Below are 144,179 nucleotides of genomic sequence, written 5' to 3'. Positions count from 1 at the left end.
AAGAAGTCACAGGTATAGGTTGAGGGGCAGTCGATTTAAAACTGAGATGAGGAGGAACTACTTTTTGCAGAGGGTGGTGAATTTGTGGAACTCGCTGCCCCTTAGCGCGGTGGAGTCTGAATCATTAAATGGTTTCACATTTCTGATAAAATAATGGGTTTATTAAAATGGGAACAGGTGGGGAGGTGGATTTGAGACCAGGGAGGGATCAGCCATAATCTGATGGAATGGCGGAGCAGGCACGAAGGGCTGAATGGCCTAATTCTGCTCCCAGTTCCTATGTTCCGAGACTAGCTTTATATTGTAAATATATTCATTACGATTAAATTCAAACAGCAGAGTGTTGGGGTGTTTAACCCATGAATATTATATTATATTAATATTGGATGGGAATAGAGGGGTTTTAGTTCAGTTGGGCAGCTGTAATTTTCTTTGTTCTTTGACCCCAGAACATTAGCCTGGGCCTCTGGATGACTGACCCAGGGACATTACAAACACGAAATAATCTCCAGAGAAATGGCAGCCTCTTCCTTCTCTCTCTCTCTTTACCACCTCTACTGCACCTTCCACTCTCCTCTTGTACTCCCACCCTCACTCCACACTGAATCTTCCTTCCTCACTCTGTGATCAACATCAATCCACCTCACCCTGTTCCTATTTCCAGTGAATCTCGGGTTTAAATCCGGATCTCTTGTGTTTGAACCCTCGAGTGGCAGCAATTCAGAACCCGAGTGAGCATGTTAAAAAAGGAAAAAGATTTTGAATAAATCACAGCAAGAAATTAAATCACTGACTGTGTTATTGTAACTCTCCCCCAGCTCCAGCCTCTCTGACTCTGGATCCGAACACAGCGAATCCCCGGCTCATCCTGTCTGAGGACCGGACCAGTGTGAGAGACGGAGACAAACGGCAGCCGCTCCCTGGCACCCCGGAGAGGTTTGATTCCTGGGAATGTGTCCTGGGATCAGAGGGATTCACATCAGGGAGACATTACTGGGAGGTGGAGGTGGGGGAGACAGAGTGGAGTCTGGGAGTGGCCCGAGAGTCTGTGAACAGGAAAGAGAGAATCTCCCTGAGCCCTGATTCTGGGTTGTGGAGCTGTTTCCCGGAAGAGGTTATTTTGCCCTCACCTCCCCCTCACTGACCCCTCTCACCCCGAGTGTGAATCCCCGGAAGATCGGGGTTTTCCTGGACTATGAGGGTGGACAGGTGTCATTTTACAATGCGGACAACATGTCCCATCTCCACACTTTCACCGAGAGAATCTTTCCCATCTTCAGTCCCGGAACTGAATGGCGACGGGGAAAACCTCGGTCCCCGCTGCGGGGTTAAAGGTCACTTACCGATCCATCCCATAATTTCACACCGTCTCCCTGCCTCCTGCCAGCTGTAAACTGATGAGTGTGGGTCTCAGTCACGGGTGGAGAGAGAAGCCAGGTTAACATTCCGGGTATAAACCCTGTGTGGGAACTGGGAATTGAAAGATCAGCAAGGATCCCTTAGGGCTGCGGGAAAGAAGGAAGGGGAGAAAAGAGAAATAGAAGCTCAATTGTAGAGAGGAATTTACTGGGTAGAATGAGCTGTGAACTGCAGGAACCCGGTGACCTTCCTGCCTGTAATGTTGCTCTAGAGGCAGCAGGTGGCGATAGATGACAAGGGCCATGTCCAGAATAAGTGGGAATCATCTTCGGAATGAGAGCTCTGTCATTCAGGAGAGATGATGTGGAGATGCCGGCGTTGGACTGGGGTAAACAGGAAAAAGTTTAACAACACCAGGTTAAAGTCTAACAGGTTGATTTGGTAGCAAAAGCCACTCAAGCTTTCGGAGCCCCACTCACCTGAAGAAGGGGCTTCAGGCTCCGAAAGCTTGTGTGGCTTTTGCTACCAAATAAACCTGCTGGACTTTAACCTGGTGTTGTTAAACTTCTTACTGTATTCAGGAGAGAATCAGGAACCTCTTTGGTACATGGGACAGATGGTGGTAATGTCACCAGAGCTGACAGAGAAACCCAGGATAATAATCGCAGGACAGAGGTTCAAATCCCACCACATAATTGCATAAATAAATCTGGAGTATAGATTTTTATTTTATTTATTAGTGTCACAAGTAGGCTTACATTAACACTGCAATGAAGTTACTGTGAAAATCCACAGGTGTCACCACACTCCGGCACCTGTTCCGGTGCACTGAGGGAGAATTTAGCATGGCCATGACACCAAACCAGCACGTCTTTTGGACTGTGGGAGGAGACCCACATAGATACGGGGAGAACGTGCAGTCTCCGCACAGACAGTGACCCAAGCCGGGAATTGAACCTGGGTTCCTGGTGCTTTGAGGCAGCAGTGCTAACCAATGTGCCACTGTACCACCCCAACCAAAGTTATTTGTGGCAACCTCATAGGGAAGAAAATCTGCCATCTTCACCTGGTCTAGCCTACCAGCCCCACCACGATGTGCTTAACTATTAACTGTCCTGTGTAACGGTCCAGCAAACAACTCAGTTCAAAGGTAATTAGGAATGGGCAACAAATGCTGGTGCAGTCATCGATGTACGCATCCCATAAAAAAGGGAATGGAAATGTGGAACATCAGGGTAGAAAGTGATTCTGTAATTAAGGCCTAAAAGGTCGGGATATATTCGGCACAACTTGTGGGACCGAAGGGCCTGTTTTGTGCTGTAGTTTTTCTATGTTTCTAAATGGAGTTGCTGCACAGGGGCAACCTTACTGTATTTGAATGGAAAGAAAAAATGGGCTGAATGTCCCACTCTTGTTGAGGGGCAGGATGTTTCGGGGAGATGTGAGGAAACACTTTTTTACCCAAAGGGTGGTGACGGTCTGGAATGCATTGCCTGGGATGGTGGTAGAGACGGATTGCCTCATGTCCTTTAAAAAGTATCTGGATCAGCACATCATAATATTCAGGGCTATGGGCCAAGTGCTGGCAGATAGGCAGATGTGGAGGCTTTGGAGAGGGGACAGAAACAATTTACCAGGATGTTGCCTGGTCTGGAGGGCATTAGCTATGAGGAGAGGTTGGAGAAACTTGGTTTGTGGACGGAGGTTGAGGGGAGACCTGATGGAAGTCTACAAGATTATGAGAGGCATGGACAGAGTGGACAGTCAGAAGCTTTTTCCCAGGGTGGAAGAGTCAATTACGGGGGGGCATAGGTTTAAGGTGCGAGGGGCAAGGTTTAAAGGAGATGTACGAGGCAGATGTTTTACACAGAGAGTAGTGGGCGCCTGGAACTCGTTGCCGGGGGAGATAGTGGAAGCGGATATGGTAGTGACTTTTAAGGGGTGTCTTGACAAGTACAAGAATAGGATGGTAATAGAGGGATATGGTCCCCGGAAGGGTAGGGGGTATTAGTTCAGTCGGGCAGCATGGTCGGTGCAGGCGTGGAGGGCTGAAGGGTCTGTTCCTGTGCTGTAATTTTCTTTGTCCTTTATTAGGTGGGAGTTCAGGTGTTTCTCATATGTAGGTGCGGACTCGATGAGCCGGAGGGCCTCGACTAAGCTGTATAATTCTATGATTGTTCCAACTCTGTGTGGTTTGGATCTCACCACCAAAGGTGGAGCAGGGGAGTTCTCCCAGTTTTCTGGTCAGCATTCCTCTTTGAACCAACAGTGGCAAAGAGAGATTAACTACTCACCCATCTAATTTTGATTTGATTTATTGTCACGTACTAGTATGCAGTGAAAAGCATTGTTTCTTGCGCACGATACAGTCAAAGCAACCATACATAGAAAAGGAAAGGAGAGAGTGCAGAATGTACTGATACAGTCATAGCTAGGATGTCAGAAAGATCAACTTAATGCAAGGTAGGTCCATTCAAATGTCTGATGGCAGCAGGGAAGAAACTTTCTTGAGTCGGTTGGTATGTGACCTCAGACTTTTGTATCTTTTTCCCGACGGAATAAGGTGGAAGTGAGAATGTCCGGGGTGTGTGGGGTCCTTAATTATGCTGGCTGCTTTTCCGAGGAAGTGTAGTCAGTGTCAATGGATGGGAGGCTGGTTTGCGTGATAGACTGGGATATGTTCACAAAGCTTTGTAGTTTCTTGCAGTCTTGGTCGGAGCAGGAGCCGGACCAAGCTGTGATACATCCGGAGAGGATGTTTTCTCTTGTGCATCTGTAAAAATTGGTGAGAGTGTAGCAGACATGCTGAATTTCCTTCGCCGCTTGAGAAAGTAGAGGTATTGGTGGGCTTTCTGAACTATAGCATCGGCGAGGAGGGACCAGGACAGGTTGTGTGTGATCTGGACACCTGGAAACTTGAAGCTCTCAACCATTTCGACTTCTTCCCGTTGTTGCCGACAGGGGCATGTCCTCCAGTACGTTTTCTGAAGTCGATGATGGTGATGTGTGTAACAAGGCTGTTGCATTTTCCTATGTGAGAACAGCGACTATATTTATGAGTGAAGCTTTGCGGGTGCAGCAGGGTTCTGGGATGGGTTGAGCTGCTGCAGAAACGCACACGACTCCACCTGCTGGAGGAACAGCAGCACAGCAGGAAAGTGTTTCCCACTGAACAGGAAACTGAGTGAGAAAATACACCGTTCCTGCCGCACTTTTCATCATGTGGAGATGCCCGCGTGGGACTGGGGTAAGCACAGTAAGAAGTCTCACAACACCAGCTTAAAGTCCAACAGGTTTATTTGGTAGCACAAGCAACCACAAGCCATTTGGTGGCTTGTGCTACCAAATAAACCTGTTGGACTTTAACGTGGTGTTGTGAGACTTGTTACTGCTTTTACATCACCAGGGGATGCCTTAAAGTGTTTTCCAGTCAATGAAGTATTTCTTGAAGCGTGCTCGTCCTTGGAATGCAGCAGTCAGTTTGTGCTCAGCAAACTTCCAAAAGCCGTAACATGACAATGATCAGATAATCTGTCATGTTGTGATGTTTGTGGGGAAGGGGGTTGAATATTACCCAGGCTCGGGGGACGATATCCTTGGTCTTCAAAATAGTGCCAAGCTTCCTCCTCTATCCAGTCACTTGTTATTTGGTGAATCTTTGGTGTGGTTGAGTCCAGCTCATTATTCACAGCTCATCCTTACCCGCACTGGCCTGCAGGTGTTACAGATCCATAGCATGTGGTTGACTCTGTTCAAGGACAATAAGGGATGGGCTATAAATGCCCACATCTCATGAATGAGTAAAAAAAATCTACTTCCAATTTGTAACCCAGTAGGTGGGTTTAATCACCAAAGCTCCTTCACCACCCAGCAACTCACCAAGCCTCCAAACCCATCACTCCCCATACCCGCCACTGGCCACCCCAGCAACACACACTCCCCATAACCCCCCCCCCACAGACCCCCCAGCAACACACACTCCCCATACCACTCCCCCCACAGACCCCCCCAGCAACACACACTCCCCATACCACTCCGCCCACAGACCCCCCAGTAACACACTCCCCCACAGACCCTCAAGCAACACACACTCCCCATACCCCCCCACAGACCCACCCCAGGAACACATGCTCCCCATACCCGCCCCACAGCAACACACACTCCCCATGCCCCACACATACCCCCAGCAACACACACTCTCCATAGCCCCACAGACCACCCAACACATTCCCCCCATATCCCCCAGCAACACACCCCCCCATACCCCCCAGCAACACATACTCTCCATGACCCCCACGGCCGCAGAATGGATACACAGCCCCCAATATTTCCTCCACAGTTCCCCAGCATGGGTACTCAGCCCCCCCCCATTTACAACACACACCCAGAACCCATGCAGTCGCGGCCCCAGTGCTGCTTGAGGCTTGCCCTGAGCTGCAGCACTGCCACTTCAGAGAGTTTCCAGCCCATCCAACATTAGCAACTGTCTTTGCTGCTGCCAGCACTAGGACCCAGGGTCAGCGCTAAGACCCGGTCCGATGCTGAGAGGCCGAAGTGGAACTCTGTGAATAACAGCAACCCCCCAACACACTCGCAGCCCCCCCAATGCAAAACACAACATGGCCGCCTTGAAATAACCCCCCCCCCCCCCCCCCCCCCGCCCACCTCAGCCGCATGGAGCTTTTTGAAAGCAGAGACTGACCTCCTCGCTCACCGTCTCGCTCTCTGAATGCGACTGTTCCACTTGAGGTGTTTTTCTCACTGATTCCAGCTGGGACGGGGTGAGCTCTGTCCGGGTGGGGGACGAGGTGAGCTCTGTCCGGGTGGGGGACGGGGTGAGCTCTGTCCGGGTGGGGGACGGGGTGAGCTCTGTCCGGGTGGGGGACGGGCTGAGCTCTGTCCGGGTGGGGGACGGGGTGAGCTCTGTCCGGGTGGCGGACGGGGTGAGTTCTGTCCGGGTGGGGGGACGGGCTGAGCTCTGTCCGGGTGGGGGACGGGGTGAGCGCTGTCCGGGTGGGGGACGGGGTGAGCTCTGTCCGGGTGGGGGACGGGGTGAGCTCTGTCCGGGTGGGGGACGGGGGTGAGCGCTGTCCGGGTGGGGGACGGGGGTGAGCGCTGTCCGGGTGGGGGACGGGGTGAGCTCTGTCCGGGTGGGGGACGGGGTGAGCTCTGTCCGGGTGGGGGACGGGGTGAGCTCTGTCCGGGTGGGGGACGGGGTGAGCTCTGTCCGGGTGGGGGACGGGGGTGAGCTCTGTCCGGGTGGGGGACGGGGTGAGCTCTGTCCGGGTGGGGGACGGGGGTGAGCGCTGTCCGGGTGGGGGACGGGGGTGAGCGCTGTCCGGGTGGGGGACGGGGTGAGCTCTGTCCGGGTGGGGGACGGGTTGAGCGCTGTCCGGGTGGGGGACGGGGTGAGCGCTGTGCGGGTGGGGGACGGGGTGAGCTCTGTCCGGGTGGGGGACGGGGTGAGCTCTGTCCGGGTGGGGGACGGGGGTGAGCTGTGTCCGGGTGGGGGACGGGGTGAGCTCTGTCCGGGTGGGGGACGGGCTGAGCTCTGTCCGGGTTGGGGAGGGGGTGAGCTCTGGCGAACCAATGTGAACCAATCGCCTTACGAACTACTCGAAATCCCGCCTCCCTCACTATGACTCAGAGGCGCTTTGACCAATCGGCTTTCAAATCCTCCAGAAATCAGTATTCATGCTCAGAGTGACAGGAGCGCGAACCAATCGCCTTCTGGGCTTCATGAAACCCGCCTCCCTCAGTCTAAGGGCCAAATCCCCTTCCTGACGCCAAGAACACCCGCTTCTTCTCTGATTGACAGTTATAGCGACCAATCGACAGTCCCTCCCCGGAACCGCCTCCCTCAATGGAAATGACAGCCACACCGACCAATCAGCTTCTCCATTCCCCGGAAAACCTCAGCCTTTACTCTGACTGACAGGAGCTCTGAGCAATCGAATTCCATATTCGCGAGCCCCGCCCTTCACTGTGAATGACAGGCGTGCTGACCAATCGCCTTTCAGGATTCCCCGAAGGTCCGCCTCCCAAACGTTCCTGACAGGCGCTTTGACCAATCAGCTTCCAGACTCCCCGGAAACCAGTTTTGTTCGATCGAAGTGATGAGTTCTAACCAATCACATTCCCAGGATCTGGAACCCCGCCTCCCTCACTCAGAGTGGCAGGAGCTCCGGCCAATCGGCTTCTCTATTCCCCGGAATCCCGCCCCCTCACTCAGAGTGACAGGAGCTCCGGCCAATCGGCTTCTCCATTCCACGGAACCCCGCCCCCTCACTCAGTGACGACACAAACAACATGTAGAGTTTCTGCTTCTTGGATTTAATGATGAGCTGTGGAATCTTTGAGAAAAACTGTTTCTATTCCAGTGATTCTCAGATTGTTTTGTTTGAAGAATCATTTTACAAATGTAACCATGGAGCCCCCAATGTAAATTATAATCCTATATAATAACCACAATATGAACAGGTTCCATCAGTTTACAGCTGGCAGGAGGCAGGGAGACGGTGTGAAATTATGGGATGGATCTGTTAGTGACCTTTAACCCTGCAGATTGTCAGCGGCGCCGAGTTTTTCCCGATATTCGATCCCGGACTGAAGATGGGAAAGATTCTCTCAGTGAAAGTGTGGGTGAAAGTGTGGAGATGGGACATGTTGTCCGCATTGTAAAATGACACCTGTCCACCCTCATAGTCCAGGAAAACCCCGATCTTCCGGGGATTCACACTCGGGGTGAGGCGGGTCCGTGAGGGGGAGGTGAGGGCTGAATAACCTCTTCCGGGAAACAGCCTCACAATCCGCAGCCACATCGAACCAAACAATCCTCTTGAATTCCGTGAGGGGGAGGTGAGGGGGGTCTCTGAGGGGGAGGTGAGGGCTGAATAACCACTTCCGGGAAACAGCCTCACAATCCAGAATCCGGACTCAGGGCTCGGGGAGATTCTCTCTTTCCTGTTCACAGACTCTCGGGCCACTCCCAGACCCCACTCTGTCTCCCCCACCTCCACCTCCCAGTAATGTCTCCCTGATGTGAATCCCTCTGATCCCAGGACACAGAGCCAGGGATCAAACCTCTCCGGGGTGTCAGAGAGCGGCTGCCGTTTGTCTCCGAGTCTCACACTGGTCCGGTCCTCAGACAGGATGAGCCGGCGATGCGCTGTGTTCGGATCCAGAGTCAGAGAGGCTGGAGCTGGGGGAAAGTTACAATAACACAGTCAGTGATTTAGAGAGAGGGGGTGGGGAGGGGAGAGAGTGTGAGGAGAGAGGAGAGAGGTTTGTGAGGGGGAGGGGAGAATGAGGGGTGGGGGAGAAACAGCAGGAATGTGATGGGTTCATGGAGCCAGAGGGAGGGGAGAGGAGTGGGAAGAGAGCAGAAAGGAGAGGCAGGGAAGAGGGGAGAGGGTGAGTGACAGAGAGATAGGGAGGGGGAAGAGAAGGAGGTGGAGGGGTGCAGTTGGGAAGAGAGAAAACAGGCAGTAATGAGAGGGACTGGAGGGAGCAGGAGGATAAAGAGGGAGAGAGAGCGGGATGAGGGAGAGGGCAAGTCAGAGTGGGACGTTTTGAGTGGAAGCAGGAGAGAGAACGGCAGAGCAGATGACAGGGATTGGGAGAGTGGGTGAGAAAGAAAGGGCAGAGAAGAGGGAGCATCTGGAAGGCAGGTCGTGTGGGAGGCTGTGAGACATCAAGGTGGAGGGGTACAGAGCTCAGGGTGGCAGAGAGTGAGAGAGACCATGAAAACAAAAGTGGGAGAGTGTGAGAAAGAGAAACGAGGATAGTTAATGAGAGCAAGAGCGTGGGAGGAAGTATAGGATGGTGTGAGAGAGAGTCAGAGAGAGGAGAGAATGTTGTGTGGGATCTTCTAGATAGTTTGCCCAGTTAAAACGCTTCATTTTAAGGTATTTCTGCCTAATGTAACGAATTGTGCTGTGCTTTAAGCTAACTTCAGCTAATTTGGTCACATCAGCTTGAAATTCTGGGTCTAGCCTGGAGACTTAGTTGTATTCTCTGAAAGTACAATGTACAGAAGCTGACTCATGGTCACAGAAACAAGTTGTTAGTGCAGCTGGAGACTGCTTATACAAAAGTAATCTTTATTTCGCTTTCTGCAAAATGCTTATAAAAGACGCTTAAATAAAGGAGTATTTACTTTGGACCAGTCGTGCTCAAGTTTATTCTGAAGAAATAAACAGACCCTTCCGTGCGAAAGACAGGATGGGAAATAAAGCAGGAGGGGCAGGGAAGAATGTGGGAGAGGGAAAGGGGAGAGCGTCTGAAGAGAGGAGAGTGAGGGGGAGAAGTATTGCAGAATGATGAGGGAAGGGGATAGGAGGTGAGGTGGAGAGAAATTTTGCGTAGATGGGGGAGAGTGGGAAGGTGCTGAGGGAGAGTGGGTGGGGAGCAGGGTCAGGGAGCAGGAGGGACAAGTGAGTGCCTGGCAGAGAGATGGGATGGTTGTGGGGAATGGGAGAGAGATTGCGGGACAGATTGAGTTTCAAGTTTATTATTGTCACAAGTAGGCTTAAATTAACACTGCAATGGAGTTGGTGTGAAAATCACCACACTTCGGCACCTGTACACTGAAGGAGAATTTAGCACGGCTAACCAGCACGTCTTCGGACTGTGGGAGGAAACTGGAACACCTGGAGGAAACCCACACAGACGTGGGGGAGAACGTGTAGACTCCGCACAGACAATGACCCAAGCCAGGAGTCGAAACCGGGTCCCTGGTGACAGTGACCCAAGCCAGGAGTCGAAACCGGGTCCCTGGCACTGAGAGGCAGCAATGCTAACCACTGTGCCACCGTGCCACCCAAGGTAAGAAGGAGAGAGGAATTAAAGAGGGAGAGACAAACGGAGAGCGGGAGGTGAGTGAGAGAGGGAGAAAGGGGAGAGAGAATGTTGGTGGAAAGAAGTTAGCGGGGAGAAGGGAGGGTATGTGAGTAGAGGAGAGCATAAGGGACAGGGAGAGGAAGGAGGGAGAGACAGTGGGGTTGGGGAAGGAGAATTTGAGAGAGGGAAGACAGACTGAGAAGAAGAGTGGGAGGGAAGGTCAAGGTTGAGGAGAGAGGGAGAGGGGACAGAAGTGGAGGAGAGAAAGCTGCAGAGAGCGGGTGGGAGGTGATATCTCTGTGAAGCATCGTGTAGATGTCACTGTACAGATTGTACACAATCCGAGTCTGTAAGATATCACACAAAAAATCAATTCCAAGGACAAAAGAATTCGGAACAGGAGTAGGCCATTCGGCCCCTCGAGCCTGCTCTGCCACTCAACAAGATCATGACTGATCTGATTGAATATTGTCAGTGATCCGGCCTCCACTGCTCACTGGGGTAGAGAATTCCAACACAAATCACCCTCTGACAGAAAACAAAATCTCATTTCTGTATTAAATGGGAGATTGCTCATTTTCAAACTGTCCATTGTACAAGACGCCATCGCAAGGGAAACATCCACTCAGCATCAATCCTGTCGAGTCCCCTCAGTGTCTTCTATGTTTCAATAAGATCACCTCTCATTCTCCTAAACTCCAATGGGTATAGGCCAAACCTGCTCAGGCTTTCATGATAACATAACCGCCTTCATCCAAGGAATCAGTCTCTAATTCAATGGTAATTTCTTATATTATCTATATTAATCATTTGGATGAGGGAAGTGAATGTATTATTGCTAAGTTTGAGGATGGCACAACAATAGGTGGGAAGGCAAGTGGTGAGGATGACAGAGTCGACAGAGGGATTTAAAAAAATTAGTGTGTGCGTGAAAGCTTGGCAGATGAAAAATAATGCAGGAAAATGTGAAGTTATGCACATTGGTGGGAAGATAAAGGAGCTGGATATTATTTGAATAGAGAAAGACTGCAGAAAGCTGCAGCACAGTGGGATTTGGGATCCTTGTGCAAAGATCACAAAAAGCTGGCATGCAAGTTCAGCCAGTGTTCGGGAAGACAAATGGAATATTGACCTTTATTAAAAAGGGAATGGAGTATGAAAATAGGGAGGTCTTGCTAAAACTGTCCAAGTGACTAGTCAGACCACACCTGGAATACTGTTTTCATCCCCTTCCCTCAGAAAAGACATACCAGCATTAGAGGCAGTCCCGAGAAAGTTCATTAGATTGATTCCAAATATGGAGGGATATGTTTATCAATCGAGGCGAAGTCGGATGGGCCTGTACTCATTGGAGTTTAGAAGAATGATACAGATAGGATTCTCAGGGGGCTTGACAGCTTGGATGCTGACAGGTTGTTTCCCTTTGTGTGAGAGTCCTGGACCAAAGGGCATATTCTCAGAGCAAAGGGTTGTCCATTTAAGACAGAGATGAGGAGGAATTTCTTCTCTCAGAGGTAGTGAATCCTTGGAACTCTTTACCGCAGAGAGCTGTAGAGGCTGGGACATATCTTTAGGGCTGAGATAGACAGGTTTTTAATCAATAATGGAATCAGGGTTATGGAAATAAGGTGGGAAAATGGAGTTGGAGGATTATCACATCAGACCAGTCCTGATCTCATTGAATGGCAGAGCAGACTCAATGAGCCGAATGGCCTACCTCTGTTCTTGTGTCTCATGATCTTATGTAAGGAGATCAAAATAGTGCACATTACTCCAAATGCAGCCTCACTAAGGCCCTGTACCCCTGCAGGCACAATTTTTATACTTGATTCTCCTTACAATAAACACCGACATCCCATTTATATTCCTAATTACTTGCTGTACATGCAGACTAACGTTTTGTGATTTTTACACCAGGACATCCAGATCCCTCTCTACCCGAGAGTTCTGCAGTTTCTCGGTGTGATACCAGACCAGACCCCAAATTTGTTACAATATTGGATGAGGCTCCATATTTTGTTCGATTCAGAATAGGAACAATCAATATTTTTTGGTGCACAGAGCAAATTTGAAATCCCAGTTACTAAAGAAGGGTATAAAGCCATAAGATTCCATAATTTGAAAGAAATACAATAATTTTAGAGGCAGCACCAAGGCATAATGGTTCGCACTGCTGCCTCACAGCTCCAGGGACATGGGTTCAATTCCAGCCTTGGGTCACTGTCTGTGTTGAGTTTGCACGTTCTCCTTGTGTCTGCGTGGGTTTCCTCCGGATGCTCCGGTTTCCTCCCCACTCCAAAGGTGTGCGGGTAGGTGGATTGGCCATGTTAAATTGCCCCTTAGTTTTTGTGTGTGAGTGTGTGCCCTGCGATGGATTGGTGTCCCGTTCTGGGTGTACCCTGCTTAACTCCCAGTGCCTGTCGGGATACGCTCTGACTCCCCAGGACCTTGAATTAGAGTAAGTGGTGAAGTGAGGAATAATTTTTGTATTAAAGAATCAATGAAGCGAACAATTAATACTATATAACTTACACATAAATAATGAACGAGGTTAGCATGAATTAACAGGAAATCCTAATGACTCACTAAGAGGATAAAGTCATAAGATTCCATAATTTGAAAGAAACACAATCATTTTAGAGGTGGCACAGTGGTGGTGGTAACAGTTGGTTCGGTTGCTACCTCACAGCTCCAGGCACTGGTCTCACACACACCTGAAACCTCATGTTAGATGACATGACCAAGGCAGAACACACAGACTTTCTCAATAATCTGTCCAAATGTCAATGATCACCATTAAAAACCTCCCATAAATAATGGAGGATCAGGTGACTGGCATTAATGAGGAACTACAAGATGCTCTGATGCTTATAAGAACAGTAGAAATAGAGAAATGAATGAGATTCGAAGTAGATAAATTTCCCCAGACCTGGTGGTCTCTATCTCAGATGCTGAAAGTAGTGACTGGAGAGAAAGTAGATGCATTGGTGGTTATCTTTCAAAATTCTACAGACTCTGGAATTGTTCCTGCAGATTGGAAGGTGCAAATGTAACTCCAATGTTTCAGAAAGAAGGGAGAGAATATGGGGAATGAAAAACTTGTTAGCACGACATTAGTCAGAGGGAAAATGCTAGGATCTGTAACAAATGATGTAATAACTGAACACTGAGAAAATAATGGTGAATTTGGGCGCAGTCAATGGGGATTTATGAAAGGGAATCAGTTTCACAAACTGGTTGGAGATTTTGAAGAATGTAAAAGCAGAATAGATAAGGTGGACCTGGTGTACTTAAATTTTCAGAAAGCTTTTAATAAGATCCCACACAAAAGGTTAGTAAATAACTTTAAAGCAGATGAAATTTGGTGGAATGTACTAGCATGCAGTACATGCCAGTATATGTACATGGGAACTGATTAACACACTGAAAAGAGAGATAAATGCTCATTTTGAGGTGAGCAGCCTGTTACTAGTGGGGAAACACAAAGATCAGTGCTTGGGTCTCAGCTATTCACAATCTACATCAAAGAGGGCTTCCAAGGATCTCCACCCTTTCACTGTGCTCCAGATATGGTCCCATTAATGTCCTATATAACGAAAGCAGAATCTCTACACCTGCCTGATATCATTCGATCTCACTGTGAACACTTGGGATAAAACAGGAATTCTATCCTGGAATGGGCAGATCCGTCTGGCCTCGAGTGGGTGAATCTGTGCGGCACTCTGTCTACTGGGCTGCTAAAGACATTGTGCAGCTTGGGTCTTTTACAATTTTCATCATGAGACTGGATGTGACACACTGTTTGCTGTTGGCACTGCTGGATCGTCCAGCTGTATCGATGATGTTCATGTCACTGTCCAGAGTGACTGGCCTGGAATTCACCAGCAGCAGTGTGAGCTGCTGAAGGATGGCCGGTCACTTGCTGTTTTGAGCTGGGGTGTACACAGTGAATAACCAGAGCGGAGCATTCTTGTACAATACGTCTGATATGAGGAGGTGACTGCCCATCACCTCCACAACATCAGAGATGGTGAAGTTCCCTCTCCACAGCAGAATATCCAGGCTGCAGGAACAGGAATCATGTCCTCCTGATCAGATCAATCAGACCACCATCATGACCATGGACTGTAAGTGCTGAGGTGTGGCATCCCACACTCCTGTAGAAATGACAGGTCAGCTGTGATATTGTCAAGGTATCCCAAGACCTAAACACAACTTGTAAACATAACACTGATCTTTGGATCAATGCCTGTCCTTTACCAGACCCATTGTCTGTGATAGTTCCAGCTCTTTGGGGAGCTCTTGCATACCCATAGTGTCCACGAACATTCTCACTATTGCTGGGCTCAGAAAGCCATCCTGGTCCAGTCAGCAAGTGTTGTTCAATCAGGGTGACATTGTGGACTCGGGGAGAGAGAGAGATGGGGGTTTGGCGTCAGGGAACCAGAGATGTTTGGGCTGTCCGTCAGGGGTGTCTGAGGAGGGAGGTGACTACACCGGAGTGATCCTAAAGGAAGTAGCTACACAGATAGTGGATTCATTGGTTGTCATTTTCCAAATATCCTTTCTGATTCTGGAGAAGTATCGGAGGATTGGAAAACTGCAAATGTGACACCGCTATACAAAGAGCGAAGGAGGCAAAAAGCAGGTAACTTTCGGCCGATTAACCTAACATCTATTCATAGATTCATGGAACAGTACAGCACAGAACAGGCCCTTCGGCCCACGATGTTGTGCCGAGCTTTATCTGAAACCAAGATCAAGCTATCCCACTCCCTATCATCCTGGTGTGCTCCATGTGCCTATCCAATAACCGCTTAAATGTTCCTAAAGTGTCTGACTCCACTATCACTGCAGGCAGTCCATTCCACACCCCAACCACTCTCTGTGTAAAGAACCTACCTCTGATATCCTTCCTATATCTCCCACCATGAACCCTATAGTTATGCCCCCTTGTAATAGCTCCATCCACCCGAGGAATCTATTGTTGGAAAAATGTTGGAATCAATTCAGGATGTAATAGGGGCACAGTTATAAAGTCATAATCTAATCAAGCTGAGTCAGCACGGATTCATGAAAGGGAAATCATGTCCGAATAATTTATTAGAGTTTTTTGAAAAGGTCTAAAGCAGTGTGGATAGAGGGGAACCAGTAGATATGTTGTATTTTGACTTCCAGAAGGCATTTGACAAGATACCTCACAGGAGGTTAAGTTATAAGATGGTTAAGTCCATGGTGTTGGAAGTAGTATATTGGCATGGATAGAGAATTGTCAAAGGGGCAGGGAACAGCGAGTGGGGAGAAGGGGTTCATTTTCAGGTTGGCAACCTCTAACTAGTGGGGTTCCACAGGGATCAGTGCTGGGACCGCAACTGTTTAGAATATATATAAATTACGTGGATGAAGGGAGCAAATGGACTGTATGAACCTGATGAAGGAGCAACGCTCCGAAAGCTCGTGATACCAAATAAACCTGTTGGACTTTAACCTGGTGTTGTGAGACTTCTTACTGTGACTTGGACGAAGGAAGCAAATGTAGACAATTTTGCAGATGAAAAAATAGGTGAAAAGGCAAGTTGCGAGAGGGAAACAGTTTGCAGAGAGATCTTAATAGGCTAAGTAAGTGAGCAAAAAGTTGGCAAATGGAGCAGAATGTGGGAAAATGTGAAGTTGTTCAATTTGGAAGGGAGAACAAATGAACAGAGTATTATTTAAATGGAGAAAAATGGAAGAAAGTTGTAACACAAAGGGACTTGCGGGTTCTTGTGCACGAAACACAGAAAGCGAGCACACAGCGGCAGCAGGAAATCAGGAAGGCTAATGGAATATTGGGCCTCATTTCAAAGGGGATGGAGTATAAGAGTAGGGACATCTTGCTGCTACTGTACAAGGTACCACTGAGACCATATCTGGTGCACTGTGAGCAGTTTTGGTTCCCCTTATTTAAGGAACGTCATTATTCCATTGGAGGCAGTTCAGAGATAGCTCACTAGGATGATCCCCGGTACGGAGGGATTGTCATGAGGAAAGTTAAAACAATTTGGGACTCTGCTCATTGGAATTTAGAAGAATGAAATGTAATCTCAATGAAACATAGAGGATTATTAAGGGGCCTGACAGGGTAAATGCTGAGAGGATGTTCCCCCTCATGGGAGAGTCTAGGACCGAGGGCAGAGTCTCAGAAAAAGAGGCATCAGCTTAAGACTAAGATGAAGAGGAATTTCTTCTCTCAGAGGGTAATGAATCTCTGGAATTCTTAACTGCAGAGAATTGTAGATTCTGGGTCGATCAGCATGTTCAAGGCTGAGATAGACAGATTATTAATCAGAGAGGGAATCAAGGGTTATGGTGTTAAGGCGGGAAAGTTGAGATGAGGGTGTGAGTCTTTGGAACACCTTGCCACAGAGAGCGGTGGGGACAGAGTCCTTGTGTATATATAAGGCTGAGATAGATAGATTCTTGATCAGGAATAGAAGCAAAGGCTTTGGGGAAAGGGCAGGAAAGTGGTTGTGAGGAATGTCGGCTCAGCCAGGATCCTATTGAATGGCAGAGCAGGCTTGAGGGGCTGAATGGCCTACTCCTGTTTTTATTTCTAGTGCTCTCATGAAGACAACGATTGTGTGAGTAGCAAATTAAATTCACATGGTAAGTTCTGGTCACACCTTCTCATTTTTAACTATAGATTCAGAATCAAAATCAGATCATTTCCCTTCTCTTATACTCCATCCCCCTTGAAATAAGGCCCAACATTCCATAAGCCTTCCTGATTTCCTTCAATCAGTTATACTGGCTTGTATAACTTGTAGAACCAACAAGGGAACAGGCCACCTTGGACTGGGTGTTGTGCAATGAGAAAGGATTAGTTGGCAATCTAGTTGTGAGAGAACCCTTGGGGACGAGTGACCATAATATGGTTGAATTCTTTGTCAAGGTGGATAGTGATGTCGTTGATTCTGAGACCAGGGTCCTGAATCTCAATAAAGGTAACTATGATGGTATGAGGCATGAATTGGCCATGATCGACTGGGGAACATTACTGAAAGGAAAGACAGTGGACAGGCAATGGCAAGCATTTAAAGAACAAATAGGTGAACTCCGGAAGTTGTTTATTCCTGTTTGGTGCAAGAGATGGTAAGGGAATTGTGCCGAAACCACGGCTTACAAGGGAAATTCGAGATATTATCAGATTCAAGGAAGATGCATACAAATTGGCAAGAAAAAGCAATAGGCCTGAGGATTTGGTGCAGTTTAAAATTCAGCAAAGGAGGACTAAGGGATTGATTAAGAAGGGAAAAATAGAGTGTGAAAGTTAGCTAGCATGGAACATAAAAACTGACTGTAAAAGTTTCTATCGGTTTGTAAAGTGAAAAAGATTCACAAAAATGAATGTAGGCCCAGCTGTGAGGAGGATGAAGAGATGCTTCAGCATGATTTGGACAGGCTGAGTGTGTGGGCATATGCATGGCAGATGCAGTATAATGTGGATAAATGCGCAGTTATCCACTTTGGTAGCAATAATAGGAAGACAGATTATTACTTGAGTGGGTATAAATTGAGACAGGCGGATACTCAGTGAGACCTTGATGTCCTCGTACATTAGTTGCTGAATGTAAGCGTGCAGGTACAGCAGGCAGTAAAGAAGCCAAATGTAACTGGTTTGATTAGTAAGTTTCCAGACGACACAAAGGTTGGTGGATCTGCAGATAGTGGTGAGGACCATCAGAGGATACAGCAGGATAAACAAAGAAATAACTGATGCATGTAAAAATGGTACAGCAATTATCACGGGGGATTTTAATCTACATATCAATTGGTCAAACCAGGTCGGTCAAGGCAGCCTTGAGGAGGAGTTCATAGAATGTATCCGCGATAGCTTCCTTGAACAGTATGTAATGGAACCGACAAGGGAGCAAGCTATCCTAGATCTGGTCCTGTGTAATGAGACAGGAATAATTAATGATCTTTCAGTGAAGTATAAAAGGTAGGCTGCAGTATACAGCGGGCAGCGTCGGGAGCGGGCAGTGGAGTGTGTGGGAAGCAGAGTGTGAGCTATAAGACTTTGGCTCACAGGGCTTAGGCTGAAAGGGCGAGCAGGGGTGAGTTGAATTCATTTTTGCACTTTCTACCTGGTACTGGCAAGGTATCTAGAGGGGATGGGTGTGCAGGCAGTGCAATGTTCCTCTTGCACTATGTTTGAGGTGAGGGACGACGACAGTGTCCCTACTGATTACACCTGTGGGAAGTGCACCCATCTGCAGCTCCTCCAAAACCGTGTTAGGGAACTGGAGCTAGAGTTGGATGAACTTAGGATCATCAGGGACGCAGAGATGGCCATAGACACAAGCTTTAGGAATACAGTTACTCCGAGGATTGAAAACAGATGGGTGACGGTGAGAGGGGCTGGGAGGAAGCAGTCCGTGCAGGGATCCCCGGCGGTCGTTCCCCTTAGCAACAAGTATTCCGCTTTGGATACGGTTGAGGGGGATGACATACCAGTGGGGAGCCGCAGTGAGAGGATCTCCAGCACTGTGTCCGTCTCTGTGGCTCGGGAGGGAAAGGGGGAGAGCGGGAGGGCGATAGTTATTGGGGACTCGTTAGTTAGAGGGATAGATAGGAGGTTCTGTGGCAGCAAAAGAGACTCACGGATGGTATGTTGCCTACCGGATGCCAAGGTCCGTGATGTCTCAGACCATGTTTTCCAGATTCTGAAGGGGGAGGGGAAACAGTCACAAGTCGTGGTGCACATTGGTACCAATGACATAGGTAAGAGAAGGGATGGGGATTTAAAGCAGGAATTTCTGGAGCTGGGCTGGAAGCTGAGAGCCAAGACGAAACATGTGGTCATCTCTGGTACGTTGCCGGTACCACGTGATAGCGAGTTGAGGAACAGGGAGAGAGTGCAGTTAAATATGTGGTTGCAGGGATGGTGTAGGAGGGAGAGTTTCAGATACGTGGATAATTGGAACACGTTCTGGGGAAGGTGAGACCTGTACAAACAGGACGGGGTGCACCTGAACCAGAGGGGCACCAATATCCTCGGAGGGAAATTTGTTACGGCTCTTCAGGGGGGTTTAAACTAATTTGTCAGGGGAGTGGGAAAGGGAGTTGTAGTCCAGAAGTCAGTGAGGGTGGTGAGGTATTGGGGAAGGTATCAGGGTCAAGGGTGGGTACTGGTAGACAGGAAGGTGGGTTGAAGTGTGTCTACTTCAATGCAAGGAGCATCCGGAACAAGGTAGATGAACTTGGGGCGTGGATTGGTACTTGGGACTACGATGTTGTGGCCATTACGGAGACGTGGGTAGAACAAGGACAGGAATGGTTGTTGGACGTTCCGGGGTATAGATGTTTCACTAAGTGTAGGGAAGCTGGTAAAAGAGGTGGAGGAGTGGCATTGTTAATCAAGGATAGTTTAACGGCTGCGGAAAGGCACTTCGTGGGGGATCTGCACACTGAGGTAATATGGGCTGAAGTTAGAAATAGGAAAGGAGCGGTCACGTTGCTAGGAGTTTACTATAGGCCCCCAAATAGTAATAGAGATGTGGAGGAAGAAATTGCTAAGCAGATTATGGATATGTGTGGGGGTCACAGGGTAGTTGTCATGGGGGACTTTAACTTTCCAAATATTGATTGGAACCTTTGTAGGTCAAATAGTTTGGATGGGGCAGTTTTTGTGCAGTGTGTGCGGGAGGGTTTCCTGACACAATATGTGGATGGGCCGACTAGAGGTGAGGCCACATTGGATTTGGTACTGGGAAATGAACCGGGCCAAGTGTTAGATTTGGTTGTGGGAGAGCAATTTGGAGATAGTGACCACAATTCGGTGTCTTTTGTTATTGCAATGGAGAGGGATAGGGCCGTACGGCAGGGCAAGGTTTACAATTGGGGGAGGGGTAATTATGATGCGATTAGGCAAGAATTAGGGGGCATAAGTCGGGAACAGAAACTGTCAGAGAAAGGAACTAATGAAAAGTGGAACTTTTTCAAGGAACAAATACTGGATGTCCTTGATAGGTATGTTCCTGTCAGGCAGGGAGGAAATGGCCGAGTGAGGGAACCATGGTTCACAAAAGAGGTGGAATGTCTTGTGAAAAGGAAGAGGGAAGCTTATGTCGGGATGAGGAAACAAGGTTCAGATGGCTCGATTGAGGGTTACAAGTTAGCAAGGAATGAGCTGAAAAAGGGGCTTAGGAGAGCTAGGAGGGGACATGAGAAGTCCTTGGCGGGTCGGATCAAGGAAAACCCCAAGGCTTTTTACTCTTATGTGAGGAATAAAAGAATGACCAGGGTGAGGTTAGGGCCGGTCAAGGACAGTAGTGGGAACTTGTGTATGGAGTCAGTAGAGATAGGCGAGGTGATGAATGAATACTTTTCTTCAGTGTTCACCAAGGAGAGGGGCCATGTTTTTGAGGAAGAGAAGGTGTTACAGGCTAATAGGCTGGAGGAAATAGATGTTCGGAGGGAGGATGTCTTGGCAGTTTTGAATAAACTGAAGGTCGATAAGTCCCCTGGGCCTGATGAAATGTATCCTAGGATTCTGTGGGAGGCAAGGGATGAGATTGCAGAGCCTTTGGCGTTGATCTTTGGGTCCTCGCTGTCCACGGGGATGGTGCCAGAGGACTGGAGAATGGCGAATGTTGTTCCTCTGTTTAAGAAAGGGAATAGAAATGACCCTGGTAATTATAGACCGGTTAGTCTTACTTCGGTGGTTGGTAAATTGATGGAAAGGGTCCTTAGGGATGGGATTTACGACCATTTAGAAAGATGCGGATTAATCCGAGATAGTCAGCACGGATTCGTGAAGGGCAAGTCGTGCCTCACAAATTTGATAGAATTTTTTGAGGAGGTAACTAAGTGTGTTGATGAAGGTAGGGCAGTTGATGTCATATACATGGATTTTAGTAAGGCGTTTGATAAGGTCCCCCATGGTCGGCTTATGATGAAAGTGAGGAGGTGTGGGATAGAGGGAAAGTTGGCCGATTGGATAGGTAACTGGCTGTCTGACCGAAGACAGAGGGTGGTGGTCGATGGAAAATTTTCGGATTGGAGGCAGGTTGCTAGCGGTGTGCCGCAGGGATCAGTGCTTGGTCCTCTGCTCTTTGTGATTTTTATTAATGACTTAGAGGAGGGGGCTGAAGGGTGGATCAGTAAATTTGCTGATGACACCAAGATTGGTGGAGTAGTGGATGAGGTGGAGGGCTGTTGTAGGCTGCAAAGAGACATAGATAGGATGCAAAGCTGGGCTGAAAAATGGCAAATGGAGTTTAACCCTGATAAATGTGAGGTGATTCATTTTGGTAGGACAAATTTAAATGTGGATTACAGGGTCAAAGGTAGGGTTCTGAAGACTGTGGAGGAACAGAGAGATCTTGGGGTCCATATCCACAGATCTCTAAAGGTTGCCAGTCAAGTGGATAGAGCTGTGAAGAAGGCCTATAGTGTGTTAGCTTTTATTAACAGGGGGTTGGAGTTTAAGAGCCGTGGGGTTATGCTGCAACTGTACAGGACCTTGGTGAGACCACATTTGGAATATTGTGTGCAGTTCTGGTCACCTCACTATAAGAAGGATGTGGAAGCGCTGGAAAGAGTGCAGAGGAGATTTACCAGGATGCTGCCTGGTTTGGAGGGTAGGTCATATGAGGAAAGGTTGAGGGAGCTCGGGCTGTTCTCTCTGGAGCGGAGGAGGCTGAGGGGAGACTTAATAGAGGTGTATAAAATGATGAAGGGGATAGATAGAGTGAACGTTCAAAGACTATTTCCTCGGGTGGATGGAGCTATTACAAGGGGGCATAACTATAGGGTTCGTGGTGGGAGATACAGGACGGATATCAGAGGTAGGTTCTTTACGCAGAGAGTGGTTGGGGTGTGGAATGGACTGCCTGCAGTGATAGTGGAGTCAGACACTTTAGAAACAGTTAAGCGGTTATTGGATAGGCACATGGAGCACACCAGGATGATAGGGAGTGGGATAGCTTGATCTTGGTTTCAGATAAAGCTCGGCACAACATCGTGGGCCGAAGGGCCTGTTCTGTGCTGTACTGTTCTATGTTCTATGTTCTAGGGATCCTCTCGGAAGAAGCGGTCACAGTATGGTTGAATTTAAAATACAGATGGGGCGTGAGAAGGTAAAATCCAATACCAGTGTCTTGTGCTTAAACAAAGGAGGCTACAAAGGGATGAGGGAGGAGTTGGCTAAGGTAGACTGGGAGCAAAAACTTTATGGTGGGACAATTGAGGAACAGTGGAGGACTTTCAAAACAATCTTTCACAGTGCTCAGCAAAAGTATGTACCAGTGATAAGGAAGGACTATTGAAAAAGAGATAATCAGCCATGGATATCGAAGGAAATCAAGGAGGGTATCAAATTGAAAGAAAATGCATACAAAGTGGCAAAGATTAGTTGGAGCCCAGAGTATTGGGAAATCTTTAAAGGTCAGCAGAAAGCCACGAAAAAAGCGATAAAGAAAAGTAAGATGTATTATGAGAGTAAACTAGCTCAGAATATAAAAACAGAGAGCAAAGGTTTCTACAAATATATAAAACGAAAAAGAGTGGCTAAAGTAAACATTGGTCCTTTGGAGGATGAGAGGGGGGATCTAGTAACTGGAAATGAGAAAATGGCTGAGGCATTGAACAGGTATTTTGTGTCGGTCTTCACAGTGGAAGACACAAATACCATGCCGAAAATTGATGACAGGAAGGCTATGGCAGGTGAGAACCTAGAAACTATCATTATCACAAAAGAGGTAGTGTTGGGCAAGTTAATGGGGCTAAAGGTAGACAAGTCTCCTGGTCCTGATGGAATCCATCCCAGGGTACTAAAAGAGATGGCGGGAGAAATAGCAAATACACGAGTGGTAATTTACCAAAATTCGCTGGACTCTGGGGTGGTTCCCGCAGATTGGAAAACAGCAAATGTGATGCCATTGTTTAAAAAAGGAGGTAGACAAAAGGCAGATGACTATAGGCCGGTTAGCTTCACTTCTGTAGTAGTGAAAATGTTTGAATCTATCATCAAGGAAGAAATAGCGAGACATCTGGATATAAATTGTCCCATTGCTAAGACGCAGCATGTGTTCATGAAGGGAAGGTCATGTTTGACTAATTTGGTGGAATTCTTTGAGAACATTACATGTCCAGTGGACAATGGGGAATCTGTGGATGTGGTGTCTCTGGATTTCCAGAAGGCAGTTGGCAAAGTGCCGCACCAAAGACTGTTACATAAGAAAAAGATGCACGGTGTTACGGGTAATGTATTAGCATGGACAGAGGATTGGTAAGCGAACAGAAAGCAAAGAGTGGGGGTAAATGGGTGTTTTTCTGGTTGGCGATCAGTGACTAGTGGTGTGCCTCAGGGATCAGTGTTGGGACCGCAATTGTTTATGATTTACATAGTTGATTAGGAGTTGGGGACCAAGTGTAGTGTGTCAAAATTCGCAGATAACACTAAGATCGGTGGCAGAGCAAAGTGTGCAGAGGACGTTGAAAGTCTGCAAAAGGATATAGATAGTCTAAGTAAGTGGGCGAGGGTCTGGCAGATGGAGTACAATGTTGGTAAATGTGAAGTCATCCATTTTGGTAGGAATAACAGTAAAATGGACTATTATTTAAATGGTAAAAAATTGCAGCATGCTGCTGTGCAAAGGGACCCGGGTGTCCTTGTGCAGGAACCTCAAGGAGTTGGTTTGTATGTGCAGCAGGTAATTAAGAAGGCAAATGGAATTTTGTCCTTCATTGCTAGAGGGATGGAGTTTAAAAACAGCGAGGTTATGTTGCAGCTGTATAAGGTGCTGGTGAGGCCACACCTGGAATACTGTGTACAGTTTTGGTCTCCTTACTTGAGAAAGGATATACTGGCACTGGAGGGGGTGCAGAGGAGATTCACGAGGTTGATTCTGGAGTTAAGAGGGTTGGCTGATGAGGAGAGACTGAGTAGACTGGGGCTATACTCATTGGAATTCAGAAGAATGAGGGGAGATCTTATAGAAAAAAGTTGTTTCCACTGGTGGGTGAAACTAGTACTGGGGGACATAGCCTCAAAATAAGGGGAAGAGATTTAGGACTGAGTTGAGGAGGAACTTCTTCACTCAAAGGGTTGTGAATCTGTGGAATTCCCTGCCCAATGAAGCAGTTGAGGCTACCTCATTGAATGTTTTTAAGGCAAGGATACATTTTTGAACAGTAAAGGATGAAGGGTTATGGTGAGCGGGTGGGTAAATGGAGCTGAGCCCACAAAAAGATCAGCCATGATCTTATTGAATGGTGGAGCAGGCTCGAGGGGCCAGATGGCCTACTCCTGCTCCTAGTTTTTATGTTCTTATGTAGATCAGTTGGAGACTTGCGCAGAGAGATGGCAGATGGAGTTTAATCCGGACAAAAGTGAGGTAATGCATTTTGGAAGGTCTAATACAAATAGGAAATATGCAGTAAATGGCAGAACCCTTAAGAGTATTGATAGGCAGAGGGATCTGGGTGTACAGGTACATGCTTGCCTTCATCGGCCGGGGCATTGAGTTTAAAAATTGGCAAGTCATGTTGCAATTTTATTGAGCCTTAGTTCGGCTACACTTGGAATATAGTGTTCAATTCTGGTCGCCACACTACCAGAAAGATGTAGAGGCTTTGGAGAGGGTACAGAAAAGATGTACCAGGATGTTGCCTGGTATGGAGGGCATTAGCTATGAGGAGAGGTTCGAGGAACTTGGTTTGTTCTCACTGGAATGACGGAGGTTGAGGGGCGACCTGATAGATTATGAGGGGGATGGACAGAGTGGATAGCCAGAATCTTTTTCCTCGGGTGGAAGAGTCAATTACTAGGGGGCACAGGTTTAAGAAGCAAGGGGCAAGGTTTATTGGAGATGTACAAGGCACGTGTTTTACACAGAGGGTCGTGGGTGCCTGGAACTCTCTGCCGGGGTGGTAGTGGAAGCAGATGTGATAGTGGCTTTTAAGGGGCATTTGGACAAATACATGAATAGTGTGGGAATGCAGAGATATGGTCCCAGGAAGGGTAGGGGGTTTTAGTTCAGTCGGGCAGCATGGTCGGCGCAGTCTTGAGGGCCGATGGGCCTGTTCCTGTGGGGTAATTTTCTTTGTTCTTTGATATGTTGGCCTTCATAGCCAGAGGATTTGAGTATCGGAATAGGGATGTTTTGCTGCAATTGTATAGGGTATTGGTGAGGCCACACCTGGAGTATTGTGTGCAGTTTTGGTGTTCTTATCTGAGGAAGGATGTCCTTGCTATAGCGGGAGTCCAGCGAAGGTTTACCAGGCTGATTCCTGCGATGGAAGGTCTGCCATATGAGGGGAGACTAAGTCGTTTAGGATTATATTCACTGGCGTTTGGAAGGGTGAGAGGGGATCTCATAGAAACTTATAAAATTCTAACAGGGTCAGACAGGGTAGATTCATAAAGAATGTTCCCAATCGTGGAGGAGTCCGGAATGAGGGGTCATAATTTGAAGACAAGGGGTAAACGTTTTAGAACTGAGGTGAGGAGAAATTTATTGACCCAAAGGGTGGTGAATCTGTGGGATTCACTACCACTGAATGTAGTTGAGGTCAAAATGTTGTGTGATTTCAAGAAGATATTAGATATAGCTCTTGGGGCTGATGGATCAAGAGACTTGGGGAGAAGGAGGATCAGGATATTGAATTTGATGACCAGACATTGTCAAAGCTTGGGGCTCCAAAAGCTTGTGCTGCCAAATAAACCTGTTGAACTTTAACCTGGTGTTGTGAGACTTCTTACTGTGCTCACCCCAGTCCAACGCCGGCATCTCCACATCAAAATAAAAAGCTGAGCACGTTTGAAGGGCCAAATGGCCTACTCCTACTTCTCGTTTCTATGTTAATGAGAGAACAATCTGGAGTGGCAGTTATCTGTCAATCACCTGAAAGCAGTTGGTTCATGAGTGTTAATCAGTGCAGCAGGAAGTAAAACTAGCAAGCGACTCATCATAGGGTCTATAAGTAAGACCCACCTTTCAAAATGCATGGCCAGTAATAGGTGCATGAGACAAGTGACTGCGCTGGACTGGGATGGAGACTGAGTGAGCAGCGAATTAGGTTCATGCGGGAATGAAATGCACAGGGGAAAGAAATGTGGTTATCATTGGAATTATTCTAAGTTAATTAAGTGAGGAATTTAATTAAATTTAACTGGATAACATGAGGAACAATGCAAGACTGGTGTTGTGTTGCAGCTGAGGAATGTGTGATTTTGGACGTCCAGGTGTTCCATGACAAACACATCTGCAGAAAGTGTTAGCAGCTGGAGGACTTCCAGATCAGAATTAGTGAGTTAGAGGCTGAACTGCAGACACTGCACAATGTAAGGGAATGGGAGAAATACCTGGACAATTTGTTCCAGAATATGGTCACACCTCTTAGAATCGGGTCATCTGTTTTGGTCAGCAGTGAGTGACAGGAGGATGTGACCGAGAGTGAGACAGGTAAAGGGACTGAGCAGAGAGTAATGGAGGAGCTTCAGACTTTGCAGTTGTTTAAAAGGTTTGAGGTGCTTACAATCTGTGTGGATGAAAGCAAAGGCTGCAAAGTGAATGAGCAGTGTAACCATGGCACCATGATACAGGAAGCCTATCAAGTGGGGGATAACAAACAGGAATGTGGTGGCAGTAGGGGACAATATAGTGTGGGACACAGATACTGTTCTCTGCAGCAAAAGTGAGCATGTGCTCAGAGCTGGAGAAGAATTTTCATTGTAAGTGGGAGGATCCAGTTGGCATGGTCTGTGTAGGTACCAAAGACATAGACAGGACAAGCAAAGAACATTGTCCTGGTCCACTCCACTAATGTTCAATCAGGGTGATATTGTGGGCTGGGTGGGAACACTGAGGTTGGAGGGAAGTGGTCACGCAAGCAGGGATATTTGGGATATCTGTAAAGGGCATCGTCACCATGAGAGGCTCGGTACCAATTAAGAAGCAGAACCTCAAAGGTAATAATCTCTGGATCATTACCTGAGCTACATGTAAACTGGCAGAGGGAAAATGAGATGACAAAGATGAATGCTCAAAGACTGGTGTCTGGATCATGGGCATTGGCACCAGTATTGGGGATAGTGGGGTTGTTTTGATTCGATTTATTATTGTCACATTTATACTGTGAAAAATATTGTTTCTTGCAGGCTAGACAGATGAAACATATTGTTCATAGAGTACATATGAGAGAAGGAAAGGGTAGGATGCAGAATATAGTGTTGCAGTTACAGACAGGGTGAAGAGAAAGCTCAGCTTAATATATGAAAGCACCATTCAAAGGTCTGATGGCAGCAAGGGAGAAGCTGTTCTTGAGTTGGTTGGTACGTGTTCTCAGACTTTTGTATCTTCTTCCCGACGGAAGAAGGTGGAAGAGAGTATGTCTGTGGTGCATGGGGTCCTTGATTATGCTGGCTGCTTTTACTGATGTGGAGATGCCGGCGTTGGACTGGGGTGAACACAGTAAGAGTTTTAACAGCACCAGGTGAAAAGCCAACAGGTTTATTTGGTAGCAAATGCCATTTGCTTTCGGAGTGCTGCTCCTTCGACATTTCCACTCCATCTGACGAAGGAGCAGCGTTCCGAAAGCTAATGGTATTTGCTACCAAATAAACCTGTTGGGCTTAAACCTGGTGTTGTTAAAACTCTTACTGCTTTTACTGAGGCAGCGAGAAGTGTCGACGGAGTCAATGGATGGGGATCTGGTTTGCGTGATGGATGAGGCTACATTTACAACCCTTTGTAGTTTCTTGCGGTCTTGGTAGAGCAGGAGCCATACCAAGCTGTGATACAACCAAAAAGGTCGTGAGAGTTATGGCAGTCATGCCGAATTTCCGAAGCCTCCTGAGAAAGTAGAGACGTTGGTGGACTTTCTTAACTATAGCATTGGCATGGAGGGACCAGGACAGGTTGTTGGTGATCTGAACACCTTGAAACCTGAAGCTCTGGACCATTCCCACTTCCTCACTGTTGTGGTAGACAGGGGCATGTCCTCTATTACGTTTCCTGAAGTCGATGACTCTCATTCGTTTTACTGACATTAAGGGAGATTATTGTCGTCACACCATTTTACCAGATTCTCTCTTTCCTGTAGCCCGTCTCATCGTTGTTTGAGATCTGACCCACTATGGTCGTGTCATCAGCAAACTTGAAAATAGAGCTGGAGGGGAATTTGGCCACGTGGTCATAAGTGTATAGGGAGTATCGTAGGGGGCTGAGAACACAGCCTTATGGAGCACTGGAGTTGAGGATGATCGTTGAGGAAATGTCGTTCCCTATCCTTACTGATTGTGGCCTGTATGAAAGGAAGTCTAGGATCCAGTCGCAGAGCGAGGAGCCAAGCCAAAGGCCACGGAGTTTGGAGATGAGTTTTGTCGGAATAATGGTGTTGAAGGCTGAGCTGTAGTCAATGAATAGGAGTCTGACATGGGTGTCTTTGTTATCGAGGTGATCCAGGTTTGAGTGCAGGGCCAGGGAGATGGCGTCTGCTGTGGACCTGTTGCGGTGATAAGTGAACTATCATTGATCCAGGCAATCTGGGAGGCCAGAATTGATTTGTGCCATGACTAACCTTTCAAAGCATTTCGTAATGATGGATGTCAGAGCCACCGGACGGTAGTCAAGTTAAAGTTTATTTATTAGTCACAAGTAACGCTTACATTGACACTGCAATGAAGTTACTGTGAAATTCCCCATGTCGCCACAGACTGGCACCTGTTCAGGTCAATGCACCGAACCAGCCATCTTTCAGAATGTGGGAGGAAACCGGAGCACCCGGAGGAAACCCACGCTAACACAGGGAGAACGTGCAAACTCCGCACAGACAGTGACCCAATCCAGGAATCGAACCCAGGTCCCTGGCGCTGTGAAGCAGCAGTGCTGACCAGTGCTACCTTGCCGCCCCGCACACTGCCTGATTGTTGGGACGATCTACACTGAACTGCTAGAATGAGTGTTCCAACAAATTGCATAACTCGGGAAGTAAAGAGAGCTTTAAACTAAACTCGGAGGGTGAAGGATCCAAATTGCGTACATGTGGTAAATCCAGGGGGAGATTCAAGGCAAGAAACCATCATAATAATATGGGAAATGAGGATCAAAGAATAGCAGGAATGGACAAAGAGATCCAAACTAAGAATACAACAGTAATCAAGACTAGATGATACAAAGATAATAAAAAGTTGAAACTAAAAGCTGTGTATGTGAATGTACACAACATTCATAACAAAGTAAACAAATTGATAACACACATTGAAGTAAATGAATATGATCTGATAACTTTACAGAGACATTGCTGCAGGACGAAAGGATAACATTTAATGACATTCAAGAAGGATAGAAAGCTCGGTAAAGGTGGAGGGCTCGCACTGTTTATCAAGGACCTCATTGGTGCAATAGCTGGAGATGACCTTGGTTCAGGAGATCCGGATATAAAATTGGTTTGGAGATGAGGAATAGGAGGGGAAAGAAGTCAATAGTGGGAGTGGTCGACAGTCCTCGCAACAGTAGCCACAATGTGGGTCACAGATGAAAAGACAGTAATAATCATGGGTGATTTTAATCTAAATATAAACCAGAGAAATCAGGCTGTAGTTTCCTGGATGGGGAGTTCACAGAATTCTTTCGAGAAAGTTTCTCACAGCAGAACGTTCTGGAACTAACCAGAGAGTAGGTTATATTAGACTTGGCTTTGTGCACTGTGACAGGAATAATGAGTGAATTCAGAGTGAAGGCAGCACTAGGTAGCAGCAACTACAATATGATTGAATTTGAAATCCAGTTTGAAAGGGAAAAGAGAGGATCTAAGATCGGTATTTTAAACTTGAATCGGAGCAACTATCTGGTCATGAAAGCTAAGCTAGTTGTAGTGAACTGGGTCCCCAGGCTTGGGGATATATCGACAGAGAAGCAATGGCAGATATTTAAGACGATATTTCAGAATATTCAGAATAAATATATTCCTACTGTAAAGAAAATCCCCAATGGGAGGACCCACCATCTGTGGTTCACTAAGAAGTTAAAGAAAGACTCAAATTGATGGAAAAAGCAGATAACTGAGCAAAGATGAATGGCAGGTTAGATGACTGATCAGAATGTAAAGAATGGCAGAGATCAAAACCCCCACAATAATGTAGCAGCAGCAAAATAGGTATCCAGTGTTCCCACACTAAACATAAGGAGAAGTCACATTGTCTGTACAAACTGGAGACATTTGATTGAACTGGAGACTCAATACAATCTTGATCTTCCATTGCCTGGTGATGCCCCACCCAGAGGAACAATCTATACAATGGTTTAATCCCTGGTCTTAAAGGGACCACTGGAAACCCCATTGGAAATGAAGTAAGGAGTTTATTTGCTCTGTTTCCTGCCTAAAATTTATACCGGAAACAACATCATCAAAACAGAAAACTTCATCATTATCACAATGCTGTTCCTGTGATCTTGTTGTTTGGAAATTGGTTTTCTCATTTTCTACATTCAAACAGTGACTGTTCCTCAAAATTATTTCACTGGTTCTGAAGTGTTTAGGCTCACACTGCGGGAATGAAGGGAGCTTTTGATGATTTCTCTGTGACCAGGAGGTGAGTTATTTTTCTTACTGCTGCTTGCTGCTCCTTTCTCTCTCACCCCCGCTGTGTATTCATGAGGATTTCTTGGCCCCTGTTCTCTCCTCAGGAACGACAGAACCTTTTCCCACACTGCAAACCAGTGGGAAACTGGACAGTGATATTGTTCTGAAGATCAGCCCTCAGAATGGATTGAGCCTCTGATCAAATTCATAGAGTGAGCGGTGGGTTCACTGGTTCACTACCTCAATTGAGTCACTCAAAAACTCAACCTCACTCAATCCAAACTGCCCTGTCACCCTCCCTATTCTAGATTTAAAGCTATACCTACTTTGATCTAGACTCTGTGACCATGTCAAACACGTGGATGTTTATAATCTCCCTTTTATTCTGAACCTTGAACATTTCAATAAGATCACCACACTCCCTCTCTTATCCAGTGCAGACTCGCAGTTTCTGCAGTCCCTCCTCTTGATTAATGTGTCCAATTCCACCAAACAGATTTTCTGTCATTTATCACTTGCTCTCTAATGCCTGTGTGTCTTCCTGAGAAATGATGATTTAAAAAATGTTTCCCAGAATGACAGTCTCCTGGAGCAATTCTATTCACATCCTGAGATTGATGCTCTATTCCTCTGGTTATACAGATCCCTTCACTGCTTTGACACACAGTGCTGATGGGTCCAGACACTTACCCAGAGGAACCCACAGAAAGAGAAATAGGAGAATGGGGAGACTCCAGGTATTAACAACCGGAAATGTGAGTATTTAATCTGGATCGTTGGAGCCCATTCAATATATTTACAACTGGATTTATAACCAGGAAAATTAATATAAGAGATTTACCGGGGTTAATGAAGTTTATCATTTCTCTCCATGCTCTGTACTGTAAAAGGTCTTTGTACTTCCTGATAGACAGGGCGGCAGCAGATACTGAGAGTTTGTGACCCTCATCACTAATCCTGTAAATGGTAAAAATGATGCTATGAATTTGTCTTTGTTAGAAGATTTTAGAATTTATTTAAATGGTCAAGTTTTCAGCATTTTTGATGATAGAGAAAATGTACAAAGTGAAATGTTAATCTAGTTTCTCTAACTGAGAAAGGAATAACTTTTAAATTCAAGGGCAGAGAATGGAAACAGCCATGTCTTGAAAAAGGTTCAAAACCTGATAACAGACATCACAGACTGCAGGAAATGATGAACATTTAGCCTGTCCACTTGCTGTATTATAAACAAAGTTTGTTGAACAAAGACAAAGGCTGGAAACATCCCAAAGCTGAATATCCAATTCTGCAATCCCTGGGCCCACAACTCTCCCAGAATCCTGCTCTCCTCGACTTCCGGCACCTTGAACATCTCTGATTTCAGTCACTCCCCCATTGGGAGCTGGACCTTCAGCTGCCGAGGTCCTGAGCTCTGGAATTCCCTCCTGATCCTCTCTATCTATCTATTTCTCTTTCTTCCTTTAAGACGCTCTCTGAAATCCACCTCCGTCAACCAGATTAATATTTCCTTATTTGGCTCTGTGTCAATTTACTTTTATGACGCTCCTGTGAAACCCTTTAGAATATTAATTTCCAATGAAGGCAATATATAAATACAAGTGTTGTGGTTGTTAATGACACAGAGCCAGATTGTATTTAGTATAAAATTAGAATCCATTCCCCCTTTTAACGTGAGACTTTCTCGGGTTGGTCAGGCTCCATGCAGGGACATGGGTGACCCACTCCTTGGAAGCATGGACCATGCGGCTCTCTCAGGGTCAGTGGGAAGGTCACAGACACTAACAGCCAACATCGGGCAAGTGATCACTTCCGGCCTGGGAACCAGATTGTATTATTTACACTTCCCGGTTATTTATTACAATATCGTAGAACAGTTATGTAAAATCACTGTAATAAAGTGAGTTATCATAAAGCTCTCGTCAGTGTGTATACACGGAGCTTATCATTTCCTGCAGTGTGTGATGTCTTGGTAACTAATGACCAACCATTTAAAGTTGTGACAACAACCAATAAATAAATACATAATAACACTTCACTGAGTTTATTTAACAAATTGCAGAGTTTCAGTAAAGAACATGTCCTACCTTCTCTTCCGACAAGCTTCCTCCTGAAAGAAATGAATCAGGAACAGTGAGGGTGACAGTAACAGATTTCAGGAGCAGTTAGACAGGCTGGTGAAATGAGCAGACTCAGAGCAGGTGAGATTTCACACGGAAATGTAAAGTGATGCATTTTGGAAGGAAGATTGTGGAGAGTCAAATAAACTGGAATTGAACATCAGCCCCGCTCACAGACACAGTGACTCTCACACACCGTACCAGACACACCCACACACTCACAACATGGAACTGGAACTGGATATCAGTCCTGCTGACAGACAGTGGGGGTTATTCTCCAGCCCACTGCGATGCTCCAGCAATGCAACAGGCTGGGGGACATCAGTGGAGGTTGTTTAGCGGGCTCCCCGCTCGGCGCCACGGCCTCCACGCGTCTCCCAGACGAAGATTTGAGGCGTCATCTACTCCGCCCAGCTGATTTCCATATTTAAGTTCCTATTTACATCTAATTAGTGGGTCCGGGATTAGAGTCTCCGGACCCGCTATTGTGTCTCCCCCTGCCAGGAGTGGTTCACCCCAGTGGGTTTTAGAACAGCTCCCACTAACAGGGAGCAGGCGGCCCGACCCCACCAGAGGGAACAGAGGCCATGGAGGCCCCCCCCAGGAGGTCGGGGGTAAGGGGTGTGCACCCTGGGCAGTGCCAGCCTGGCCCCCTGTCAATGCCCAAGGGGCAAAGTGGCAATGCCCACTGGGCATCGAGCAGTGCCAATGGGGCGGGTCAGGGGGGGCAGGGCAATGAGGGTGGGGCCTGTTGTAAGGACGATCGGTGGGAGTGGGTGGGGAGGTGGATGGGTCCCACTGCGACTCTGCATAGGGATCGGTGGCAGAGAATGGGAAGAGGGTGATCAGGACCGGCCATCCAGGTTGGGGGTGGGGTGGTTGGCGGGATTGGGGTTCAGGGAGATCGGGGCTGACGGGGCAGTTGGCGGGGCAGAGTGGGTGCAGGGGGGGGGGGCGGCGGGGGGGTTGTGGACATATCGGCGCATGCCCGGAGAAGTCCCAGAGGCCAGCAATCAGGGAATAAGGGGGGGTCGAAGGGGCAGGGCTGCGGGGTCGTGGGGCTGGCCAGCGATCTCCGCTCTGACAGATCGGTGCATGTGCAGTTTCCCACTCAGCGCTATGCTGCCGGCCTCTCCAACGGGAATGGGGCCCGCTCCCTGATTTTCAGCGTGAATCTCGCTGAGGCACTCTACAATACTCAGAGTTTGGGCGATTCATTTTGAAAATCCCACTGTAAAAAACCCAGCGGGAGTTACTCCAGGTTTTACACAAATTCAGAAGCACTTCGAATTGTTTTGGGAGAATCGGCCCCAGTGACTCTCACACACCGTACCAGACACACCCACACACTCACAACATGGAACTGGAACTGGATTACAATGGGAGCTCCAGGAGTAAATTAAACTCGGGGAAATAAGGAAATAATCACAAAGCAAGTGTGAAAATTAATAGAACTCATTCCAGGTATTCCCGGGAATCTCAGTGTGGGAGCCGTTAGTTCAGAGTCACAGCAGAATTTCAACGGAATAGACAGAAATTTGTTCAATTCTGTTAGTATTTTCCAGTAAATTTATATTTTATTAATTTCACAGTTACCATCAGTTATTTCGTGACTGTGAAGTTTCCCTGAACTGAGCCGCAATATATTCCCTCACCTTCAGAAATATCAGCTCATCTTTTTGCTCCATCTGTTTCTGCAACTTTGAGAGTTTCTCCTCAATAGAATTTAAATTCTCCTGAATCTTTTGAAGGGTTTTCTCCATTGGGTCTAGAATCCTCTCCTCTTCTTCCCTGAGATCGCTGAGTAAACGCTGCTCTTTCTCAGTGAGAATCTGGCGCATTTTAGTGAACTCGGATGTGATGTGGGTCTGCAGACTGCTCGACTGTTCCTACCCAATGAAATGTGAAACATAATTAATGTCCCGCGATAAAGGGAACAAAACTAACCGAGATCCCAGAAAATCAGCACAGGGAGACCTTACCCTAACTTCAGAAATCTTCCCTTTCTGTTTCAGTTCCGTTTCCAGAACCGCCGATTTCTTCTCTGTGAGAGAATCTAAGGAAGATTTGAGCTGATCCTGGGATTGGGAGAGAAAATCTCAGAATGAAAGTGTCAGAGCAGGAAAGTGAGATCAGATTATTAAATATTTACTCTTTTACCTTGTACATTTCAACAGCTTCATCGATAGGCAGGAAGCGGTGATCTCTGTGTTCCCGTGAATCTCTACAAGTGTAACACATCAATTTCTTGTCAGTTTCACAAAACAGCTTCAGTTCTTCCTGATGTTCCTCACAGTGAAGTTTACTTTCCTTCTCTTTCGGATTTACCTTTATTTGTCGAGCTTTCTCGGCCAGATTCGCTAAGGCCCGATTTATCCTGAGGTTTCTTTCCGGAAACACCTCTCCACATTCCGGGCAGGAGTTTATCTCCTTCTTTTCCCAACACTGGGTGATACAGGAGCGGCAGAAGTTGTGGTCACATTCCAGTATTACCGGATCAGTGAAGAAATCGAGACAAATGGGACAAATTGCCTCCTCACTCAAACTCTGGACCTGTTGTCTGGAAGCCATGTTCACTCTCAGCACTTCCTGATTCAAACCGCTTTCAGTTTCGATGTCACTGCAATGCCTAAACACTTTCAGTTCTACAATTTCCCGATAAAGTTCAAGACAATACTCCGAGAATTATTGTTAAAAACTATTTACTGTCCTGACAACTTTTTCAGAGGCAGAAACAAAACCTGAATATGTTGAAGGACAAACAGGTTTAGAAAATGGAGGGAGGATTGAACATTGGCCACGAGGTTAAGGTCCATGGGGTGTTGGCAGTGGAGGATGGAGAATGTATAAATGGGTGGGGACTGAGATTATATTGCCCTCTGCTCCAAACAGAACTCACTGCTAAATAAAAAGCACTTTGGTAACCATGGGTAAGAATCATGTACATAATTGCAGCCATTTATTGTTCAACACAAAGAGACAGAAAAGTCAAGGTGTCATTCTGGGTCACAGCTCCAGTGAAGCTATTTACAGGAACTGTGAGGTTCAAATTTATTTGTGAGAAACTTTTGCATTTATATAGCACCTTTCACAACCTCCTGGGTGTCTGGCATGTAAAAATCTACAAAGTATTCTGATGTGGAAACACTTATTGTAGAGTCAGAGTCACAAGAGTTTCGCTGCACAGAAAGAGGCCCTTTGCCATCGTGTCTGTACCAGCCATCATGCACCTATGTATTCTCATCCCACTTTCCAGCATTTGGTCTGTAGCCGTGTATGCTATGGCCTTTCAAGTGCTCATCTAAAATACTTCTTAAATATTGTGAGGGTTCCTGCCTCTACCACCCTTTCAGGCAGTGGGTTCTAGATTCCCACCATCCTCTGGGTGAAAATGTTTTTCCTCAAATCCCCTCTAAATCTCCTGCCCTTACCTTAAATTTATGCCCCAAGTCATTGATCCCTCTACTAAGGGGAAAGTTTCTTCCTATCTATGTCCCTCAATTTTGTACACCTTAATCAGGTCCCCCCTTAGCCTTCTCTGCTGTAAGGAGAAACAACCTCAGTCTAACCAGCCTCTCTTCATAGCTGAAATGCTCCATCAGGCAACATGCTGCTGAATCTCCTCTGCACCCTCTCCAGTGCAATCACATCCTTCCAATAATGTAGTGACCAGAAAAGCACATAGTACTCTAGCTGTGGCCTAAAGAGTGTTTTATACAGTGTGGTAATATAATCAGGGCCTCGTTTTAAGGCTGATTAAATTGGATATCCTAAATTAAAGAATTGGGCATATTAAAATCAAACACAGTCAAACTTCAGGCATGATGAAAGTCAAATATACAAAGACACAGGAACATGTCTGGGCCTGGCTCATCAATCACCCATCAAAGATCATTGCATTCTACTGGGACCCAGCAGGAGATCATCGCACCCCATTTGAACTGCACCGGCCTATTGTTAGAAGCCCAGATCGGGCCAGACTTTCTGTCACCTAGAGTTCCTGCAGTTACCTTTTCTGGCAACAAGTTACATGTAAGCAACAGCATGGAGATGGACACCTGGGGACGGGCTCCAGTGTCCTGTCAGGCAGACATCAAGAAACCCACTGGGTATTGGGATCCCCACTCCTGGGACCTCATTGGCCGGAAACCAGAGATGTTTCTGGAAAGGCAGGCAGGAGGATAAAGGTACACATCACAGACACACCAGCAGCGAAGACTCGACGAGGGAGGTGACCTTGACCATCCAGAAGACTGACCAGGGAAGGAAGGAAGGAAGAAGCTGCCATTGAGACTCACCTTCGTGACGACGGAGCAGAGGGACTCAGAGAATCGGGCCTACAGTTTAATCAAACCATCTTTGCGGGTAGTATACTTGAATCTGGGGTATCCTCTTGTTTTATGGGGTAATTTAAGGGTTAATAGTGTTATTAATAAACTTATTGAACCTTTACTTGTGTTTGTCTTTTGTCCATCTTGCAAATAAGGGCACCGGGATAAAACCTTGGAGTAAGCAAACCGGTTGAAAGTATCTGAGGTTTTACTGGTACAACAATAGCTGTTCTTATCATACCCTCCCTGCTCTTATATTCAATATCTCAGCTCATAAAGACCACCTTTTCTACCTGTCCTGTTGCCTTCAAGGATCTTTGGACGTGCGCCCCTATGTCCTTCTGGTACTCTGTACTTCCTAGCGTCCTGTCATTCGTTGTGTATTCCCTTGCCCTGTTAGTCCTCCCAAAATGCATCACCTCACATTTTTCAGGGTTAAGTTCCATTTGACACTGTTTTGCCCATCTGACCAACCCTCCATATCGACTTATAATCTAAAACTTTCTTCCATGCTATTTACCACACTAACATTTTTTGTGTCATGTGTGACTTTATTGATCACACCTCCAAGATTCTTGTTGTCAGGAAAACAGTGGTAGTTTTAAGACTACTTAAACCAAGGGGCAATCTCGTGTTGCTGTGTAAGGAAGGATAAACCTTTGGTTAGATTCGGGTGTTTGGGCAGTTAAAACTGTACTTCGATTGTGCTCAGAGAGGTTATGGAATGAAATGTAAATAAATGTTTGGAATTGAAACAAGTTGTTGCTTAGCAAAAAGGGGCATCTTAAGGGTAGGAATGCTTTTTGAGTTTAGTTTTAGCTGGATTTAGGAGCTACATAATGTGAAAGAAGGCACTCAGTTTTAGAAGGCTAGAGAGGGAACTTCTGTCTCAGCTTTGCTAGTAGAAAAGCCATACTATGGAGCAATGTTTAAGAAAGTAAATGCAGAAATGAAGAGAAGTTTCCAAGAAGTCTGAAGTTAGAGGAACAAAGAACCTTTGGGAACAGGATTTTGTTCATGGAAATAAAAGTCAGACCTGGGAAGAGAAGAGCTGATGTGTTTGGCGACAGACACCACAAATCTGAAGCATTTCAGAGATTTTATATCCTTATTTCCAATGTTTGAAGCAACAGGATTCTGCTGGGGACTGAGTACCTGAGCTTGTGTGAACGCATTTAAGACAAAGGAAACTAGGAAGGAGAGATGGAAAACCAGATGCTGGGTTCCTTGTTAGAACGTGGAGCGGAAGCTGTGTTTGAAGAGGAAACTGGAAAACCTGGAAAGGATTCTTTAAGAAAACAGCTGAAGGAAGGTATTTGAAAGATTTTAAAATGTTGTTTTTTGGTAATGGAGCTTGGAACCCCTCATGTGACTATCATCTGGGAGATTGTGAGAGAAATTCATGGAAGATCGGTTGAGTGGTATTGGCCAATTAGTTCATGTGGATTGTTGTTGTTTGAAAACTGTATGCATTTGTGAAGCAAAAGGGGGGAGTAAAGGAGTATTGTATTGTAATCAATCTTTTCATGTGTAATAAATGTCATTTTCTTGTTAAAACTAATTAGCTGTCCTGTGACTCTGTTCCTCCATGTTTTCGAACAAAAAGTAAAAGTTATGAACCTTTGAGCCAATGTTCCATTCCGAAATCTTCCTGTCCAGTAGTGACACCAACTGGAATCGGAACAATGTCTAAATCATTAATGTACATCACAAACAGTAAAGGACAGCACTGGACACAGGCTTTACCCTCTGCCTCCTGCCACTAAGCCAATTTTCAATCTAATTTGCACTGGTTTCCATGGGCTCTTACCTTATTGGATCAGTCTCCCATGCGGGATCTTGTCAAAATTATTGAAGTCCATGTAGACAACAACAATTGCACTGACCTTATCTACACACCTAGCCACCTCCTGGAAAAATTCAATCAAATTTGTTGGACATGATCACCCTTTGGCAAAACCATACTGACTATCCTTAATTAATCCTTGCCTCTCACTGGCCTGTAATAATGTGTTTTTCCATACTTCCCTTTTTGAATAATGGTACCACATGAGATGTCCACTATCTGTAACTCCCACAACTTGTCTGGGCTTGCAAAATCTCACTAACTGTCCTGGCTGGAGACAATACATATCTCTTTAACCTGTGCTTAACCCTCTCTCCACTCACATTGTCTGTACCTTTAAGACTTGATTACCTGTAAAGACTCGCATTCCAACCATTATTTTGTAAATTGAGTTTGTGTCTTTGTATGCCCTGTTTGTGAACAGAACTCCCACTCACCTGACGAAGGAGCAGCGCTCCGAAAGCTAGTGGCTTTTGCTACCAAATAAACCTGTTGGAATTTAACCTGGGTGTTGTGAGACTTCTTACCATTCCTGTGGTCAGAGAGGATTTGAAAACTTACGTCAGAGATCCTGCAATCTCCTCCCTTGCCTCACACAGCAGCCTTGCATACATCGCGCATGGATCTGGGGATTTCTTCACTTTTACACCTGCTAAAACCGCTAACCCTTCCTCTCAATGTTAATACTTTCAATTACATCACATTTCTCCATGGTAATGTGTTGGCCAATTAGAGTCAACATCCCAGCCGATCAGTACTGTCGCCGGAGGGTTGGCCACAACAACATTTACAGCCACAGCTACAATATCAACAGCAATATTAGCTGTAAAATGGATTGATTTATTATTGTCACATGTATTTGGATACAGTGAAAAGTATTGTTTCTCGTGAGCAGTTACAGACAAATGGCAATTGTGACAATGAGAGTCAAGCATGTTGGGAAGTTTGGTCAAGTTATAATTAAACACAGATACAGGTTGGAAGGCTGCAGTGAGTAGTGACCTGTCCTGTGAGCTGTGACCTGACACTTCCTGGTCTAAGAGGGTGGACAGATGTCATTTTACAATGCGGACAACATGTCCCATCTCCACACTTTCACCCACACCTTCACTGAGAAATGCTTTCCCTTCTTGAATCCAGGATTGAGTAACAACAGGAAAAACTCAGCCCCGCTGACAATCTGCAAGATTAAAGGTCACTAACAGATCCATCCCATAATTTCACACTGTCTCCCTGCCTCCTGCCAGCTGTAAACCGATGGGTGTGGGTCTCAGTCACAGGTGAAGAGAGAAGCCAGGTTAACATTCTGGGCACAAACACTGTATGAGATCTGGGAACTGAAAGATCAGCAAGGACCTCTGTCGGGCTGGGGGAAAGAAGGAGGGGGAGAGAAGAAACACATAGAAGCTCATTGTCGAGAGAAACTTACTGGGTAGAATGAGCGGTGAACTGCAGGAACCCGGTGACCTTCCTGCCTGTAATGTTGCTGATGTGGAGATGCCGGCGTTGGACTGGGGTAAACACAGTAAGAAGTCTCACAACACCAGGTTAAAGTCCCACAGGTTTATTCGGTAGCAAAATGGCTTTTAAATGGCAAAATAGCAAAATAAGCTAGTGGCTTTTGCTACCAAATAAACCTGTTGGCCTTTAACCTGGTGTTGTGAGACTTCTTACTGTAATATTGCTCCCAAGGCAGGAGGTGGCGATAGATCACCATATTTGACATGACTTTAGTGCAAAGCTTCAACAGCCAAATGCTGTTATTAAACTAGAAAATAGAAGGAGCAGTTAAAGAAACAAGTGAATTGGTTTAATATAATTTAGAAACATGAAATTATTGTTGTCCTTTTTATTTATACCTTGATGCAGACTCTGGATCCTTAAATTCTCCACACACAATTCAAAGGGACTGATTTTTAAATTTCAGCCCCCTGTTCTAAACTGAATGATATTTGGGGCAGCATCGTAGTACAGTGGTTAGCACTGCTGCCTCACAGCTCCAGGGAGCCGGGTTCAATTCCGGTTTTGGGTCACTGTCTGTGTGGAGTTTGCACATTCTCCCCATGTCTCCGTGGGTTTCCTCTGGATGCTCTGGTTTCTTCCCACAGTCCAAAGATGTGCAAGTTAGGTGGATTGGCCATGCCAAATTGCCCTTCGTGTCCAAAGACATATCGGATATGAGAGGTTAGTGGGGTAAATACGTGGAGTTAGGGGATAGGGTCTGGGTGGGATGCTCTGTTTAAGGGTTGATGCAGACTTGATGGGCCAATTGGCCTCTTCTGCACTGTAGGGATTCTATAATGATGGTTTGTCTGGAAATGACATTAAAATTCACCTTGGTCCTTTAATTTTTACTACTTTGGGGAAGATCCTCGGATGGCCGTGGGAATGAGGGACTCTTTTGGGGGAAGCTTTATAATGTGGAAACCCAGAGAGCCGTGATTCTAATTTTAAAAATACTGGGTGGAGTTTACATCACATTAGCGGAGAAATTCTAGTCCTGCATCTTTCTCTTATCTCTCAAACTGTCTTCTTTCATTCTGCTGTCAACAGAATGATAAAAACAGATTCCTGACATCGGTTAAATTTTGCTTTCAGATTTATATTAAATTTAACTCGTGTCCACAGCTTTCAAATCCATTTCTTATTCTTTCTTCATTGAAGTTTCAACATTTTATGGTGAAACTTTCTTCAGTCCTGGTTTATTGATTTTTCCATTTTTAATCTATTGGGGAAACCCATCTGTCGGACGTAAAGATTGAGGTCAGCGTTTCTTAAAAATGCATCAAATAGAATAATCAGAGGAGTGTTGTGAGTGCTGCAGAAGGAGGCCCTTTGGCCCATTGTGTCTATACCAGCTCTCCAAAAGGAGCATTGTGACGTAGTGCCATTATCCTGCCCTTTTCCCCTACCCCTGCACATTGTTTCTATTCAAATAATTATCTAATGCCCTCTTGAATGTACTGATTGAACCTGCCTCCACTACACTTCCCAGGCAGTGCATTGCAGACACCAACAGCTCTTTGTGTGAAAAGATTTTTTTCTCACGTCACACTTGCTTCTTCTGCAAATCACTTTCTATCTGAGCCTCTCTTTGATCCCTTTACAAATGGGAACAGATTCTCCCTATTTACTCTGTTCAGCCCCTTCATGATTTTGAACATCTCCATCAAAAATCCTCTTCGCTTTCCTCCCTCCAAGAAGATCGGTGCTTCAGAAATAGGTTTATTATTTGATAACTTTCTTCATTAATTATGTGAATATTAAATATTCAGCTGCAGAAAATAACAGAAACATTTCCATCTGCCACTTTATAAAGTTGCTCAGTATTTGTTATTCATTTGTGGGACATGGGTGTTGCTGGCTGGCCGGTATTTATTGATGTGGAGATGCCGGCGTTGGACTGGGATGAACACAGTAAGAGTTTTAACAACACCTGGTTAAAGTCCAACAGGTTTATTTGGTAGCAAATACCATCTTGCTACCAAATAAACCTGTTGGACTTTAACCAGGTGTTGTTAAGACTCTTACTGTATTTATTGCCCATCCCGAGTTGCCCTTGAACTGAGAGGCTTGCTCGGCCATTTCAGAGAACATGTCAAGTGGAGTCTCAGTTGCTCCAACATTCTCCTAATACAGACAAACACAAACCTGTCACAACAAGTGAGTCGCTGACATTCAGCAGAAGGAACTCACTCAAACTTGCCGGATGGGAGAACAGGGATATCTAAAGTTACATTCTGAACTCCGGCCAATCCGCTTCTCCCGTCTCGGAAACCCGCCCTCCTCACTCTGAGTGACAGCCGCTTTGACCAATCCGCTTCCCGGGATGCTCGAAGGCCCGCCTCTCTCATCGCTGAGTGGCAGATGTTTTGACCAATCAGCTTCCCCTCAAATCCACCGCATATCTTCGTGACAGGCGCTTCGACCAAACCGCTTCGCTGTTGCCTCGGAAACCCGCCTCCCTCAGTCTGAGTGACAGGCACGCTGACCAATCCGCTTCTCCGGTGTCTCGGAAACCCGCCTCCATCATTCTGAGTGACAGGCTTTCCAGCCAATCCGCTCCCACAGGAACCTCCCCTGGAAAACTGTCTCTATTCTCATTAGAAAAGGACATTTTCAGACCATCCAAATCTCTTTGAAAACAATGTTTCTCTCAGTGTTACAATGTAGGAATTGTCAGCAATCTTTCCAGCTCCAGATTAGTTTGTTTGCAGCTGGAGAAAGTTTCTCTCAGATCTTCACTCTTTCTTTTGCTAATTAACTGTAACCCAATTCCATCTTGTTCTGGAAGCTTCCAGCAATGGGAACAGTTTCCCATCTCCTCAGGGTTTTGAAAACCTGCAGCAAATCTCCTCTGAACCTCTTGTCCAAAGAAAATCAATCAATCTGTGAAAGGGAAGTTTCTCAGCCCTGGGACCAACCTGGGGAAACTTTTGTGTCACTCTCTCTGATACCTTCACACATTTCCTGAAATGTGACACTCTTAACTGGACACAATTCTCCGGCTGAGCTAGAACTAATCTTCCACAGAAATTTAACATGTTTTCCTCGCTTTTCTACTGTAAGCTCCGGTTTCTAGGGTATGTTTTATTAACAGCTCTATCAATCTCCCCTGTCACATTCTCTTATTCCCGCAAGCCCATGGATAACCTCACGATGCTCCACTTCTCCAGCTTCCACACTAAACACGTTAAAGAAGCCATCCCCTATGGACAAGCCCTCCGTAAACACAGGATTTGCTCAGATGAGGAGGATCGCAACAGACATCTCCAGACGCTGAAAGATGCCCTCATAAGAACAGGATATGGCACTCGACTCATCGATCGACAGTTCCAATGCGCCACAGCGAAAAACCGCACCGACTTCCTCAGAAGTCAAACACGGGACACGGCGGACAGAGTACCCTTCGTCATCCAGTACTTCCCCAGAGCGGAGAAGCTACGACATCTTCTCCGGAGCCTTCAACATGTGATTGATGAAGACGAACATCTCGCCAAGGCCACCTCCACACCCCCACTTCTTGCCTTCAAACAACCGCACAACCTCAAACAGACCATTGTCTGCAGCAAACTACCCAGCCTTCAGGAGAACAGTGGCCACGACACCACACAACCCTGCCACGGCATCCTCTGCAAGACATGCCGGATCATCGACACGGATGCCATCATCTCACATGGGAACACCATCCACCAGGTACAGGGTACATACACTTGCAACATTGTTGACCTGATACGCTGCAGGAAAGGATGTCCCGAGACATGGTACATTGGGGAGACCATGCAGACGCTATGACAACGGATGAATGAACATCGCTCGACAATCACCAGGCAAGACTGTTCTCTTCCTGTTGGGGAACACTTCAGCAGTCACGGGCATTTGGCCTCTGATCTTCAGGTAAGCATTCTCCAAGGTGGCCTTCACGATACACGACAACACAGAGTCGCTGAGCAGAGACTGATAGCCAAGTTTCGCAAACATGAGGATGGCCTCAACCGGGATCTTGGGTTCATGTCACACTATCTTTAACCCCCACGACTTGCCTGGGCTTGCAAAATCTCACTGACGGTCCTGGCTGGAGACAATACACATCTCTTTAACCTGTGCTTAACCGTCTCTCCACTCACATCGTCTGTACCTTTAAGACTTGGTTACCTGCAAAGACTCGCATTCAAACCATTATTTTGTAAATTGAGTTTATGTCTTTATTTGCCCTGTTTGTGAACTGAAATCCACTCACCTGATGAAGGGGCAGCGCTCCGAAAACGAGTGGTTTGTGCTACCAAATTAATCTGTTGGACTTTAACCTAGTGTTGTGAGACTTCTTACGACATTCCCTTATCCACAGATATACCCATGCCCTCTGCTCCTGTACCAACTTTAGAATTGTACCCTTTGCTCAATATTGTCTCCAAAATAAGAGCACCCAGAGGAAACCCAAGCAGACATGGGGAGAACAAACAGACTCCGCACAGTCACCTAAGGCTGGAATTGAACCCAGGTCTCTGGCACTGTGAGGCAATAGTGCTAACCACTGTGCCACTGTAAAATCCTGTAAATGGAATACATGACTGGCTAATACAGTAGATGACTTTAGAAATGAAAATGTAGCAGACAAAAACACTCAGTAACAAACGACAAACGGTGAATGAAATGAATGATCAGTTAATCTCTTTCTTCAGTGAAATGGGGTGAGGGATGAAAAAGTGGCGTGTGAAATTCAATACAGGGAATTGTGAAGTGATTCACTTTGGTAAGAAGGATATAGAATCTGTACAATGCTGAAGGAGGCCATTTGGCCTATCGTGTATGTGCCAACTCTTACCCAGACTCTATCCTCATAGCCCCATGTATTTAACCCATTAATCCGCCTCACCTGCACATCTTTGGACACGAAGGGCAATTTAGCATGGCCAATCCATCTAACCCTACAGATCTTTGGACACTAAGGGGCAATTTAACTTGGCCAATCCATCTATCCTACACATCTTTGGACTGTGGAAGAAGTCGCTGCTGTTTGTAGCTTCCTGAGACTTGCCCAGTTTATTAATTTGCAGAGATACAACCCCTTTGCAATTCAATCAAGGCCATGTTAAGCTCAAGTGGATGTTTCACATTTGAGAACAACGTGGAGCAAGACAATTCTCTTCATCCCTCACCTCATCCCATTGAAGAAAGAGGTTAACGAGTCATTCGCTCTTTGCAGTTTGTTGCTGAGTGTTTTTGTTTGCTGTATTTTCAGATCTAAAGTCAGCTACTGTATTAGCCAGTCATGTATTCCAATCACAGGAAAGGTCTGGAATAAGATGCTGGAAATTACCAATAGCATCTTTAGAAAGAAAAACACAGTTGATTTCCCATATTTTTCATCAGCTATTTCATTTTGTTCCCTGGGACTTTAAAAAATTGGTCAAGTAGCAGATATTAAGCAAATACAGAGACAGGGAAAGCAGTAGCGGGGAGGGGAGTGTATTCTTTCCACAGTATTTCAGAGGCGATAGTATCTTGCTGTATTGCAACTAAAATAGAAACAGCCACACTTTTTCTATGGTTCACGGATGCTGGTTTTTCCTGTGTAGATATTCCTAGAAGTCTATGAAGTTGGAGAGGAGGATATCAGTGGGAATATATTTTGAATGTATTCCTCCTCCTTCCATGTACCGAGTGGTGATTTGTCAGGAAATGTCTGACTGTCCTTTTGCACTTGCTGATGTGTTCTGGTACATCTCTGGCTTTTAACTGACTGAGTTTGAATCTTGCAAAAGCCTGTCTCCAGGCAGAATTGTCTCTGTGAATTTGGGCTGAGGTATTCCCAGCATTCCTTACCTTTTGGCAAATTTCTGTGTCCTGTTTTTTTTTTAAATTTTAGCTGCTGTGCTTGTATTTCTTTATGGTTGTAGTTGGTTCATTTTTAATGATTCTATTTTACTCGAGCAGTCACAGGCTGCTACAATATGCTTTGTGTGCCAAACAATGAAGGAGGCAGTGGCGTAGTGGTATTGTCGCTGGCCTAGTAATCCAGAGATCCAGGATAATGCTCTGGGGATCCAGGTTCAAATCCCATCATGGCAGCTGGTGAAATCTGAATTCAATAAAACTCTGGCATTAAAAGTCTAATGATGACCATGAAACCATTGTTGTAAAAAAACCATCTGGTTCATTAATGCCCTCTAGGGAAGGAAATCTGTTGCCCTTACCGGGTCTGGCCTACATGTGACTCCAGATCCACAGCAATGTGGTTGACTCTCAAATGCCCTCGTGGATAGGCAATAAATGCTGACCCAGCCAGTGAAGCTCACATCCCATGGATGAGTTAAAAAAAATCAACAGATGCAAAATTGAGCAACATTTGGCCTCAATTAGGGTGACCAGATCTGTACACAGCTATTATAGAAAGGATATTATTAAACTAGAAAGAGTGCAGAAAAGATTTACTGGAATACTACCAGGACTTGATGGTTTGAGTTATAAGGAGAGGCTGGATAGACTGGAACTTTTTTCTCTGGAGTGTAGGAGGCTGAGGGGGCGATCTTATAGAGGTCTATAAAATAATGATGGGCATAGATCAGCTAGATGGTCAATATCTTTTCCCAAAGGTAGGGGAGTCTAAAACTAGAGGGTATAGGTTTAAGAGGAGAGGGGAGAGATATAAAAGGGTCCAGAAGGGCAATTTCTTCACTCAGAGGGTGGTGAGTGTCTGGAACAAGCTGCCAGAGGTCGTAGTAGAGGGGGGTACAATTTTGTCTTTTAAAAAGTGCTTAGTTACATGGGTAAGATGGGTATAGAAGGATATGGGCCAAATGCGGGCAATTGGGACTAGCTTAGGAGTTTAACAAAAAGGGCGGCATGGACAAGTTGGGACAAAGGGCCTGTTTCCATGCTATAAACCTCTATGACTCTAATTTGTTTCTGCTCATCTTTTGCGTATCCTTGGAGTTCTGGCCAATATTTTTCCTTCGGTAGGAAAAGTCACCATAGTCCCAGATGGCCATAGGCTGCTCTCCTCTTTGAGAGAGAGCGCAGACTGGTGGTGATTTAACCTGAGGATCACCACACCTCAGGCAGTAGGGAATTGAATCCACGATGTTAGTCATGAACCAGCTGTCGAGCTAACTGAGCTAACCAACCTCTGATATTGTCCTTCAATAAGCATTAGTCATGCAAATTATTTGATCATCATCATGTTGCTGTTTTCTACATTTCAACAATTATTCTACTTCAAAAGTGCATCATTCGCTGTGCAACCCTGAGGGACATGGGGTTGTCACAGATTCTGGATAGCATTGTAAGTTCTTATTCTTTTTATATTAATTTATATTCAAACTAATCTTGTTTTTTAAAGTTGTAATTGTATTTCAGAGTTTGGTTTTAAATGTTGTATCCTGAAGAGTTTAATAGGATACAAAGTGTATCATTGTAATTCCCTATTGAAAGTGTAGAATGTTTTGAGATGCTGTTTCCATTTTGAAATGTTGGTTGTAAAGTTTTTATTAAGCAAACATTATGATTCAAGATTGAACAATACTGGTGATAATGATGAAACTTTATTGAGGATTAGTGAGATTTGAAACAGTATTTGATCATTTACTTACATTGAGAATCATATCACACCATTTATGCCTTGAGTAAAAGTCACGTTGATATGAGGCTGCACCTCTCGCCTAAACCCCTGGCTGCACCTCTGGCCTAAACCCCTGGCTCATCCTCCAATAGTCTCGGAGTTTTCTACACTGATGTAAGAAGGAGTGTGGACTCTATTCAGACAATTTCGACAAATCAAAACAATTGCATTGGCTTATAATCTTCAACTTTATTATCCAAAGGTAGGATTCACTCAGGATTTGCCTGTACAAACCCTTGAGAATATTTGTTTTTCTGAGGTTGAATCTTTTATCAGTACAGGTGTGGCAATGCCAAGGGGCATATTTTACACTTGTCAATGTGTGGTATCCTTGATAGCCTAATGATTACTGCCAGAAGCTCCCTCCTCAAATTTCCTTGAACCGAGACACCAATTCTCTCTAACTCCTTATCATGCTTCAATTAATGTGTCTCGTCTATGTTTCCATGGCAATGTAGCTACCTCTGCTTGCTGCTCTGTCCTTATTTGTCTGCTGTTATATACCATTGCAATGCAGACTGAGGCCATTCAGCCCACTGAATCCAGCTGGGCTCTTTGCACAGCAATCCACTCAGTTTCATTCGCCTCTTCACTCCTGCCTCACTTTGAAATTTAAGGTTTTGAGGGTTTTCCCTTTGGGAAATTTTATTCCCTCAAATCCTCATCCAAGTTCCTTTTGAAATCATTAACCATCTCCAGTTCCACAACCATCGTGAGCAGCCAGTTCCACGTTATTACCATTCACTGTATAAAAAGACCTTCCTCGTATCCTCCCCACAGCCTTACACTTAAATCGGCACAACATCGTGGGCCGAAAGGCCTGTTCTGTGCTGTACTGTTCTATGTTCTATGTCTAGAAGCACGTTGGCACAGTGATTAGCACTGCTGCCTCACAGCAGGGATCCGGGTTCAAATTCTGCCTCGGGTAACTGTCTGTGTGGAGTTTGCAAGTTCTCCCCGTGTCTGCGTGGGTTTCCTCCGGGTGCTCCGGTTTCCTCACACAGTCCAAAGACGTGCGGGTTAGGTTGATTGGCCATGTTAAATGGCCCCTTAGTGTGTGATTAACAGGGTAAATACTTGGATCGGGCTGCGTGGAATTGTTGTCGGTGAACGCTCGATGGGCCGAAGAGCCTCCTTCTGCACTGTCGGGATTCTGTGATTCTATTCTATGATCCTATAAAGGGCGTTGGTGAGTGGGCAGCTGTTTTTACTGTTTCCAGTTCTGGAGACCAGAATTGTGAGATATAGTTGTATTTGCGGGAGTGCAAAGAAGATTCATGAAACAAAATTCTGGCGGATTTTTATAAGGAGATAATTTTATTATAATTATAATTCGTGGAGATGAGAAAATGAAAGGTTGTCTCATTTAAACATCTCAAATTCTTCAGGGTTTGTCAGGGTAAATGCTGGGAGGATGTTTCCTCTGACATGGAGACTCAGGCAAAATAAAACCCGGTGAATTAAATCTGAATTCCACAAGGGAATGAAAGGTGGGAATTATCGGGAAGAACTGAAGCTGTTTTGTGAAACTGACAAGACGCGTCCTGCTGGGAGAGACGGACAGAATCACGAGTCGCTTCCTGCTGATTAAAATGCACCAGGATTTCACCGAGAAACATTTCACTCGGAGATCTCAGGGAAGAAGAGAAGATTCCAGAACCAATAAAAAAATCGAGAAGTTAAAGGGAATTGAGATTCTAATGATCAAGAAATCTCAGAGTTACCGATACACAAAAATCAATCAGATGTTTGAAATGTCTCAAGGTGATTGGATGATGTGATTATTTCCTTAGAGTCAAAATGAGAAATAAGATGTGGAGATGCCGGCTTTGAACTGGGGTGGGCACAGTAATAAGTCTCACAACACCAGGTTAAACTCCAACAGGTTTATTTGGAATCACGAGCTTTCGGAGCGCTGCTCCTTCACCTGTTGGACTTCAACCTGGTATTGTGAGACTTCTTACTGAGAAATAATAGTTCCGGCATTCGTCTAATACTTGTGAACATAACGGAACAAGTTAGTCGTTTCCTGACTTTCCTCTATTCCGGAGGCGATTCTGTTATGTTATGAGGTATGGGGATTATTCTAACTCTGGCGTCCTTCCCCATTCCTTACTCCATTCCCTTATTTCTTCCGGCCTTGTCTGTGATTCCCCTTTTGGATAATTTTCTGTCGGTCAATAACACCGTTTTCACCCTGAAACACAGTGGAACTAATGGACCCTGTCTGTTTGTGTTTTCTGACTGTTGTCTGTATTTGTGATGGGGACACGGGTTTGGGTGCGCCTGATGTGTGAATTGTGTGAGATTATATATCCAGCTCCCTCAACACATCTTTGTGTTTAAATCACCTCCCGTGACCTCGCTGCTCCCCATCTTTGAAAACTCCTCCAGCCCGATAACTTGCTAAGATCTCTGAGCTGCTCCATTCTGCCTCTTGTTAAACCCCGATTCCCTTTGCTCCAACATTGGTGGCTGCCTTCAGCTGTCCCGGCCCTAAGGCCGCGGTTCCACCTAAACCTCGCGACCTCTTTAAGATATTCTTTAAAGATTAAGATTGACACAGTTTTTCGATATCTGGGGTAAATGGGTATTTTTCGGTGGTTCAATATAAAATTTTGACAATTATTTTGATAATTATTTTGTGGGCAGCATCAGGATTGTATTTAATTGAATCCTGGTTAATCCACTGTAACCACGCCTTACAAGTCAAATTGGGGATAATTTGATGATTTTTCCTGTGTGCTTTGGGTAGGAATGATCTGAACAGAGGAATAACAAGGTGAAGAGCGCAATGTAATGTTGCAGTGTGGGTGTCAATCAGTGTGTGTGATGTGTGAATGGAGCTGGTGAATCAGTGACACTCAGGATCACAGAATGTGGTGAGGAAGCTGAATCAGCTGAATTTGGGACATTGTCTCTTTCTAAAGCCCGGGGCTCCGAGGCCTTTCCCGGGCTCCCCTCCCCCACTCGCGCTTCCCGCCACGTGATCCTGTGCTGAGTCCTGCCCCTCCCCCTGCCCCCGCCGACGCTGCCTGATCCTCCAATCAGAGCCGCGCTTCTTCCCGCGCTCAGACCTTGGGCTGGACACAGTAAGAAGTTTCACAACACCAGGTTAAAGTCCAACAGCTTTATTTGGTGGCAAAAGCCACACAAGCTTTCGGACCTCCAAGCCCCTTCTTCAGGTGAGTGGGAATTCTGTCCACAAACAGGGCATATAAAGACACAGACTCAATTTACATGAATCTTTTTAGCCTGTCTTGATGCTCTCTCCACTCACGTTGTTTGTATCTTAAAGACTTGATTAGCTGTAAGTATTCGCATTCCAACCATTATTCATGTAAATTGAGTTTGTGTCTTTATATGCCCTGTTTGTGAACAGAATTCCCACTCACCTGAAGAAGGGGCTTGGAGCTCCAAAAGCTTGTGTGGCTTTTGCTACCAAATAAACCTGTTGGACTTTCACCTGGTGTTGTTAAACTTCTTACTGTGTTTACCCCAGTCCAACGCCGGCATCTCCACATCTTGGGCTGGAGGTCAGCGCGCTCCTCGCGCTCTGGCTGGAGCTTTTCCTCCCGCACGCCCGCTTTCCCCCCTCAGCCGCCAGGAGTCGCATCATGGGCGCTCATTCAACTCCTCCTTTCATATGAGGCCAACACTTTCTCATGGGATGTCCAGTTTCACTCCATTCCATGGCCTCCTGAGAGTTTGCACTGAGGCTGCAATGAGATGTGGAGCTGAGTGCTCCTGGAGGAAGCCAAACTGAACATCCCCCAGAGCTGGAACAAAGAGCTGAATTCCAGAGGTGGAGAGCGAGTGACTGCCCTGAACATCAAGGCAGCATTTCACCCAGTGTGGCATCAAGGAGCCCCAGCAAAACACAACACAACTCAATGCAATCAGGGGGGAATCACTCCTCTGGTTAGAGTCTGGATTATTACTCCAGGAACATCACCATCAAGCTGCTAAAGTCCCTGGGTCTGGAGACCCCAGCCAGGGGAACCAGCCTTCCAGCACCTACCCTGTGTCAACCATCTTCTCATTGAAACTCTGGGGAACAGAGGTCGAGTCGATTCATTCTCATCTCACATGACAATATTCAGTTCAAGCCCACTTTGAAAATGTGGATTTGATCCGATCTAAATATTAGATCATATAAAAATCATAATGTGACCTCGCAATGGAAAGAGACCATTCAGCCCATCCTGCCTGTGAACCTTCGAAAACAGTGCCCACTTCTTGGGCTGTTTTTAATGGGGAATTATTTCCTGCAGTACTGAGATTCTGTCAGCAGGTGGCAGCGGTGCGCTTTGTCACAATGAAAGACTTGAGTTCACACACACGGCGGGATTTTCCAGCCCCAAGATCGGAAAATCCCACCGAAGGTCAACGGACCTTTGCATGACCTGCGTCCCACCCCCCCCCCCCCCCCCGCGTCCTCCCACCACCCGCCCCCATCCCCCCCCCCTCCCCCCGCAATGATTCCCATGGCGGGCAGGACGGGAGTCTCAACCTATGCCAGAAACTTCAACTCTGACGAAGGGACATCCACACTCGAAACGTTGGCTCTATTCTCTCTCCACAGACGCTGTCAGACCTGCTGAGAGTTTCCAGCAATTTCTGTTTTTGTTCCAGAAACATACTGCACCCACAATGATTTACTGATAATCGCGTTTGTCACAATGAGGGGGCCATTTGAATAGCACTTGATTCCACAGAAGGAAATGAGATGATATCCAGGTTTATCGGTGCTGCAGGTTGAGGGAGGAATGTTGTCCAGGACAGCGGGAGAGCTCTCCTGCTCCTCTGCAAATGGAAATGAGTAGGCAGGTGGGACACGCTTACTCAAACTGTACAAATTTGGTAAAATCCTGTGAGATTGTGAGAACTATAGTTCAGAAAGCCCACCAACGCTTCGAGTTCATCAGCAGACTAAGGACATTTGGCATGTCAGCTACGACCCTCACCAACTTTTACAGATGCACCATAGAAAGCATTCTTTCTCGTTTTATCACAGCTTGGTATGACTCCTGCTCTGCCCAAGACCACAAGGAACTACAAAAGGTCATGAATGTAGCCCAATCCATCACACAAACCAGTCTCCCATCCATTGTCTCTGTCTGCACTTCCCGCTGCCTCGGCAAAGCAGCCAGCATAATTAAGGACCCCACGCACTGGACATTCTCTCTTCCACCTTCTTCCATCGGGAAAGAGATACAAAACTCTGAGGTCACGTACCAATTGACTCAAGAACAGCTTCCTCCCCGCTGCTGTCAGACTTTTGAATGGACCGACCTTGCATTAAGTTGATCTTTCTCTACACCCTCGCTATGACTGTAACACTACATTCTGCACTCTCTCGTTTCCTTCTCTATGAACGGTATGTTTTGTTTGTGTAGTGTGCAGGAAACAATACTTTTCACTGTCTGTTAATACATATGACAATAATCAATCAAATCAAATCAAGGATGTGAAGTCGGGAATGGGTTAATGAACTTTGTCACACTTAAGCATTAAGACCCAAACTCTGTGATTTTGTTGAGAACACTGCAGAGTCCATGTTTTCGTCAGAGTTCGGTGTTTTTCATGTCTGTGCCAGATAAAAGGAACAGCTATTCCTCTGTCTCCATTTGTTATCAAGAAATGCGATTAACCCAGCTCGAAATAAGCTGAACAGTCTCCATTTTTATGTACCTTTGTTTAACACGATGGAGTTGACATGTATGCCGTCTGTCTTTGAATCACCATAGATTATTATATATATATATTCATCATACGTTATTCATCTTATCCTGATATAAAGCATTATACAAACCTGTATGTATATTAGTTAACTTGTTTGTGCAAAACCTGTGATGTCATTTCAAGGATATAAATGACGAACAATCGTGGCCTTGGAGATCGAACAAACTACGCAGAGGAAGATACTGCTAAAACAACAAGAATCTCACCATGAACAATGGCAGCCATCTCAGAAAATTGCAATGTAATGAGGGCGGGAACAGGGACATATATAAACTCTGTTCTTACTTGTGTTCGAAGAGAAGCCCTGGGTCCACTGTTAGGAACCTCACTTCTCCCACATATGTGAAAATAAACCTGCATTTGGATCTACTAATAGTGTCAGAGGTTTATGATAAAATCAACACAAATTATCACATCAATCGTTTAACATTCAAGGATTACTGAGGACCTTCAAAAACTGTCAGCAACAGAAAAGGACAGTCTGATGAAGGGTCACCCTGACTTGAAATGTTGGCTCTATTCTCTCTCCATAGATGCTGTCAGACCTGCTAGGATTTTCCAGCATTTTCTGTTTTAGTTTGAGAAAGGGACAGTGTGTGTGGAGAAGTACAAAGTACACAATGCAGAGAAAATGATAGGCTCCGTTAGTCCTGGTATGTTTTAATATTCATTTTATTGATTTATAAACCCAGTTTAAAAGGGATAAACTGGCTCCCAGAATAAATAACCACTGATGTCTGTGTTTTGTGTCTCGATGCCCTGTTTGAGAGCAGATTTCCACTCCATCTGACGAAGGAGCAGCGCTCCGAAAGCTAATGGTATTTGCTACTAAATAAACCTGTTGGAATTTAACCTGGTGTTGTTAAAACTGTTAGTGCAGTATCAAACTCAGGAATCGTTTCACTGGTTCAGAGAGGGTTCAGACAGTATTGTATTCAATTGTTCAAACTCCGGAACTGCAGAGATAAAAATAAACATCCTTGTGCTGAACAATACCCCAAATTTAAAAAGGAAGGGTGTGAAGGCAGTGCAGAGTGAATGTTCAGTTTTTCAGAGAACCAAGACTCAGATGGTAGGTGATTTTCACAGTAACTTCATTGCACTTATGACACTAATAAATAAACTGGTATCAATGAGTTCAATGCCATTCTTGTTGGCAAACCAAGTAAACTAAATTAACAAATTGAGGGCTAAAGCAAGAAGGGCAACCCCTGAAAGGGGGATCACCCGAAACAAAAGCAAAGTATAAGTGAGGTGGCACAGTGGTTAGCACTGCTGCCTCACAGCGCCAGGGCCCTGGGTTCGATTCCCGGCTTGGGTCACTGTCTGTGCGGAGTTTGCACATTCTCCCCATGTCTGCGTGGGTTTCCTCCGGGTGCTCCGGTTTCCTCCCACAGTCTGAAAGACCTGCTGGTTAGGTATATTGGCCATGCTAAATTCTCCCTCAGTGTACCCAAGCAGGCGCCGGAATGTGGCGACTTTCATAGGGGATTTTCACAGTAACTTCATTGCAGTGTTAATGTAAGCGTACTTGTGACACGAATAAATAAGATAAAAAAATGAAACCTAAAACAGGAAATCAAAAGGTGATTAAAAGGGTCAATAACACACCCCAGCCCTTGCGGTGCCCAATAAACGTGGAAGGCTTCAATGGTGTCCATGGACACTGCATGCTCCCTCACCAGGGACACCCGGCTGTGAATATAGCCGGTCCCGTGAATGTTGTGAAACATCCAATCCACTGGCGGGGTGAAAGATAGAAAGGTGGACTGCAGTGCGACATCGCTGGCGAGTTATCCACAGATTTGCAGTGTTGTAAACGTGCTCAATGAACCATGATGGAGATGGCGATGAAAGGAATTCAGGCAAATTGACCATGGAGGTAAATATAAACTGTTAGAAGAGACAACAAAAACAAAGAACTACATTTATATATCCTGCCTTTTATGCTCCCGTGCTGTTATCCGTGGATAACTCACCAAAACTGATCATATTCACTCAGACTCTGCACAATGTGATAATGACTAAATCATTTATTTCTGTGATGTTGTTTGAAAGATAAATGTTTGCCAGGTCACCCGCTATCACTCACTTCAATCTAGACTCTCAGCCACTTCCTCTGATCTGGTTTCAGTTATTTACAGCTATTTGGTGATACAGAACTTGGATATTGCTGTAAAGTTGGTGAGACTTTTCCTCCTCTGTCCATCAACTGACGAAATTTCACGAAATTTCAAACGACCACAACAATTTGTACTATGGAGGCAGCGAATCAGTCACTTCTCTGCGCTCTGCCCGAAATTCACCTCCTTGGACAGAATATCTGACAAGTTATCGAACAATGGAAAACTGCAATTTCACTGAATTTGCGTCTCCCCAAAATTCTAATTTCACCCCCAGTTTTCCTTCATTTTGGTGTCTCTGGCCTTTCATTCAATCTCTGTAAATTGAAGGAAACATTTTAAAATCATGGCTGTTTGGACAATACTTCACTGCAGTGCTGCCCTCCGAGTTTTACTCTGATACTGTGTAGCTTGTGGACAGAACCTCTCTCCCGAGATGAACTCCATCTGTCTTTGGGGTTTGCTGTAAATTCCACAAGAGCTGCTGTTTCATTTAATGAGACTGTTTCTCTATTGGACCCTCCTCCTCTTCCATTGACCCCTCTCCCACCGCCCATCACCCTAAACTGTTCTCTCACATCTTTCTTTCCTGTGTTCCATCTGCCTCACATTGTCCATGGTTCACTCTCCTCATGCTATGTCTAATTCCTTTACATACCCACTTTCATAAAAACCTTCCCAAAAATACTCACCCTTCACATTCTGTCCTTGCTTACAAAATCCTTGAGCTTTCCTAATCCCTGAAATCCATCTCTGTATTCCCACAACTGAAACATTGGGCGGGATTTTACAAGCTTGGTCGGACGAGACCGGAAATTCCCGCCCGAGGTCAACGGAGAGTTGTTGGGCCCTCGCCCGCTCCGATTCCATGTGGGTGAGGTGGTAGAGTTCCGGTCATCGAATCTCACCAAGTTATCATCAGAAGCAGAGACCCGGAATGAAACAATGTTTAGAAATGTCCTTCCCATTGAGAGTGAATCTCGAACATTGTCTCTCCTCCTGCTCCCCAATCTCACTCCAGCCACTGACATGGTCAATAACACAATCCTGCAACATCTCTACTCAATTCCCTGTTCACTGAGACTCTTCTTACTCGGTTCCACATTTGCCTCATTGGTTGGGGCAATCACGCAAAAGAAGTCACAGGTATAGGTTGAGGGGCAGTCGATTTAAAACTGAGATGAGGAGGAACTATTTGCAGGTGAATTTGTGGAACTCGCTGCCCCTTAGCACGGTGGAGTCTGAATCATTAAATGGTTTCACATTTCTGATAAAATAATGGGTTTATTAAAATGGGAACAGGTGGGGAGGTGGATTTGAGACCAGGGAGGGATCAGCCATAATCTGATGGAATGGAGGAGCAGGCTCGAAGGGCTGAATGGCCTAATTCTGCTCCTAGTTCCTATGTTCCGAGACTAGCTTTATATTGTAAATATGTTCATTACGATTAAATTCAAACAGCAGAGTGTTGGGGCGTTTAACCCATGAATATTATATTATATTAATATTGGATGGGAATAGAGGGGTTTTAGTTCAGTTGGGCAGCTGTAATTTTCTTTGTTCTTTGACCTCAGAACATTAGCCTGGGCCTCTGGATGACTGACCCAGGGACATTACAAACACGAAATAATCTCCAGAGAAATGGCAGCCTCTTCCTTCTCTCTCTCTCTTTACCACCTCTACTGCACCTTCCACTCTCCTCTTGTTCTCTCTCACCCTCACTCCACACTGACTCTTCCTTCCTCACTCTGTGTTCAACATCAATCCACCTCACCCTGTTCCTATTTCCAGTGATTCTCGGGTTTAAATCCGGATCTCTTGTGTTTAAACCCTCGAATGGCAGCAATTCAGAACCCGAGTGAGCATGTTAAAAAAGGAAAAAGATTTTGAATAAATCAAAGCAAGAAATTAAATCACTGACTGTGTTATTGTAACTTTCCCCCAGCTCCCGCCTCTCTGACTCTGGATCCGAATGATAAGCTGCCAGAGGTGGTGGTAGAGGTGGGTACAATGTTGTCTTTTAAAAAGCACTTCGACAGTTATATGGGGGATTTGGGCCAAATGCGGGCAATTGTGACCAAATTAGGAGTTTTAAAAAAAAGGGCAGCATGGACAAGTTAGGCCGAAGGGTCTGTTTTCAGGCTGTAAACCTCTATGACTCTCTGACTCTATTATCATGTTTCTTGGAAATGGTATGCTTACAATTCAGCTCTATAACTCTAAGTGGAGTCACAGGTGGACAGAGTGGTGAAGAAGGCATTCAGCATGTTTGGTTTCATTGGTCAGAACATTGAATGCAGGAATTGGGACGTCTTTTTGAAGTTGGACAAGACATTGGTAAGGCCACACTTGGAATACTGTGTGCAATTCTGGTGACCCTATTATAGAAAGAATATTATTAAACTCGAAAGAGTGCAGAAAATATTTACTAGGATGCTACTGGGACTTGATGGTTTGAGTTATAAGGAGAGATTGGATAGACTGGGACTTTTTTCTCTGGAGCGTAGAAGGCTGAGGGGGTGATGTTATAGAGGTCTATAAAATAATGAGGGGCTCAGATCAGCTTGATAGTCAACATCTTTTCCCAAAGGTAGGGGAGTCTAAAACTAGAGGGCATAGATTTAATGTGAGAGGGGAGAGATAGAAAAGTGTCCAGAGGGGCAATTGTTTCACACAGAGGGTGGTGAGAGTCTGGAACAAGCTGCCAGAGGTAGTAGTAGAGGCGGGTACAATTTTGTTATTTAAAAAGCATTTAGATAGTTACATGGGTACGATGGGTATAGAGGGATATGGACCAAATGCAGGCAATTGGGATTAGCTTAGGGGTTTAAAAGAAAGGGCGGCTTGGACAAGTTGGGCCGAAGGGCCTGTTTCCATGCTGTAAACCTCTATGACTCTATGATGTGGATAGCCAAGTTCCGCACACACGCGGACGGCCTCAACCGGGATATTTGGTTCATGTCACACTATTTGTAACTCCCACAGTTGCGTGGACCTGCAGAGTTTCACTGGCTGTCTTGTCTGGAGACAATACACATCTTTTTAGCCTGTCTTGATGCTCTCTCCACTCCCATTGTTTTGTTTCTTAAAGACTGGATTAGTTGTAAGTATTCGCATTCCAACCATTATTCATGTAAATTGAGTCTGTGTCTTTATAAATTCTGTTTGTGAACAGAATTCCCACTCACCTGAAGAAGGGGCTTAGAGCCTCGAAAGCTTGTGTGGCTTTTGCTACCAAATAAACCTGTTGGACTTTAACCTGGTGTTGTTAAACTTCTTATTCTGGATCCGAACACAGTGAATCCCCGGCTCATCCTGTCTGAGGACCGGACCAGTGTGAGACTCGGAGACAAACGGCAGCCGCTCCCTGACACCCCGGAGAGGTTTGATTCCTGGGAATGTGTCCTGGGATCAGAGGGATTCCCATCAGGGAGACATTACTGGGAGGTGTAGGTGGGGGAGACAGAGTGGAGTCTGGGAGTGGCCCGAGAGTCTGTGAAGAGGAAAGGGAGAATCTCCCCGAGCTCTGAGACTGGATTCTCGATTGTGGGGCTGTTTCTCGGAAGTGGTTATTTTGCCTTCACCTCCCCCCCTCACCCGGAATCCCTGGAAGATCGGGGTTTTCCTGGACTATGAGGGTGGACAGGTGTCATTTTACAATGCGGACAACATGTCCCATCTCCACACTTTCACCCACACCTTCACTGAGAGAATCTTTCCCATCTTCAGTCCCGGAACTGAATGGCGACGGGAAAACCTCGGTCCCCGCTGCGGGGTTAAAGGTCACTAACAGATCCATCCCATAATTTCACACCGTCCCCCTGCCTCCTGCCAGCTGTAAACTGATGAGTGTGGGTCTCAGTCACGGGTGGAGAGAGAAGCCAGGTTAACATTCCGGGTATAAACCCTGTGTGGGAACTGGGAATTGAAAGATCAGCAAGGACAGCTTTGGGCTGGGGGAAAGAAGGAAGGGGAGAAAAGAGAAATAGAAGTTCAACTGTCGAGAGGAACATATTGGGTGGAATGAGCTGTGAACTGCAGGAACCCGGTGACCTTCCTGCCTGTAATGTTGTTCTAGAGGCGGCAGGTGGCGATAGATGACAAGGGCCATGTCCAGAATAAGTGGGAATCATCTTCGGAATGAGAGCTCTGTCATTCAGGAGAGATGATGTGGAGATGCCGGCGTTGGACTGGGGTAAACAGTAAGAAGTTTAACAACACCAGGTTAAAGTCTAACAGGTTGATTTGGTAGAAAAAGCTCCACAAGCTTTCGGAGCCCCACTCACCTAAAGAAGGGGCTTCAGGCTCCGAAAGCTTGTGTGGCTTTTGCTACCAAATAAACCTGCTGGACTTTAACCTGGTGTTGTTAAACTTCTTACTGTATTCAGGGGAGAATCAGGAACCTCTTTGGTACATGGGGGAGATCGTGGTAATGTCACCAGAGCTGACATAGAGAAACCCAGGATAATAATCTCAGGACAGAGGTTCAAATCCCACCACATAATTTCACAAATAAATCTGGAGTATAGATTTTTATTTTATTTATTAGTGTCACAAGTAGGCTTACATTAACACTGCAATGAAGTTACTGTGAAAATCCCTTAGTCACCACACTCCAGCACCTGTTCCGGTGCACTGAGGGAGAATTTAGCATGGCCATTGCACCAAACCAGCACGTCTTTTGGACTGTGGGAGGAAACCCACGTAGATATGGGGAGAACGTGCAGACTCCGAACAGAGTGACCCAAGCCGGGAATTGAAGCTGGGTTCCTGGCACTTTGAGGCAGCAGTGCTAACCAATGTGCCACCGTACCACCCCAACCAAAGCCATTTGTCGCAACTTCATAGGGAAGAAAATCTGCCATCTTCACCTGGTCTCGCCTACCAGCCCCACCACGATGTGCTTGACTATTAACTGTCCTGTGTAATGGTCCAGCAAACCACTCAGTTCAAAGGTAATTAGGAATGGGCTACAAGCGCTGGTGCAGTCATCGATGTACACATCCCATAAAAAAAGGAACGGAAATGTGGAACTTCCTCTTGTGGAACATCAGAGTAGAAAGCGATTCTGTAATTAAGGCGGGTAGTTTTTCTATTAGGTAGGCCTAAAAGGTCAGGATGTGTTCGGCACAACTTGTGGGGCCGAAGGGCCTGTTTTGTGCTGTAGTTTTTCTATGTTTGTATGTTTCTAAATGGAGTTGCTGCACAGGGGCAATCTTACTGTATTTGAATGGAAAGAAAAAATGGGCTGAATGTCCCACTCTTGTTGAGGGGCAGGATGTTTCGGGAGATGTGAGGAAACACTTTTTTACCCAAAGGGTGGTGACGGTCTGGAATGCATTGCCTGGGATGGTGGTAGAGGCGGATTGCCTCACGTCCTTTAAAAAGTATCTGGATCAGCTCATCATAATATTCAGGGCTATGGGCCAAGTGCTGGCAGATAGGCAGATGTGGAGGCTTTGGAGAGGGGACAGAAAAAATTTACCAGGATGTTGCCTGGTCTGGAGGGCATTAGCTATGAGGAGAGGTTGGAGAAACTTGGTTTGTGGACGGAGGTTGAGGGGAGACCTGATGGAAGTCGACAAGATTATGAGAGGCATGGACAGAGTGGATAGTCAGAAGCTTTTTCCCAGGGTGGAAGAATCAATTACGAGGGGGCATAGGTTTAAGGTGCGAGGGGCAAGGTTTAAAGGAGATGTACGAGGCAGATGTTTTACACAGAGAGTAGTGGGCGCCGGGAACTCGTTGCCGGGGGAGATAGTGGAAGCGGATACGGTAGTGACTTTTAAGGGGTATTGACAAGTATATGAATAGGATGGTAATAGAGGGATATGGTCCCCGGAAGGGTAGGGGGTATTAGTTCAGTCGGGCAGCATGGTCGGTGCAGGCGTGGAGGGCTGAAGTGTCTATTCCGGTGCTGTAATTTTCTTTGTCCTTTATTAGGTGGGAGTTCAGGTGTTTCTCATATGTAGGTGCGGACACGATGAGACGGAGGGCCTCGACTAAGCTGTATAATTCTATGATTGTTCCAACTCTGTGTGGTTTGGATCTCACCACCAAAGGTGGAGACAGGGGAGTTCTCCCAGTTTTCTGGTCAGCATTCCTCTTTGAACCAACAGTGGCAAAGAGGGATTAACTACTCACCCATCTAATTTTGATTTGATTTGTCACGTACTAGTATGCAGTGAAAAGCGTTGTTTCTTGCGCACTATACGGTCAAAGCAACCATACATAGAAAAGGAAAGGAGAGAGTGCAGAATGTATTGTTACAGTCATAGCTAGGGTGTCAGAAAGATCAACTTAATGCAAGGTAGGTTCATTCAAACGTCTGATGGCAGCAGGGAAGAAACTTTCTTGAGTCAGTCGGTATGTGACCTCAGACTTTTGTGTCAATGTCAATGGATGGGAGGCTGGTTTGCGTGATAGACTGGGCTATGTTCACAAAGCTTTGTAGTTTCTTGCAGTCTTGGTCAGAGCAGGAGCCGGACCAAGCTGTGATACATCTGGAGAGGATGTTTTCTCTTGTGCATCTGTAAAAATTGGTGAGAGTGTAGCTGACATGCTGAATTTCCTTCGCCGCTTGAGAAAGTAGAGGTATTGGTGGGCTTTCTTAACTATAGCATCGGCGAGGAGGGACCAGGGCAGGTTCTTTGTGATCTGGACACCTGGAAACTTGAAGCTCTCAACCATTTCGACTTCTTCCCGTTGTTGCCGACAGGGGCATGTCCTCCACTACGTTTTCTGAAGTCGATGATGGTGATGTGTGTAACAAGGCTGTTGCATTTTCCGATGTGAGAACAGCGACTGTATTTATGAGTGAAGCTTTGCGGGTGCAGCAGGGTTCTGGGATGGGTTGAGCTGCTGCAGAAACGTACACGACTCCACCTGCTGGAGGAACAGCAGCGCAGCAGGAAAGTGTTTCCCACTGAACAGGAAACTGAGTGAGAAAATACACCGTTCCTGCCGCGCTTTTCATCATGTGGAGATGCCGGCGTGGGACTGGGGTAAGCACAGTAAGAAGTCTCACAACACCACGTTAAAGTCCAACAGGTTTAGTTGGCAGCACAAGCAACCACAAGCCATTTGGTGGCTTGTGCTCCCAAATAAACCTGTTGGATTTTAACCTGGTGTTGTGAGACTTCTTACTGCTTTTTCATTACCAGGGGATGCCTTAAAGTGTTTTACAGTCAATGAAGTATTTCTTGAAGCGTGCTCGTCCTTGGGAATGCAGCAGCCAGTTTGTGCTCAGCAAATTTCCAAAAGCCGGAACATGATAATGATCAGATAATCTGTCATGTTGTGATGTTTGTGGGGAAGGGGGTTAAATATTACCCAGGCTCGGGGGATGATATCCTTGGTCTTCGAAATAGTGCCAAGCTTCCTCCTCTATCCAGTAACTTGTTATCTGGTGAATCTTTGGTGTGGTTGAGTCCAGCTCATTATTCACAGCTCATCCTTACCCGCACTGGCCTGCAGGTGTTACAGATCCATAGCATGTGGTTGACTCTTAAATAACCTCTGTTCAAGGACAATAAGGGATGGGCTATAAATGCCCACATCTCATGAATGAGTAAAAAAAATCTACTTCCAATTTGTAACCCAGTAGGTGGGTGTAATCACCAAAGCTTCTTCACCACCCAGCAACTCACCAAGCCTCCAAACCCATCACTCCCCATACCCGCCACTGGCCACCCCAGCAACACACACTCCCCATACCTGCCCCCCCCCCGCCACAGACCCCCCAGCAACACACACTCCCCATGCCCCACACACACTACCCATATCCCCACAGACCCCCCAGCAACACATTCCCCACCACCCCCATACCCCACAGCAACACACACTCTCCATAACCCCCACGGTCCCCAGAATGGATACAGAGCCCCCTCCCCCCCATTCACAACACACACCCAGAACCCATGCAGTCGCGGCCCCAGTGCTGCTTGAGACTTGCCCTGAGCTGCAGCACTGCCACTTCAGAGAGTTTCCAGCCCATCCAACATCAGCAACAGTCTTTGCTGCCGCCAGCACTAGGACCCAGAGTCAGCGCTAAGACCCGAGATCAGCACTCAGACCCGGGCCCATGCTGAGAGGCTGAAGTCGAACTCTGTGAATAACAGCAACCGCTCCACACACTCGCAGCCCCCCCAATGCAAAACACAACATGGCCGCCATGAAATAACCCCCCCCCCCCCCCCCACCACCTCAGCAGCATGGAGCTTTTTGAAAGCAGAGACTTACCTCCTCTCTCACCCTCTCTGCTCTCTGAATGCGACTGTTACACTTGAGGTGTTTTCCTCACTGACTCCAGCTGAGCAGGGACGATTGAGAGTGAAACTCGCTAATTACATTGTGATGAATGCAAAAAAATGCAAATATACGTTTCGCCCGTTTTGGGCGGGGTCCCGATCGTGCTGATTTTTTTGGTGGGAAAATGGGAATGGGCGCAATTCCCGCTAGTTGCACCATGACCGATTTGATGACTTTTTCCCGCCATAAAATGGGCACAATGAGATGGTAAAATTCTGCCCGGTGATCTTTAACCCAGTTTTCCAGACAGTTCGTGCATGGTTCAGAATAGCAGCAACAGCACGGGCTCTGATCCCCTTTCGGGCTGAGGTAGACTTGGACGCTGCCTCCTCACTCTGTCCCAGAGTAAAATCCTGATTCAGCAACTGACAAATGATTGAGGTTCTACCTGGAGAAGAGGAAGTAGTAGGTTTACGGTAACTCCTCCACATTAAACATGTCGTGTTCTGAACTCGTGTGATCTTTGTCACAATTTCTAGTTCCAGATATCCGTCCCTGCCACAGCGCTAAAACGGCATCAAAACTCAGAAAACACATCCTATCTGGGGTTGGCTCTGGTGAACTATCCCTCCTCACTTTCATCGTCCCACTGATCAGACCATCCTCCTGTGAAATGCCGGCTCTCGGTTATCCGGCTGAGTGGAGCTGCCCTCCTCAGGTCGCTTCTATTTGTCCGCAGGAAGAGAATCATTTCCTGTGGCTTCTCTCCAAACGGGCAGCATTTCACCCAGTTTGGCATCAAGGACCCCCAGCAAAAGCCAACTCAATGGCAATCAGGGGGAAAATTCTCCACTGGTTGGAGTCTGGATTATTATTCCAGGAACATCACCATCAAGCTGCTAAAGTCCCTGGTTCTGGAGACCGCAGCCAGGGGAACCATCCTTCCAGCATCTACCCTGTGTCAAACTCCCCCTCATTTAAACCCTGGGGAATCGAGGCCGAGTCTATTCATTCTCTTCTCATAAAACAATTTTCAGTTGAAGACAACTTTAAAAATGTGGATTTAATCTGATCCAAATATTAGATTATATAAAAATCATAATATGACCTCAGAGTGACAGTACCTCCGGCCAATCGGCTTCTCCATTCCCCGGAATCCCGCCTCCCTCACTCAGAGTGACAGGAGCTCCGGCCAATCGGCTTCTCCATTCCCCGGAACCCCGCCCCCTCACTCAGTGACGACACAAACAACATGTAGAGTTTCTGCTTCTTGGATTTAATGATGAGCTGTGGAATCTTTGAGAAAAACTGTTTCTATTCCAGTGATTCTCAGATTGTTTTGTTTGAAGAATCATTTTACAAATGTAACCATGGAGCCCCCAATGTAAATTATAATTCTATATAATAACCACAATATGAACAGGTTCCATCAGTTTACAGCTGGCAGGAGGCAGGGAGACGGTGTGAAATTATGGGATGGATCTGTTAGTGACCTTTAATCCGCAGATTGTCAGCGATGTTGAGTTTTTGTTGATATTCGATCCCGGTCTGAAGATGGGAAAGATTCTCTCAGTGAAAGTGTGGGTGAAAGTGTGGAGATGGGACATGTTGTCCGCATTGTAAAATGACACCTGTCCACCCTCATAGTCCAGGAAAACCCCGATCTTCCGGGGATTCGCACTCGGGGTGAGGGGGGTCGGTGAGGGGGAGGTGAGGGCAAAATAACCATTTCTGGCAAACAGCCCCACAATCCGCAGCAACATAAAACCAAACAATCTTCTTGTATTCAGCCCCAGAATCCAGAATCCGGACTCAGGAATCAGGGAGATTCCTCCTTTCCTGTTCACAGACTCTCGGGCCACTCCCAGAATCCACTCTGACTTCTCCTCCACCTCCACCTCCCAGTAATGTCTCCCTGATGTGAATCCCTCTGATCCCAGGACACATTCCCAAGAATCAAACCTCTCCGGGGTGTCAGGGAGCGGCTGCAGTTCATCTCCGACTCTCACACTGGTCCGGTCCTCAGACAGGATGAGCCGGGGATTCGCTGTGTTCGGATCCAGAGTCAGAGAGGCTGGAGCTGGGGGAAAGTTACAATAACACAGTCAGTGATTTAGAGAGAGGGGGTGGGGAGGGGAGAGTGTGTGAGGAGTGAGGAAGAGAGGAGAGAGGTTTGTGAGGGGGAAGGGAGAATGAAGGGTAGGAGAGAGTGGGAGCAGGAATGGGATGGCAACATGGAGCCAGAGGGAGGGGAGAGGAGTGGGAATAGACCAGAAAGGAGAGGCAGGGAAGAGAGGAGAGAGTGAGTGACAGAGAGAAAGGGAGGGGGAAGAGAAGGAGGTGGAGGGGTGCAGTTGGGAAGAGAGAAAACAGGCAGTAATGAGAGGGACTGGAGGGAGCAGGAGTGTAAAGAGGGAGAGTGAGAGCGGGATGAGGGAGAGGGCAAGTCAGAGTGGGACGTTTTGAGTGTGGAAGCAGGAGGGAGAACGGCAGAGCAGATGACAGGGATTGGGAGAGTGGGTGAGAAAGAAAGGGCAGAGAAGAGAGAGCATCTGGAAGGCAGGTAGTGTGGGAGGCTGTGAGACATCAAGGTGGAGGGATACAGAGCTCAGGGTGGCAGAGAGAGTGAGAGAGAGCATGAATACAAAAGTGGGAGAGTGTGAGAAAGAGAAACGAGGATAGTTAATGAGAGCAGGAGCATGGGAGGAAGAATAGGATGGTGTGAGAGAGAGAGAGAGTCAAAGAGAGAAGAGAATGTTGTGTGGGATCTTCTGTATAGTTTGCCCAATTAAAAAGTTTCATTTTAAGGTATTTCTGCCTAATGTAACTAATTGTGCTGTGCTTTAAGCTAACTTCAGCTAATTTGGTCACATCAGCTTGAAATTCTGGGTCTCGCCTGGAGACTTAGTTGTATTCTCTGAAAGTACAATGTACAGAAGCTTACTCATGGTCACAGAAACAAGTTGTTGGTGCAGCTGGACACTGCTTATACGAAACTTATAACAATATAAGTATTTAGTTATATTGTAGACACAGATTGATGTTTAGTTTGTTAGATCCAGACTATGTTTGGTGTTGTTCGATCTCAGCGCTGGCCTTTGGCTGCTCTCGCTCCCTCTCTCTCTTTCTCGCTCTTAAGTAATCTTTATTTCGCTTTCTGTAAAATGCTTATAAAAGACGCTTAAATAAAGGAGTATTTACTTCGGACCAGTCGTGCTCAAGTTTATTCTGAAGAAAAAAACAGATCTTTCCGTGTGAAAGACAGGACGGGAAATAAAGCAGGAGGGGCAGGGAAGAATGTGGGAGAGAAGAGAGTGAGGGGGAGAAGTATCGCAGAATGATGAGGGAAGGGGACAGGTGAGGTGGAGAGAGATTATGCGTAGATGGGGGAGAGTGGGACGGTGATGAGGGAGAGTGGGTGGGGAGCAGGGTCACGGAACAGGAGGGACAAAGGAGTGCCTGGCAGGGAGAAGGGATGGTTGTGGGGAATGGGAGGGAGATTTCGGGACAGATTGAGTTTCAAGTTTATTGTTGTCACGCGTAGTCTTAAATTAACACTTCAATGAAGTTAGTGTGAAAATCCCCCAGTCACCACACTTCGGCGCCTGTACACTGAAGGAGAATTTAGCATCGCTAACCAGCACGTCGTTCGGACTGTGGGAGGAAACTGGAACACCTGGAGGAAACCCACGCAGACATGGGGGAGAACATGTAGACTCCGCACAGACAGTGACCCAAGCCAGGAATCGAAACTGGGTCCCTGGCATTGTGAGGCAGCAATCCTAACCACTGTGCCACCGTGCCACCCAAGGTAAGAAGAAGAGAGGAATTAAAGAGGGAGAGACAAAGGGAGAATGGGAGGTGAGTGGGAGGGGGAGAAAGGGAGAGAGAATGTAGGTGGAAAGAAGTTAGCGGGGAGGAGTATGTGAGTAGAGGAGAGCATAAGGAACAGGGAGTGGAAGGAGAGAGAGATAGCGGGGTTGGGGAAGGAGAATTTGAGAGAGGGAAGACAGACTGTGAGAAGAAGAGTGGGAGGGAAGGTCAAGGTTGAGGAGAGAGGGAGAGGGGACAGAGGTGGAGCAGAGAAAGCTGGACTCAGCGGGTGGGAGGTGATATCTCTGTGAAGCATCGTGTAGATGTCACTGTACAGATTGTGCACAATCCGAGTCTGTAAGATATCTCACAAAAAATCAATTTCAAGAACAAAGGAATTCGGAACAGGAGTAGCCATTCGGCCCCTCGAGCCTGCTCTGCCACTCAACAAGATCATCACTGATCTAATTGAATATTGTCAGTGATCCGGCCTCCACCGCTCACTGGGGTAGAGAATTCCAACACAAATCACCCTCTGACAGAAAACAAAATCTCATTTCTGTATTAAATGGGAGATTGCTCATTTTCAAACTGTCCATTGTACAAGACGCCATCGCAAGGGAAACATCCACTCAGCATCAATCCTGTCGAGTCCCCTCAGTGTCTTCTATGTTTCAATAAGATCACCTCTCATTCTCCTAAACTCCAATGGGTATCGGCCAAACCTGCTCAGGCTTTCATGATAACATAACCGCCTTCATCCAAGGAATCAGTCTCTAATTCAATGGTAATTTCTTGGATTATCTATATTAATCATTTGGATGAGGGAAGTGAATGTACTATTGCTAAGTTTGAGGATGACACAAAAATAGGTGGGAAGGCAAGTGGTGAGGATGACAGAGTCGACAGAGGAATTAAAAAAAATTTGGTGTGTGGGTGAAACCTTTGCAGATAAAAGAAATAATGCAGGAAAATGTGAAGTTATGCACATTGGTGGGAAGAATAAAGGAGCTGGATATTATTTAAATTGAGAAAGACTGCAGAAAGCTGCAGCACAGAGGGATTTGGGATCCTTGTGCAAAGATCACAAAAAGCTGGCATGCAAGTTCAGCCAGTGTTCGGGAAGACAAATGGAATATTGACCTTTATTGAAAAGGGAATGGAGTATGAAAATAGGGAGGTCTCACTGGAACTGTACAAGTGACTAGTTAGACCACACCTGGAATACTGTTTTCATCCCCTTACCTCAGAAAAGACATACCAGCATTAGAGGCAGTCCAGAGAAAGTTCATTAGATTGATTCCAAATATGGAGGGATATTTTGACGAATCAAGGCTAAGTCGGATGGGCCTGTACTCATTGGAGTTTAGAAGAATGATACAGATAGGATTCTCAGGGGGCTTGACAGCTCGGATGCTGACAGGTTGTTTCCCTTTGTGTGAGAGTCCAGGACCAAAGGGCATATTCTCAGAGCAAAGGGTTGTCCATTTAAGACAGAGATGAGGAACATAGAACATAGAACATTACAGCGCAGAACAGGCCCTTCGGCCCACGATGTTGCACCGACCAGTTAAAAAAAAACTGTGACCCTCCAACCTAAACCAATTTCTTTTCGTCCATGAACCTATCTACGGATCTCTTAAACGCCCCCAAACTAGGCGCATTTACAACTGATGCTGGCAGGGCATTCCAATCCCTCACCACCCTCTGTGTAAAGAACCTACCCCTGACATCGGTTCTATAACTACCCCCCCTCAATTTAAAGCCATGCCCCCTCGTGCTGGATTTCTCCATCAGAGGAAAAAGGCTATCACTATCCACCCTATCTAAACCTCTAATCATCTTATATGTTTCAATAAGATCCCCTCTTAGCCGCCGCCTTTCCAGCGAAAACGATCCCAAATCCCTCAGCCTCTCCTCATAGGATCTCCCCTCCATACCAGGCAACATCCTGGTAAACCTCCTCTGCACCCTCTCCAAAGCCTCCACATCCTTCCTGTAATGTGGGGACCAGAACTGCACACAGTACTCCAAGTGCGGCCGCACCAGAGTTGTGTACAGTTGCAACATAACGCTACGACTCCTAAATTCAATCCCCCTACCAATAAACGCCAAGACACCATATGCCTTCTTAACAACCTTATCTACTTGATTCCCAACTTTCAGGGATCTATGCACACATACACCTAGATCCCTCTGCTCCTCCACACTATTCAAAGTCCTCCCGTTAGCCCTATACTCAACACATCTGTTATTCCTACCAAAGTGAATTACCTCACACTTCTCCGCATTAAACTCCATCCGCCACCTCTCGGCCCAACTTTGCAACCTGTCTAAGTCTTCCTGCAAACTACGACACCCTTCCTCACTGTCTACCACACCACCGACTTTGGTGTCATCAGCAAATTTGCTAATCCACCCAACTATACCCTCATCCAGATCATTAATAAATATTACAAACAGCAGTGGCCCCAAAACAGATCCCTGAGGTACACCACTTGTAACCGCACTCCATGATGAATATTTACTATCAACCACCACCCTCTGTTTCCTATCCGCTAGCCAATTCCTGATCCAATTTCCTAGATCACCCCCAATCCCATACATCTGCATTTTCTGCAGAAGCCTACCATGGTGAACCTTATCAAACGCCTTACTAAAATCCATATATACCACGTCCACTGCCTTGCCCCCATCCACCTCCTTGGTCACTTTCTCAAAAAACTCAATAAGGTTAGTAAGGCACGACCTACCTGCCACAAAACCATGCTGACTATCACCTATCAATTCATTACTCTCCAAATAACTATAAATCCTATCCCTTATAATTTTTTCCAACATCTTGCCGACAACAGAAGTGAGACTCACCGGTCTATAATTCCCGGGGAAGTCTCTGTTCCCCTTCTTAAACAATGGGACAACATTCGCTAACCTCCAATCTTCTGGTACTATACCAGAGGCCAACGACGACCTGAAGATCAGAGCCAGAGGCTCTGCAATCACTTCTCTTGCCTCCCAGAGAATCCTTGGATAAATCCCATCCGGACCAGGGGATTTATCTATTTTCAGACCCTCCAGAATATCCTGCACATCCTCCTTATCAACTGTAATACTGTCTATACTACTCCCCTGCAACCCAGTGTCCTCCTCAGCTATATTCATGTCCCCTTGCGTGAACACCGAAGAGAAATATTGGTTCAATGCTTCACCAATCTCCTCCGGTTCCACACATAACTTCCCTCTGCCATCTATAACTGGCCCTAAACTTGCCCTAACCAACCTTCTGTTCTTGACATACCTATAGAACGCCTTAGGATTCTCTTTAACCCTATCCGCCAAAGTCTTCTCATGTCCCCTTTTAGCCCTTCTAAGCTCGCTCTTCAACTCCCTCTTAGCCAATCTAAAGCTTTCTAGTGCACTACCCGAGTGCTCACGTCTCATCCGAACATAAGCCTCCTTTTTCTTTTTAACCAACAAAGAAACTTTTTTGGTGCACCACGGTTCCCTCGCCCTACCAATTCCTCCTTGCCTGACAGGGACATACCTATCACAGACTCGCAGTAGCTGCTCCTTGAAAAAACTCCACATGTCGGACGTTCCCAGTCCCTGTAAACTCCTAGTCCAACCTATGTTTCCTAATTCTCTCCTAATAGCCTCATAATTACCCTTCCCCCAGCTAAAACCACTGGCCCGAGGTTCATGCCTATCCCTTTCCATCACTAAGGTGAACGTAACCGAATTGTGGTCACTATCACCAAAATGCACACCAACTTCCAAGTCTAGCACCTGGTCTGGCTCATTTCCCAGCACCAGATCCAATATAGCCTCACCTCTAGTTGGCCTGTCTACATACTGAGTCAAAAAACCTTCCTGCACGCTTTGAACAAAAACTGACCCCTCTAACGAGCTAGAGCTATAACAATTCCAGTCAATATTAGTCAAGTTAAAATCCCCCATAACAATTGCCCTATTACTTTCACTCCTAAGCAGGATTGACTCCGCAATCCTTTCCTCAACCTCTCTAGAACTTTTAGGAGGTCTATAAAAGACTCCCAACAGGGTGACCTCTCCTCTCCTATTTCTAATCTCCGCCCATACTACCTCAACAGATAAGTCCTCATCAAACCTCCTCTCTGACACTGTGATACAATCTCTGACCAATAATGCTACCCCTCCCCCTCTTCTACTTCCTTCCCTACTTCGACTAAAACATTTGAACCCCGGGACCTGCAGCATCCATTCCTGCCCCTGCTCTATCCATGTCTCTGAAATAGCCACAACATCGAAGTCCCAGGTACTGATCCACGCTGCAAGTTCACCCACTTTATTGCGAATACTCCTGGCATTGAAGTATACACATTTCAAACCCTGCTCCACCCCACCTCTGCAATGCCGTGCATTGCAGTCCCCATCCATGCATCCCTCACTTTCAGCCCCACTACTCAGGATCCCTCCCCCCCCCCGAATCAGTTTAAACCTCCCTGCATGGCCTTAGCAAATTTACCCCCCAGGATATTGGTCCCCTTCTGATTAAGGTGTAGACCATCCTTCTCATAGAGGTCACACCTTCCCCAGTACGAGCCCCAATTGCTTAAGTACCTGAACCCCTCCCTCCTGCACCATCCCCTCAGCCATGAATTCAAACCTTCCCTCTCCCTATTCCTCTCTAAACTATCCCGTGGTACAGGCAAGAGTCCAGAGATAACCACTCTGTCAGTCTTGGCCTTTAGTTTCCACCCCAACTCCATAAATCCCTGCCTAATATCCCCTTCCCCTATCCTCCCTATGTCGTGTGTCCCCACATGTACAATAACTTGTGGTTTATCTCCCTCCCCCCTAAGAGTCCTGAATACCCTGTCAGACACATCCCGGACCCCAGCCCCTGGTAGGCAACACACCAACCCTGAGTCCCTACCTTTAGTTCCGACCCTCCTATCTGTCCCCTTAATTGTGGAGTCCCCAATCACAAGGCCCAGTCTTTTACAGCCCCTAACCACCTGAGCTTTCTCACTCGGCTCACCCCCAGAGATCTGCTCTCTATGCTCAGTTGATTCCTCCTCAACTGTAGCCTCCAGCACCGAAAACCTATTATGGAGGGGAACCGCCCCAGGGGATTGTCTTCCCGATTGCTTCTTACCCCTCCTCCTGGCATTGACCCAAGCCTCATTTCTAGGAGTTACTATTTCTCTATAACTCCTATCAACTTCCACCTCCGCCTCCCGAATTATGCGGAGTTCCTCTAACTCCCCCTCCATCTCCTTTACACGCTCCTCCAGAAGCTGCAATCTAATGCACTTCTTACAACTAAAATCTCCTGAAACACTACTGGATTTCCTCACCACATACATCCCACAGGAGATGCAGCATACTGCCTGAACTGCCATCCCTGAAGCCATTACCAGCAAGAAAAAAAGAAAACAAAAAACTTCCCCACACTTATAATTAGGTTAGAGGAGGATGGAAGGGTGGGATCCTCTACCAGTGTAGAGGATCGGGTATCTCCTCTGCACCAATTTATAGGGCTAGGGGCCCGAGAGAAAAAAAAAACTACAGCTACCGGCAGGCTTCGCGATGCGGCCTTCCGGTTTCCGTTAATTACAAAAAACCTCCCGAAAATTAGACAAAAAAAAACCCCCAGAATTTACTCACAGTCCGCGCTCTCTTTCTCACCGCTCACAGTCTCCACCCCGCAGGTCCGCTCCCAGAGGAACACTGAGGCCGATACCCCGAGGCGAGTACTTATAAGGTAAGTGAGAGAAAAAAAAACTACAGCTCCCGGCAGGCTTCGCGATGCGGCCTTCCGGTTTCCGTTAATTACAAAAAACCTCCCGAAAATTAGACAAAAAAACCCCCAGAATTTACTCACAGTCCGCGCTCTCTTTCTCACCGCTCACAGTCTCCACCCCGCAGGTCCGCTCCCAGAGGAACACTGAGGCCGATACCCCGAGGCGAGTACTTATAAGGTAAGTGAGGAATTTCTTCTCTCAGAGATAGTGAATCCTTGGAACTCTTTACCGCAGAGAGCTGTAGAGGCTGGGACATATCTTTCGGGCTGAGATAGACAGATTTTTAATCAGTAATGGAATCAAGGTTATGGAAATAAGGTGGGAAAATGGAGTTGGAGGATTATCACATCAGACCAGTCCTGATCTCATTGAATGGCAGAGCAGACTCAATGAGCCAAATGGCCTACCTCTGTTCTTGTGTCTTATGGTCTCGTGAACTTATGTAAGGAGATCAAAATAGTTTCCATTATTCCAAATGCAGCCTCACTAAGGCCCTGTACCCCTTTTTATACTTGATTCTCCTTACAACAAACACCAATATCCCATTTATATCCCTAATTACTTGCTGTACATGCAGACGAACGTTTTGTGATTTTTACACCAGGACATCCAGATCCCTCTCTACCCTAGGGTTCTGCAGTTTCTCGGTGTGATACCAGAACAGACACCAAATTTGTTACAATATTGGATGAGGCTCCATATTTGGTTCGGTTCAGAATAGGAGCAATCAATGTTTTTTGGTGCACAGAGCAAATTTGAAATACAAAAGAAGGGTAAAAAGCCATAAGATTCCATAATTTGAAAGAAACACAATAATTTTAGAGGCAGCACCAAGGCATAATGGTTCGCACTGCTGCCTGACAGCTCCAGGGACATGGGTTCAATTCCAGCCTTGGGTCACTGTCTGTGTTGAGTTTGCACGTTCTCTTTGTGTCTGCGCGTGTTTCCTCCGGGTGCTCCGGTTTCCTCCCCACTCCAAAGGTGTGCAGGTTAGGTGGATTGGCCATGTTAAATTGCCCCTTAGTTTTTGTGTGTGAGTGTGTGCCCTGCGATGGATTGGTGTCCCGTTCTGGGTGTACCCTGCTTAACACCCAGTGCCTGTCGGGATAGGCTCTGACTCCCCAGGACCCTGAATTAGAGGAAGCGGTGAAGTGAGGAATAATTTTTCTATCAAAGAGTCAATAAAGCAAACAATTAATACTATATGACGTATACATAAATAATGAATGAGATAAGCATGAATCAACAGGAAATCCTAATTACTCCCTAAGAGGATAAGGCGATAAGATTCCATAATTTGAAAGAAACACAATAATTTTAGAGGTGGCACAGTGGTGGTGTTAACAGTTGGTTAGGCTGCTACCTCACAGCTCCAGGCACTGGTCTCACACACGCCTCAAACCTCATGTTAGATGACATGACCAAGGCAGAACACACAGACTTTCTCAATAATCTGTCCAAATGTCAATGATCACCATTAAAAACCTCCCATAAATAATGGAGGATCAGGTGACTGGCATTAATGAGGAACTACAAGATGCTCTTATGCTTATAAGAATCGTAGAAATAGAGAAATGAATGAGATTTGAAGTAGATAAATTTCCCCAGACCTGGTGATCTCTGTCTCAGATGCTGAAAGTAGTGACTGGAGAGAAAGTAGATGCATTGGTGGTTATCTTTCAAAATTCTACAGACTCTGGAATTGTTCCTGCAGATTGGAAGGTGCAAATGTAACTCCAATGTTTAAGAAAGAAGGGAGAGAGAATATGGGGAATGAAAAACTTGTTAGCCCGACATGAGTCAGAGGGAAAATGCTAGGATCTGTAACAAATGATGTAATAACTGAACACTGACAAAATAATGGTGAATTTGGACAGAGTCAATGGGGATTTATGAAAGGGAATCAGTTTCACAAACTGGTTGGAGATTTTGAAGAATGTAATAGCAGAACAGATAAGGTGTAACTGGTGGATCTGGTGTACTTAGATTTTCAGAAAGCTTTTAATAAGGTCCCACACAAAAGGTTAGTAAATAACTTTAGAGCAGATGAAATTTGGTGGAATGTGCTGGCATGCAGTACATGCCAGTATATGTACATGGGAACTAAATAACACACACAAAAGAGAGAGTAGGGATAAAATGCTCATTTTGAGGTGAGCAGCCTGTTACTAGTGGGGTAACACAAAGATCAGTGCTTGGGTCTCAGCTATTCACAATCTACATCAAAGAGGGCTTCCAAGGCACTCCACTCTTTCACCGTGCTCCAGATATGGTTCCATTAATGTCGTATATAATGAAAGCAGAATCTCTACACCTGCCTGACATCATTCGATCTCACTGTGAACACTTGGGATCAAGTTGTGCCGAACATGTCCCTATCTATTAGGCTTACCTATAACCCTCTATCTTGCTAACTTCCATGAACTTATCCAAAAGTCTCTTGAAAGACCCTATCGAATCCGCCTCCACCACCACTACCGGCAGCTGATTCCACGCACCCACCACCCTCTGAGTGAAAAACTTACCCCTAACATCCCCTCTGTACCTACTCCCCAGCACCCTAAACCTGTGACTCTTGTGCCAACCATTTCAGCTCTGGGTAAAAGCCTCTGAGAATCCACTCTATCAATACCCCTCAACATCTTATACACCTCTATCAGGTCACCTCTCATCCTTCGCCTCTCCAAGGAGAAAAGACCGAGCTCTCTCAACCTATCCTCATAAGACATGCCACCTAATCCAGGCAACATCCTTGTAAATCTCTTCTGCACCCTTTCTATGGCTTCCACATCCTTTCTGTAATGAGGCGACCAGAACTGGGCACAGTACTCCAGGTGGGGTCTGACCAGGATCCTATACAGCTGCAGCATTATCTCCCGATTTCTGAACTCAATTCCTCTATTGATGAAGGCCAGTATTCCATACGCCTTCTTAACCACAGCCTCCACCTGCGACGCTGCTTTGAACGTCCTATGAAACAGGACCCCAAGATCCTTCTGATCTTCCACACTGCCAAGCATCTTACCCTTAATATTATATTCTTCCATCCTATTCGACCTGCCAAAATGAACCACCACACACTTATCTGGGTTGAAGTCCATCTGCCACTTCTCCGCCCAGTCTTGCATCTTATCTATGTCTCGTTGCAACTGCTGACATCCCTCTACATTATCCACAACCCCACCAACCTTTGTGTCATCAACAAACTTGCCAACCCATCCTTCCACTTCCTCATCCAGGTCATTTATAAAAATCACAAAGAGCAAGGGTCCCAGAACAGATCCCTGGGGCACTCCACTGGTGACCGACCTCCATTCTGAAAAAGACCCATCTACAACCACTCTTTGCCTTCTGTGGACAAGCCAGTTCTGAATCCACAAAGCAATGTCCCCTTTCTCAATAAGCCTTGCATGGGGCACCTTATTAAACATCTTGCTGAAATCCATATAAACTACATCTACCGCTCTTCCCTCGTCTATGTGTCTCGTTACATCTTCAAAAAATTCAATTAGGCTTGTAAGGCATGATCTGCCTTGGACAAAGCCGTGCTGGCTATTTCTGATCATACTATTCCTCACCAGATGTTCATAAATCCTGCCTCTCAGGAGCTTCTCCATTAACTTACCAACCACTGAGGTTAGACTCACTGGTCTATAATTTCCTGGGCTATCTCTTCTCCCTTTCTTGAATAACGGAACCACATCTGCAATCCTCCAATCCTCCGAAACCTCTCCCGTCTCCATTGGTGACGCAAAGATCATCGCCAGAGGCTCAGCAATCTCTTCCCTCGCCTTCCACAGTAACCTGGGGTACATCCCAACCGGTCCTGGTGATTTATCTAACTTGATGCTTTTCAAAAGCTCCAACACATTCTCTTTCCTCATGTCCACATGCTCAATCTTCTCAGTGCACTGTAAGTCCGCACTGCAACTACCAAGATCCTTTTCCACTGTGAATACTGAAGCAAAGTATTCATTGAGTACCTCTGCCATTTCTGTCGGTTCTATACAGACTTTGCCACCGTCACATTTGATAGATCTTACTCCTTCACATCTTATCCTCTTGCTCTTAACATACTTGAAGGGGACAGTATAGTGCAGGGCACAGGCATTGTTCTCTGCAGCAAAAGCAAGAGCCCAGACAGCTGTGTTGCCTGCCCAGTGCCAGGATTCAAAGCATGTGCTCAGAGCTGGAGAGGAACTTGCATTGTAAGTGGGAGGATCCAGTTGGCGCGGTCCATGTAGGTACCAACGATAGACAGGAGAAGTAAAGGAAGTCATCCTGTTCCACTCCACGAATGTTCAATCAGGGTGACATTGTGGGCTGGGTGGGGACACTGAGGTTGGAGGGAAGTGGTCACGCAAGCAGGGATATTTGGGACATCTGTAAAGGGCATCGTCACCATGAGAGGCTCGGTACCAATTAAGAAGCAGAACCTCAAAGGTAATAATCTCTGGATCATTACCTGAGCTACATGTAAATTGGCAGAGGGAAAATCGTATGGCAGAAATGAATGTTCAAAGGCTGGTGTGGGAGAAATGGGTTCTGGATCATGGGCATTGGCACCAGTGTTGGAGATAGTGGGGTTGGTTTGATTTGATTTGATTTATTATTGTCACATTTATACTGTGAAAAATATTGTTTCTTGCACGCTATACAGATGAAACATACCGTTCATAGAGAAGATTTGGGAGAAGGAAAGGATAGGATGCAGAATATAGTGTTACAGTTACAGATAGGGTGAACAGAAAGATCAGCTTAATATATGATAGCACCATTCAAATGTCGAATGGCAGCAGGGAAGAAGCTGTTCTTGAGTCGGTTCGTACATGTTCTCAGACTTTTGTACCTTTCTCCCAATCGAAGAAGGTGAAAGAGAGTATGTCTGGGGTTGCATAGAGTCCTTAATTATGCTGGCTGCTTTCCCGAGGCGGCGGAAAGTGCAGACGGAGTCAATGGATGGTTTGCATGATGGACTGGACTACATTCACGACTCTTTATGGTTTCTTGCAGTTTTGGTCAGAGCAGGAGCCATACCAAACTGTGATATATCCATAAAGGATGCTTTCTATGGTGTATCTGTAAAAGTTGGTGAGGGTCATAGCAGACATGCTGAATTTCTGAAGCCTCCTGAGCAAGGAGAGGCATTGGTGGATGTTCTTAACTCTAGTGTTGGCATGGTGGGACCAGGACAGATTGTTGGTGATCTGAACACCTCGAAACATGAAGCTCTTGACCATTTCGACTTCATCACTGTTTTTATAGACAGGGGCATGTTCTCCACTACGTTTCCTGAAGTCGATGGCTATCTCGTTCATTTTACTGACATTGAGGGAGAGATTATTGTCGCACCAGTTCACCAGATACTCTCTCTCTTTCCTGTACTCTATCTCACCATTTTTTGAGATCTGACCCACTACTGTGGTGTCATCAGCAAACTTGAAAATCGAGTTGGTGAGGAATTTGGCCACGCAGCCATAGGTGCATAGGAGTATGGTAGGGGGCTGGGGACACATTCTTGTGGGGCACTGTTGTTGAGGATGATCGTGGAGGAGGTGTTGTTGCCTATCCTTACCGATTGTGGTCTGTGGGTTAGGAAGTTCAGGATCCAGTCACAGAGGGAGGAGCCGAGTCCCAGGCCACACAGTTTGGAGATGAGGTTTGTAGGAATAATGATGTTGAAGGATGAGCTGTAGTCAATAAATAGGAGTCTGACATAGGTGTCTTTGTTACTGTGTTAAACCTGTGGATGTTTATAATCCCCCTTTTATTCTGAACCTTGAACATTTCAATCAGATCACCACATTCCCTCCCTTATCCAGTGCAGCCTCGCAGTTTCTGTGGTCCCTCCTCTTGATTAAGGTGTTCAATTCCACCAGAGAGATTATCTGTCATTTATCACTTGCTCTCTAATGTCTGTGTGTCTTTCTGATAAACAATGATGAAAAAATGTTTCCCAGAATGACAGATGAGACCAGTCCAGTCTCCTGGAGCAATTCTATTTCACATCCTGAGATTGGTGCTCTATTCCTCTGGTTATACAGATCCCTTCACTGCTTTGATACACAGCGCTGATGGCTTCAGACACTTACCCAGAGGAACCCACAGAAAGAGAAATATGAGAATGAGAGAATCCAGATATTAACAACTGGAAATGTGAATATTTAATCTGGAGCCTTGGAGCCAGTTTCATTTCTTCACAACTGGATTTATAACCAGGAAAATTAAGAAAAGAGATTTACCGGGGTTAATGAAGTTTATCATTTCTCTCCATGCTCTGTACTGTAAAGGACCTTTGTACTTCCCGATAGACAGGGCGGCAGCAGATACTGAGAGTTTGTGACCCTCATCACTAATCCTGTAAATGGGAAAAATGATGCTATGAATTTGTCTTTGTTGGAAGATTTTAGAACTTATTTAAATGGTCAAGTGTTCAGCATATTTGATGACAGAGAAAATGTACAAAAGTGAAATGTTAATCTTGTTTCTCTAACTGAGAAAGGGATAACTTAGAAATTGAATGGCAGCAAATGGAAACAGCCATGTCTTGAAAATGGTTCAAAACCTGATAACGGACATCACACACTGCAGGAAATGATGAACATTCAGCCTGTCCACCTGCTGTATTATAAACAAAGTTTATAGAACAAAGACAAAGAAAACATCCCAAAGCTGAATATCCAATTCTGCAATCCCTGGGCCCCACAAGTCTCCCAGAATCCTGCTCTTCTCTACTCCCAGCACCTTGAACATCTCTGATTTTAGTCACTCCCCCATTGGGAGCTGGACCTTCAGCTGCCGAGGTCCTGAGCTCTGGAATTCCCTCCCTCATCCTCTCTATCTTTCTATTTCACTTTCTTCCTTTAAGATGTTCTCTCAAATCCACCTCCGTCATTCAGATTAATATTTCCTTTTTTGGTTCTTTGTCAATTTACTTTATGACGCTCCTGTGAAACTCCTTCGGATATTAATTTACAATAAAGGCACTATATAAATACAAGTGTTTACTGTTGTGGTTGTGAAGGACACGGAGCTAGTTTGTATTTAGTATAAAAATAGAATCCATTCTCCCTTTAACGTGAGACTTTCTTGGGTTGGTCAGGCTCCATGCAGGGACATGGGTGACCCACTCCTTGGAAACATGGACCGTGCGGCTCTCTCAGGGTCAGTGGGAAGGTCACAGACACTAACAGCCAACATCGGGCAAGTGATCACTTCCGGCCTGGGAACCAGATTCTATTATTTACACTTCACCCAGATATTTATTACAATATTGGAGAATAATTATGTAAAATCACTGTAATAAAGGTGGTTATTATAAAACTCTTGTCCATGAACCACACACGGAATTTTAATGACCAGATGAACGACCATTTAATGTCGTGACAACAACCAATAAATAAACCATAATAACACTATACCGAGTTATTTTACCAAACTACAGAGTTTCAGTAAAGAACATGTCCTACCGTCTCTCCTGACAAGCTTCCTCCTGAAAGAAATGAATCAGGAACAGTGAGGTTGACAGTAACAGATTTCAGGTGCAGTTAGACAGGATAGTGAAGTGAGCAGACTCAGAGCAGATGAGATTTCACACGGAATTCCCCAGGAGGTCGGGGGTAAGGGGTGAGCACCCTGGGCAGTGCCAGCTTGGCAGCACCAGCCTGGCCCCCTGGCAATGCCCAAGGGGCAAAGTGGCAATGCCCACTGGGCATCGAGCAGTGCCAATGGGGCGGGTCAGAGGGGGAAGGGCAATGAGGGTGGGGCCTGTGTGTAAGGGCGATCAGTGGGAGTGGGTGGGGAGGTGGATTGATCCCACTGCCACTCTGCAAAGGGATTGGTGGCAGAGGAAGGGAAGAGATGATCAGGACCGGCCATCCAGTTTGGGGGGACTGGCGGGATTGGGGTTCAGGGAGATCGGGGCTGATGGGGCATTTTGTGGAAGGGGGGGGAGAGAGACATTGGCGCATGCCCGGAGAGGTCCCGGAGGCCAGCAATCAGGGAATAAGGGGGTGTCGAAGGGGCAGGGATGTGGGGTCACGGGGCTGGCCAGCGATCTCCGCTCTGACAGATCGGTGCATGTGCAGTGGCCCACTCAGCGCTATGCTGCCGGTCTCTCCAACGGGAATGGGGCCCGCTTCCTGATTTTCAGCGTGAATCTCGCTGAGGCACTCGACAGTAAGTATTCGCATTCCAACCATTATTCATGTAAATCGAGTCTGTGTCTTTATATCCCCTGTTTGTGAACAGAATTCCCACTCACTTGAAGAAGGGGCTTGGGGCTCCGAAAGCTTGTGTGGCTTTTGCTCCAAATAAACCTGTTGGACTTTAACCTGGTGTTGTTAAACTTCTTACTGCACTCTACAATACTCAGAGTTTGGGCGATTTATTTTGAAAATCCCACTATAAAAAAACCCAGCGGGAGTTACTCCAGGTTTTACGCAAATTCGGCACTTCGAATTGTTTTGGGAGAATCGGCCCCAGTGACTCTCACACAACGTACCAGACACACCCACACACTCACAACATGGAACTGGAACTCGATTACAATGGGAGTTCCAGGAGTAAATTAAACTCGGGAAACAATGAAATAATCACAAAGCAAGTGTGAAAATCAAGAAAACTCATTCTCAGGAGGTTACAGGTATTCCCGGGAATCTGCAGACAGTGTGGGAGCCGTTAGATCCGAGACGACAGGAAAACGGTTCAGGAAGGCACACAAAATTCTGTTCCATTCGGTTAGTATTTTTCAGTAAATTCTATATTAATTTCACAGTTACCATCAGTTATTTAGTGACTGTGTGAAGTTTCCCTGAACTGAGCCGCAATATATTCCCTCACCTTCAGAAATATCAGCTCGTCTTTTTGCTCCATCTGTTTCTGCAACTTTGAGAGTTTCTCCTCAATAGAATTTAAATTCTCCTGAATCTCTCGAAGGTTTCCCTCCATTGATTCTAGAATCCTCTCCTCTTCTTCCCTGAGATCTCTGAGTAAACGCTGCTCTTTCTCAGTGAGAATCTGGTGCATTTTAGTGAACTCGGATGTGATGTGGATCTGCAGACTGCTCGACTGTTCCTACCCAATGAAATGTGAAACATAATTAATGTCCCGCGATAAAGGGAACAAAACTAACCGAGATCCCAGAAAATCAGCACAGGGAGATCTTACCCTAACTTCACAAATCTTCCCTTTCTGTTTCTGTTCCGTTTCTAGAACCGCCGATTTCTTCTCTGTGAGAGAATCTAAGGAAGATTTCAGCTGATTCTGGGATTGGGAGAGAAAATCTCAGAATGAAAGTGCTGGGTGTTGAAAATGTGATCAAACTATCAGGTAAATAATATTTCCCTTTTACCTTGTAGATTTCAACAGCTTCATCGATAGGCAGGAAGCGGTGATCTCTGTGTTCCCGCGAAACTACACAAGTGTAACAGATCAATTTCTTGTCAGTTTCACAAAACAGCTTCAGTTCTTCCTGATGTTCCTCACAGTGAAGTTTACTTTCCTTCTCTTTCGGATGCAGCTTTATTTGTCGAGCTTTCTCGGCCAGATTCGCTAAGGCCCGATTTATCCTGAGGTTTCTTTCCGGAAACTCCTCTCCACATTCCGGACAGGAGTTTATCTCCTTCTTTTCCCAACACTGGGTGATACAGGAGCGGCAGAAGTTGTGTCCGCAACCCAGTGTTACCGGATCTGTGAAGAAATCAAGACAAATGGGACAAATTGCCTCCTCGGTCCAGCTCTCTGCTTGTTGTGTCGAAGCCATGGTCACACTCAGCACTTCCTGATTCAAACCGCTTTCAGTTTCGATGTTACTGCCGCACATCCTGAGTTCAGCTGTTTCCCGATCAAGTTCACTGCATCACTCAGGGAATTATTATTGCAGAGTGGGCCATGTCCTCTCCACTTTCACACTGGAGATAAAAACTGGCGCGGTCTGAAGGATAACGGAGGGGAACCATTGAACTCTGTCGGCGGCGGGTTGGGCTCCCGGGGATGTTGCCAATGGAAATAGAGAGAGAGATTTGGAGAGATAGAATGGGGAGAAGAGGTGGAGATGGGAGGGATCGAGATTTCATTGCATTTTTCTTCAGTTTGAACCCACTGCCGATTAAAACCACTCTGATGAAACTCGGTGTGAGATCCGGATCCAGAAACTGAATTGTGTTCATCACTGCAGCCGCTCACATTAAAACATCAAATACCACAAATGTCAAGGAGACATTTTACACAGCAGGTATCGGGAAGATATTTCGCGGGTTCGATCTGTGAAGTTTGGTTTATTTTCTCGAAAGAAAAACTTGCGGTTTTATAAATGTTTATGAATCCCTCCCGGGGACCCGGACACAGAGAAACATCAACTGGTGACGGAGCAAAAACAGAAAATGCTGGAAAATCTCTGCAGGTCTGACAGCATCTGTGGAGAGAGAACAGAGCTAACGTTTCGAGTCTGGATGTCCCTTCGTCAGATTCCAGCATCCGCAGTAATTTGCTGATGAGGGAACTTGATGATGATCTGGAATCTCTCCTCCAATATTGGGCGAAGTTTCTTCACACAGAGAGTGGTGAGAATGTGGAACTCGCTGTTACATGCAGTGGTTGAGGGAGAGAGCGTTGAAACATTGACAAGTGCTGCCCTCCCAGTCCCTGATAAAGAGGAAACACATCGCAGGGTGTGGGGACGGGACTGTGGGACAGACCAATGGGAAATGGGAGGGGGTGAAACGACATCCTATTGGGATTGAATTTGAAGAGTTTCCCCCAACACTCGCGCTATTCCAGCAAGAAAAACCACAGGCTGTGAAGTTTTCCGATGGATCAGATTCATTAACAGTCATTTTTGTAAAGTTGGGAAAATGGCAGGTGGAGGTAGAGAGATCAATGTGGATTGGAAATCAATATCTTGTTTTATTGCAGAGATATTGTCTGATTCTGGTGTAAAATGTTTCATATTTCTGACAATGTTGAACATTGGGTTTTATTGTTACTTGCCTGGGTGTTAAACAGCTCCTGTGTGGAGCACAGAAAGGGCAATCTGTCCTGGGGGACATGGACACCCCTTACACAGCCCAGCGGAATTTACTGACATTCATTTCAACACATGGAAAATCTGGGAAGTTTGTGTCATTGGCGACAATCCTCCCGCCGGATGGAATTCTCCTCGATTTTGGGAAATTCTCCCACCCATCATCAGCACTGGAGGGAGTTTTGTTTTCGTCGTTAAAATCTGACCGGAGACATTCAGGAGTGAAATCATGCAGCAATTCTATACATTAAAGTGTCGGAAAATGTGGATTCTCTCTGGGGATAGATATTGGGAACATTGTAACTTTCCAGGGTGACAAGGTGCGGAGCCCAGTGGAATTTACTGACATTCATTTCCAGCCAAGAAAAATCTGGGAGGTTTCTGTCATTTGTGACAATCTCTCTACTTGACAGCTGTTCCTGTCCTTGTGAGTAATTCATTGCGGGTGCAGTGAGTTTCTGGGATGGGTTGAGACTCTGTGTGAACCCAAGTCTGTCATTGTTACAAAGCGCACCGCTGCCACCTGCTGACGGAATCACAGTGCTGCAGGGAAGAATCCCCCATTAAAAACAGCCCAAGAAATGGGGACTGTCTCTGAAGATTCACAGATTCGATGAACCGAATAACCTCTTTCTGTGTTGTATCAGACTGGGATTGTTATTTATTCATAAACTTGGATCTGATCAAATCCAGATTAACAAATCCCATTCAGTAAATCCCATTATTTGGTGAGACGTTCCCTGACTATTAGTGAGCAAGATTATCAGGAGAATGTCACATTAATATTCACCATTCTGTGAGAAGGATTTACGCATTAAAATTCTGCAGTAACTCAATACATGCTGCCACATTTAGTTGGCTTAGAAACCCGCAATGCAAACTATTTAAATATAAATTGTTGTGCTGACAGGGGGATTTAACAACAGTAATCGTGGAGCACAAGTGTTTGGAGAACTCAGGAACTGAACAGGATCGCTGCAGACCTGGTATCAAGACTCTGCCTTGTGCAAGTCAACTCCAATCTACTGCACTCCTGGTTTGTCTGTTCATCTGATGAATGTCTCAATGGGATACATTCTGCCGGATGAAATGTTGGACACTGAACTCTCCACGGATTTCATTCAGACACCCCAGAGGATCACAGAGTCACTGAACACAATAAAATCGACTGTGATCTCGATGTGTTCCATCTAAAGTTCGTTAACCATTGAACCATAGAAAATTACAGCTCAGAAACAGGCCTTTTGGCCCTTCTTGTCTGTGCCGAACCATTTTTTGCCTCGTCCCACTGACCTGCACTTGGACCATATCCCTCCACACCCCTCTCATCCATGAATCCGTCCAAGTTTTTCTGAAATGTTAAAAGCGTTTACCACTTTATCCGGCAGCTCATTCCACACTCCCACCACTCTCTGCATGAAGAAGCCCCCCCTAATATTCCCTTTAAACTTTTCTCCTTTCACCCTTAACCCATGCCCTCTGGTTTTTTTCTCCCCTAGCCTCAGCGGAAAAAGCCTGCTTGCATTCACTCTATCTATACCCATCAAAATCTTACACACCTCTATCAAATCTCCCCTCAATCTTCTACGCTCCAGTGAATGAAGTCCCAACCTATTCAATCTCTCTCTGTAACTCAGCTTCTCAAGTCCCGGCAACATCCTTGTGAACCATCTCTGCACTCTTTCAACCTTATTTACGTCCTTCCTGTAACTAGGTGACCAAAACTGTACACAATACTCCAAATTCGGCCTCACCAATGCCTTATGTAACCTTACAATAACACTCCAACTTTTATACACGATACTCCGATTTATAAAGGCCAATGTACCAAAGGCACTCTTTACGACCCTATCCACCTGTGACGTCACTTTTAGGGAATTCTGTACCTGTATTCCCAGATCCCTCTGTTCAACTGCACTCTTCAGAGTCCTACCATTTACCCTGTACGTTCTTCTTCGGTTTGTCCTTCCAATGTGCAATATCTTCAGGTGACTGAAGAAGGGGCTTGGAGCTCCGAAAGCTTGTGTGGCTTTTGCTACCAAATAAACCTGTTGGACTTCAACCTGGTGTTGTTAAACTTCTTACTGTGAGATTCACCCACATAAATGTGACTCAGCAATTTGAATGAGAAAGCGCTGAAACTCCCCATGGCTTCCAGACACCAGGCTGAGAGTTTCACTGAGCTTCTCTCCGACATTAGGTTTGAAGTGGGGATGTTCACTGATGATTGCACAGTGCTCAGTCCCATTCACACCTCCTCAGATACTGAAACAGTCTGGAGCTGGAACACATTCTGACTTGGAATGATAAGTGGTCAGGAACATTCGCGTCACTCAAATGCCATCTTCAACAAGAGAGAATCTAACCAGCGCCTCTTGTTATTCAGCAGCATCGCCGGAGCTGAGTCCCTCACCATCAACAACCTGTGGTGGCATTGACCAGAAACTTAGCTGGACGGATCATATAGAAACTGCTGGACAAGATCAGAGGCTGGGAATTCTGCAGTAGGTAACTCATCTGCCAAAGTTTGCCCCCTATTAAAGACACAAGTCAGGATTGTGAAGTCATATTCTCCATTTGCCTGGTAAAGTGCAGCTCCAACAATACACACGAAATTCGGCACCTTGCAGAACAACGTAACCCACTTCATCGGCTGCAGTATTTACCGGAGAGAATATCTGCACTGTTCATTGTGAATTTATAGTGTCATTTTATTTGCAGGATTAATGAAGATGATAGATGAGTGCTGTTATCGGGGAACATTCTGTGGGATTTAACTGTGACGGGTGGTGCTGCTGCTCTGAGTGAATCATTGCGGGTGCAGTCAGTTTCTGGGATGGGTTCAGACTCTGTGTGAACTCAGGTCTTTCATTGTTACAAAGCGCACCGCTGCCACCTGCTGACAGAATCCCGGTGCTGCAGGAAAGAATTCCCCATTAAAAACGGCCCAAGAAGTGGGGACTGTCTCTGAAGGTCCGGACACTCTGAGCCGAATGGTCTCCCCCTGTGCTGGATCATCCAATGATTTTAATGCATTCTGCTACTGCGACCTAATCAATTCTCCTTCGAAAACTGATTTCATTCAATCCCGTTGTTGAAACTTCCCGTGCGCAAGGGAAAGATTAACTGGAAAGCTCACACTGAAATCTACAATTATGGAGAACATATACAAGCAGTATGATTTTACTTTAATGTGTAAGCTTTGATATTTGCTGCAACATTTAACTGGATTTGATTTCAGCTACAAGAAGATGATTGACATCAAGGTGGTGTAGTTCTAATAGAACTATTTCAGTTAAGTAATGGTGGAGTCAAGTGATTGGAGAACTCAGGAAATAAACAGGATCACTGTCAGTCTTGGTGTTCCGCCTCTGGTTTGGACAAGTCAATTCTAATCTGCTATTTTGAAACACTCCGGCGAGTGCTTTATCCGAGTCTTTACGTCTCTCATCGACATTTTGAATTCTCGAGCATTGCCACCGGCCGAGGGTTGGGCCGTGCCGATGGTAATTGAAGCGGGGAGTTAACTGAGGGGCAGCCAGTTAATTGGGAATATCTATCTTGTTTTCGGGGCGGCTCCTGTGAGTTATCACGGGCGACTTCCTATTCGGGGAAGAGTAAGACTGGGAAAAGTTCTTGTTCGAGTCCGAGGACATTTCCCCTTAATTCATCATTTGATATGTGTGAGGTTATAGTTCCCACCGCCATGTGTTCACTGCACCCAACAGACATATTAATTCCTGCACAACCTGCTCATTTCCCTTCTGCTCTGGGACCCGAACCCAGCTGCCAACAGGGCTGGTAGCAATGGAGGGGGTCTCAAGATCTCCTCTTGGGTTGGAGTTGCGGACGATCTTGTTACCAGCTCCGGAGAGCTGGAACATGTGTGGCGGTGACATTGACATTTTGCACATTGCGCTGCTGCAGACGCCACTGCGGGGAGGTTGTTTAACCGGGACGCATCCCAGCCGCTCTGATCCATCAACAACGGGATTTCCATTCTTTCATACCATCTTGCGACTAAGTCTCTGATCCACGCAGATCACGCTCGTCTCGTACTTTTTCGCAGTGATTTAGTCCCTCAGTAGCGGATTACTGAGTTTGCCAGCGGGGCCAACGGGGAGGCGCGACTGTCGCCGTCGTCGCCAAAAACAGGAGAAAACGCCACAGAGACAACTCGCCAGAACTGACTCTCCGCCCAAGAGAGTCACAGTTACCCCCGCCTGGGTTCCTGGGTTGTCTGGTACTCCAGCCAATATCGCAATGGGATTCCCTCTGCCGGGAAAAATGATGTGAGGGTCAACTCACTCTGCAAACTTCCTGAGACTCAACAGAGCGTCTCAGAGACACCGCACCAAAAAAATCAATTACAAGCCTCATGTTTCCCACGTAAAATATTTATTTATATTTTAAATCGTTGGCTCGGGTCACTGTTAACTCCTGACTTTCGGTCTATTACAACGGGATTGGAATTTCGGAGCAAAGAGTTCTCACTGTAAATAGACAGAAGCAAGGTGGCACAGTGGTTAGCACTGCTGCCTCACAGCGCCAGGGATCCGGGTTCAATTCCTGCCTCGGGTAACTGTCTGTGTGGAGTTTTCACGTTCTCTCCGTGGCTGCGTGGATTTCCTCCGGGTGCTCCGGTTTCCTCCCACAGTCCAAAGATGTGCGGGTGAGGTTGATTGGCCATGTTAAATGGCCCTTTAGCGTGTGATTAGCAGGGTAAATATGTGCGGTTACCTGGATAGGGCCTGGGTGGAATTGTTGTCGGTGAACGCTCGATGGGCCGAAAAGTCTCCTTCTGCACTGCAGCGATTCTGTGATTCTATTCTATGATCCTGTAAAGGGCCTTGGTGAGTGGGCAGCTGTTATTACTGTTTACAGTTCTGGAGACCAGAATTGTAGGATACAGTTGTATTTGCGGGAGTGCAAAGAAGATTCATGAAACAAAATTCTGGTGGATTTTTATAAGGAGATAATTTTATTATAATCAAAATTCGTGGAGATGAGAAAATGAAAGGTTGTCTCATTTAAACATCTCAAATTCTTCAGGGTTTGTCAGGGTAAATGCTGGGAGGATGTTTCCTCTGACATGGAGACTCAGACAAAATAAAACCCGGTGAATTAAATCTGAATTCCACAAGGAAATGAAAGGTGGGAATTATCGGGAAGAACTGAAGCTGTTTTGTGAAACTGACAAGACGCGTCCTGCTGGGAGAGACGGACAGAATCACGAGTCGCTTCCTGCTGATTAAAATGCACCAGGATCTCACCGAGAAACATTTCACTCGGAGATCTCAGGGAAGAAGAGAAGATGCCAGAAACAATCAAAAAAATCGAGAAGTTAAAGGGAATTGAGATTCTAATGATCAAGAAATCTCAGAGTGACCGATACACAAAAATCAATCAGACTGTTTGAAATGTCTCAAGGTGATTGGCTGATGTGATTATTTCCTTAGAGTCAAAATGAGAAATAAGATGTGGAGATGCCGGCTTTGGACTGGGGTGGGCACAGTAATAAGTCTCACAACACCAGGTTAAACTCCAACAGGTTTATTTGGAATCACGAGCTTTCGGAGCGCTGCTCCTTCACCTGTTGGACTTCAACCTGGTGTTGTGAGACTTTTTACTGAGAAATAAGAGTTCCGGCATTCATCTAATACTTGTGAACATAACGGAACAAGTTAGTCGTTTCCTGACTTTACTCTATTCCGGAGGTGATTCTGTTATGTTATGAGGTATGGGGATTATTCTAACTCTGGCGTCCTTCCCCATTCCTTACTCCATTCCCTTATTTCTTCCGGCCTTGTCTGTGATTCCCCTTTTGGATAATTTTCTGTCGGTCAATAACACCGTTTTCACCCTAAAACACAGTGGAACTAATGGATCATCTCCCTGTCTGTTTCAGTGTTTTCTGACTGTTGTCTGTATTTGTGATGGGGACACGGGTTTGGGTGCGCCTGATGTGTGAATTGTGTGAGATTATATATCCAACTCCCTCAACACATCTTTGTGTTTAAATCACCTCCCGTGACCTCGCTGCTCCCCATCTTTGAAAACTCCTCCAGCCCGATAACTTACTAAGATCTCTGAGCTGCTCCATTCTGCCTCTTGTTAAACCCCGATTTCCTTTGCTCCAACATTGGTGGCTGCCTTCAGCTGTCCCAGCCCTAAGGCCGCGGTTCCACCTAAACCTCGCGACCTCTTTAAGATATTCTTTAAAGATTAAGATTGACACAGTTTTTCGATATCTGGGGTAAATGGGTATTTTTCGGTGGTTCAATATAAAATTTTGACAATTATTTTGATTATTTTGTGGGCAGCATCAGGATTGTATTTAATTGAATCCTGGTTAATCCACTGTAACCACGCCTTACAAGTCAAATTGGGGATAATTTGATGATTTTTCCTGTGTGCTTTGGGTAGGAATGATCTGAACAGAGGAATAACAAGGTGAAGAGCGCAATGTAATGTTGCAGTGTGGGTGTCAGTCAGTGTGTGTGATGTGTGAATGGAGCTGGTGAATCAGTGACACTCAGGATCACAGAATGTGGTGAGGAAGCTGAATCAGCTGAATTTGGGACATTGTCTCTTTCTAAAGCCCGGGGCTCCGAGGCCTTTCCCGGGCTCCCCTCCCCCACTCGCGCTTCCCACCACGTGATGCTGTGCTGAGTCCAGCCCCTCCCCCTGCCCCCGTTGACGCTGCCTGATCCTCCAATCAGAGCCGCGCTTCTTCCCGCGCTCAGACCTTGGGCTGGACACAGTAAGAAGTTTCACAACACCAGGTTAAAGTCCAACAGCTTTATTTGGTGGCAAAAGCCACACAAGCTTTCGGACCTCCAAGCCCCTTCTTCAGGTGAGTGGGAATTCTGTCCACAAACAGGGCATATAAAGACACAGACTCAATTTACATGAATCTTTTTAGCCTGTCTTGATGCTCTCTCCACTCACGTTGTTTGTATCTTAAAGACTTGATTAGCTGTAAGTATTCGCATTCCAACCATTATTCATGTAAATTGAGTTTGTGTCTTTATATGCCCTGTTTGTGAACAGAATTCCCACTCACCTGAAGAAGGGGCTTGGAGCTCCAAAAGCTTGTGTGGCTTTTGCTACCAAATAAACCTGTTGGACTTTCACCTGGTGTTGTTAAACTTCTTACTGTGTTTACCCCAGTCCAACGCCGGCATCTCCACATCTTGGGCTGGAGGTCAGCGCGCTCCTCGCGCTCTGGCTGGAGCTTTTCCTCCCGCACGCCCGCTTTCCCCCCCTCAGCCGCCAGGAGTCGCATCATGGGCGCTCATTCAACTCCTCCTTTCATAGGAGGCCAACACTTTCTCATGGGATGTCCAGTTTCACTCCATTCCATGGCCTCCTGAGAGTTTGCACCGAGGCTGCAATGAGGTGTGGAGCCGAGTGCTCCTGGAGGAAGCCAAACTGAACATCCCCCCGAGCCGGAACAAAGAGCTGAATTCCAGAGGTGGAGTGAGAGTGACTGCTCTGAACATCAAGGCAGCATTTCACCCAGTGTGGCATCAAGGAGCCCCAGCAAAACACAACACAACTCAATGCAATCAGGGGGGAATCACTCCTCTGGTTAGAGTCTGGATTATTACTCCAGGAACATCACCATCAAGCTGCTAAAGTCCCTGGGTCTGGAGACCCCAGCCAGGGGAACCATCCTTCCAGCACCTACCCTGTGTCAACCATCTTCTCATTGAAACTCTGGGGAACAGAGGTCGAGTCGATTCATTCTCATCTCACATGACAATATTCAGTTCAAGCCCACTTTGAAAATGTGTATTTGATCCGATCTAAATATTAGATCATATAAAAATCATAATGTGACCTCGCAATGGAAAGACACCATTCAGCCCATCCTGCCTGTGAACCTTCGAAGACAGTCCCCACTTCTTGGGCCGTTTTTAATGGGGAATTATTTCCTGCGGTACTGAGATTCTGTCAGCAGGTGGCAGCGGTGCGCTTTGTCACAATGAAAGACTTGAGTTCACACACACGGCGGGATTTTCCAGCCCCAAGATCGGAAAATCCCACCGAAGGTCAACGGACCTTTGCATGACCTGCGTCCCCCCCCCCCCCTCCCGTCCTCCCACCTCCCCACCCCCCCCCCCGTCCTCCCACCTCCCCACCCCCCCCCCGTCCTCCCACCACCCGCCCCCACCTCCCCACAATGATTCCCATGGCGGGCAGGACGGGAGTCTCAACCTATGCCAGAAACTTCAACTCTGACGAAGGGACATCCACACTCGAAACGTTGGCTCTATTCTCTCTCCACAGACGCTGTCAGACCTGCTGAGAGTTTCCAGCAATTTCTGTTTTTGTTCCAGAAACATACTGCACCCACAATGATTTACTGATAATCGCGTTTGTCACAATGAGGGAGCCATTTGACACAGCACTTGATTCCACAGAAGGAAATGAGATGATATCCAGGTTTATCGGTGCTGCAGGTTGAGGGAGGAATGTTGTCCAGGACAGCGGGAGAGCTCTCCTGCTCCTCTGCAAATGGAAATGAGTAGGCAGGTGGGACACGCTTACTCAAACTGTACAAATTTGGTAAAATCCTGTGAGATTGTGAGAACTATAGTTCAGAAAGCCCACCAACGCTTCGAGTTCATCAGCAGACTAAGGACATTTGGCATGTCAGCTACGACCCTCACCAACTTTTACAGATGCACCATAGAAAGTATTCTTTCTCGTTTTATCACAGCTTGGTATGACTCCTGCTCTGCCCAAGACCACAAGGAACTACAAAAGGTCATGAATGTAGCCCAATCCATCACGCAAACCAGTCTCCCATCCATTGACTCTGTCTGCACTTCCCGCTGCCTCGGCAAAGCAGCCAGCATAATTAAGGACCCCACGCACCTGGACATTCTCTCTTCCACCTTCTTCCATCGGGAAAGAGATACAAAAGTCTGAGGTCACGTACCAATTGACTCAAGAACAGCTTCCTCCCTGCTGCTGTCAGACTTTTGAATGGACCGACCTTGCATTAAGTTGATCTTTCTCTACACCCTCGCTATGACTGTAACACTACATTCTGCACTCTCTCGTTTCCTTCTCTATGAACGGTATGTTTTGTTTGTGTAGTGTGCAGGAAACAATACTTTTCACTGTCTGTTAATACATATGACAATAATCAATCAAATCAAATCAAAGATGTGAAGTCGGGAATGGGTTAATGAACTTTGTCACACTTAAGCATTAAGACCCGAACTCTGTGATTTTGTTGAGAACACTGCAGAGTCCATGTTTTCGTCAGAGTTCGGTGTTTTTCATGTCTGTGCCAGATAAAAGGAACAGCTATTCCTCTGTCTCCATTTGTTATCAAGAAATGCGATTAACCCAGCTCGAAATAAGCTGAACAGTCTCCATTTTTATGTACCTTTGTTTAACACGATGGAGTTGACATGTATGCCGTCTGTCTTTGAATCACCATAGATTATATATATATATATTCATCATACGTTATTCATCTTATCCTGATATAAAGCATTATACAAACCTGTATGTATATTAGTTAACTTGTTTGTGCAAAACCTGTGATGTCGTTTCAAGGACATAAATGACAAACAATCGTGGCCTTGGAGATCGAACAAACTACGCAGAGGAAGATACTGCTAAAACAACAAGAATCTCACCATGAACAATGACAGCCATCTCAGAAAATTGCAATGTAATGAGGGCGGGAACAGGGACATATATAAACTCTGTTCTTACTTGTGTTCGAAGAGAAGCCCTGGGTCCACTGTTAGGAACCTCACTTCTTCCACATATGTGAAAATAAACCTGCATTTGGATCTACTAATAGTGTCAGAGGTTTGTGATAAAATCAACACAAATTATCACATCAATCGTTAAACATTCAAGGATTACTGAGGACCTTCAAAAACTGTCAGCAACAGAAAAGGACAGTCTGATGAAGGGTCACTCTGACTTGAAATGTTGGCTCTATTCTCTCTCCATAGATGCTGTCAGACCTGCTAGGATTTTCCAGCATTTTCTGTTTTAGTTTGAGAAAGGGACAGTGTGTGTGGAGAAGTACGAAGTACACAACGCAGAGAAAATGATAGGCTCCGTTAGTCCTGGTATGTTTTAATATTCATTTTATTGATTTATAAACCCAGTTTAAAAGGGATAAACTGGCTCCCAGAATAAATAACCACTGATGTCTGTGTTTTGTGTCTCGATGCCCTGTTTGAGAGCAGATTTCCACTCCATCTGACGAAGGAGCAGTGCTCCGAAAGCTAATGGTATTTGCTACTAAATAAACCTGTTGGAATTTAACCTGGTGTTGTTAAAACTGTTAGTGCAGTATCAAACTCAGGAATCGTTTCACTGGTTCAGAGAGGGTTCAGACAGTATTGTATTCAATTGTTCAAACTCCGGAACTGCAGAGATAAAAATAAACATCCTTGTGCTGAACAATACCCCAAATTTAAAAAGGAAGGGTGTGAAGGCAGTGCAGAGTGAATGTTCAGTTTTTCAGAGAACCAAGACTCAGATGGTAGGTGATTTTCACAGTAACTTCATTGCACTTATGACACTAATAAATAAACTGGTATCAATGAGTTCAATGCCATTCTTGTTGGCAAACCAAGTAAACTAAATTAACAAATTGAGGGCTAAAGCAAGAAGGGCAACCACTTAAAGGGGGATCACCCGAAACAAAAGCAAAGTATAAGTGAGGTGGCACAGTGGTTAGCACTGCTGCCTCACAGCGCCAGGGCCCTGGTTTCGATTCCCGGCTTGGGTCACTGTCTGTGCGGAGTTTGCACATTCTCCCCATGTCTGCGTGGGTTTCCTCCGGGTGCTCCAGTTTCCTCCCACAGTCTGAAAGACCTGCTGGTTAGGTATATTGGCCATGCTAAATTCTCCCTCAGTGTACCCAAGCAGGCGCCGGAATGTGGCGACTTTCACAGGGGATTTTCACAGTAACTTCATTGCAGTGTTAATGTAAGCCTACTTGTGACACGAATAAATAAGATAAAAAAATGAAACCTAAAACAGGAAATCAAAAGGTGATTAAAAGGGTCAATAACACAGCCCAGCCTTGCGGTGCTCAATAAACGTGGAAGGCTTCAATGGTGTCCATGGACACTGCATGCTCCCTCACCAGGGACACCCGGCTGTGAATATAGCCGGTCCCGTGAATGTTGTGAAACATCCAATCCACTGGCGGGGTGAAAGATAGAAAGGTGGACTGCAGCGCGACATCGCTGGCGAGTTATCCACAGATTTGCAGTGTTGTAAACGTGCTCAATGAACCATGATGGAGATGGCGATGAAAGGAATTCAGGCAATTTGACCATGGAGGTAAATATAAACTGTTAGAAGAGACAACAAAAACAAAGAACTACATTTATATATCCTGCCTTTTATGCTCCCGTGCTGTTATCAGTGGATAACTCACCAAAACGGATCATATTCACTCAGTCTCTGCACAATGTGATAATGACTAAATCATTTATTTCTGTGATGTTGTTTGAAAGATAAATATTTGCCAGGTCACCCGCTATCACTCACTTCAATCTAGACTCTCAGCCACTTCCTCTGATCTGGTTTCAGTTATTTACAGCTATTTGGTGATACAGAACTTGGATATTGCTGTAAAGTTGGTGAGACTTTTCCTCCTCTGTCCATCAACTGACGAAATTTCACAAAATTTCAAACGACCACAACAATTTGTACTATGGAGGCAGCGAATCAGTCACTTCTCTGCGCTCTGCCCGATATTCACCTCCTTGGACAGAATATCTGACAAGTTATCGAACAATGGAAAACTGCAATTTCACTGAATTTGCGTCTCCCCAAAATTCTAATTTCACCCCCAGTTTTCCTTCATTTTGGTGTCTCTGGCCTTTCATCCAATCTCTGTAAATTGAAGGAAACATTTTAAAATCATGGCTGTTTGGACAATACTTCACTGCAGTGCTGCCCTCTGAGTTTTACTCTGATACTGTGTAGCTTGTGGACAGAACCTCTCTCCCGAGATGAACTCCATCTGTCTTTGGGCTTTGCTGTAAATTCCACAAGAGCTGCTGTTTCATTTAGTGAGACTGTTTCTCTATTGGACCCTCCTCCTCTTCCATTGACCTTTCTCCCACCGCCCATCACCCTAAACTGTTCTCTCACATCTTTCTTTCCTGTGTTCCATCTGCCTCACATTGTCCATGGTTCACTCTCCTCATGCTATGTCTAATTCCTTTACATACCCACTTTCATAAAAACCTTCCCAAAAATACTCACCCTTCACCTTCTGTCCTTGCTTACAAAATCCTTGAGCTTTCCTAATCCCTGAAATCCATCTCTGTATTCCCACAACTGAATCATTGGGTGGGATTTTACAAGTTTGGTCGGACGAGACCGGAAATTCCCGCCCGAGGTCAACGGAGAGTTGTTGGACCCTCGCCCGCTCCGATTCCATGTGGGTGAGGTGGTAGAGTTCCGGTCATCGAATCTAACCAAGTTTTCATCAGAAGCAGAGACCCGGAATGAAACAATGTTTAGAAATGTCCCTCCCATTGAGAGTGAATCTCGAACATTGTCTCTCCTCCTGCTCCCCAATCTCACTCCAGCCATTGACATGGTCAATAACACAATCCTGCAATATCTCTACTCAATGCCCTGTTCACTGAGACTCTTCTTACTCAGTTCCACATTTGCCTCATTGGTTGGGGCAATTACGCACAAGAAGTCACAGGTATAGGTTGAGGGGCAGTCGAATTAAAATTGAGATGAGGAGGAACTTTTTGCAGAGGGTGGTGAATTTGTGGAACTCGCTGCCCCTTAGCGCGGTGGAGTCTGAATCATTAAATGGTTTCACATTTCTGATAAAATAATGGGTTTATTAAAATGGGAACAGGTGGGGAGGTGGATTTGAGACCAGGGAGGGATCAGCCATAATCTGATGGAATGTCAGAGCAGGCTCGAAGGGCTGAATGGCCTAATTCTGCTCCTAGTTCCTATGTTCCGAGACTAGCTTTATATTGTAAATATGTTCATTACGATTAAATTCAAACAGCAGAGTGTTGGGGCGTTTAACCCATGAATATTATATATTAATATTGGATGGGAATAGAGGGGTTTTAGTTCAGTTGGGCAGCTGTAATTTTCTTTGTTCTTTGACCCCAGAACATTAGCCTGGGCCTCGGGATGACTGACCCAGGGACATCACAAACAGGAAATAATCTCCAGAGAAATGGCAGCCTCTTCCTTTTCTCTCTCTCTTTACCACCTCTACTGCACCTTCCATCCTCCTCTTGTGCTCTCTCACCCTCACTCCACACTGAACTCTTCCTTCCTCACTCTGTGATCAACATCAATCCACCTCACCCTGTTCCTATTTCCAGTGATTCTCGGGTTTAAATCCGGATCACTTGTGTTTAAACCCTCGAGTGGCAGCAATTCAGAACCCGAGTGAGCATGTTAAAAAAGGAAAAAGATTTTGAATAAATCAAAGCAAGAAATTAAATCACTGACTGTGTTATTGTAACTTTCCCCCAGCTCCAGCCTCTCTGACTCTGGATCCGAACACAGCGAATCCCCGGCTCATCCTGTCTGAGGACCGGACCAGTGTGAGACTCGGAGACAAACGGTAGCCGCTCCCTGACACCCCGGAGAGGTTTGATCCCTGGCCGTTTGTCCTGGGATCAGAGGGATTCACATCAGGGAGACATTACTGGGAGGTGGAGGTGGGGGAGAGAGAGTGGAGTCTGGGAGTGGCCCGAGAGTCTGTGAAGAGGAAAGGGAGAATCTCCCCGAGCCCTGAGTCCGGATTCTGGGTTGTGAGGCTGTTTCCCGGAAGTGGTTATTTTGCCTTCACCTCCCCCTCACTGACCCGCCTCACCCCGAGTGCGAATCCCCGGAAGATCGGGGTTTTCCTGGACTATGAGGGTGGACAGGTGTCATTTTACAATGCGGACAACATGTCCCATCTCCACACTTTCACCCACACTTTCACTGAGAGAATCTTTCCCATCTTCAGTCCCGGAACTGAATGGCAACGGGAAAACCTCGGTCCCCGCTGCAGGGTTAAAGGTCACTTACCGATCCATCCCATAATTTCACACCGTCTCCCTGCCTCCTGCAAACTGATGAGTGTGGGTCTCAGTCACAGGATAAGAGAGAAGCCAGGTTAACATTCCGGGTATAAACCCTGTGTGGGAACTGGGAATTGAAAGATCAGCAAGGATCCCTTAGGGCTGGGGAAAGAAGGAAGGGGAGAAAAGAGAAATAGAAGCTCAATTGTAGAGAGGAATTTACTGGGTAGAATGAGCTGTGAACTGCAGGAACCCGGTGACCTTCCTGCCTGTAATGTTGCTCTAGAGGCGGCAGGTGGCGATAGATGACAAGGGCCATGTCCAGAATAAGTGGGAATCATCTTCGGAATGAGAGCTCTGTCATTCAGGAGAGATGATGTGGAGATGCCGGCGTTGGACTGGGGGAAACAGTAAGAAGTTTAACAACACCAGGTTAAAGTCTAACAGGGTTATTTGGTAGAAAAAGCTACACAAGCTTTCGGAGCCCCACTCACCTAAAGAAGGGGCTTCAGGCTCCGAAAGCTTGTGTGGCTTTTGCTACCAAATAAACCTGCTGGACTTTAACCTGGTGTTGTTAAACTTCTTACTGTATTCAGGAGAGAATCAGGAACCTCTTTGGTACATGGGGGGAGATCGTGGTAATGTCACCAGAGCTGACATAGAGAAACCCAGGATAATAATCTCAGGACAGAGGTTCAAATCCCACCACATAATTTCACAAATAAATCTGGAGTATAGATTTTTATTTTATTTATTAGTGTCACAAGTAGGCTTACATTAACACTGCAATGAAGTTACTGTGAAAATCCCTTAGTCACCACACTCCAGCACCTGTTCCGGTGCACTGAGGGAGAATTTAGCATGGCCATTGCACCAAACCAGCACGTCTTTTGGACTGTGGGAGGAAACCCACGTAGATATGGGGAGAACATGCAGACTCCGAACAGAGTGACCCAAGCCGGGAATTGAAGCTGGGTTCCTGGCACTTTGAGGCAGCAGTGCTAACCAATGTACCACCCCAACCAAAGCCATTTGTCGCAACTTCATAGGGAAGAAAATCTGCCATCTTCACCTGGTCTAGCCTACCAGCCCCACCACGATGTGTTTGACTATTAACTGTCCTGTGTAATGATCCACTCAGTTCAAAGGTAATTAAGAATGGGCAACAAGCGCAGGTGCAGTCATCGATGTACACATCCCATTAAAAAGGGAATGGAAATGTGGAACTTCCTCTTGTGGAACATCAGAGTGGAAAGCAATTCTGTAATTAAGGCGGGTAGTTTTTCTATGTTTCTATAAGGTAGGCCTAAAAGGTCAGGATATGTTCGGCACAACTTGTGGGGCCGAAGGGCCTGTTTTGTGCTGTAGTTTTTCTATGTTTCTAAATGGAGTTGCTGCACAGGGGCAATCTTACTGTATTTGAATGGAAAGAAAAAATGGGCTGAATGTCCCACTCTTGTTGAAGGGCAGGATGTTTCGGGGAGATGTGAGGAAACACTTTTTTACCCAAAGGGTGGTGACGGTCTGGAATGCATTGCCTGGGATGGTGGTAGAGGCGGATTGCCTCACGTCCTTTAAAAAGTATCTGGATCAGCTCATCATAATATTCAGGGCTATGGGCCAAGTGCTGGCAGATAGGCAGATGGCAGATGTGGAGGCTTTGGAGAGGGGACAGAAAAAATTTACCAGGATGTTGCCTGGTCTGGAGGGCATTAGCTATGAGGAGAGGTTGGAGAAACTTGGTTTGTGGACGGAGGTTGAGGGGAGACCTGATGGAAGTCTACAAGATTATGAGAGGCATGGACAGAGTGGATAGTCAGAAGCTTTTTCCCAGGGTGGAAGAGTAAATTACGAGGGGGCATAGGTTTAAGGTGCGAGGGGCAAGGTTTAAAGGAGATGTACGAGGTAGATGTTTTACACAGAGAGTAGTGGGCGCCTGGAACTCGTTGCCGGGGGAGATAGTGGAAGCGGATATGGTAGTGACTTAAGGGGTCTTGACAAGTACAAGAATAGGATGGTAATAGAGGGATATGGTCCCCGGAAGGGTAGGGGGTATTAGTTCAGTCGGGCAGCATGGTCGGTGCAGGCTTGGAGGGCTGAAGGCTCTGTTCCTGTGCTGTAATTTTCTTTGTCCTTTATTAGGTGGGAGTTCAGGTGTTTCTCATATGTAGGTGCGGACTCGATGAGCCGGAGGGCCTCGACTAAGCTGTATAATTCTATGATTGTTCCAACTCTGTGTGGTTTGGATCTCACCACCAAAGGTGGAGCAGGGGAGTTCTCCCAGTTTTCTGGTCAGCATTCCTCTTTGAACCAACAGTGGCAAAGAGAGATTAACTACTCACCCATCTAATTTTGATTTGATTTATTGTCACGTACTAGTATGCAGTGAAAAGCATTGTTTCTTGCGCACTATACAGTCAAAGCAACCATACATAGAAAAGGAAAGGAGAGAGTGCAGAATGTACTGATACAGTCATAGCGAGGGTGTCAGAAAGATCAACTTAATGCAAGGTAGGTCCATTCAAATGTCTGATGGCAGCAGGGAAGAAACTTTCTTGAGTCGGTTGGTATGTGACCTCAGACTTTTGTATCTTTTTCCCGACGGAAGAAGGTGGAAGTGAGAATGTCCGGGGTGTGTGGGTCCTTAATTATGCTGGCTGCTTTTCCGAGCAAGTGTAGTCAGTGTCAATGGATGGGAGGCTGGTTTGCGTGATAGACTGGGCTATGTTCACAAAGCTTTGTAGTTCCTTGCAGTCTTGGTCGGAGCAGGAGCCGTACCAAGCTGTGATACATCCGGAGAGGATGTTTTCTCTTGTGCATCTGTAAAAATTGGTGAGAGTGTAGCAGACATGCTGAATTTCCTTCGCCGCTTGAGAAAGTCGAGGTATTGGTGGGCTTTCTTAACTATAGCATCGGCGAGGAGGGACCAGGACAGGTTCTTTGTGATCTGGACACCTGGAAACTTGAAGCTCTCAACCATTTTGACTCCTTCCCATTGTTGCAGACAGGGGCATGTCCTCCACTACGTTTTCTGAAGTCGATGATGGTGATGTGTGTAACAAGGCTGTTGCATTTTCCTATGTGAGAACAGCGACTATATTTATGAGTGAAGCTTTGCGGGTGCAGCAGGGTTCTGGGATGGGTTGAGCTGCTGCAGAAACGCACACGACTCCACCTGCTGGAGGAACAGCAGCACAGCAGGAAAGTGTTTCCCAATGAACAGGGAACCGAGTGAGAAAATACACCGTTCCTGCGGCGCTTTTCATCATGTGGAGATGCCCGTGTGGGACTGGGGTAAGCACAGTAAGAAGTCTCACAACACCACGTTAAAGTCCAACAGGTTTATTTGGTAGCACAAGCAACCACAAGCCATTTGGTGGCTTGTGCTACCAAATAAACCTGTTGGACTTTAACCTGGTGTCGTGAGACTTGTTACTGCTTTTTCATCACCAGGGGATGCCTTAAAGTGTTTTCCAGTCAATGAAGTATTTCTTGAAGCGCGCTCGTCCTTGGAATGCAGCAGCCAGTTTGTGCTCAGCAAACTTCCAAAAGCCGGAACATGATAATGATCAGATAATCTGTCATGTTGTGATGTTTATGGGGAAGGGGATTAAATATTACCCAGGCTCGGGGGACGATATCCTTGGTCTTCAAAATAGTGCCAAGCTTCCTCCTCTATCCAGTAACTTGTTATTTGGTGAATCTTTGGTGTGGTTGAGTCCAGCTCATTATTCACAGCTCATCCTTACCCGCACTGGCCTGCAGGTGTTACAGATCCATAGCATGTGGTTGACTCTGTTCAAGGACAAGAAGGGATGGGCTATAAATGCCCACATCTCATGAATGAGTAAAAAAAATCTACTTCCAATTTGTAACCCAGTAGGTGGGTTTAATCACCAAAGCTCCTTCACCACCCAGCAACTCACCAAGCCTCCAAACCCATCACTCCCCATACCCGCCACTGGCCACCCCAGCAACACACACTCCCCATAACCCCACCCCACAGACCCCCCAGTAACACACTCCCCATATCCCCCCACAGACCCTCAAGCAAAACACACTCCCCATACCCCCCCACAGACCCTCAAGCAACACACACTCCCCATACCCCCCCACAGACCCACCCCAGGAACACATGCTCCCCATACCAGCCCCAGGAACACATGCTCCGCATACCCCCCCCCCCCCACAGACCCACCCCAGGAACACATGCTCCCCATACCCGTCCCACAGCAACACACACTCTCCATATCCCCTCAGACCACCCAACAACACATTCCCCCCATATCCCCCAGCAACACCCCCCCCCATACCCCCTAGCAACACATACTCTCCATAACCCCCACGGCCGCAGAATGGATACACAGCCCCCAATATTTCCTCCACAGTTCCCCAGCATGGGTACTCAGACCCCCCATTTACAACACACACCCAGAACCCATGCAGTCGCGGCCCCAGTGCTGCTTGAGGCTTGCCCTGAGCTGCAGCACTGCCACTTCAGAGAGTTTCCAGCCCATCCAACATTAGCAACGGTCTTTGCTGCTGCCAGCACTAGGACCCAGGGTCAGCGCTAAGACCCGGTCCTATGCTGAGAGGCCGAAGTCGAACTCTGTGAATAACAGCAACCCCCCCAACACACTCGCAGCCCCCCCAATGCAAAACACAACATGGCCGCCTTGAAATAACCCCCCCCCCCCGCCCACCTCAGCCGCATGGAGCTTTTTGAAAGCAGAGACTTACCTCCTCGCTCACCGTCTCTGCTCTCTGAATGCGACTGTTCCACTTGAGGTGTTTTTCTCACTGATTCCAGCTGGGACGGGGTGAGCTCTGTCCGGGTGGGGGACGGGGGTGAGCGCTGTCCGGGTGGGGGACGGGGTGAGCTCTGTCCGGGTGGGGGACGGGGTGAGCTGTGTCCGGGTGGGGGACGGGGGTGAGCGCTGTCCGGGTGGGGGACGGGGTGAGCTCTGTCCGGGTGGGGGACGGGGTGAGCTCTGTCCGGGTGGGGGACGGGGTGAGCTCTGTCCGGGTGGGGGACGGGGTGAGCTCTGTCCGGGTGGGGGACGGGGGTGAGCTCTGTCCGGGTGGGGGACGGGGGTGAGCTGTGTCCGGGTGGGGGACGGGGTGAGCTCTGTCCGGGTGGGGGACGGGGTGAGCTCTGTCCGGGTGGGGGACGGGGTGAGCTGTGTCCGGGTGGGGGACGGGGTGAGCTGTGTCCGGGTGGGGGACGGGGTGAGCTCTGTCCGGGTGGGGGACGGGGTGAGCTCTGTCCGGGTGGGGGAGGGGGTGAGCTCTGTCCGGGTGGGGGACGGGGTGAGCTGTGTCCGGGTGGGGGACGGGGTGAGCTCTGTCCGGGTGGGGGAGGGGGTGAGCTCTGTCCGGGTGGGGGACGGGGTGAGCTCTGTCCGGGTGGGGGACGGGGTGAGCTGTGTCCGGGTGGGGGACGGGGTGAGCTGTGTCCGGGTGGGGGACGGGGTGAGCTCTGTCCGGGTGGGGGACGGGGTGAGCTCTGGCGAATCAATGTGAACCAATCGCCTTACGGACTACTCGACATCCCGCCTCCCTCACTATGACTGAGAGGCGCTTTGACCAATCCATGTCCGGTATTCGCGAACCCCGCCCTTCAGTGTGACTGACAGGCGTGCTGACCAATCGCCTTTCAGGATTCCCGAAGGTCCGCCTCCCAAACTTTCCTGACGGGCGCTTTGACCAATCGGCTTCCAGACACCCCGGAAACCAGTTTTCTTCGATCAAAGTGACGAGTTCTAACCAATCACATTCCCTGGATCTGGAACCCCGCCTCCCTCACTCGGAGTGACAGGAGCTCCAGCCAATCGGCTTCTCCATTCCCCGGAACCCCGCCCCCTCACTGAGTGACAGGAGCTCCGGCCAATCGGCTTCTCCATGCCCCGGAACCCCGCCACCTCATTCAGAGTGACAGGAGCTCCGGCCAATCGGCTTCTCCATTCCCCGGAGCCCCGCCCCTTCACTCAGTGACAGGAGCTCCGTCCAATCGGCTTCTCCATTCCCCGGAACCCCGCCCCCTCACTCAGTGACAGGAGCTCCGTCCAATCGGCTTCTCCATTCCCCGGAATCCCGCCTCCCTCACTCAGAGTGACAGGAGCTCCGGCCAATCGGCTTCTCCATTCCCCGGAACCCCGCCCCCTCACTCAGTGACGACACAAACAACATGTAGAGTTTCTGCTTCTTGGATTTAATGATGAGCTGTGGAATCTTTGAGAAAAACTGTTTCTATTCCAGTGATTCTCAGATTGTTTTGTTTGAAGAATCATTTTACAAATGTAACCATGGAGCCCCCAATGTAAATTATAATTCTATATAATAACCACAATATGAACAGGTTCCATCAGTTTACAGCTGGCAGGAGGCAGGGAGACGGTGTGAAATTATGGGATGGATCTGTTAGTGACCTTTAACCCCGCAGATTGTCAGCGGCCCCCAGTTTTTCCAGACATTCGATCCCGGATTGAAGATGGGAAAGATTCTCTCAGTGAAAGTGTGGGTGAAAGTGTGGAGATGGGACATGTTGTCCGCATTGTAAAATGACACCTGTCCACCCTCATAGTCCAGGAAAACCCCGATCTTCCGGGGATTCACACTCGGGGTGAGGGGGGTCTCTGAGGGGGAGGTGAAGGCTAAATAACCAAATCCGGGAAACAGCTCCACCATCGGCAGCCACATAGAATCAAACAATCCTCTTGTGTTCAGCCCCACAATCCAGAATCCGGACTCAGGGCTCGGGGGGATTCTCCCTTTCCTGTTCACAGACTCTCGGGCCACTCCCAGAATCCACTGTGTCTTCTCCCCCACCTCCACCTCCCAGTAATGTCTCCCTGATGTGAATCCCTCTGATCCCAGGACAAAGGGCCAGAAATCAAACCTCTCCGGGGTGGCCGGGCGCAACTGCCATTCGTCTCCGTCACTCACACTGGTCCGGTCCTCAGACAGGATGAGCCGGGGATTCGCTGTGTTCGGATCCAGAGTCAGAGAGGCTGGAGCTGGGGGAAAGTTACAATAACACAGTCAGTGATTTAGAGAGAGGGGGTGGGGAGGGGAGAGAGTGTGAGGAGTGAGGAAGAGAGGAGAGAGGTTTGTGAGGGGGAGGGGAGAATGAGGGGTCGGTGAGAAACAGCAGGAATGTGATGGGAACATGGAGCCAGAGGGAGGGGAGAGGAGTGGGAATAGACCAGGAAGGAGAGGCAGGGAAGAGGGGAGAGGATGAGTGACAGAGAGATAGGGAGGGGGAAGAGAAGGAGGTGGAGGGGTGCAGTTGGGAAGAGAGAAAACAGGCAGTAATGAGAGGGACTGGAGGGAGCAGGAGGATAAAGAGGGAGAGAGAGCGGGATGAGGGAGAGGGCAAGTCAGAGTGGGACGTTTTGAGTGGAAGCAGGAGAGAGAACGGCAGAGCAGATGACAAGGATTGGGAGAGTGGGTGAGAAAGAAAGGGCAGAGAAGAGAGAGCATCTGGAAGGCAGGTCGTGTGGGAGGCTGTGAGACATCAAGGTGGAGGGGTACAGAGCTCAGGGTGGCAGAGAGAGTGAGAGAGAGCATGAAAACAAAAGTGGGAGAGTGTGAGAAAGAGAAACGAGGATAGTTAATGAGAGCAAGAGCGTGGGAGGAAGAATAGGATGGTGTGAGAGAGAGTCGGAGAGAGGAGAGAATGTTGTGTGGGATCTTCTAGATAGTTTGCCCAGTTAAAACGCTTCATTTTAAGGTATTTCTGCCTAATGTAACTAATTGTGCTGTGCTTTAAGCTAACTTCAGCTAATTTGGTCACATCAGCCTGAAATTCTGGGTCTAGCCTGGAGACTTAGTTGTATTCTCTGAAAGTACAATGTACAGAAGCTTACTCATGGTCACAGAAACAAGTTATTGGTGCAGCTGGAGACTGCTTATACGAAAGTAATCTTTATTTCGCTTTCTGTAAAATGCTTATAAAAGACGCTTAAATAAATGAGTATTTACTTTGGACCAGTCGTGCTCAAGTTTATTCTGAAGAAATAAACAGACCCTTCCGTGTGAAAGACAGGATGGGAAATAAAGCAGGAGGGGCAGGGAAGAATGTGGGAGAGAGGGAAAGGGGAGAGCATCTGAAGAGAGGAGAGTGAGGGGGAGAAGTATTGCAGAATGATGAGGGAAGGGGAGAGGAGGTGAGGTGGAGAGAAATTTTGCGTAGATGGGGGAGAGTGGGAAGGTGCTGAGGGAGAGTGGGTGGGGAGCAGGGTCAGGGAGCAGGAGGTACAAGTGAGTGCCCGGCAGAGAGATGGGATGGTTGTGGGGAATGGGAGAGAGATTGCGGGACAGATTGAGTTTCAAGTTTATTATTGTCACAAGTAGGCTTAAATTAACACTGCAATGGAGTTGGTGTGAAAATCACCACACTTCGGCGCCTGTACACTGAAGGAGAATTTAGCACGGCTAACCAGCATGTCTTCGGACTGTGGGAGGAAACTGGAACACCTGGAGGAAACCCACGCAGACGTGGGGGAGAACGTGTAGACTCCGCACAGACAGTGACCCAAGCCAGGAATCGAAACCGGGTCCTGAGAGGCAGCAATGCTAACCACTGTGCCACCGTGCCACCCAAGGTAAGAAGAAGAGAGGAATTAAAGAGGGAGAGACAAACGGAGAGCGGGAGGTGAGTGAGAGAGGGAGAAAGGGGAGAGAGAATGTTGGTGGAAAGAAGTTAGCGGGGAGAAGGGAGGGTATGTGAGTAGAGGAGAGCATAAGGGACAGGGAGAGGAAGGAGGGAGAGACAGTGGGGCTGGGGAAGGAGAATTTGAGAGAGGGAAGACAGACTGAGAAGAAGAGTGGGAGGGAAGGTCAAGGTTGAGGAGAGAGGGAGAGGGGACAGAAGTGGAGGAGAGAAAGCTGCAGAGAGCGGGTGGGAGGTGATATCTCTGTGAAGCATCGTGTAGATGTCACTGTACAGATTGTACGCAATCCGAGTCTGTAAGATATCACACAAAAAATCAATTCCAAGAACAAAAGAATTTGGAACAGGAGTAGGCCATTCGGCCCCTCGAGCCTGCTCTGCCACTCAACAAGATCATGACTGATCTGATTGAATATTGTCAGTGCTCCGGCCTCCACTGCTCACTGGGGTAGAGAATTCCAACACAAATCACCCTCTGACAGAAAACAAAATCTCATTTCTGTATTAAAAGGGAGATTGCTAATTTTCAAACTGTCCATTGTACTAGATGCCATCGCAAGGGAAACATCCACTCAGCATCAATCCTGTCGAGTCTCCTCAGTGTCTTCTATGTTTCAATAAGATCACCTCTCATTCTCCTAAACTCCAATGGGTATAGGCCAAACCTGCTGAGGCTTTCATGATAACATAACCGCCTTCATCCAAGGAATCAGTCTCTAATTCAATGGTAATTTCTTATATTATCTATATTAATCATTTGGATGAGGGAAGTGAATGTATTATTGCTAAGGTTGAGGATGGCACAACAATAGGTGGGAAGGCAAGTGGTGAGGATGACAGAGTCTACAGAGGGATTTTAAAAAAATTAGTGTGTGCGTGAAAGCTTGGCAGATGAAAAATAATGCAGGAAAATGTGAAGTTATGCACATTGGTGGGAAGAATAAAGGAGCTGGATATTATTTGAATAGAGAAAGACTGCAGAAAGCTGCAGCACAGAGGGATTTGGGATCCTTGTGCAAAGATCACAAAAAGCTGGCATGCAAGTTCAGCAAGTGTCAGGGAAGACAAATGGAATATTGACCTTTATTAAAAAGGGAATGGAGTATGAAAATAGGGAGGTTGCTAAAACTGTCCAAGTGACTAGTTAGACCACACCTGGAATACAGTTTTCATCCCCTTACCTCAGAAAAGACATACCAGCATTAGAGGCAGTCCAGAGAAAGTTCATTAGATTGATTCCAAATATGGAGGGATATGTTTATCAATCGAGGCTAAGTCGGATGGGCCTGTACTCATTGGAGTTTAGAAGAATGATACAGATAGGATTCTCAGGGGGCTTGAGAGCTTGGATGCTGACAGGTTGTTTCCCTTTGTGGGAGAGTCCAGGACCAAAGGGCATATTCTCAGAGCAAAGGGTTGTCCATTTAAGACAGAGATGAGGAGGAATTTCTTCTCTCAGAGGGAGTGAATCCTTGGAACTCTTTACCGCAGAGAGCTGTAGAGGCTGGGACATATCTTTAGGGCTGAGATAGACAGGTTTTTAATCAATAATGGAATCAGGGTTATGGAAATAAGGTGGGAAAATGGAGTTGGAGGATTATCACATCAGACCAGTCCTGATCTCATTGAATGGCAGAGCAGACTCAATGAGCCGAATGGCCTACCTCTGTTCTTGGGTCTTATGATCTTATGTAAGGAGATCAAAATAGTGCACATTACTCCAAATGCAGCCTCACTGAGGCCCTGTACCCCTGCAGGCACAATTTTTATACTTGATTCTCCTTACAATAAACACCGACATCCCATTTATATTCCTAATTACTTGCTGTACATGCAGACTAACGTTTTGTGATTTTTACACCAGGACATCCAGATCCCTCTCTACCCGAGAGTTCTGCAGTTTCTCGGAGTGATACCAGACCAGACCCCAAATTTGTTACAATATTGGATGAGGCTCCATATTTTGTTAGATTCAGAATAGGAACAATCAATATTTTTTGGTGCACAGAGCAAATTTGAAATCCCAGTTACTAAAGAAGGGTATAAAGCCATAAGATTCCATAATTTGAAAGAAATACAATAATTTTAGAGGCAGCACCAAGGCATAATGGTTCACACTGCTGCCTCACAGCTCCAGGGACATGGGTTCAATTCCAGCCTTGGGTCACTGTCTGTGTTGAGTTTGCACGTTCTCCTTGTGTCTGCGTGGCTTTCCTCCGGGTGCTCCAGTTTCCTCCCCACTCCAAAGGTGTGCGGGTCGGTGGATTGGCCATGTTAAATTGCCCCTTAGTTTTTGTGTGAGTGTATGCCCTGCGATGGATTGGTGTCCCGTTCTGGGTGTACCCTGCTTAACTCCCAGTGCCTGTCGGGATAGGCTCTGACTCCCCAGGACCTTGAATTAGAGTAAGTGGTGAAGTGATGAATAATTTTTGTATTAAAGAATCAATGAAGCGAACAATTAATACTATATAACTTACACATAAATAATGAACGAGGTTAGCATGAATTAACAGGAAATCCTAATGACTCACTAAGAGGATAAAGTCATAAGATTCCATAATTTGAAAGAAACACAATAATTTTAGAGGTGGCACAGTGGTTCATTGGTTAGGTTGCTACCTCACAGCTCCAGGCACTGGTCTCACACACACCTCAAACCTCATGTTACATGACATGACCAAGGCAGAACACACAGACTTTCTCAATAATCTGTCCAAATGTCAATGATCACCATTAAAAACCTCCCATAAATAATGGAGGATCAGGTGACTGGCATTAATGAGGAACTACAAGATGCTCTGATGCTTATAAGAACAGTAGAAATAGAGAAATGAATGAGATTCGAAGTAGATAAATTTCCCCAGACCTGGTGGTCTCTATCTCAGATGCTGAAAGTAGTGACTGGAGAGAAAGTAGATGCATTGGTGGTTATCTTTCAAAATTCTACAGACTCTGGAATTGTTCCTGCAGATTGGAAGGTGCAAATGTAACTCCAATGTTTCAGAAAGAAGGGAGAGAATATGGGGAATGAAAAACTTGTTAGCACGACATTAGTCAGAGGGAAAATGCTAGGATCTGTAACAAATGATGTAATAACTGAACACTGAGAAAATAATGGTGAATTTGGGCGCAGTCAGTGGGGATTTATGAAAGGGAATCAGTTTCACAAACTGGTTGGAGATTTTGAAGAATGTAAAAGCAGAATAGATAAGGTGGACCTGGTGTACTTAAATTTTCAGAAAGCTTTTAATAAGATCCCACACAAAAGGTTAGTAAATAACTTTAAAGCAGATGAAATTTGGTGGAATGTACTAGCATGCAGTACATGCCAGTATATGTACATGGGAACTGATTAACACACTGAAAAGAGAGAGTAGGGATAAATGCTCATTTTGAGGTGAGCAGCCTGTTACTAGTGGGGAAAACACAGTAAGAAGTTTAACAACACCAGGTTAAAGTCCAACAGGTTTATTTGGTAGCAAAAGCCACACAAGCTTTCGAAGCTCTAAGCCCCTTCTTCAGGTGAGTGGGAATTCTGTTCACAAACAGAGCTTATAAAGACACAGACTCAATTTACATGAATAATGGTTGGAATGCGAATACTTACAACTAATCAAGTCTTTAAGAAACAATGTGAGTGGAGAGAGCATCAAGACAGGCTAGTGAAACTCTGCAGGTCCACGCAACTGTGGGAGTTACAAATAGTGTGACACGAATAACCTCACGATGCTCCACTTCTCCAGCTTCCACCCTAAACACGTTAAAGAAGCCATCCCCTACGGACAAGCCCTCCGTATACACAGGATCTGCTCGGATGAGGAGGATCGCAACAGACACCTCCAGACGCTGAAAGATGCCCTCATAAGAACAGGATATGGCGCTGGACTCATTGATCAACAGTTCCAACGCGCCACAGCGAAAAACCACACCGACCTCCTCAGAAGACAAACACGGGACACAGTGGACAGAGTACCCTTCGTTTTCCAGTACTTCCCCGGAGCGGAGAAGCTACGGCATCTCCTCCGGAGCCTTCAACATGTCATTGATGAAGACGAACATCTCGCCAAGGCCATCCCCACACCCCCACTTCTTGCCTTCAAACAACTGCACAACCTCAAACAGACCATTGTCCGCAGCAAACTACCCAGCCTTCAGGAGAACAGTGACCATGACACCACACAACCCTGCCACAGCAACCTCTGCAAGACGTGCCGGATCATCGACACAGATGCCATCATCTCACGTGAGAGGCATCAGCTTAAGATGAAGATGAAGAGGAATTTCTTCTCTCAGAGGGTAATGAATCTCTGGAATTCTTAACTGCAGAGAATTGTAGATTCTGGGTCGATCAGCATGTTCAAGGCTGAGAGAGACAGATTATTAATCAGAGAGGGAATCAAGGGTTATGGTGTTGAGGCGGGAAAGTTGAGATGAGGGTGTGAGTCTTTGGAACACCTTGCCACAGAGAGCGGTGGGGACAGAGTCCTTGTGTATATATAAGGCTGAGATAGATAGATTCTTGATCAGGAATAGAAGCAAAGGCTTTGGGGAAAGGGCAGGAAAGTGGATATGAGGAATGTCGGCTCAGCCAGGATCCTATTGAATGGCAGAGCAGGCTTGAGGGGCTGAATGGCCTACTCCTGTTTTTATTTCTAGTGGTCTCATGAAGACAATGATTGTGTGAGTAGCAAATTAAATTCACATGGTAAGTTCTGGTCACACCTTCTCATTTTTAACTATAGATTCAGAATCAAAATCAGATCATTTCCCTTCTCTTATACTCCATTCCCCCTTGAAATAAGGCCCAACATTCCATAAGCCTTCCTGATTTCCTTCAATCAGTTATACTGGCTTGTATAACTTGTAGAACCAACAAGGGAACAGGCCACCTTGGACTGGGTGTTGTGCAATGAGAAAGGATTAGTTGGCAATCTAGTTGTGAGAGAACCCTTGGGGACGAGTGACCATAATATGGTTGAATTCTTTGTCAAGGTGGATAGTGATGTCGTTGATTCTGAGACCAGGGTCCTGAATCTCAATAAAGGTAACTATGATGGTATGAGGCATGAATTGGCCATGATCGACTGGGGAACATTACTGAAAGTAAAGACAGTGGACAGGCAATGGCAAGCATTTAAAGAACAAATAGGTGAACTCCAGAAGTTGTTTATTCCTGTTTGGTGCAAGAGATGGTAAGGGAATTGTGCCGAAACCATGGCTTACAAGGGAAATTCGAGATATTATCAGATTCAAGGAAAATGCATACAAATTGGCAAGAAAAAGCAATAGGCCTGAGGATTTGGTGCAGTTTAAAATTCAGCAAAGGAGGACTAAGGGATTGATTAAGAAGGGAAGAATAGAGTGTGAAAGTTAGCTAGCATGGAACATAAAAACTGACTGTAAAAGTTTCTATCGGTTGTAAAGTGAAAAAGATTCACAAAAATGAATGTAGGCCCAGCTGTGAGGAGGATGAAGAGATGCTTCAGCATGATTTGGACAGGCTGAGTGTGTGGGCATATGCATGGCAGATGCAGTATAATGTGGATAAATGCGCAGTTATCCACTTTGGTAGCAATAATAGGAATTCAGATTGTTACTTGAGTGGGTGTAAATTGAGAGAGGCGGATACTCAGTGAGACCTTGGTGCCCTCGTACATTAGTTGCTGAATGTAAGCGTGCAGGTACAGCAGGCAGTAAAGAAGCCAAATGTAACTGGTTTGATTAGTAAGTTTCCGGACGACACAAAGGTTGGTGGATCTGCAGATAGTGGTGAGGACCATCAGAGGATACAGCAGGATAAACAAAGAAATAACTGATGCATGTAAAAATGGTACAGCAATTATCACGGGGGATTTTAATCTACATATCAATTGGTCAAACCAGGTCAGTCAAGGCAGCCTTGAGGAGGAGTTCATAGAATGTATCCGCGATAGCTTCCTTGAACAGTATGTAATGGAACCGACAAGGGAGCAAGCTATCCTAGATCTGGTCCTGTGTAATGAGACGGGAATAATTAATGATCTTACAGTTAGGGATCCTCTCGGAAGAAGCGGTCACAGTATGGTTGAATTTAAAATACAGATGGGGCGTGAGAAGGTAAAATCCAATACCAGTGTCTTGGGCTTAAACAAAGGAGACTACAAAGGGATGAGGGAGGAGTTGGCTAAGGTAGACTGGGAGCAAAAACTTTATGGTGGGACAATTGAGGAATAGTGGAGGACTTTCAAAGCAATCTTTCACAGTGCTCAGCAAAAGTATATACCAGTGATAAGGAAGGACTGTAGAAAAAGAGATAATCAGCCATGGATACGAAGGAAATCAAGGAGGGTATCAAATTGAAAGAAAATGCATACAAAGTGGCAAAGATTAGTTGGAGCCCAGAGTATTGGGAAATCTTTAAAGGTCAGCAGAAAGCCACGAAAAAAGCGATAAAGAAAAGTAAGATGGATTATGAGAGTAAACTAGCTCAGAATATAAAAACAGAGAGCAAAAGTTTCTACAAATATATAAAACGAAAAAGAGTGGCTGAAGTAAACATTGGTCCTTTACAGGATGAGAAGAGGGATGTAATAACTGGAAATGAGAAAATGGCTGAGGCATTGAACAGGTATTTTGTGTCGGTCTTCACAGTGGAAGACACAAATAACATGCCAAAAATTGATGACAGGAAGGCTATGGCAGGTGAGAACCTAGAAACTATCATTATCACAAAAGAGGTAGTGTTGGGCAAGTTAATGGGGCTAAAGGTAGACAAGTCTCCTGATCCTGATGGAATCCATCCCAGGGTACTAAAAGAGATGGCGGGAGAAATAGCAAATACACGAGTGGTAATTTACCAAAATTCGCTGGACTCTGGGGTGGTTCCCGCAGATTGGAAAACAGCAAATGTGACGCCATTGTTTAAAAAAGGAGGGAGACAAAAGGCAGATGACTATAGGCCGGTTAGCTTCACTTCTGTAGTCGGGAAAATGTTTGAATCTATCATCAAGGAAGAAATAGCGAGACATCTGGATATAAATTGTCCCATTGCTAAGACGCAGCATGTGTTCATGAAGGGAAGGTCATGTTTGACTAATTTGGTGGAATTCTTTGAGAACATTACATGTCCAGTGGACAATGGGGAACCTGTGGATGTGGTGTCTCTGGATTTCCAGAAGGCAGTTGGCAAAGTGCCGCGCCAAAGACTGTTACATAAGATAAAGATGCACGGTGTTACGGGTAATGTATTAGCATGGACAGAGGATTGGTTAGCTAACAGAAAGCAAAGAGTGGGGGTAAATGGGTGTTTTTCTGGTTGGCGATCAGTGACTAGTGGTGTGCCTCAGGGATCAGTGTTGGGACCACAATTGTTTATGATTTACATAGATGATTAGGAGTTGGGGACCAAGTGTAGAGTGTCAAAATTCGCAGATAACACTAAGATCGGTGGCAGAGCAAAGTGTGCAGAGGACGCTGAAAGTCTGCAAAGAGATATAGATAGTCTAAGTGAGTGGGCGAGGGTCTGGCAGATGGAGTACAATGTTGGTAAATGTGAAGTCATCCATTTTGGTAGGAATAACAGTAAAATGGACTATTATTTAAATGGTAAAAAATTGCAGCATGCTGCTGTACAAAGGGACCCAGGTGTCCTTGTGCAGGAATCTCAAGGAGTTGGTTTGTATGTGCAGCAGGTAATTAAGAAGGCAAATGGAATTTTGTCCTTCATTGCTAGAGGAATGGAGTTTAAAAACAGCGAGGTTATGTTGCAGCTGTATAAGGTGCTGGTGAGGCCACACCTGGAGTACTGTGTACAGTTTTGGTCTCCTTACTTGAGAAAGGATATACTGGCACTGGAGGGGGTGCAGGGGAGATTCACGAGGTTGATTCTGGAGTTAAGAGGGTTGGCTTATGAGGAGAGACTGAGTAGACTGGGGCTATACTCATTGGAATTCAGAAGAATGAGGGGAGATCTTATAGAAAAAAGTTGTTTCCACTGGTGGGTGAAACTAGTACTGGGGGACATAGCCTCAAAATAAGGGGAAGAGATTTAGGACTGAGTTGAGGAGGAACTTCTTCACTCAAAGGGTTGTGAATCTGTGGAATTCCCTGCCCAATGAAGCAGTTGAGGCTACCTCATTGAATGTTTTTAAGGCAAGGATAGATACATTTTTGAACAGTAAAGGATTAAGGGTTATGGTGAGCGGGTGGGTAAATGGAGCTGAGCCCACAAAAAGATCAGCCATGATCTTATTGAATGGTGGAGCAGGCTCGAGGGGACAGATGGCCTACTCCTGCTCCTAGTTTTTATGTTTTTATGTAGATCAGTTGGAGACTTGCGCGGAGAGATGGCAGATGGAGTTTAATCTGGACAAAAGTGAGGTAATGCATTTTGGAAGGTCTAATACAAATAGGAAATATGCAGTAAATGGCAGAACCCTGAAGAGTATTGATAGGCAGAGGGATTTGGATGTACAGGTGCTTGCTTGCCTTCATCGGCCGGGGCATTGAGTTTAAAAATTGGCAAGTCATGTTGCAGTTTTATTGAGCCTTAGTTAGGCTACACTTGGAATATAGTGTTCAATTCTGGTCGCCACACTACCAGAAAGATGTAGAGGCTTTGGAGAGGGTACAGAAAAGATGTACCAGGATGTTGCCTGGTATGGAGGGCATTAGCTATGAGGAGAGGTTCGAGGAACTTGGTTTGTTCTCACTGGAATGACGGAGGTTGAGGGGCGACCTGATAGATTATGAGGGGGATGGACAGAGTGGATCACCAGAAGCTTTTTCCCCGGGTCGAAGAGTCAATTACTAGGGGGCACAGGTTTAAGAAGCAAGGGGCAAAGTTTATTGGAGATGTACGAGGCACGTTTTTTACACAGAGGGTCGTGGGTGCCTGGAACTCTCTGCCGGGGAGGTAGTGGAAGCAGATGTGACAGTGGCTTTTAAGGGGCATTTGGACAAATACATGAATCGTGTGGGAATGCAGAGATATGGTCCCAGGAAGGGTAGGGGGTTTTAGTTCAGTCGGGCAGCATGGTCAGCGCAGTCTTGAGGGCCGATGGGCCTGTTCCTGTGGGGTAATTTTCTTTGTTCTTTGATATGGTGGCCTTCATAGAGAGAGGATTTGAGTATAGGAATAGGGATGTTTTGCTGCAATTGTATAGGGTATTGGTGAGGCCACACCTGGAGTATTGTGTGCAGTTTTGGTGTTCTTATCTGAGGAAGGATGTCCTTGATATAGAGGGAGTCCAGCAAAGGTTTACCAGGCTGATTCCTGCGATGGAAGGTCTGCCATATGAGGAGAGACTAAGTCGTTTAGGATTATATTCACTGGCGTTTGGAAGGGTGAGAGGGGATCTCATAGAAACTTATAAAATTCTAACAGGGTCAGACAGGGTAGATTCATAAAGAATGTTCCCAATCGTGGAGGAGTCCAGAATGAGGGGTCATAATTTGAAGACAAGGGGTAAACGTTTTAGAACTGAGGTGAGGAGAAATTTATTGACCCAAAGGGTGGTGAATCTGTGGGATTCACTACCACTGAATGTAGTTGAGGTCAAAATGTTGTGTGATTTCAAGAAGAAATTAGATATAGCTCTTTGGGCTGATGGATCAAGAGACTTGGGGAGAAGGAGGATCAGGATATTGAATTTGATGACCAGACATGGTCAAAGCTTGGGGCTCCAAAAGCTTGTGCTGCCAAATAAACCTGTTGAACTTTAACCTGGTGTTGTGAGACTTCTTACTGTGCTCACCCCAGTCCAACGCCGGCATCTCCACATCAAAATAAAAAGCTGAGCACGTTCGAAGGGCCAAATGGCCTACTCCTGCTTCTCGTTTCTATGTAAACTGGAGAACTATCTGGAGTGGCAGTTATCTGTCAATCACCTGAAAGCAGTTGGTTCATGAGTGTTAATCAGTGCAGCAGGAAGTAAAACTAGCAAGCGACTCATCAGAGGGTCTACAAGTAAGACTCACCTTTGAAAATGCATGGCCAGTAATATGTGCATGAGACAGGTGACTGCGCTGGACTGGGATGGAGACTGAGTGAGCAGCGAATTAGGTTCATGCGGGAATGAAATGCACAGGGGAAAGAAATGTGATTATCATTGGAATTATTCTAAGTTAATTAAGTGAGGAATTTAATTAAATTTAACTGGATAACATGAGGAACAATGCAAGACTGGTGTTATGTTGCAGCTGAGGAATGTGTGATTTTGGACGTCCAGGTGTTCCATGACAAACACATCTGCAGAGAGTGTAAGCAGCTGGAGGACTTCCAGATCAGAATTAGTGAGTTAGAGACTGAACTGCAGACACTGCACAATGTAAGGGAATGGGAGAAATACCTGGACAATTTGTTCCGGAATATGGTCACACCTCTTAGAATAGGGTCATCTGTTTTAGTCAGCAGTGAGTGACAGGAGGATGTGACCGAGAGTGAGACAGGTAAAGGGACTGAGCAGAGAGTAATGGAGGAGCTTCAGACTTTGCAGTTGTTGAAAAGGTTTGAGGTGCTTACAATCTGTGTGGATGAAAGCAAAGGCTGCAAAGTGAATGAGCAGTCTAACCATGGCACCATGATACAGGAAGCCTATCAAGTGGGGGATAACAAACAGGAATGTGGTGGCAGTAGGGGACAATATAGTGTCGGACACAGATACTGTTCTCTGCAGCAAAAGTGAGCATGTGCTCAGAGCTGGAGAAGAATTTTCATTGTAAGTGGGAGGATCCAGTTGGCATGGTCTGTGTAGGTACCAAAGACATAGACAGGACAAGCAAAGAACATTGTCCTGGTCCACTCCACTAATGTTCAATCAGGGTGATATTGTGGGCTGGGTGGGAACACTGAGGTTGGAGGGAAGTGGTCACGCAAGCAGGGATATTTGGGATATCTGTAAAGGGCATCGTCACCATGAGAGGCTCGGTACCAATTAAGAAGCAGAACCTCAAAGGTAATAATCTCTGGATCATTACCTGAGCTACATGTAAACTGGCAGAGGGAAAATGAGATGACAAAGATGAATGCTCAAAGGCTGGTGTCTAGATCATGGGCATTGGCACCAGTATTGGGGATAGTGGGGTTGTTTTGATTCGATTTATTATTGTCACATTTATACTGTGAAAAATATTGTTTCTTACAGGCTAGACAGATGAAACATATTGTTCATAGAGTACATATGAGAGAAGGAAAGGGTCGGATGCAGAATATAGTGTTGCAGTTACAGACAGGGTGAAGAGAAAGCTCAGCTTAATATATGAAAGCACCATTCAAAAGTCTGATGGCAGCAAGGAAGAAGCTGTTCTTGAGTTGGTTGGTACGTGTTCTCAGACTTTTGTATCTTCTTCCCGACGGAAGAAGGTGGAAGAGAGTATGTCTGTGGTGCACGGGGTCCTTGATTATGCTGGCTGCTTTTACTGATGTGGAGATGCCGGCGTTGGACTGGGGTGAACACAGTAAGAGTTTTAACAACACCAGGTGAAAAGCCAACAGGTTTATTTGGTAGCAAATGCCATTTGCTTTCGGAGTGCTGCTCCTTCGACATTTCCACTCCATCTGACGAAGGAGCAGCGTTCCGAAAGCTAATGGTATTTGCTACCAAATAAACCAGTTGGATTTTAACCTGGTGTTGTTAAAACTCTTACTGCTTTTACTGAGGCAGCGGGAAGTGTCGACGGAGTCAATGGATGGGGATCTGGTTTGCGTGATGGATGAGGCTACATTTACAACCCTTTGTAGTTTCTTGCAGTCTTGGTAGAGCAGGAGCCATACCAAGCTGTGATACAACCAGAAAGAATGCTTTCTATGGTGCATCTGAAAAAGGTCGTGAGAGTTATGGCAGTCATGCCGAATTTCCTAAGCCTCCTGAGAAAGTAGAGCCGTTGGTGGACTTTCTTAACTATAGCATTGGCATGGAGGGACTGTAAGGGAAATTGTACTGGATATTGTATGAGTTTAGTATGGAATTCAGATTCATAGGTCTTAGTGAAATAATAAAGCAGATTTAGATCAGTAGTGAAAATGGATATGTAACCTAAAGTAACTTCGTGTGACCTAATGTGATCAAGTATAGATGACATGCTCAAGGCAGAGGAAACAGGGAAGTAATATGGCAGTCACTGATTAGCAAAAGCAGACAATAGTCACTTAAGAAAACAATGAATACTGCTCAGTGGTCTAACTTAATGTTGGACCATAAAAGTCAGCAAAGAGGATGTCTTTTCTAACACATTCGGCCCAAGTCAGCAAAGAGGATGTTTTTTCCAACCCTAAGTCAGCAAAACCACGATTATTGTACAAGCAGAGAAGTTTACATAAGAGCAAGAATTATAACCACCATGGTTTAAGAAACAAAGAAATGTAACAGGGAGCGACAAATCGCGAATAAAACGGATAAAGGGTCAACTAAAAACAATGGTGGCCAAAGAAACAAGGTCAGGCTGTAAAGTAAGATAAGAAACAAGGTCAGGATGTAAAAGTGAGATAAGAATCCTGAGATATGAAGCTGAAATGTATTTAAAGACTGAAAGCCTGAGGGCTCTTTGGATTGTTCCGGACATCCCGGCTTTATTCTGCTTGTGCTGCGAAATAAAGTCTATTGCTTGAAAGATCACTGCTCAGACTCTCTGTTTTAAACCGATGTGAACGAATTGTCGTCCTGGGGAACCACGACAAAATTGGCGCTGCGAGCAGGGTTGGTGAGAGATCGCCCAGAAAAGCATCTGGAAGGAGTGGCGGAGACGGTGGTCCAACCGGAACCGAGAAGTCCCCAGCCGGCCTTCTGTCAACAAGGTAAGCAGACTTGCATGCATGTAAATCCTTGTTGTCAGAAAGGGGTTTTCTCGAGGCCCGGCGCACCCGGCTCTCTGCTGGTCCTGGATCTCCCCAACCCAAAAAGATATCCTGCACAGGTAAAACCAAATTGTGTTAAAATTTTGAGAGACTGAGTCTGATCTGAAGGGCAGAGTTTTGCATGCAAAAGCGCGCTGCGAATACTGTATTGTCTGTGAATGGGTAAAAAGTGAGACGGGAAAAAGGCCGAACGCTAAAGTAATGCAATTAGGTTAAGTCAAGCGGTTTGGAGCGGGTTTTTCAGGTCACGACTTGCCCAGAAGAGAGTAAGTGTGGGAAAATCTGCCAGTCCAAACCTACCCAGGACCTCGGGTAAGGGACGTCAACCGAGAGGGAGAGAGATCAGTGAGAGATCACTCTCTGACCTAATACAGTAGTCAAAAGCACAGGAGTGAATTTTAACCCCAGGAAAGGGGAGTAGCAGCTAGAATAGAGGAAGTAAAAGACCAATTTGAACAAACTGGTCTGAGGTAACAGCGTGGAGAACAGAAATAAGAGGAGAGTCGGAACATAGGTAGGGTAATAACTAACAACTTGGAAAGATTACCCTGACAAAATTGCCTGGTGGCAAGATTGGGAATAACTAATCTTTGAATAATAACAAAAACGGAAGCAACACTGGATTGGAAAAAGATTACACATATAACTAACTTAGAGGAGATAAAGAATGAGTGGCCGTATGTAAATTGGGAAAGAGTAGTCGATAGGAATTGGATAGACGAAATAAAATTGGAAACCCTAGAGAAATTAATAAAGGGATCTGACCGATACAGGATTCTTATACACATAGACGAGCAAGTGAAAACCTACTACCCTCTGGCCCGGGAGAGGGAGATAGTGCCGGGACAGGGGACTACGGGGAAGTGGATATCGGGACCCCGGTTAGAGTTACAGATATTGGCAAAAGAAATCCAAAGGAAAGGTAAACAGGGGACTGAGCACGGAAAAACAATACAGCAAGTAATAATCACTGTGATACCTAACTCTGACAGACTAAGTGATAAAAATTGTGACAGTGATCCAAAAAGACGAGTAATGGCACACCAAGTTAAAACACCAGTGGAGATATTAGGGGATAAGTTCCCAGCCCTCAGGGGAGATATAGAACACGTCTCTAAAAAATGGGCCAAAAGAACAAATAAGACCAATACACAGTGGCCGGAGGAAGGCACATGGTCCATAGAGAGGTGTGAGGACCAGAAGGGAATGATAAAGAACTATAAAATTAAGGATAAATCGAGCAAAAGAAGGGAGAAGCGAGAAAAGGAGTTAGAGATATTAGCCCTATTCCAACAAGAAGGGAAAGAGAGAAGAGGGGTATGGAGGGGAGGTAGGATGCAGATGCCAGTACAACTTGAGGAAAAAGCAAAATTGGAAGATCCAAACGTAGCCCCACCCCCCTACTTAGAGAAACAGAGCTCCACGGGACTGTACCCAGTTATATCAGGCACAATGAATTTTGAGGGAGAATATGACATAGAACAGATGACGAAGGAGGAATGGGCACAAAAGGAGGGAGAAAAGAGACAAGGTATAGAGGAAGCGGCTAGAAAAATAGAAGAGGATTTGGACGGGCTGAGCCAAAAGAAAAAGGAGTTGGAGGAAGAAGTAAGTGTGGTAGAACTTTTGGAATGGGCAAAGAAGGTAATGAAAAAGGAAAAAGAACGAGAAGAGGGAGGAAAGAATGTCAGAAAAGAATATGAGGGGAAAACAGGAGATGATCCTCACGAGTGTGGAAGTGAGACATCACAGGGAAAAGTAGAAGAAAAGAGAGTCGGAGTGAGCAGAGAGAAAAAAGAAAGAGAAAGGAGCGGAGAGGGAATGCGCTGGGATGTGCACAAAGGGGCAGACAGACGAAAATGGGGGAAAGCATGGAGGTGGAAGCACCCAGAGGAAAGTAGAATGGCGAGAGAGATGGAAGGAGAAACAGAAGAAAGTAGTGAAGACGAAGAGAGCCAATCAATGTTAGGGGTGCAAAGAAAATCAAGGCGGGAAAGGCACCCACCCGTAAAGTTTCCAGCTATGGATAGGAAAGGGAAAAGGATATTCCCGGTGATTCTGAAGGGTGACAGACCACAGTATATCCCTTGGTCAGGTCAGGATTTGCCCAATTTAATTAATGAATTACCCAATATTTTGGATGGAGCTGGAAGGTGGATTGGACAGTTGGAGGCAGGAATGGTGGGAAAAAGGATGGCACTGGGCGACATCAAAGCTCTCCTGACAAAGGTGCTAGGAATGGACCAAATGGCAGAAGTAATGAGACGTGCTGGCATCCCGACCGCAGCTTATGACCCGGAGGTGGATGGGACACTAATGGACCAGTACCGCCAAGTCATATGGCAGGCACTGCGGGATATGTACCCCAATCGAATGGATGTAAAAACCCTAAAGGGAGAGCCATTGGGTGAGGAGGAGAATGCAGCTGTGTATGTGGAAAATCAATTAAAAAGGTGGAGAAGGGACACGGAGAGGGACATTCTAACAGACCCACTGACCAACTCCATGTTCCGGGCTGCAATCCTAGAGGGCTTGCCAGTCTCAGCTAAGACAAGATTGGAGGAAGTGGTGGGCTTGGACTCAAAAAATTACCGAGAGTTTGTGGATTATGTTGCCCATGCAGTAGAAAGACATCGTAAAGATGAAAAGAATGCAGACAAACAGCTGAAGGAGATACAACGTAAACTCCTTCAGGCACAATTGGAGGAGATCAAAAGCAAGGATAAGCTAAAGGCAAAAGAGGATCTCGCACCCAGAAAAATAGCACCGATGATGGTGGAGCAAAAGCCAGAGGAAATACCTGCACTAATCAAAGGGGGGAGCGGAGATGGAGGCCAGCCCGTCATAACCTATAACATTTCTGCCTTCCCACTGTCCATGAACCCAGGAGCCTATGGCCTAAATTATCAAAACCCATACGCCCTGCAAAGTCAGACTGACTGGAATATAAATGGGAAAGGACAGGGAGGTGGTAGGCCACACTATCAGAATCAGAGAGGACAGAGACAGGTTAATCATCAGACTCCGAGACAGGGACCATTGCCTGGCCCTTCAGGTGTGTGTTGGGGGTGCGGGGAGGCAGGGCACATAAAAAGGAATTGCCCGCGGAATTTCCCCAGACAGGGAGAAAACCAGCAGCAGACAGGCCAACAACTGAGCCGAGTGTCGCCAAACAGCATCCCGATGTTTCAAGGGCCGGTAAACCATCAGAGTTCCCCATAGGGAGGCCCAGAGAACCCCGAAATGGTAGGACAGTACATACAAATAACAGAAACTGCAGAGCAGGAACCTATAGTTAACGTTAGAGTAGGAGGGATCGAGGTCCCCATGATGATAGACACCGGCGCCACATGTACGTGCATACAAACGAAATATGCGGATCACTTACCATTGTCAAACCAGTTTGTAAAAACTGTGGGGTTCTCGGGGAAAGTAACATTAGCTTGAATGACGACGCCGGTGCCTGTTACCATTGGAAATAAGACAACCCATGTACCTATTTTAGTATGTGATAAAACTCCTTTAAATCTATTGGGAAGGAATGCAATCCTAGGGTTAGGACTGAAATTAGAATGCACGGAACAAGGAATTGATTTGATGGGAATGTATCCACTTGAAATACCAGGAAAGGAAGGGGTTAATGTATATTGGTTGGGAGATATAGAGGAACAAGTTAAAAAACAGATATGGGAAGTTTGGGGAAAGCTTATAAACACTTGGGTTCCACAAGCCAAATGGCCAAGAACAGAATTACACAGTACAATGATATTTGATGAAGGGCAGGAACCTGAGATACAGGAGAAATGGGAAAGGGAGGCAGGACGAGAACAGGAAATAAAGTCAGGAAGTATTTTAATCGGACTAGAGGGAGTAGCCCTCACAATTGTTAGGAATGAATGGGTTAACAAATGGTTCTCTGTATCTGGGGCGGAGCCACATGTCACATTGAAAGTGAATCCGGGATACAGATCAAAAGACCTAGGACCAATGGTGTTGAGAGCACAAGATTTAGAATTTGTCCAGACAGACAATGTAGATATTTGGACGTCCAGCAATGGACAAATGACGAAAATAATTTTGGATGTTAAGATGCTTGGGAAACCGAAGCAGATAACAATAGGAGTGCAAATTGAGAAACAGGAACTGGAGTGGAGAGAGAGGTTAGAGCAGGATTTGAACTCCCTCCCGCAGGAGTTGTGGTCCAGACAGGACACGGATGTAGGGAGGGTCAAAAACGCTAATCCAGTTGAAGTCAGATTAAAGATAGGACGCCAGGGGCCGTATAGGCCGCAATACCCAATCAAGACAGAAGCAATTGAAGGAATTAGAGGGACGATTAAGGGATTGATAGAAGCAGGGGTATTAAAAGAAACCCGGAGCAGGTGTAATACACCGCTACTACCAGTGAAAAAGGCGGACGGAGAAAAATGGAGATTGGTGCATGACCTAAGGGCAATTAATGAGGTAGTGGAAGATATGCCAGCAGAGGTTCCAAACCCTTATACCTTGATGACAAATATACCACCTGAAAGTAGATGGTTTACTGTAATAGACCTATGTTCGGCATTTTTTAGTGTGCCACTAGCTCAAGAAAGTCAGTATCTCTTTGCATTTACGTACGAGGGGAAACAATACACATACAATAAGATGCCCCAAGGATTTAAACATTCCCCACATGTATTCAATCAGGTGTTGAGAGCAGATTTAGAAGGAATACAGTTGGAAGGAACACTAATACAATATGTGGATGATTTATTATTATGCACAGGAACACAAGAACAATGCAGGAAGGATAGTTTAAAACTATTGAAAAGACTAGCAGAAGGGGGTCATAAAGTATCAAGGAAAAAGCTGCAGCTGTGCCAGAAAAAGGTAGAATACTTGGGGAGAGAAATATCAGCAGGACAGAAGGAGATAGCTTCACAGCAAATAGAAGCAGTACTAAAAGTTCCGAAACCACAGACGGTGGGACAAATGATGACATTTTTGGGAATGACAGGATTCAGTTCAGAATGGGTGGAAAGCTATGCCGAAAAAACGCAGACACTACGAAAGATAATGAAGGAGGCAGGGTGCGAAGAATTAAAAGCCAAACTAAAATGGGATAAAGATGCTTCAGACGCATTTGAGAATATAAAGAGAGAAATGGCACAGGCACCAGCATTGGCCTTACCGACCTATGACAAATCCTTTGACTTATTTGTGAGTAACAGAGAAGCCGGATTTGCTACAGCAGTGTTAACGCAGGAAAATTGCAAGGGTAGACGAAGGCAGGCTGTAGCATATTACAGTACCAAGCTAGACGACGTAGCGATGGGATACCCTCCGTGCTATCAAGGTCTGGCAGCAGCTTGGTGGGCGTACGAAAAGGCAGCCACAGTCACAATGGGATATCCGATAAACATACATGTATACCATAAGGTAGCGGAATTGATTGAGCAAGGAAAATTTGTGCTGACACCTGCTAGGATCCATCATTATCGAATGCTAACTACATTTCCAGATATCACGATAATAAAGTGCAACAGAGTAAATCCAGCTGATTACATGCCATTACCTCATGAGGGAGAGGAGCATGAGTGTGTAAGAGAGACAAAAGTGTTTATGAAACTGAGAAAAGACTTAAGAGCAGAGGGACTAGTGACAGAAGGGAAAAGGATACTGTATGTAGATGACTCATGTTACAGGGATCACTTAGGAAACCACGCAGGCTATGCCATAATTGAACAGAAAGGGGAAACACTTGAAGTCATAGAAGCAGAGAAATGTGAACAGCCCTGTTCAGCCCAACTGGCAGAACTTAAAGCATTGACCAGAGCATGTGAGTTAGCAAACGGGGAAGCGGTGGAAATTTATACTGATTCGGCCTATGCCCACGGGGTCTGCCATCTGTTCGGGGCAATATGGAAGCAAAGGGGATTTATGAAAAGCGGAGGAGGACCAATACAACATGAAGGTCAAATCAGGGCTTTAATAAGGGCCATGATGGGTCCAAGGGAATTAGCCATAATTAAGTGTCAGGCGCATAAAAAGGGAGCAGACAGCATCACACAGGGAAACACCAAAGCCGACAAGGCAGCTAAAGAAGCGTCAGGATGCATTGAGGCTACGATAGCCCCAGTAGAAATAGCAAGGCCGTACCCAGGGCCAGGTACGGGGGATATCGAACCTCATATCACATTAGAAGATGTGGCACAATTACAGGAGGAAACCTCTGTAGCTGAAAAGACAATGTGGAAAGATAGAGGAGCACTACAGGGACAACATGACAGGATATGGAGAAATGGGGAGGGATTGGTCATAGCACCCACATCATTACTAACCGTACTAATTAGCGAAGCGCATGGAGTGGACCACTGTGCAAGAGGAGAAGTGGCTAGGAAGATCAAGAAGGAAGGATTCTGGTCACCATACCTGCAAAACTCAATTGACTACATACTAAGTCAGTGTGAGGTGTGTGCTCAGAATAACATCAGGAAGGGCATTACTGCCCCAATAGGGCATATACCCATTCCTGAAGGACCATTTAAACATCTATGCATGGACTATGTGGATATGGGAAAGGTGGTAAGGGGGAAAAGATACATGCTAGTGATTATTGATAGATTCAGCAGATGGATAGAAGCAACGCCATCCAAAGATCAAGGATCTGGAACGGTGATTAACTTCCTGTCAAAAGAAATTATCCCAAGATTTGGCATACCCATGCAATTAAGTTCAGACAATGGATCTGCTTTTATAGGAAGGGCACTGAGAGAGACACTCTCGGCACTCCGAATAAAGCAGAAGTTTGGATGCGTATATCACCCTCAATCCCAAGGAATGGTGGAGAGAGCAAACGGGACCCTTAAGGCTAAAATAAGCAAAATTTGCAGTGAAACAGGGAAAAATTGGATAGATGCTCTGCCATTGGCTCTAATGCAATACAGGAGTCAGGAAAACAGAATCACACATTTGAGCCCACATGCAATGATGACAGGAAGAGTAATGCCGGTACCTAAGATCAGGGGATCAGGAGGTCCTACGCTAGAATGTTTAGATCAAAGCACAAAAGAATATATACAACAATTAACTGTTATACATAGAACTATATTTGAACAGGAGAAAGCCAAGGAGGAGGAGAATCCAGTAACAGAACATCAGATCAAACCTGGAGATCGAGTATACATCAGAAAGTTCCGGAGACGTTGGAACGAACCGAGACGAGAAGGACCGTTTGAAGTCACCAAAGTGTCTCCCACGGCGTTGCAAGTAGAAGGCAGTACACTGTGGTATCACTTGAACCATTGTACCAGAACGGTATCAGGGGTAGGGGAGAGAAGGGAGATTGAAGATAGTGGCAGAGTGGATAGAAGTAGCAGCGAGGAAGAGATAGAAGTACACGGGGAGAATCGTGGGGAGGAGAAACAGAGCCAAAGAGGAACAGAAAGAGTAGAGGATGATGAAAGTGGCTCTGTACATGAGCTGGCTGATGATACAAATGCCCAGCCTGGGCTTATTAGTCAAGGTGCCAAGGGAGGTGAGGACAGGGAAGGGGCCTCATTCCCCACCTGGGACTTGGAAACTATTTCCCTTAGGGACTTCCTTGACCCATAGAAAAGGAAAGTGGGATACAGAGGACATAAGGGTGCAGAATCAGGAAGATAGAGTATTAAGACAAACAAGACGTAAACGATTTGTGAGCACAAATACTATTTGGGAGAAAGCGCAGAAAAACAAATGGTGGAAATGGGCTGAGTATACAGGTCAGAAAAACAGTGATGGGAAAGAGTGTGTGGTATGTGCATCAGAGAGACCTAACACCCAAGTAACTGATATACCATGGGGATCAGGAGACTGTGAAACCAGGCAACAAAGCTGGAGAAAGGAAAATTGCCGTGCATATACCACATATATACGGACATATACAATAGGGAATCGGAAGTACACGTATGAGACGATAAACTGTTCAGGATCCGCATGTGCTAACCTTTGTAAAGGTAAGCCGCCGTTGTGCCCATACCACTGCATCCTGTTTGCTGGGGTAAAAAAGGGCATCTACAATGTGACCCACAAATGTCCAAAGTGGCCAAAAACGGCAATGGACGCAGTCCCAAAGGAATGGAGGGTAGAGCCCGACTTACGAATCCAAGATTGCTATTGGAGGGAAAGCAGAACAGGAAGTAGTTTGGGAAAATACACAGGGGAGTGTGTAAGGATTTGGAATACAACCGACATCCGTAGACTGATCATCCCAATCAAAGGAGGAACGCCACCCCCTCCTTATGTATTAGACTTTCAAGTAAATCAACTGGCCGATCTCTGGTGGCTTTGTGGCCCGGAGAAAGGGCTGCTGGCACAATTACCACTGAATTGGAAGGGACTATGTGCCCGAGTTATGCTTGCCCAGAGCACTGTGATACTACCGGTGGAAAAAGAAATTAAATCACAAAGAATTAAGAGGGCATATACCCCTGACCCTACGATAAAATTGGACGCAATCGGACAGCCCCGCGGCATCCCGAATGAGTTCAAAGCTAGGAACGAAATAGCTGCAGGGTTTGAATCCCTCTTTGTTTGGATCACACCCAGCAAGAATACTGAGTGGATCAATTACATCTATTATAATCAGCAGAGGTTTATTAATTATTCGAATGATGCCCTGGAGGCCTTAGGAGAGCAGTTGGATGCGACCAGCAAAATGGTGTGGCAAAATCGACAGGCGTTAGATTGGCTCCTGGCAGAGAAAGGAGGGGTGTGTGTTATGTTTGGGGATCAGTGTTGCACATTTATCCCTGATAACACTAATCCAGAGGGGTCATTTACACAAGCCATGAATAAGTTGAAGAATCTTAGGAAAGAAGTGAAAGAAAATGCTGGGTTTGGGCATGAGGTATGGAGTTGGCTGGACAGAATGTTAGGAAGATGGGGGGCGTGGTTTGCCAAAGCTGGAGCTGTAGCAATCGCAACAATAATCATTCTGGGATTGATATTTTGTTGTTTTTTACCCGCCCTGAGATCCTTCCTTACCAGAGTGGCAGCGCGGCAGATGGTGACACGGGTGATAAGCAGCTCACGCTCACGAGAAAAAACAGAGGAATGGGAAAACCTTGAGCCGCCCCCGCTGAGTGGATTTACAATGACCTTGGTCGAAGTTGAAACTCGTCACTCTGTAAAATAACTACAATAGTGGAAGATCGCCTTGTGACAACAATAGCACCTTGCTGAAGTCCGCGGGAAACCAGGAGAATTTAGTCTGTACACAGGAATCAGTCTTTTTCCCCTCCCTAGACAAGAGTGGGAAGGTTTTTGGCTGATGACTGTCAGGGGCAGGCAATCTGGAGGAGCAACCCAAGAATCAGAACCTGGATAGACAAATTATGATAAAGTTAGAATAGGGACACTGATCCCTGACCAAAATATTCGGCTCCTCCACATCGCCTGCAAAAAGTGATTAAAATAAAATGCAAATGGGATCGAGCGAGGGGATTATTTGAGCTTGGTAATCGGGATGAGGCTAGGGAATAGCCTCAAAGGGGGGACTTGTAAGGGAAATTGTACTGGATATTGTATGAGTTTAGTATGGAATTCAGATTCATAGGTCTTAGTGAAATAATAAAGCAGATTTAGATCAGTAGTGAAAATGGATATGTAACCTAAAGTAACTTCGTGTGACCTAATGTGATCAAGTATAGATGACATGCTCAAGGCAGAGGAAACAGGGAAGTAATATGGCAGTCACTGATTAGCAAAAGCAGACAATAGTCACTTAAGAAAACAATGAATACTGCTCAGTGGTCTAACTTAATGTTGGACCATAAAAGTCAGCAAAGAGGATGTCTTTTCTAACACATTCGGCCTAAGTCAGCAAAGAGGATGTTTTTTCCAACCCTAAGTCAGCAAAACCACGATTATTGTACAAGCAGAGAAGTTTACATAAGAGCAAGAATTATAACCACCATGGTTTAAGAAACAAAGAAATGTAACAGGGAGCGACAAATCGCGAATAAAACGGATAAAGGGTCAACTAAAAACAATGGTGGCCAAAGAAACAAGGTCAGGCTGTAAAGTAAGATAAGAAACAAGGTCAGGATGTAAAAGTGAGATAAGAATCCTGAGATATGAAGCTGAAATGTATTTAAAGACTGAAAGCCTGAGGGCTCTTTGGATTGTTCCGGACATCCCGGCTTTATTCTGCTTGTGCTGCGAAATAAAGTCTATTGCTTGAAAGATCACTGCTCAGACTCTCTGTTTTAAACCGATGTGAACGAATTGTCGTCCTGGGGAACCACGACAGGACCAGGACAGGTTGTTGGTGATCTGAACACCTTGAAACCTGAAGCTCTGGACCATTCCCACTTCCTCACTGTTGTTGTAGACAGGGGCATGTCCTCTATTACATTTCCTGAAGTCGATGACTCTCGTTCGTTTTACTGACATTGAGGGAGATTATTGTCGTCACACCATTTTACCAGATTCTCTATCTCTTTCCTGTAGCCCGTCTCATCGTTGTTTGAGATCTGACCCACTATGGTCGTGTCATCAGCAAACTTGAAAATCGAGCTGGAGGGGAATTTGGCCACGTGGTCATAGGTGTATAGGGAGTATCGTAGGGGGCTGAGAACACAGCCTTGTGGAGCACTGGAGTTGAGGATGATCATTGAGGAGATGTCGTTCCCTATCCTTACTGATTGCGGCCTGTACGAAAGGAAGTCTAGGATCCAGTCGCAGAGCGAGGAGCCAAGCCATAGGCCATGGAGTTTGGAGATGAGTTTTGTTGGAATAATGGTGTTGAAGGCTGAGCTGTAGTCAATGAATAGGAGTCTGACATCGGTGTCTTTGTTATCTGGGTGATCCAGGTTTGAGTGCAGGGCCAGGGAGATGGCGTCTGCTGTGGACCTGTTGCGGTGATAAGTGAACTATCATTGATCCAGGCAATCTGGGAGGCCGGAATTGATTTGTGCCATGACTAACCTTTCAAAGCATTTCATAATGATGGATGTCAGAGCCACCGGACGGTAGACAAGTTAAAGTTTATTTATTAGTCACAAGTAACGCTTACATTGACACTGCAATGAAGTTACTGTGAAATTCCCCATGTCGCCACAGTCTGGCACCTGGTTGGGTCAATGCACCTAACCAGCATGTCTTTCAGAATGTGGGAGGAAACCGGAGCACCCGGATGAAACCCACGCTAACACATGGAGAACGTGCAAACTCCACACAGACAGTGACCCAAGCCGGGAATCGAACCCAGGTCCCTGGCGCTGTGAAGCAGCAGTGCTAACCAGTGCTACCTTGCCGCCCCGCACACTGCCTGATTGTTGGAATGGTCTAAACCTGAACTGCTAGAATGAGTGTTCCAACAAATTGCATAACTCGGGAAGTAAAGAACGCTTTAAACGAAACTCGGAGGGTGAAGGATCCAAATTGCGTTCATGTGGTAAATCCAGGGGGAGATTCAAGGCAAGAAACCATCATAATAATATGGGAAATGAGGATCAAAGAATAGCAGGAATGGACAAAGAGATCAAAACTAAGAATACAACAGGAATCAAGACTAGATGATACAAAGATAATAAAAAGTTGAAACTAAAAGCTGTGTATGTGAATGTACACAACATTCATAACAAAGTAAACAAATTGATAACATGTACACAACATTCATAACAAAGTAAACAAATTGATAACTGTGTATGTGAATGTACACAACATTCATAACAAAGTAAACAAATTGATAACACACATTGAAGTAAATGAAAATGATCTGATAACTTTACAGAGACATTGCTGCAGGACGAAAGGATAACATTTAATGACATTCAAGAAGGATAGAAAGCTCGGTAAAGGTGGAGGGGTAGCACTGTTTATCAAGGACCACAAAGAACAGTACAGCACAGGAAACAGGCCCTTCGGCCCTCCAAGCCTGTGCCGCTCCTTGGTCCAACTAGACCAATCGTTTGTATCCCTCCATTCCCAGGCTGCTCATGTGACTATCCAGGTAAGTCTTAAACGATGTCAGCGTGCCTGCCTCCACCACCCTACTTGGCAGCGCATTCCAGGCCCCCACCACCCTCTGCGTGAAAAACGTCCCTCTGATGTCTGAGTTATACTTCGCCCCTCTCAGCTTGAGCCCGTGACCCCTCGTGATCGTCACCTCCGACCTGGGAAAAAGCTTCCCACTGTTCACCCTATCTATACCCTTCATAATCTTGTATACCTCTATTAGATCTCCCCTCATTCTCCGTCTTTCCAAGGAGGACAACCCCAGTCTACCCAATCTCTCCTCATAGCTAAGACCCTCCATACCAGGCAACATCCTGGTAAACCTTCTCTGCACTCTCTCCAATGCCTCCACGTCCTTCTGGTAGTGCGGCGACCAGAACTGGACGCAGTACTCCAAATGTGCCTAACCAGCGTTCTGTACAGCTGCATCAGCAGACTCCAGCTTTTATACTCTATACCCCATCCTATAAAGGCAAGCATACCATATGCCTTCTTCACCACCTTCTCCACCTGTGTTGCCACCTTCAAGGATTTGTGGACTTGCACACCTAGGTCCCTCTGTGTTTCTATACTCCTGATGACTCTGCCATTTATTGTATAACTCCTCCCTACATTATTTCTTTCAAAATGCATCACTTCGCATTTATCCGGATTAAACTCCATCTGCCACCTCTCCGCCCAATTTTCCAGCCTATCTATATCCTGCTGTATTGCCCGACAATGCTCTTCGCTATCCGCAATTGGTGCAATAGCTGGAGATGACCTCGGTTCAGGAGATCCGAATATAAAATTGGTTTGGAGATGAGGAATAGGAGGGGAAAGAAGTCAATAGTGGGAGTGGTCGACAGTCCTCGCAACAGTCGCCACAATGTGGGTCACAGATGAAAAGACAGTAATAATCATGGATGATTTTAATCTAAATATAAACCGGAAAAATCAGGCTGTAGTTTCCAGGATGGGGAGTTCACAGAATTCTTTCGAGAAAGTTTCTCACAGCAGAACGTTCTGGAACTAACCAGAGAGTAGGTTATATTAGACTTGTCTTTGTGCACTGTGACAGGAATAATGAGTGAATTCAGAGTGAAGGCAGCACTAGGTAGCAGCAACTACAATATGATTGAATTTGAAATCCAGTTTGAAAGGGAAAAGAGAGGATCTAAGATCGGTATTTTAAACTTGAATCGGAGCAACTATCTGATCATGAAAGCTAAGCTAGTTGTAGTGAACTGGGTCCCCAGGCTTGGGGATATATCGACAGAGAAGCAATGGCAGATATTTAAGACGATATTTCAGAATAAATATATTCCTACTGGAAAGAAAATCCCCCATGGGAGGACCCACCATCTGCGGTTCACTAAGAAGTTAAAGAAAGACTCAAATTAATGGAAAAAGCAGATAACTGAGCAAAGATGAATGGCAGGTTAGATGACTGATCAGAATGTAAAGAATGGCAGAGATCAAAACCCCGCAATAGTGTAGCAGCAGCAAAATAGGTATCCAGTGTCCCCACACTAAACATAAGGAGAAGTCACATTGTCTGTACAAACTGGAGACATTTGATTGAACTGGAGACTCAATACAATCTTGATCTTCCATTGCATGGTGATGCCCCACCCAGAGGAACAATCTATACAATGGTTTAATCCCTGGTCTTAAAGGGACCATTGGAAACTCCATTGGAAATGAAGTAAGGAGTTTATTTGCTCTGTTTCCTGCCTAAAATTTATACCGGAAACAACAACATCAAAACAGAAAACTTCATCATTATCACAATGCTGTTCCTGTGATCTTGTTGTTTGCAAATTGGTTTTCTCATTTTCTACATTCAAACAGTGACTGTTCCTCAAAATTATTTCACTGGTTCTGAAGTATTTAGGTTCACACTGCAGGAATGAAGGAAGCTTTTGATGATTTCTCTGTGACCAGGAGGTGAGTTATTTTTCTTACTGCTGCTCACTGCTCCTTTCTCTCTCACCCCCACTGTGTATTCATGAGGATTTCTTGTCCCCTGTTCTCTCCTCAGGAACGACAGAACCTTTTCCCACACTGCAAACCAGTGGGAAACTGGACAGTGATATTGTTCTGAAGATCAGCCCTCAGAATGGATTGGGCCTCTGATCAAATTCATAGAGTGAGTGGTGGGTTCACTGGTTCACTGCCTCAATGGAGTCACTCAAAAACTCAACCTCACTCAATCCAAACTGCCCTGTCACCCGCCCTATTCTACATTTAACGCTATAGCTACTTTGATCTAGACTCTATGACCGTGTTAAACATGTGGATGTTTATAATCTCCCTTTTATTCTGAACCTTGAACATTTCAATAAGATCACCACACTCCCTCTCTTATCCAGTGCAGACTCGCAGTTTCTGCAGTCCCTCCTCTTGATTAATGTGTCCAATTCCACCAGACAGATTTTCTGTCATTTATCACTTGCTCTCTAATGCCTGTGTGTCTTCCTGAGAAATGATGATTTAAAAAATGTTTCCCAGAATGACAGACGGGACCAGTCCAGTCTCCTGGTGCAATTCTATTCACATCCTGAGATTGATGCTCTATTCCTCTGGTTATACAGATCCCTTCACTGCTTTGACACACAGTGCTGATGGCTTCAGACACTTACCCAGAGCAATCCACAGAAAGAGAAATATGAGAATGGGGAGACTCCAGGTATTAACAACCGGAAATGTGAGTATTTAATCTGGATCTTTGGAGCCCATTCAATATATTTACAACTGGATTTATAACCAGGAAAATTAATATGAGAGATTTACCGGGGTTAATGAAGTTTATCATTTCTCTCCATGCTCTGTACTGTAAAGGGCCTTTGTACTTCCCGATAGACAGGGCGGCAGCAGATACTGAGAGTGTGTGATACTCATCACTAATCCTGTAAATGGTAAAAATGATGCTATGAATTTGTCTTTGTTAGAAGATTTTAGAATTTATTTAAATGGTCAAGTTTTCAGCATTTTTGATGATAGAGAAAATGTACAAAGTGAAATGTTAATCTAGTTTCTCTAACTGAGAAAGGAATAACTTTTAAATTCAAGGGCAGAGAATGGAAACAGCCATGTCTTGAAAAAGGTTCAAAACCTGATAACAGCCATCACACACTGCAGGAAGTGATTAACATTTAGCCTGTCCACTTGCTGTATTATAAACAAAGTTTGTAGAACAAACACAAAGGCTGGAAACATCCCAAAGCTGAATATCCAATTCTGCAATCCCTGGGCCCACAACTCTCCCAGAATCCTGCTCTCCTCGACTTCCGGCACCTTGAACATCTCTGATTTCAGTCACTCCCCCATTGGGAGCTGGACCTTCAGCTGCCGAGGTCCTGAGCTCTGGAATTCCTTCCCTGATCCTCTCTATCTATCTATTTCTCTTTCTTCCTTTAAGACGCTCTCTGAAATCCATCTCCGTCATCCAGATTAATATTTCCTTATTTGGCTCTGTGTCAATTTACTTTTATGACGCTCCTGTGAAACCCTTTAGAATATTAATTTCCAATGAAGGCAATATATAAATTCAAGTGTTGTGGTTGTTAACGACACAGAGCCAGATTGTATTAGTATAAAATTAGAATCCGTTCCCCCTTTAACGTGAGACTTTCTCGGGTTGGTCAGGCTCCATGCAGGGACATGGGTGACCCACTCCTTGGAAACATGGACCGTGTGGCTCTCTCAGGGTCAGTGGGAAGGTCACAGACACTAACAGCCAACATCAGGCAAGAGATCACTTCTGGCCTGGGAACCAGATTGTATTATTTACACTTCCCGGTTATTTATTACAATATTGTAGAACAGTTCTGTAAAATCACTGTAATAAAGTGAGTTATCATAAAGCTCTCGTCAGTGTGTATACGCGGAGCTTATCATTTCCTGCTGTGTGTGATGTCTTGGTAACTAATGACCAACCATTTTAAGTTGTGACAACAACCAATAAATAAATACATAATAACACTTCACTGAGTTTATTTAACAAACTGCAGAGTTTCAGTAAAGAACATGTCCTACCTTCTCTTCCGACAAGCTTCCTCCTGAAAGAAATGAATCAGGAACAGTGAGGGTGACAGTAACAGATCTCAGGAGCAGTTCGACAGGCTGGTGAAATGAGCAGACTCAGAGCAGGTGAGATTTCACACGGAAATGTAAAGTGATGCATTTTGGAAGGAAGATTGTGGAGAGTCAAATAAACTGGAATTGAACATCAGTCCCGCTCACAGACACAGTGACTCTCACACACCGTACCAGACACACCCACACACTCACAACATGGAACTGGAACTGGATATCAGTCCTGCTGACAGACAGTGGGGGTTATTCTCCAGCCCAATGTGATGCTCGAGCAATGCAACAGGCTGGGGGACATCAGTGGAGGTTGTTTAGCGGGCTCCCCGCTCGGCGCCACGGCCTCCACGCATCTCCCAGACGAAGATTTGTGGCGTCATCAGCTCCGCCCAGCTGATTTCCATATGTAAGTTCCTATTTACATCTAATTAGTGGGTCCGGGATTAGAGTCTCCGGACCTGCTAGTGTGTCTCCCCCTGCCAGGAGTGGTTCACCCCAGTGGGTTTTAGACCAGCTCCCACTAACAGGGAGCAGGCGGCCCGACCCCACCAGAGGGAACAGAGGCCATGGAGGCCCCCCCCAGGAGGTCGGGGGTAAGGGGTGTGCACCCTGGGCAGTGCCAGCCTGGCCCCCTGTCAATGCCCAAGGGGCAAAGTGGCAATGCCCACTGGGCATCGAGCAGTGCCAATGGGGCGGGTCAGGGGGGGCAGGGCAATGAGGGTGGGGCCTGTTGTAAGGACGATCGGTGGGAGTGGGTGGGGAGGTGGATGGGTCCCACTGCCACTCTGCATAGGGATCGGTGGCAGAGAATGGGAAGAGGGTGATCAGGACCGGCCATCCAGGTTGGGGGCGGGGTGGCGGGATTGGGGTTCAGGGAGATCGGGGCTGAAGGGGCAGTTGGCGGGGCAGAGTGGGTGCGGGGCGGGGACGGCGGGGGGGTTGTGGACATATCGGCGCATGCCCGGAGAGGTCCCAGAGGCCAGCAATCAGGGAATAAGGGGGATCGAAGGGGCAGGGATGCGGGGTCGCGGAGCTGGCCAGCGATCTCCGCTCTGACAGATCGGTGCATGTGCAGTTTCCCACTCAGCGCTATGCTGCCGGCCTCTCCAACGGGAATGGGGCCCGCTCCCTGATTTTCAGCGTGAATCGCGCTGAGGCACTCTACAATACTCAGAGTTTGGGCGATTCATTTTGAAAATCCCACTATAAAAACCCCAGCGGGAATTACTCCAGGTTTTACACAAATTCAGAAGCACTTCGAATTGTTTTGGGAGAATCGGCCCCAGTGACTCACACACCATACCAGACACACCCACACACTCACAACATGGAACTGGAACTGGATTACAATGGGAGCTCCAGGGGGAAATTAAACTCGGGAAATAAGGAAATAATCACAAAGCAAGTGTGAAAATTAATAGAACTCATTCCAGGTATTCCCGGGAATCTCAGTGTGGGAGCCGTTAGTTCAGAGTCACAGCAGAATTTCAACGGAATAGACAGAAATTTGTTCAATTCTGTTAGTATTTTCCAGTAAATTTATATTTTATTAATTTCACAGTTACCATCAGTTATTTAGTGACTGTGAAGTTTCCCTGAACTGAGCCGCAATATATTCCCTCACCTTCAGAAATATCAGCTCATCTTTTTGCTCCATCTGTTTCTGCAACTTTGAGAGTTTCTCCTCAATAGAATTTAAATTCTCCTGAATCTCTCGAAGGTTTTTCTCCATTGGTTCTAGAATCCTCTCCTCTTCTTCCCTGAGATCGCTGAGTAAACGCTGCTCTTTCTCAGTGAGAATCTGGCGCATTTTAGTGAACTCGGATGTGATGTGGGTCTGCAGACTGCTCGACTGTTCCTACCCAATGAAATGTGAAACATAATTAATGTCCCGCGATAAAGGGAACAAAACTAACCGAGATCCCAGAAAATCAGCACAGGGGGACCTTACCCTAACTTCAGAAATCTTCCCTTTCTGTTTCTGTTCCGTTTCCAGAACCGCCGATTTCTTCTCTGTGAGAGAATCCAAGGAAGATTTCAGCTGATCCTGGGATTGGGAGAGAAAATCTCAGAATGAAAGTGTCAGAGCAGGAAAGTGAGATCAGATTATTAAATATTTACTCTTTTACCTTGTACATTTCAACAGCTTCTTTAATGGGCAGGAAGCGGTGATCTCTGTGTTCCCGCGAATCTCTACAAATCACACACATCAATTTCTTGTCAGTTTCACAAAACAGCTTCAGTTCTTCCTGATGTTCCTCACAGTGAGGTTTACTTTCCTTCTCTTTCGGATTTAGCTTTATTTGTCGAGCTTTCTCGGCCAGATTCGCTAAGGCCCGATTTATCCTGAGGTTTCTTTCCGGAAACTCCTCTCTACATTCCGGGCAGGGGTTTATCTCCTTCTTTTCCCAACACTGGGTGATACAGGAGCGGCAGAAGTTGTGTCCACAATCCAGTGTTACCGGATCAGTGAAGAAATCGAGACAAATGGGACAAATTGTCTCCTCGGTCAAACTCTGGAGCTGTTGTCTGGAAGCCATGTTCACTCTCAGCACTTCCTGATTCAAACCGCTTTCAGTTTCGATGTCACTGCAATGCCTAAACACCTTCAGTTCTACAATTTCCCGATAAAGTTCAAGACAATACTCAGAGAATTATTGTTAAAAACTATTTACTGTCCTGACAACTTTTTCAGAGGCAGAAACAAAACCTGAATATGTTGAAGGACAAACAGGTTTAGAAAATGGAGGGAGGATTGAACCCTGGCCGCGAGGTTAAGGTCCATGGGGTGTTGGCAGTGGAGGATGGAGAATGTATAAATGGGTGGGGACTGAGATTATATTGCCCTCTGCTCCAAACAGAACTCACTGCTAAATAAAAAGCACTTTGGTAAACATGGGTAAGAATCATGTACATAATTGCAGCCATTTATTGTTCAACACAAAGAGACAGAAAAGTCAAGGTGTCATTCTGGGTCACAGCTCCAGTGAAGCTATTTACAGGAACTGTGAGGTTCAAATTTATTTGTGAGAAACTTTTGCATTTATATAGCACCTTTCACAACCTCCTGGGTGTCTGGCATGTAAAAATCTACAAAGTATTCTGATGTGGAAACACTTATTATAGAGTCAGAGTCACAAGAGTTTCGCTGCACAGAAAGAGGCCCTTTGCCATCGTGTCTGTACCAGCCATCATGCACCTATGTATTCTCATCCCACTTTCCAGCATTTGGTCTGTAGCCGTGTATGCTATGGCCTTTCAAGTGCTCATCTAAAATACTTCTTAAATATTGTGAGGGTTCCTGCCTCTACCACCCTTTCAGGCAGTGGGTTCTAGATTCCCACCATCCTCTGGGTGAAAATGCTTTTCCTCAAATCCCCTCTAAATCTCCTGCCCTTACCTTAAATTTATGCCCCAAGTTATTGATCCCTCTACTAAGGGGAAAGTTTCTTCCTATCTATGTCCCTCAATTTTGTACACCTTAATCAGGTCCCCCCTTAGCCTTCTCTGCTGTAAGGAGAAACAACCTCAGTCTAACCAGCCTCTCTTCATAGCTGAAATGCTCCATCAGGCAACATCCTGCTGAATCTCCTCTGCACCCTCTCCAGTGCAATCACATCCTTCCAATAATGTAGTGACCAGAAAAGCACATAGTACTCTAGCTGTGGCCTAAAGAGTGTTTTATACAGTGTGGTAATATAATCAGGGCCTCGTTTTAAGGCTGATTAAATTGGATATCCTAAATTAAAGAATTGGGCATATTAAAATCAAACACAGTCAAACTTCAGGCATGATGAAAGTCAAATATACAAAGACACAGGAACATGTCTGGGCCTGGCTCATCAATCACCCATCAAAGATCATTGCACTCTACTGGGACCCAGCAGGAGATCATCGCACCCCATTTGAACTGCACCGGCCTATTGCTAGAAGCCCAGATCGGGCCAGACTTTCTGTCACCCAGAGTTCCTGCGGTTACCTTTTCTGGCAACAAGTTACATGTAAGCAACAGCATGGAGATGGACACCTGGGGGCGGGCTCCAGTGTCCTGTCAGGCAGACATCAAGAAACCCACTGGGTATTGGGATCCCCACTCCTGGGACCTCATTGGCCGGAAACCAGAGATGTTTCTGGAAAGGCAGGCAGGCAGGAGGATAAAGGTACACATCTCAGACACACCAGCAGCGAAGACTCGACGAGGGAGGTGACCTTGACCATCCAGAAGACTGACCAGGGAAGGAAGGAAGGAAGAAGCTGCCATTGAGACTCACCTTCGTGACGACGGAGCAGAGGGACTCAGAGAATCGGGCCTACAGTTTAATCAAACCATCTTTGCGGGTAGTATACTTGAATCTGGGGTATCCTCTTGTTTTATGGGGTAATTTAAGGGTTAATAGTGTTATTAATAAACTTATTGAACCTTTACTTGTGTTTGTCTTTTGTCCATCTTGCAAATAAGGGCACCGGGATAAAACCTTGGAGTAAGCAAACCGGTTGAAAGTATCTGAGGTTTTACTGGTACAACAATAGCTGTTCTTATCATACCCTCCCTGCTCTTATATTCAATATCTCAGCTCATAAAGACCACCTTTTCTACCTGTCCTGTTGCCTTCAAGGATCTTTGGACGTGCGCCCCTATGTCCTTCTGGTACTCTGTACTTCCTAGCGTCCTGTCATTCGTTGTGTATTCCCTTGCCCTGTTAGTCCTCCCAAAATGCATCACCTCACATTTTTCAGGGTTAAATTCCATTTGACACTGTTTTGCCCATCTGACCAACCCTCCATATCGACCTATAATCTAAAGCTTACTTCCATGCTATTTACCACACTAACATTTTTTGTGTCATCTGTGACTTTATTGATCACACCTCCAAGATTCTTGTCGTCAGGAAAACAATGGTAGTTTTAAGACTACTTAACTAAGGGGCAATTTAGTGTTGCTGTGTAAGGAAGGATCAACCTTTGGTTAGATTCGGGTGTTTGGGCAGTTACTTTGATTGTGCTCAGAGAGGTTAGGGAATGAAATGTAAATAAATGTTTGGAGTTGAAACAAGTTGTTGCTTAGCAAACAGGGGCATCTTCAGGGTAGGAATGCTTTTTGAGTTTAGTTTTAGCTGGATTTAGGAGGTATGTAATGTGAAAGAAGGCACTTAGTTTTAGAAGGCTAGAGAGGGAACTTCTATCTCAGCTTTGCGAGTAGAAAAGCCATACTATGGAGTAATGTTTAAGAAAGTAATGCCGGAAACTTAAAGAACAGCTAGTTAAGAAAACTAGAGAAATGAAGAGATGTTTCCAAGAAGTCTGAAGTTAGAGGAACAAAGAGGAACTGCCTTTGGGAACAGGATTTTGTGCATGGAAATAAAAGTCAGACCTGGGAAGAGAAGAGCTGATGTGTTTGGCTACAGACACGCCACAAATCTGAAGCATTTCAGAGATTTTATATCCTTATTTCCAATGTTTGAAGCAACAGGATTCTGCTGGGGACTGAGTACCTGAGCTTGTGTGAACGCATTTAAGACAAAGGAAACCAGGAAGGAGAGATGGAAAACCAGATGCTGGGTTCCTTGTTAGAATGTGGAGTGGAAGCTGTGTTTTAAGAGGAAACTGGAAAACCTGGAAAGGATTCTTAATGAAAACAGCTGAAGGAAGGTATTTGAAAGATTTTAAAATGTTGTTTTTTGGTAATGGAACTTGGAAACCCTCATGTGACTATCATCTGGGAGATTGTGAGAGAAATTCATGGAAGATCGGTTGAGTGGTATTGGCCAATTAGTTCATGTGGATTGTTGTTGTTTGAAAACTGTATGCATTTGTGAAGCAAAAGGGGGGAGTAAAGGAGTATTGTATTGTAATCAATCTTTTCATGTATAATAAATGTCATTTTCTTGTTAAAACTAATTAGCTGTCCTGTGACTCTGTTCCTCCATGTTTTCGAACAAAAAGTAAAAGTTATGAACCTTTGAGCCAATGTTCCATTCCGAAATCTTCCTGTCCAGTAGTGACACCAACTGGAATCGGAACAATGTCTAAATCATTAATGTACATCATAAACAGTAAAGGACAGCACTGGACACAGGCTTCACCCTCTGCCTCCTGCCACTAAGCCAATTTTCAATCTAATTTGCACTGGTTTCCATGGGCTCTTACCTTATTGGATCAGTCTCCCATGCGGGATCTTGTCAAAATTATTGAAGTCCATGTAGACAACAACAATTGCACTGACCTTATCTACACACCTAGCCACCTCCTGGAAAAATTCAATCAAATTTGTTGGACATGATCACCCTTTGGCAAAACCATACTGACTATCCTTAATTAATCCTTGCCTCTCACTGGCCTGTAATAATGTGTTTTTCCATACTTCCCTTTTTGAATAATGGTACCACATGAGATGTCCACTATCTGTAACTCCCACAACTTGTCTGGGCTTGCAAAATCTCACTAACTGTCCTGGCTGGAGACAATACATATCTCTTTAACCTGTGCTTAACCCTCTCTCCACTCACATTGTCTGTACCTTTAAGACTTGATTACCTGTAAAGACTCGCATTCCAACCATTATTTTGTAAATTGAGTTTGTGTCTTTGTATGCCCTGTTTGTGAACAGAACTCCCACTCACCTGACGAAGGAGCAGCGCTCCGAAAGCTAGCGGCTTTTGCTACCAAATGAACCTGTTGGACTTTAACCTGGCTGTTGTGAGACTTCATACCATTCCTGTGGTCAGAGAGGATTTGAAAACTTACGTCAGAGACCCTGCAATCTCCTCCCTTGCCTCACACAGCAGCCTTGCATACATCACGCCTGGATCTGGGGATTTATTTACTTTTACACCTGCTAAAACCGCTAACCCTTCCTCTCAATGTTAATACTTTCAATTACATCACATTTCTCCATGGTAATGTGTTGGCCAATTAGAGTCAACATCCCAGCCGATCAGTACTGTAGCCGGAGGGTTGGCCACAACAACATTTACAGCCACAACTACAATATCAACAGCAATATTAGCTGTAAAATGGATTGATTTATTATTGTCACATGTATTTGGATACAGTGAAAAGTATTGTTTCTCGTGAGCAGTTACAGACAAATGGCAATTGTGACAATGAGAGTCAAGCATGTTGGGAAGTTTGGTCAAGTTATAATTAAACACAGATACAGGTTGGAAGGCTGCAGTGAGTAGTGACCTGTCCTGTGAGCTGTGACCTGACACTTCCTGGTCTAAGAGGGTGGACAGATGTCATTTTACAATGCGGACAACATGTCCCATCTCCACACTTTCACCCACACCTTCACTGAGAAATGCTTTCCCTTCTTGAATCCAGGATTGAGTAACAACAGGAAAAACTCAGCCCCGCTGACAATCTGCAAGATTAAAGGTCACTAACAGATCCATCCCATAATTTCACACTGTCTCCCTGCCTCCTGCCAGCTGTAAACCGATGGGTGTGGGTCTCAGTCACAGGTGAAGAGAGAAGCCAGGTTAACATTCTGGGCACAAACACTGTATGAGAACTGGGAACTGAAAGATCAGCAAGGACCTCTGTCGGGCTGGGGGAAAGAAGGAAGGGGAGAGAAGAAACACATAGAAGCTCATTGTCGAGAGAAACTTACTGGGTAGAAT

At 45.9% G+C, this 144,179-nt stretch overlaps 3 protein-coding genes and 1 long non-coding RNA gene across 5 annotated transcripts in view; 1 reads left to right on the top strand and 3 right to left on the bottom strand.

Annotated features, from left to right (window-relative positions):
* LOC144497630 (E3 ubiquitin-protein ligase TRIM39-like) overlaps positions 1-40,270 on the top strand; it is a 46,132-nt gene extending 5,862 nt beyond the window's left edge. The window contains 3 exon segments of the mRNA XM_078219071.1: positions 819-1,079; positions 1,082-1,209; positions 40,121-40,270. Coding sequence (XP_078075197.1) covers positions 819-1,079; positions 1,082-1,209; positions 40,121-40,270 — 539 coding nt within the window.
* Positions 7,673-35,651, bottom strand: LOC144496775 (zinc-binding protein A33-like). Of its 2 annotated transcripts, XM_078217314.1 has the most exons (7): positions 35,052-35,651; positions 34,874-34,969; positions 34,547-34,780; positions 32,859-32,881; positions 31,613-31,728; positions 8,258-8,560; positions 7,673-8,143 (listed from the first exon to the last, which is right to left on the bottom strand). In XM_078217314.1, exons 1-7 carry the CDS (start codon positions 35,460-35,462, stop codon positions 7,902-7,904), a joined length of 1,425 nt encoding a protein of 474 aa, XP_078073440.1. In that variant the 5' UTR covers positions 35,463-35,651; the 3' UTR covers positions 7,673-7,901. The 2 variants fall into 2 exon arrangements, with proteins under 2 accessions (XP_078073440.1, XP_078073439.1); XM_078217313.1 differs by having other exon boundaries at positions 7,673-8,560.
* A 25,292-nt stretch (positions 40,271-65,562) lies between the features above and the next one.
* On the bottom strand, positions 65,563-139,311 carry LOC144497629 (uncharacterized). The gene is made up of 12 exons (XM_078219070.1): positions 138,687-139,311; positions 138,509-138,604; positions 138,182-138,415; positions 136,504-136,526; positions 135,259-135,374; positions 105,421-106,008; positions 83,259-83,740; positions 83,075-83,170; positions 82,748-82,981; positions 81,376-81,398; positions 80,149-80,264; positions 65,563-66,387 (listed from the first exon to the last, which is right to left on the bottom strand). Exons 1-12 carry the CDS (start codon positions 139,095-139,097, stop codon positions 65,777-65,779), a joined length of 3,030 nt encoding a protein of 1,009 aa, XP_078075196.1. The 5' UTR covers positions 139,098-139,311; the 3' UTR covers positions 65,563-65,776.
* On the bottom strand, positions 101,340-104,482 carry LOC144496813 (uncharacterized). Its single transcript, XR_013498431.1, has 2 exons — positions 103,733-104,482; positions 101,340-102,812 (listed from the first exon to the last, which is right to left on the bottom strand). It is a non-coding gene; the product is annotated as an uncharacterized LOC144496813 (long non-coding RNA).
* Positions 139,312-144,179: the final 4,868 nt, after the last annotated feature.

Source organism: Mustelus asterias, chromosome 8 (assembly GCF_964213995.1).
Source record: "Mustelus asterias chromosome 8, sMusAst1.hap1.1, whole genome shotgun sequence".
NCBI lineage: Eukaryota > Metazoa > Chordata > Chondrichthyes > Carcharhiniformes > Triakidae > Mustelus > Mustelus asterias.
This window is presented reverse-complemented; position numbering and strand designations above follow the sequence as displayed.

Bases quoted from the DNA above. Each gene is read 5' to 3' on its own strand.
- LOC144497629 (XM_078219070.1), bottom strand. From the start codon at position 139,097: ATGGCTTCCAGACAACAGCTCCAGAGTTTGACCGAGGAGACAATTTGT. The intron at 82,982-83,074 runs GTAAGATCTCCC...TTCATTGGGTAG, and splicing joins GGAAGATTTGTGAAGTTAGG to GAACAGTCGAGCAGTCTGCA. The intron at 66,388-80,148 runs GTAAATCTCTTT...ACTTTCCCCCAG, and splicing joins GATAAACTTCATTAACCCCG to CTCCAGCCTCTCTGACTCTG.
- LOC144496775 (XM_078217313.1), bottom strand. From the start codon at position 35,462: ATGGCTTCCAGACAACAGGTCCAGAGTTTGAGTGAGGAGGCAATTTGT. The intron at 34,781-34,873 runs GTAAGGTCTCCC...TTCATTGGGTAG, and splicing joins GGAAGATTTCTGAAGTTAGG to GAACAGTCGAGCAGTCTGCA. The intron at 8,561-31,612 runs GTAAATCTCTTA...ACTTTCCCCCAG, and splicing joins GATAAACTTCATTAACCCCG to CTCCAGCCTCTCTGACTCTG.